Here is a 144,179-nt window from a genome sequence, read left to right as displayed (position 1 = left end):
GGAGTTCACGACCAGCCTGGCCAATACAGTGAAACCCCGTCTCTACTAAAAATACAAAAAATTAGCCAAGTGTGGTGGCAGTTGCCTGTAATCCCAGCTACTCGGGAGGCTGAGGCAGGAGAACCACTTGAACCCTGGAGGCAGAGGTTGCAGTAAGCTATGATTGCACCACTGCACTTCAGCCTGGCCGAGAGAAAGATACCCTGTCTCAAAAAAAAAAAAAAAAAAAAAAAAAAAAAGACATTCATAGTTCTATGAGAACCTGCAATAAGATGACTTAGTTGACTTCGTCAGAAAGATTTTCCAACAAAAGTAAACTTGAACTGAGATGGGAGTGATGAGCACGAATTTACCAAATGAGGAAGGGTGAGAATGTAAGTACAAAGGCTCCATGGTGGGAGGTGTATGAGGAGCTACCTGATCTGTAGACCTGGTTCCTTCTGTGATTTTTCTCTGCTCTCCCCTTCAGCCTCTCAGCATCAAATGCTGTGCCCTCCCTGACATTCTCAGAGCATGCCAGCTTTGCTCCCATCTTAATGCTTTAGTCCCCTCCACCAGATATCTCCTGAGCCAGCTGCTTCACAAGCATCAGGTCCACATTTGCAATGGAGTCTATCCTGACTGTCCCATTTTCCATAATGCTCCAACCTACCCCACTCCATGCTTATCCTGCTCTATTTTTCTATTTGTTTTTCCATAGGACTTATTACCTTTTCACATAGTTTAGAGTTTATATAGATAGTGTTTATCGCGTATTCATTAACTGCTTAGCTAGAATGTAAGCTCGGTTGATAGCAGTGATCTTTGTTTTGTTTACTTACATATATCCAGTACCACAGAAAGGTACATAATAGTCACTCAAAAATATTTATTGATTAAATTGACTGATTTATTAATTGCTGAAAAAAAGTTTGTGTCTGCAGCACAAAGTTTGAAGAAGTAGTTAGGGGCCATATCTTGCAGAGTCTTTTGAGTTTTGTTAGAGAGAGAGACAGAGAGACAGAGAGAAAGAGAGTCTGTGCAGCAAATCCATTAAAGAATTATAAGAAGGGGAAATAACATGAGCAAATTTAAATTTTGAAAAAGTACTTCTTGTATTAGTCACTGTAATATTCCAGCAAAAGACATCAGCTTGGGTTAGGATACTATTGGGCAAGATGGAAAGTCAAGAAGGAGTCCAGAGAAATTTCTGAGTTAGAATGTTGATTACATGAAGAAAGTATGTTATAGCCAGAAATGTATCCTATTTCTTTTTCTTTTTTTTTCTAAGTACTCTTTTATTTATTATTTTTAGTTGGATTTTTAATCATTAGGACTCTTTTTTTAAAACAATCAAGATAGCCAATTTTATAAAAATGTACAGCCTACACAAAAATAATTATAACCATTTTCTGTAACTATCATTTCAGAAGAAATATGAATAGTGAGAACAAAGAGAAGTTAAACTGAAAAGCAATCTGATCAATGTGATGACCAAAGCTGAGGTCAGAGTGAGGTGGGGACAATAGCCAAGAAACATGAGCAGCCTCCAGAAGTGGGAAAGGGTAAAGAAATGGAATCTCCTCTAAGACCTCCAGAAGGAACACATCCCTGCTGACCTGTTTTTGACTTCTGGCCTCCAGAACCGCACCATAGTAAACCTGGATTGTTTTTAGTCCCCTCCACTGCAAAAAGGTGATCTATTATACTTCAAATTTAACTTGGAAAACAAATATTACAGTAGAAGGTGATATATCTGCCCTCCCCACCAAATTCACATATCTAAATCCTTTAAGGATAGTATACACATAGCAAACTTTTTAGATACAATAGGATACTGAGCACCTTCAAAATACATGAAGTATGATAAATATACAATACTTTGAGTATCATTTTAGAATTAAATATTTATCATATTATATTCTGATCCTGTAAAAACTGATGGTACTATATGATACATCGATCTCTATTACCTAAAATGTAAAATTAACAAGGAACTTGACTTTTTTCACTTATTATCATTGTTATTTAAATTCTTTCTAAATTTTTTAAACCTTTAGTGGTGATTTCTCAGATTTTGGTGCACCAATTACCTGAGCAGTGTACACTGTACCCAATGTGTAGTCTTTTATCCCTTACCCTCCCGACCCTTTTCCCCAAGTCTCCAAAGTCCATTGTATCATTCTTATGCCTTTACATCTTCTTAGCTTAGCTCCCACTTACGAGTGAGAACATATGATGTTTGGTTTTTCATTCCTGAGTTAACTCACTTAGAATAATGGCCTCTGATTCCATACAGGTTGCTGCAAATGCCATTATTTTGTTCCTTTTTACAGCTGAACAGTATTCTATGATATATATACACCACATTTTCTTTATTCACTCATTGATTGATGGGCATTTGGGCTGGTTCCATATTTTTGCAACTGCAAATTGTGCTGCTATAAACATGCACGTGCAAGTATCTTTTTCATATAACGATTTATTTTCCTCTGGGTGGATACCCAGTAGTGGGATTGCTGGATCAAATGGTAGATCTACTTTTAGCTTTTTTTTTTTTTTTTTTTTTTTTTTTTTTTTTTGCGATGGATTCTTGCTCTGTTGCCCAGGCTGGAGTGCAGTGGCTTGACCTTGGCTCACTGCAACCTCTGCCTCCTGGGTTCAAGCAATTCTCCTGCCTCAGCCTCCCGAGTAGCTGGGACTACAGGCGCACGCCACCATGCCCGGCCAATTTTTGTATTTTTAGTGGAAACGAGGTTTAGCCATGTTGGCCAGGATGGTCTCGAACTCCTGACCTCAGGTAATCTGCCTGCCTCAGCCTCCCAAAGTGCTGGGATTACAGGCGTGAGTCACTGCACCTGGCCCTTTTAGTTTTTTAAAGAACCTCCACACTGCTTTCCGTAGTGGTTGTACTAGTTTACATTCCCACAAACAGTGTAAAAGTGTTCCTTTTCACCACAACCACACCAACATCTGTTATTTTTTGATTTTCTGATTACGGCCATTCTTTTGAGAGTAAAGTGGTATCACATTGTGGTTTTGATTTGCATTTCCCTGATAATTACTGACGTTGAGTATTTTTTCATATGTTTGTTGGTCATTTGCATATCTGCTGATTTGTTTGAGTTCATTATAGATTCTTGATATTACTCCTTTGCTGGATGTATCAATTGTGAAGATTTTCTCCCACTCTGTGAGATGTCTGTTTACTCTTCTGATTATTTATTTTGCTGTGCAGAAGTCTTTTAGATTAATTATAAGTCTCATCTATTTATCTTTGTTTTTGTTGCATTTGCTTTTGGGTTCTTGGTCATGAAGTCGTTGACTAAGCCAGTGTCTAGAAGGGATTTTCCAATGTTATCTTCTAGAATTTTTATGGTTTCAGGTCTTTGATTTAAGTTTTTGATCCACTTTTTTGAGTTGATTTGTGTATAAGGTGGGAGATGAAGATCCAGTTTTATTCTTCTACGTGTAGCTTGCCAATTATCCCAGCACCATTTGTTGAATAGGGTGTCCTTTCCCCACTTTATGTTTTTCTTTGTTTTGTCAAAGATCAGTTGACTGTAAATATTTGGCTTTATTTCTGGATTTTTTTACTCTGTTCCATTGGTCTATATACCTGTTTTTATACCAGTACCATGCTGATTTGGTGACTATGGCCTTATAATATAGTTTGAAGTTGGGTAATGAAATACCTATAGATTTGTCCTTTTTACTTAGTCTTGCTTTGACTATGTGGGCTCTTTTTTTGGTTCCATGTGAATTTTAGGATTTTTTTTTAGTTCTATGAAGAATTATGGAGGTATTTTGATGGGAATGGCATTGAATATATAGATTGTTTTTGGCATTATGGTCATTTTCACAATAATGATTCCACCCATTCATGAATATGACATGTGTTTCCATTTGTTTGTGTCTTTGATGATTTCTTTCAGCAGTGTTTTGTAGTTTTTCTGGTTGAGGTCCTTCACCACCTTGGTTAAGTATATTCTTAAGTGTTTTTTTTTTTTTGCAGCTATTGTAAAGGGGGTTGAGTTCTTGATTTGATTCTCAGCTTGGTCATTGTTGGTGCATAGCAGGGCTACTGATTTGTGTACATTAATTTTATATCTTGAAACTTTGCTGAATATATTTACCAGTTCTAGGAGCTTTTTGGATGAGTCTTTAGGGTTTTCTTAGTATACAATCGTGACATCAGCAAACAATGACAGTTTGACTTCCTCTTTACTGATTTGGATGCCCTTTATTTCTTTTTCTTGTCTGAGTGCTCTGGCTAGGATTTCCAGTACTACGTTGAATAGAAAAGATGAAAGTGGGCATCCTTGTCTTGTTGCAGTTCCCAGTGGGAACACTTTCAATTTATCCTTGTTCAGTATAATGTTGGCTGTGGGTTTGTCATAGATGGCTTTTATTTAAGTATGTCACTTCTATGCTGATATTGCTGAGGTTTTGTTATTGTTGTTGTTCTTATTGTTGTTGTTGTTGTTGTTTTTGAGCTGGAGTCTCACTCTGTCACCCAGGCTGGAATGCAGTGGTGTGATTTTGGCTCACCACAACCTTTGCCTCCCAGGTTCAAGCAATTCTCCTGCCTCAGCCTCCCAAGTAGCTGGCATTACAGGCATAGGCCAATATGTCCAGCTAATTTTTGTATTTTTAGTAAAGATGGAGTTTTGCTATGTTGGCCAGGCTAGTCTCAAACTCTTTACCTCAAGTGATCTACCTGCCTCAGCCTCTCAAAGTGCTGGGATTACAGGTGTGAGCCATCACGCTTGGCCTTGCTGAGGATTTTAATCATAAAGGGATGCTGGATTTTGTCAAATGATTTTTCTGTGTCTATTGAGATAACCATGTGATTTTTGTTTTTAATTTTGTGTATGTGATGTATCACATTTATAGATGTGTTAAACCATCCCTGCATCCCTGGCATGAAACCCACTTGATCATGGTGGATTATCTTTTTGATATGCTATTGGATTCAGTTAGCTAGTATTTTGTTGAGGATTTTCGCATCTACGTTAATCAGGAATGTTAGCCTGTAGTTTACTTTTTTTTATTAGGTCCTTTTTGGGTTTTGTATTAGGGTGATACTGGCTTCATAGAATGATTTAGGGAGAATTCCCTCTTTATCTTTTGGAATAGTGTCAATAGGATTGGTACCAATTCTTCTTTTAATGTCGGATAGAATTCAGCTGTGAATCCATCTGGTCCTAGACTTTTTTTTGTTGGTAACTTTTTAATTACCATTTCAATCTCACTGCTTGTAATTGGTCTGTTTAGAGTTAGTATTTCTTCCTGGTTTAATCTAGGAGGGTTATCTAGTTCCAGGAATTTATCCATCTCCTCTTGGTTTTTTAGTTTATGTGCATAAAGGTGTGCATAACAGCCTTGAATGATCTTTTGTATTTCTGTGTTATCAGTTGTAATAGCTCCCATTTCATTTGTAATTGAGCTTATTTGGATCTTTTCTTCTGTTTTCTTGGTTAATCTCGCTAACGGGTTATCAATTTTATTTATCTTTTTAAAGAACCAGCTTTTTTGTTTTAATTATCTTTTATTTTTTTTTGTTTCAATTTCACTTAGTTCTGCTCTGATCTTTGTTATTTCTTTTCTTCTGCTGGTTTTGGATTTGGTTTGTTCTTGTTTCTCTAGTTCCCTGAGGTGTGACCTTAGATTGTCTATATATATTCTTTCCGACTTTTTGATTTAGGCATTTAAGGCTACGAACTTTCCTCTTAGCACTGTCTTTGCTGTATCCAGAGGTTTTGATATGTTGTATCACTATTATCATTCAGTTCAAAGCATTTTTAATTTTCCATCTTGAGTCCATTGTTGACCCAACCATCATTCAGAAGCAGGTTATTTAATTTCCATGTATTTGCATTGTTTTGAGAGCTCATTTTGGAGTTGATTTCCAATTTTATTCCGTTGTGGTCTGACAGAGTACTTGCTATAATTTTGATTTCTTAAATTTGTTGAGACTTGTTTTGTGGCCTATCACATGGTCTACCTCGGAGACTGTTTCATGTGCTGATGAATAGAATGTGTATTCTGCAGTTCTAGGGTATGCTTTATGTCCATTGTTTCTTTGTTGAATTTCTGTCTTGATGACTTGCTAGTGCTGTCAGTGGAGTATTGAAGTCCCCCACTATTACTGTGTTGCTATCTCATTTCTTAGGCCTAGTAGTAATTGTTTTATAAATTTGGGACTTCCAGTGTTAGGTGAATATATATTTAGGATTATATTTTCCTATTGGATTAGTCCTTTTATCATTATAGAATGTCTCTCTTTGTCTTTTTTAACTGCTGTTGCTTCAAAGTTTGTTTTGTCTGATATAAGAATAGCTATGCCTGCTTGCTTTTGGTGTCCATTTGCATGCGATATCTTTTTCCACCCCTTAAGTTTATGTGGGTCCTTATGTGTCAGGTGAGTCTCTTGAAGACAGCAGATACTTAGTTGGTGAATTCTTATCCACTCTGCAATTCTGTATCTTTTAAGAGGGCATTTAGGCCATTGGCATTCAACGTTAGTATTGAGATGTGAGGTACTATTGTATTCGTTGTGCTATTGTTGCCTGTATACCTTGGGGATTTTTTTCATTGTGTTAATATTTTATAGGTCCTGTGAGATTTATACTTTAAGGAGATTCTATTTTGGTGTATTTTAATGATTTGTTTCAAGATTTAGAGATCCTTTTACCAGTTCTTATAGCACTGGCTTGGTAGTAGCAAATTCTCTCAGCATTTGTCTGGAAAGGACTGTACCTTTCCTTTATTTATGATGCTTAGTTTCGCTGGACACAAAATTTTGGGCTGATAATTGTTTTGTCTAAGGAGGCTAAAGAGAGGTTGTAATCCCTTCTAGCTTTAGGGTTTCTGCTGAGAAATCTACTGTTAACCTGATAGGTTTCCCTTTACAGGATACCTGATGCTTTTGCCTCACAGTTCTTAAGATTCTGTCCTTTATCTTGACTTTTGATAACATGATGACTATGTGCCTAGGCGATGATCTTTTTGCAATGAATTTTCCAGATGTTCTTTGAGCTTCTTGTATTTGGAAGTCTAGATATCTAGCGAGGCTGAGGAAATTTTCTTTGATTATTTCCTCAAATATGTTTTCCAAACTTTTAGATTTCTCTTTTTCCTTGGGAACACCAATTATTCTTAGGTTTGGTTGTTTAACATAATCCCAAACTTATTGAAGTCATTGTTCATCTTTTTAAAATTCTTTTTTTTTTGTCTTTGTCAGATTGGGTTAATTTGAAAGCCTTGTCTTCAAGCTCTGAAGTTCTTTCTTCTACTTGTTCAATTCTATGAGACTTTCCAATGATTTTTCCGTTCCGTAAGTATGTCTTTGATTTCCAGAAGTTGTGATTGTTTATTCTTTATGCTATCTATTTCACTGTGGTTTTTCCATTCACACGCTGTATCATTTTTTTTTCTTTCTTTAAGTTGGACTTCACGTCTATCTGGTGCCTCCTTGATTGGCTTAATAATCGACCTTCTGAATTATTTTTCTGGCAATTCAGAGATTTTGTCTTGGTTTGGACCCATTGCTGGGGAACTAGTGTGACCTTTTGGGGGTGTTAAAGAATCTTGTTTTTCTGGTTCCTTCTCCTTTGGGTAAACTATGTCAGAAGGAAAATCTGGGACTCAAGGGGCTGCTGTTCAGATTCTTTTGTCCCACAGGGTGGGACCCACATCAAGGGACCCACCCTTGATGTGGTACTCTCCCCTTCCTCCTAGGGATGGAGCTTCCTGATAGTTGAACTGCAGTGATTGTTATTTCTCTTCTGGATCTAGCCACCCAGCAGAACTACTGGGCTTTGGACTGGTACTGGGGAATGTCTGCAAAGAGTCCTGTGATGCAATCCATTTTCAGGTCTCTCAGCTGTAGATACCAGCACCTGCTCTGGTGGAGGTAGCAGGGAGGTGAAGTGGACTCTGTGAGGGTCCTTGGTTGTATTTTTGTTAAGTGCACTGGTTTTGTGTTGGTTGGCTTCCAGCCAGGAGATGGCACTTTCAAGAATGCATCAGCTGCTATAGTATAGGGAGGATCAGATGATGGGCAGGGCCATAGAGCTCCCAAGAGATTATGTCCTTTGTCTTTGGCTACCAGGGTGAGTAGAGAAAGACCATTAGGTGGGGGCAAGGTTAGGGATTTCTGAGCTCAGACTCTCCATGGGTAGGGCTTGCTCTGGGGGATGGGGCTGTGGTTCCCAGGCCGATGGACTTACCTTCCCAGAGGGATTATGCCTGCCTCTGCTGTGTCACACAGGTTGCCAGGGAAGTGGGGAAAAGCCAGCAGCCATGGCCTCACCCAGCTCCCTTGCAGCCTACAGCCTGAAAGACTATTCTCACTCCCACCGTGCACCCCCAACAGCACTTGGTTTATTTCCAGGCAGCCCGTAAGCAGGGCTGAGAACTTGCCCCAGGCTATAAGCCTCCCAGCTGAGAAAGCAAGCAGGAATGCAAGACTCACAATTCCTAGCTGTCTCACGGAGCCTGCAGCAACAACTCACCTCCTTCAAAGGGGCTGTGGATTCTCTCCATTTCCCTGGTATATTCCTATGATAGTTCTTGGAGCAAAAGTACCCGATATGGGTCTCCACATGCTTCTTTGTTGGTCAAAGTGGGATGTGCAAGTTAGTCCTGCCTCCTATCTGCCATTTTCCCCCTGTATCCTATTTCTTGATGTCTAGTCTATTCTCTTTCTACTGCAGAGTGACAGGTAGGGAAAAGACCATAGACTTTATATTCATTTGGTCCTGACTTTGGACAAGAGACTTAACCCCTGTGACCCTCAGATTGTTTTCTATACAAAGGGAGTAATAATTGCTGCCTGGCAGATTTTCTGTAAATATTAAATTTAAAAATGTAAGCCAAGCGGCCAATAGTCAACACATAAGGGTTATTCTTAGTAGCATGCATCTCTGAAGAATAACTTCCTTTTTTTTAAAAAAAAAAAAAAAAGCTGTTTTATAGGGTTTGATTTACACTTTGGCTGTTCTTTTAAAATGCCACTTCTTTATGTTTTGATATTCAATTTCTTGTTACTACTGTAAGCAAGAGAGTCTGTTAAAATTGTCAACTTTTACAATTTACGTAATTTATGTTAGATTTTTAGAGTACTGGCTCTCAGTTTGTCCATGCCTTTCTGTGCTCACACCCTATGAAGTCTCCTCCTATACTGACTCTAGTCTTGGCCACTTGACTTATTTTGGCCCATGATAACAGTAAGTATGACTAAGTAGAAGATTGAAAAACACTTGTACTGTGTGATTTTCCCTCCTTGCTGCTACTGGGATTTCTGGGACTACTCTTATAAGGAAGTCCAGGCTAGCCTCCTGGAGGATGAGTGACAAATGGAGATGAGTTCGGGTATCTTAGATGCAGTTCCCAAATGTCTTATCCTCAAATACCATCACACTGGAGATTAGGGTTTCACCATATGAATGGGGGGGATGGGACACACATACATTCAGTCGATAGCCTCAGGAAAAAAAGATATTTTTAAATTACACATCTAAATACCTACTTTAACAAATATATGTGTGTATTTTATTTTATATATCTTTTTAAAATACATATCAGACACTTCTTGATGCCTAGGATAGAGTAGTAAATTAAACACATAAAAATTCCTACCCTCATTTGACTTATATTCTAATATAAGGAAGTAAACAATAGAGATAAATAAGTAAAAGACATAGTACGGGAGACAGTGATGGGTGCTAAGGAGGAAACAGAAATCAGAGAAGTAGGATATAAAATGCTGAAGGGCTTTTGAGAAATTAAATATGTCCACCAGGAAAACTCTCATTGAGAAAGTAGTTTTTGAGTAAAAAACCTGAAGGAAGTGAGCTAGCCATATGAACATATGAGATTCGTGTATACTAGTAGGTACATTTTACATTGCTTTGGGGATCAACTAAAATCATGTTATATGGTTTGGAGAGTGGTCATAGTTAAAATGAATGTTGGTTAAAACAGACTGGGAAGAAATTTGAGTATGCCTTAATGGCTGACATTTCACTCATAATAAAAAGCAAGGTATCTACTATTACTTATAAGCTATGCTTTGTCTGGTTACATGTAACTCTCTGACTTCATTTCTTTTCTGTTCACTACAGCTCTAATGGTCTTTTTGTTTTTCAAACTTCCCAAGCATGTTCATCTCAGGGCCTTTGTACTTGCTAGTTCTGATACCTGGATACTATTCCCAAATATTCATATGGCTAGCTGACTTCCTTCAGGTTTTTTCTCAAAAACTGCTTTCTCAATGAACGTTTTCCTGATTGACATATTTAATTTCTCAACTGCCCTTCAACATTTTATATCCTACTTCTTTGATTTCTGTTTCCTCCTTAGCACCCATCACTGTCTCCCATACTGTGTATTTTACTTATTTATCTTTATTGTTTACCTGATCACTTTAGAATATAAGTCAAATGAGGTAGGAATTTTTACGTGTTTTATTTACTACTTTATCCTAGGCATCAAGAACAGTTATTAATATATAATAAAAGACTACTGATATGTGTCGGATTGCTGAATGAAAGGAAGAAATATGGAGGTGTTTTTTCCTATGTGTTTCAGAGTGTCTGTGAATTAGCTGGACATTTTATGAAACTTTGATGTAAGTTTTAACATAATTGCAGTTTACTGGGAGAGTGTCCATAACTGTCATCAGGTTCAATAAGAGTTTTTGGTACAGGAACCAAAAATACTACAATAATTGATCTAAAGAATTTAAAATACATTTTGAAGAGGAGAATCGAGAGTCGTTCAAGTGTTTTGAGAAGGGTAGTGGTCAGAGTAGAATGGTACAAAAAGAAAATTAATCAGGAAGAACGATGAATTCAAGTCAGGGAGATTAAAGGCAGAGACCAGTCAGAAGGTTACTGCAGTAAATAAGACAAGCATTAATGAGGTCCCTGAACTGCAAGCATAGTTTTGGAAGTGAAAAGAAGCTTTCTTGCTCATTATGTGCAAATATTGTCAGTTCTGCCACTAGGCTACAATGTGATAGCATTGTTGAAATGGAAATCAAGTATCAAATTAAGAAAGCTATCGTCTTACTTTAAACCAAACAAAACCTCAAATGATGGGAGTTTGTGGGCAGAAATAAATTCACCGGATAAAGAGAGAAAGCTGTCACCACAATGTCCAAGCCACTTTAACCTTAATCCAAAAGCCATCTTTGCTTCTTGCCTACCAATGCCACCAAGAATACATCTGGTTATGAGAAAGATGATGGGGAATTATTGGCTGAGTTCCATTAGGGATACTGGAATAAGACAAAAAATAGCACATTATTTACTCCTTTCACTCTTTTGATCAGCCATGAATACATCCAAATATTTTCATTTTCAGTTAGAAACTAAAGACGATTTATTATTTTTAAAATGTCTTAATGCAGTATATTCAAAATACTTCACTGATGTATCTCACATAGAGAAGGATAAACATATGAGAACTGACCTCTCACGTTAGATTAATTCCAAGTCCTATGTTTTAGGTGCATTTTGCATTCTCATCAATAATTTATCTGTGTATTTTTTATGAAAGTTATAATTAAAATTATTCATTGGCTAAATACTCCAGAAAAACAAAATTAAGACTATTGATGCTGTCTTTATAAACCCCCAGAATAATGCTAGTCACTCAATTTTAGTGGACAAAAAAAGGCCTTAGTAAGAACTACTTTGATTTTCTCAATTGTCATAAAAGAGCCACAACAAAGTGAATCAAGGACTACTACAGTTAACATTTAAAACTTAAATAATGGAAACGTAGCTGCTATTATCTGAGAAATTGTTAGTACCGCAATGCAACTGAGCAATTGGGAAGTAAATACGCTTCACACTTGAGTTTCTCTGCACACTGCAGTATATTTGATGCCCTCTTACTGTTCTGTTTCCACAGGCTTACCTCAAATATCCCTTCTCTTCCTTGAGCAAGTCCTACATTCCTATTCTGACTCTTGAACTTACTTGTCTGGTGCAATATTTCTTCAATTTCTACAATTTGATATGTAACAGATACAATACATACATCTGGTACTATGTTCATGGATGTTCTTCAAAAGAAAATCTCACCCCTAAACATGTGTATATTCATCCCTAGATCCTTCTCATCTGTGGCCTTTCTATTCCACCCTTACCAGCCTTTCTCCATCTCAGCCAGCTCTTTGCATCAATCCTGTTTCTCAACCCTCAGCATTTAAACTCATCTTCTGAGTTACTGAAAATCTGATCATACTATTTGCTTGCTTACAATCTATCAGCAGTTTCTCAAAGCTCTAGAATATAGCTTCAATTATATATGCAATCATACCCAGACCCCAGGTTCTGTCTTTGCCTGCCACGCTGGATTCTTCTCCAACGACTTCCTCAGGTTGTGCTGTTTCACTCATTCTTCTGAAACACTGTGCTGCTTTCTCCACCTGCTACAGACACTCATTCCTCAAATCTCACGTCCATTGGTTCCCTTCTCTTGCCTAGGCGGGTACATCCTTTTCCATTTTTAGTACTTTGTATACTTCTCTTGAAGCATTGTCTCATCAAATAGTATTGGTGGGATAATTTCTTAGTCATCTTTTTATCAGTACCTGGAGATAAGTTCTAGAGATATGAAAATTCCAGGTCACATACATGAGAAAGGAAAGAAAGTAAATCACTTATGTTTTTCAAACTGTGCCACTTACATTTAAGGCAAGCTTAATTGCTGCTGTTCAGCTGCTACATTTGGGAAACCTCAATCTGCCTTTGTCTGACTCATTTTCTGAGTTCTCGCTCCCGTAATGAGGCCGTGTGGACACGTAGGAATGAGAAAGAATAGAAGGAAAAGTTACTGAGGAAGGAATTGAGGAAACTGCGACTTGGCTTTTATTACTTCCTGCATAATGGCTTCTGGAACTACAGACAGCTGGGCAGAAAAAAGCACTGGCTCTCAAAGGAGATAAACAAATGCAAACCATTTTGATCTTGGCTGTGACTATGCAGGTAAAAAAATAAAGCAACAATAACAAAAAACCCAGCCTCTCTCAACAAAGGAGAGCAATTGCTCCCTTTGTACGAAGGAAATTTCAGCAGCTATGAGAGCTGTCTTCATCCAGCTATTGCTTTTTTGGAATGCAAATATTGGACCATCCCAGGAATTCTTGGCTGTCTGACAACAGAGGCATCTAATCTCCTCGTCTACTCAAGCTAACCATCTGGAAATGGAACCTGCTTGCTATGATGAACCACTGTGCGTGCATGACATCCAGACATAGACTGGCACAGTAGCCCTGGCCCCAAATCAGGATCCCCTTATGATATTTTAAAATTGAAAACGTGTAGTAGGTCCAATTGCTAGAGCTACAGAAAGTCCCCTAAGATTGCCGAAATGGATCCCTAATACCTATGCATTAATATCATACTGAATTTTGTTTGTTAAGGGGCCCTGTTGCATAAAAAAGTTATTTTAAAATAATAGCATTCAATAAGGTAATAAATGTATAAATTGTAGACGCTCTTTAATGTTTAAACACATTCCCTGTGTTTTCACATAAAACCTAACTTAAAATGTATTATCCACAATAAATCTCCTACTTTGCATTAATATATTACTAATTATATTTTTATTACTTTTTATCTACAGCAAAGTGATATACATGCAGTATGAACAAGACTTCTGTATCTTACTGTAGAAAATAATGAAGCTATTTCAACAATAGTTCTATTGAATAAAACTGGTTATATTGTCTTCTCCTTCCCATAATCTCAAGAGGATTTGGGGGAACAATGTGAAAAAATACAGCATATACTAGATTCAGTGATTCCCTCTCTCCCTTTCCTTTCCCAATATTCTACTACTGGTACCATCTGTGAACCATGATTCATATAAGACTTGAGAAAAATAAGAAGGACACTAATATAATTCATATATGTAAACATAACTGTATACTATTATATTTTATTTCTACATTTTGCCTACTGTGTATTTTATTATGCTATTGTCTGTTTATAAGCTTCAAAAATGGGTCTGTATAGTTCTAGATTCTAGAATAGGATTAGCAGGGTATCACCCAACAAAAACTAGCCCCAATTAAGAAATCCAAGTGTTTAAAAATAATCTAACTCCACTCTCCTAGAAAGGAAAAGATTCATTCTTGGCTTGGTGTTCAATCTTTTATAGAACTCTGCTTCCTTCTGAGTGTGTTCTACATTTTTTAAAAGCTTGGTACCATATCACAAAATTCCGTGGTAACTGTATTTTCATCCTATGTCAGTAGCTTAATGTCTACACATGTTATCTGAGCTACACTTTTCTTGATAAAGAAGAAAGAAAGGAAAAGAAAGGCTGAGGAAAGGAAGGAAGAAAGGAAGGAACATGGAGAGGAAGGAAGAAAATCTAAGTCTGAATCTGAAAGAGGCATTTTGCCTTTGTGCTTCAATGCGGAAACCAAACCATCAAGTGTTCTTGACAGGAGGTCTAGGGCTGCAATTTGTGGTTTTGTTGGCACCAGCCACGTCAGCAGCAGCAGCCAAGGAGCAGTGGTGATAGTGGTGGTAGTAGAGGTGGCAGTGGGAAGTGGTACTGGTAGAACTGATGGTGAAGTTTTATGTGAGTTACTCAGAAATGGAGATCTCAGAATAGAGGACTTACACAATTACATACAACATGCTTTTCTTTTAGGACTCTGCCTAATATGTGGCAAAATCTTTAAAGAAGATAAAAATACTATATTAATAGTTTGCAAAGAAATAGTTTTAATTATTCTTAACATGCCGCCATTTTATACCAAGACCAGGATAGCTAGAAGAAATAGATGTTACATATATGAAAAATTGTAATTTTCAAAAAAATTGACTCATGAGGCCAGGCGCAGTGGCTCATACCTGTAATCCCAACACTTTGGGAGGCCGAGGCGGGTGGATCATGAAGTCAGGAGATTGAGACCATCCTGGCTAACACAGTGAAACCCCGTCTCTACTAAAAATACAAAAAATTAGCCAAGCATGGTGGCACGCCAGCCACTCAGGAGGCTGAGGCAGGGGAATCGCTTGGACCCAGGAGGCGGAGGTTGCAGTGAGCCAAGATCACACCATTGCACTCCAGCCTGGGCAAGAGTGCAAGGCTCCATCTCGAAAATAAAGATTAACTCGTGGCCAGGCGCAGTGGCTCATGCCTGTAATCCCAGCACTTTGGGAGGATGAGGCGGGTGGATCATGAGGTCAGGAGTTCAAGACTAGCCTGGCCAACATAGTGAAACCCTGTCTCTACTAAAAATACAAAAATTAGGCTGGCATGGTGGTGCATGCCTGTAGTCCCAGCTACTTGGGAGGCTGAGACAGGAGAATCACTTGAACCTGGGAGTGGAGGTTGCAGTGAGCCAAGATCACGCCAGTGCACTCCAGCCTGGGTGACAGAGCGGGACCCTGTCTTGGGGGAAAAAAAAAAAAAAAGACTCATAAAAATGAAACTCATAATTCTAAAAGTTATTGCTTGGAAAAATATTTATATGCTGGGAGGCCACAAAGCCCAAAGCCAAGAGAAGTAATATATAATTTTGAGAGCTATTCATTAACAATCAATGTAAGATGTTTGTGAGAGAAAGACTTTTTGAATATTTCTGAAATCACAGTACAATTTTTCCTCTGCCTTATTCCTTAATAAATATAATAGTCACGTGAAGTCTAGCAGAATGCCACTACCTTTCTTGTGGATGGTTTGTTGTAGATATTCTGGGCATGTAATTTTCTTACAGAACATATATTCATTCTTCTCCTTCTTTAAAAGTTTATATGATAGTTGTTAAGTTTATTTAAAATAATTCCTCTTTCTTGAGAAATCTTATGGCTACTGATTAAACTTTCCTCTTAAAACAGAAGAAAGGACTGGTAAGAGCAGGTGGAAATATTTTTCCTTTAGCACAATCATTTCCACTCAGGTAAGTTTTATAGTAACTAAAAGCAATTTCATCTGAACTTTTGAGTGACCTTTATGAGATTAGGTATTGGCAGCTTGAGTCTACCTCCTAGAGGATTTGGCCATATTTCAAAAGCACCAACATAATTGGCACTCCTTCCAATAACCTTTTCAGAGTCACGAGGTGAAGTGGAAACAGAGACCAGCCCAAACATTCAGAACGGTCTTTGTTGGACAAGGTTAAAGCCTTTGTTTGCTTGTTTGTTTTGTTTTGTCTTTATGTGTGTGTGTGTGTGTGTGTGTGTGTGTGTGTATTTTTCCCACAACGGGGAACTTTACCCATAATTCTGTCAGTTCAGAACCTTTCATAAATATAGATCAAAGTCAATCTAAGCATTACATTTATTTCTTATGCTATTTCCAATTATTGCAAAAGATATGAAAATATAAAACAAAAAATGAACACAAAATGCCCATTTATTAAGACTCTTCATTGGTCAAAATATTATAGAATGGTGTAGCTAAGTGATGAATGTGAGAAAAATCAGAGGTGCTTTTTCCTTTTTCTGTACGGATAAATTGTACAAATAACATGAACGTCATAAGGCTGACAGTGTATCACTCTGTTCCTCTGTGATTTGGTAATTAGTGGCATATACCATAGTAAATTAATTGGAGGTATTTGAGAGGTTTCTTTGTTGTTGTTTTTTTAAATCCCAAGCATGGGGAGAGTTGAATTGTTCCTGCTTCTGCCCACTGTGTTTGCCATCTGGACTGCTGCTAACTGCTGGAAGTGCCTGCTTCTTCCCAAAGAAAAATAAAAGATAAATGCTTTTGAATACTACCTCATGCCTGTTTAAACGTCAATTTCTCACTATACTCAGTAGCTCCCTCTACCCCTCCCCCTCATTCCCTTCATTTCCCTCCCTCCAACTATCTTGACAGGGAGAAAGAAAGAAGGAAATCTTACATGTACCACATTCCCATTATGATCCCCAGTGTGGTGCCATTAAATAGTACCCTTTCTGAGTGAGTCTAATTGGCCAATATATGGTGCTTTCTATTGATGCTTTGTAGTCACCGCAGAGTTCGATATACTTACATGTATATAATTCATCACGTGAAGGTCACTTTCTTCACCCTTATTGTTCTGCTGTTTAAATTGTTATTCTATGTGAATTTCCATGTAATTAACTGGTTTGGTGGCAATTTCAAGCACTTCAGAAAGACAAAGGGAAAACTGGAAAAAAAAGCCGCATTTGTGAATCGGTTTACATTCGGAGGCATTGCTTGTCGTTCCCCTGGACCACCAGATGTCAGCCTAAATTGAAGAATAGAAAAGAAACCATGTATCATAATGTTAGTGTCTAGTGTGCCAGATGGAGTTTTACACAACCCTGCAGGAAGAGGTAGCCAGCAGTAGTTAAAATTCAGCGTTAGGAATAGCGCAAGTGACACTGCATGCACTGTAGCATTTTTTGATTATGGAACTTAATTGTATCATAGATCACTGATAGCTTAATTTATGAGGATTGATTTTGTTAAATCAAGCAGTTCAAAAGTCACTGTTAAAGCTTCAGTCCATTTAATTGTATCTGACTTAAGCTTTACTCATGCTATCAGAAGGCAAATGGCTGTATAAAGGTAATACATTTTTATTTATTCTGCTGTTTGTCCATTTATTCCTATACGTGTCATTTACTGTGATTTACATTTCAATGAGCAGTATTAGATATATGAAGCGGTTGGTTTTTTTTTTTTTTTTTTTTTTTTTGGCTCTCAGCAGAGCTAAAAAAATGCAAATGTTAAATTATCTTAAAATGTCACTTTTGATTTCACAATAGGATTACAATCACCATAAAATGTTAAGACTTTTCCTCTCAATATTACCATCCTTTTCAAACTGGGAAATTACTTACGTTACTTCTTAGGACTCAATAGCTGTTTTGGTCTAATCTAACGGAAGTGGTCTGCTATATTTTTCATTAATATATGCAACATTAAACATGTAAGGAAATTCCATTAACACATCCATTAAGAGAAGCAGTCAGAAATACAATTAGAGTAATTTTGCTTATCCTTATCTTTTGAATTTAACACTGAGGAATGAGTAATATATTAGATCGAATAATAGAGAAATGGATTTAAAAGATTGTGTGTGTGCATGTGTGTGTGTGGGTGGGAGAGAGAGAGAGACAGAGAGTATGATTGTGTAGTATGTATGTTTTGCCCTGATAGTTTATTTAAGATTCAATCTTGCTCCAGCTGGCTCTCAAGTAATGTACCAATGAAACAAGGTTTTTCTCCCTCTGTCTCTTCTCAGCTTCTCCTTGAGTCCTTAACCCTGACGTTTATTTGAACACCACCAGCCAGGTTCTTATCTTTCTTTTCACCCCACTGAGCTATGAAAGCCAAATTCCCTTTGAAGCCAATGATAATGATAATGATAATAAAACCTCACATTTGCTTATCATTCTCAGAATAAAAGAGCTTAAAATACTCTACAGACATGATCTTATTAACCTGGTAATAAAGTCCTTTTTGACATAGTGCATGCGAATTTCAAAAAGGTTAAAAGACTACTCCGTGGTTGCAGAGTCTATCGATGCACAGAATCAAATCGCACTCTTCATGCTATTTCAACAGTGGCTTTGACATCTTAACTTCATTTTTAAATCAGATAAGCTGGAAAGAGGAACAAAAAAGAAAGCCAACCTTTTATTCAATTTTACTTAATCTTTAATAATATTGTGACTTTATAGAAAATGAAATCTGAAGACTTAGGTTTGATAATATCCTACATCTTAGGTTTGTGTATTTTGAATTGCAAACATCTGATTTGTATGTCTTCCATTTTAAGCAAATATTTTATAACCCAGAGGCTTGTTCATCTCCAGCACATTACAAACAGCATAGCATGCAGATTTTGTATCATTTCAAAAATCATCTTCAAATGATAGAGATGCTGATATCCTAAAGAAGATAGACTAGTCTTACTTCTTGCCTAACATAATCAGCACATATATTAGGGAAAAAGAAAGAATAGATTTGATTTGATATTTGTAGTTCCAGTAATAAGTTATATTTTAAAAATCAAAGACAGTCCTGAAAACAAGCTTACCCAAATTATCCACATCAATAGGTGTGGATGTGACATGATAGGCCCTACTTCCATGGATGTGATTAGAAACCAAGTCTGAACATATATTTTCAGGCATATAAATGGAAAAACATACCAAATATAGTGGTATTGTTTTGTTTTTGTCTTTTGTTATTCCTATCCAAAGCAGTACAAGACGTATTTGAGCTTTCCCTTTCTTGCTTGTCTGTGATTCCCAATGTCTGATGTCAAAAAGGAAAAAGAAAAAATTATGAGAAGAAAAAAACCTTCTGACTCAGTAGAAGCTACAAAATATTAGTACTGTATGTGAATCATTCTGAGTTCCACCAAGTAATTATCTAGATCACAAATAGCTTTGAGAATTTCCATGAGGACCTGTTTACCCAGGTACTCCACACAACTTTTTTGCAAATTAAAAGCAGGATTATGGGGCCGCTATACTTTCTCACTCCATCCAGGACCAGTCTAAATCAATATCACAGATAGAAAAGTGTGATGAGCTTCCTCCATATCAATATTGTATAAAAATCCATGCTCCTTTTGTTTCAACCCTCTGTTTATTCTTTTAGTCAAGCAAAACATTTCTTAAATAACCTTCATCCTCTTTGATCTCAGCTCACTCACCTTCCCATTATGCATCCTTGCATACGTAACCTGCAACTTTCAAACATTTGCTGTTAGACATTACAAGGGGAATCTAGGTGAGTTACTCTGTATGGAGTCCACAGTCCAGCAAAAAAAGCCGACCCAATGTGGTTAGTGCTTTATCAGAGTAATAAAAACGTGCTAGAAAGGCCAGACAAAGGGAACAATCTATTCTTTCCTGGAAGTGAAGTTGGTGCTGAGAAAGACCCAGCAATACAGCTTCAAGACACAGTTAAGATGTTTCCATATGAATAGTCTAAAAAACATTATTCTGGAGAACAAAGGCACATATATGTAAAAATAGAACGTTTGAAGAATCTTGTGCTTAGAGTGTCTTGGGAGACTGATAGACTACGGCTCCAACTTTAATTGTTGTACTTTAGCTCATAAACGTTCTTTGAAAATGCATTCATTTTCTCTAAACCCCTTTAACACTTAGTAAGCATTAGACTCTGAGGGGATACAAACATCTTAAATACTTGAACACTGCAATTTGATGTTTTTTCCATTCTTTATAAACCTCCCAATATTTTATTTTTCCTTCTATGACCAAAAGCAAGTTAGAAGCTTTCATTTTTACTGCCCACTAACATCACCTAGAGTTTTTAAAAAAATGCCCATATTCAAAGACTTTTGTGTGTGTGTTTGTGTGAGACAGGGTCTCACTCTGTCACCCAGGCTGGAGGGCTGTGGCACAATCATGGCAGCCTCAACCTCCCGGGCTCAAGTGATCTGCCCACCTCAGCCTCCCAAGTAGCTGGGACTCAGAGACAGAGACCTTTTTGGATTCATTAAAGCAGATATTCAGGCAATTCTCACATGAGAATCTCTGGTGTAGGCTAAGGAGATCTGGTCTTCTGTGTTGTGTGTAACCATGGCCACCAGAATAATTAGTAGGACACACCCCTATACTAACTCATGTTCATTAGTCTGGAAAAGATTAACCTCAAACAGTCTCTTAAAGTTCAAACTACTTCTTTTCCTGAGTAACTGATTCTTGAAATACCTTTCATTGAATCCCCATGGAATTCAGGATAAAGTTAAAATTCTTAACAGAGCATATAAGACCCTTCATTAGTGTCATACTATTGCATATTCAAACTCATCAGCTGCTGTGGGATAACAGACTGTGCCACACCAATAAATGAAAGACTACTGAACTGAAGGCAATTAAAAGTAGATGCAAGAACGCTCTCTGCCCTCCCTCTATTTACCTAAAAGCAGGATATAGATTCACAAAGACAAAAGGTATCCCTACCAGGGAAAAAAAAGGTTAATAACTACAGACAACTTTTGACCACTAAGGACCTGGCAATGCCACCAGAGGAATCTGTATTAACAAGCTTTACTAATAGCCTTTATCTGCCATTTATTTGTCTTTCCCCACAAGTTGCAATCCCTGGAGACTCAAAGTCCTTTTGCTTTGTCTTTCACTTCTCTAAAAATCCACTGTTCTTTGTTGACAATGCTATATAAGCTGGAATTCAAAACCACTTCTTGGAAAATTACTCATTCTCTCGTTATCTCCCATGTATATATGAAATATACTTGTAAATAAACTTCTCCTTGCTTTTCTCTTCTTTATCTTTCATTACAGAGATTCCTTCCAACTAAGAATTTACGAGTTAAAGAAAAAAGTGTTTTCCTTCCCCTGTACCTGCCCTGTATACACACACACACACACACACACACACTTACTTATACACACACAGCTTTTTGTCCAATGACATAGATACATTTGCCATTTTCATGTGCCAGGATCCCTCAAAGCTTCCAGTTTTGTATGTCTCCCTCCTTTTCCCTATCCAGGTCTTATTCATTCATTTCACCACCCACCTTGAGGTGTATGGCTGACTCATCCTTTTAGACTCCATAAAAAAGTGTTCTTTGATTGTGCCCCATTCCTCAGGATGAATTAGGTTCTTCCTACTCTCCCTATGATGGTACTTTTATCACTGTATTACATAGCTAACTTGTCATTAGTTACCTCACTAGAAGGTGAGTTCTTGTTGGTTAGGTAGGGAGTCACATTTACCTCTGAAACCCTTTGGACAAATGCTTAGCATGCAACAGAGGCTCAGATGTGTATTAAAAAAAAAGAATTATATTACTTCATTGAGGCATGTTATTGTTCTCAAAGTTAATAATATTTTTAATTTTTGCATTGCCATTGAATATTTTCAAACCTTTGGCACATTTAGGTGCCAAATCTGTGCAGCATGTTTTAGCTATAACTAGGCATCTGCATAGCTTTCTGTATATAAAAGTCTTCAGTTATAGAGTTAAGCTTTTTGAAAATTATTTTGTATATTTTAAATAACTGAAGTTACAGACTCAGGAAATGTTAAATATTGTATGGATTTCTTGTTTATATTAATATAAATTAGCTGGATAATTCTATTTGGAAAGAAATTTCATGCTGAGAACAAAAAAGTTTTTCTTTGTAGTTAGTTCACTGTTTCTATTATATTTCATGCTTAAAGTGAAGAGAAATGAAAAGAGAAGAAATTTGCGTAAATTGGATAAGCCATCTCCAGATCAGTGAGAAAGAATCTAATTATCCTTTGAAGATTCCCTTTCCTTCCATTTTTTCCATTAAAAGATGTAGGGGTTAAAAACTCTACCTCCATCCTCTTAGAGTTCTGACTAAGTCTGATAATTGAATTGACATAACATAAAATTAACAAGAGAAAAGCATAATACAAGTTTTATGTGGCATGAAAGCCCTCATAAAAAATGAAGACCTGAAGAAGCAGTTTGAGTGAGTTACTTATATATTGGATTGGACAGAGAATAGTAAGTTATGAAGAAACAGCTAAGTTACGTGGGATGCTTAAAAGATAAGAGACATCTCAACAAAGTCTGTACAAAATTATCTTGCTTTTGACTTCTCTTCCTGAAAAATAAAGACGTTGCTTCTTTCTCATATCAAGAGGGTCTTTCACGTCTTTCACATGGGAATCTCATTCTTTGCTTTTAAAAAACAACATGAAGGTCAAAGTGATCTTTTTGTACTTGCTGTTTTCAAGTGTCTTTTACTTAAATAGTTAATATGCCATCAAGTGTTCTATGCACATCTGAAACCAAAAGGAGCTTGAAATTGCATAAATAAAACTAGTTAATATTTAATGAGTGATTGACCAAATGCCAGATGTGAATCTACCGTGACCAAAGCCAAGGAAATATCTTTCAATGGTTTTCACAGCCTATGTCACTTGGGAATTGTTTTTCAAATAGGTTGCTATAATAATCCTGATTTTTACAATCAGGCATTTATCCTCTGCTTCTATAGTTAGATAAGATGTAAAAATCTTTGGATTTCTAATGAATAAACCAAAAATCATATCTCAAGGAAGTATACATTATATACCTCAAAACTGCTGGAAACACAAAGATAAATCTACTATGCTATTTTGACTACAAGAGATATTTCTATAGTGTAATAAAGCTTTCCTATTTGAATCATTTCCTTTCTTACTCTTGTATCTCCATCAGTTGCTACTCACTCTCCTATAATATTTTCAGACTGATTCTACCAAGATGCCACGACTGAAATTTTCACTCTTAAGTGTTGAAACTCCTGGTTACTTCCATCTGCACTTCTTTTCTTAGCCTCTTATTGTCTTTTATGTCTCTCCACACTTTTTATTTCCTCCTTCCCTCTCAAACATCTTTATCTTACTTATTGCATATTCCTAACTACCAAAGGACTGTTGCAGCTGGGAAGCAGACTCTGAGATAAGATCTCTTTTATTTGTTAGAAAGTAGTGTCGGGATTAACGACTACGGAAGGAAAAAGAAACATCTAGGTCCATTCAGGCTTCTGTAACAGAATACCTTAGAGTTGTTGGCTTCTAAACAAAGAAATTTATTTCTCATAGCTCTGGAGGCTGGAAGTCTAAGATCAGAGTGTCAGCATGATCAAGTTCTGGTGAAGATCTGCTTCCTGGTTCATAGCAGCTGTCTTCTCACTGTGTCTTCACTTGGTGGAAAAGGGGAGGGAGCTCTCCAGAATTTCTTTTATAAGGGCGGCAGAGCCCTCATGGTCTAATCACCTATCAAAGACTCCCATCTCCTAATCCCTTTGCATTGAAGGTTAGGATTTCAATGTATGAATTTTGGGGGGTACAAACATTTAGATTATAGAAGGAGGAAAGCAGGATGGAGGAGAGGGAAAAGTTAAGCCACGACATAGTTAAACAAGGACCTCAGCTCAGTCAGCTGATCCCACAGGGAACTCTGAGGCTGATATCACTGTCAAAGTTTCTGAGTTTAAGCAAGGAACCAAGATCTTTATACCTCCACATCGATCAGTCATTAGTTATGTACTGCTCCTAGAATGGGAGCATGAACTTGGGCAAGGAGACTATCTCCACCTGAGCCAATTTCTGAAGAAGGCCGGTAGCTGAGGGCTCACAGCAACAATATTATAACTACCCAGGGAAAAGGTTGATCAGTCCTGAAAGGGGATCTCAGTGACACATCATAATGCCCGCTGCAAAGACCAAACTTGTTCAAATGTGCCTTTTAACATGGAAAGCAAGACTAACAGTTTCTAGGGAATTTAATGATCTTTGCTGACTAAGAACTTTAGATCACACGGTGATGCAAGACATGAAGATATTATGACATAAGATATGAAAAGTCTTCTTTAGTAAACTAACGCAATTCAAGGGATTGAATTAGAGGGAAAAAAAAGACTCAAGAAAATGGGGTGGGGATGGGAAGTACCGAGTATGATGGTTGAAGGATTGGCACTCTGTGGAACTAAGTGCAAAAGAAAAGCCCCAAATAGCATAGGAGCCAAAAGGATTCTAAAGAACATGGTGTCAATGTCTGAGTGGAAGTTGTTGGTGTTGCTTCAATGTAAGTCTTTTTCAACTCAACCACCCCCACAGAAGTCTTTATAGATCTTCTTCATCCAGCATCTTACATGAATGATGTAATTTTAACAGAAACTAAGTATAAGCTTCAGATTCATGAATGAGTTGTGTAGCATGTTTACAAGGAATCTGGAACCAGAATTTGGCCATTTGAACATAAACCTTTGACAATTTCCATAAACCTTAGCAAATGTTCTTATTTATACGTGGGCACAGAATGGGGTTTACATTTATCTTAATAGATTTCAAGGGGTGAGGATACTCCAGGTTATGCTTGTGAACTGAAGCAATGAAATACTATTAATACAGAATTTAACAAAGGAACAGATTTGGAGCTCATCTGCAGTTGAGATAGCAAAGATGCACTAAATATGATAGAAGAAAGGACATTTTTCTCATTAGTTGTGTTCAAGGCCACATTCAGTCTAGATTTTCTTTTCCCACGAAAGTTAGGGGTGCTGATGCAAACCCTACTTCAGCTGTGGTAGAAGGCATTTTGTGGCAAACATATTCACAGAATTTGTCAATTGTGTGTACATACCTGACAGGCCCTTAGTTTACAATTTCTTTTCTGGCATGGATGTTTGTGTCAACAACTTATTAAAGGACTAGAGCAATGAAAATGACATTAATAAAATCTGTTTGATAAAGAAAATCATTGCAGTTTTATGATTAAACCTAGAATAATTAAAGGGAAAAAATGAAAAAATAATCCATCATTTATCAGGTACCTACTCTGCACCCAGCCCTATGCAAAGTGTCTCAAATCCTCATACAGCTCTGAAAGATAGTCCCATTTTGCATTGCAGAGCCCTAGGATGACAAGGGTTACATCATTCAAAAGGACACAGAACTAGGATTCAAACTCAAATTTTCTGATTAAAGATTCATAGTTTCTAAATTGCTGAGAAATTTTGAAATTTTCTCATCAATTCTGATAAAAGGAAATTTTGCTTTAGCAAATTCCTATGTAGAATATAATGATGATGAAATGGAAAAACAGAAGATGAAAAAACAAAAAGATCTTTATAGAACTGTTGGTCAGGCCGGGTGCGGTGGCTCACGCCTGTAATCCCAGCACTTTGGCAGGCCGAGGCGGGTGGATCACGAGGTCAGATGGAGACCATCCTAGCTAACACAGTGAAACCCCGTCTCCGCTAAAAATACAAAAAATTCTCTGGGCATGGTGGCGGGCGCCTGTAGTCCCAGCTACTTGGGAGGCTGAGGCAGGAGAATGGCGTGAGCCCGGGAGGTGGAGCTTGCAGTGAGCGGAGATTGTGCCACTGCACTCCAGCCTGGGTGACAGAGCGAGACTCCATCTCAAAAAAAAAAAAAAACAAAAAAAACCCGAAAAGAACTGTTGGTCAGTTGGATTGAGGTATTTTCGATGGCTATTTAAGAAAGTATTGGTAATTAACAAGAACTTCATTGTAACTATACCTGCATATTATTTGAATTTGTTATAAAACACTCACTGTATTTAGTAAATTATAATATCTTAATTATTTTATGTTTTATCAGTGGTTACCAACATTCTTCTGTTGACTTTAGGAAATGTAGCTGAACTTGTGGGCCTAAATTATATTTGTAATCTGAAAAAAAAAAAAATCTATAAAATCTGTAACTTATAAAATGATATACATGTGGGAAGAACAGGCAAGGATTATCCATTACTGAATGATGCCTAAATCAGATCTGTCCATGTTTAATTTCACTATACCTTAAATTTGTAGATGTCAGGCCACAGGAGTACTTGCATCACCACACCCCAGTTTCATTGGCTAAACATGGAGAGAGACTCTGTTTGGGAAAACATAAGGGAAAAGAAGAAGAATCTCTGCCTGGTAATCCAGAAAATTCTTCTGGATCTTATCCAAGACCACCAAGGCTGTACCTCTATGAGTCTGCAAAAAACACAGCGATATTAAGCTTGGGTCCCAAGTCCCTTCAAATACCTGGAAAGCCTTCTCAACTAAGATGCCACAAATAAGCCCATACTGCAAATACTACAATAAATACCTAACTCTTCAATCCCCAGACACCAATGAACATCCACAAGCATCAAGATCACCGAGGAAAACATGACCTGACCAAATGAACTAAGTAAGTCACCAGGGACTAATCCTGGAGAAACAGAGCCATGTGACCTTTCAGACAGAGAATTCAAAATAGCTGTTTTGAGGAAACTCAAAGAAATTCAAGCTAAAACAGAGAAGGAATTCAAAATTAGATCAACTTAACACAGAAATTGAAATAATTTAAAAAAATCAAACAGAAATTCTAGAGTTGAGAAATGCAATTGACATAATGAAGAGTGCATCAGAATCACTTAATAACAGAACTGATCACGTGGAAGAAAGAATTAGTAAGCTTGAAGACAGACTGTATGAAAAGACACAGCCAAAGGATACAAAAGAAAAAAGAATAAAAAACAACGAAGCACACCTGTAAGATCTAGAGAATAGCCGCACAGGGGCAAATCTGAGCTGTTGGCCTTAAAGAGAAGGTAGACAACAAGATCAGGATAGAATGTATATTCAAAGGGGTAATATCAAAGGACTTCTGAAACCTAGAGAAAAATGTCTACATTCAAGTACATGAAGGTCACAGAACACCAAGCAGATTTAGGCCAAAGAACACTACCTCAAGGCATCTAATAAACTCCAAAAGGTCAAGGATAAAGAAAGGATCCTAAAAGCAGCAAGAGAAATGAAACAAATAACATACAATGGAGCTCCAATACATCTAGCAGGAGATTTTTCAGTGGAAGCCTACAAGCCAGGAGAGAGCTACTTAACATATTTAAGGTGCTGAAGGAAAACAAAAATTACCCTAAAATAGTATAGTCACTGAAAATATCTCTCAACCATGAAAGAGAAATAAAGACCTTCCCAGACAAACAAGAGCTGAAGAATTTCATTAACACCAGAACTGTTCTACAAGAAATGCTAAAGTGACTTCTATCTGAAAGAAAAGGATGTTATTGAGCAAGAAGAAATCAATGAGTTCCATTTGTTTAATGAAGAATTAGAATAAAATTGCCTAATAAGCAATCTCTCAGTCTCCTCAGTAGACCTGAACAACTTTTTCAAAAATTCTTTTGGCCCTTAGTAGATGACTTTACCTCATTAGAAAAATAAAATTCACCAGAAGTTACCTCAATTTTGCCATCTCAGTTACAAATATATCTTCTCCTACTCTCATCCTTCCCTTTTTTCATTGAGTGTTCAAATTAATGGATACAAATAAACCTATCTGTAGGCACATTCAGAACCTGTGAAAATCCAGAACATTGCGGACAAAGAGAAACTTCTGTAAACTTTCAGAGAGAGGGAAAAAACGAAAGGGGTATTAACAAAAGATGGGTCAAAATTACTTTGAATTTCTCTATAGCCACGTAAGAAACTGACAAAGTCACGGAGCGATGTGCTGAGATTGCTGAAAGAAATTGATTTTAAATTGAAGATCTGAAATCAATCCATATTCAATCTAGGACAAGGAAAGAATTAAAGTATCTTAGTCATGCAGGATAGCAAAGAATTATGTCCCATTAAAATGAGGGACTAAAACAAGAAAGAAGAAAACATGGAATAGATTCCATTTGGAGAGACATAAGGGAATCTTCACTATGAGAGTAAGAAGAGTCTCCATATGACAGCTGTTCACCAGGCCTAGAGGGCAATGAACCCAGATTGGAGCCAGAGAGGAGAGATATTTCTTTAAAAAATAGAAATTCATAGAATGATTCATGTGTCTGATCGTTTCGAAGATTTAGACAATCGGCAAAGGGTTTAGAATTGAATTAGTGGTGAGTACAGAGAAAACTAAGAAAACAAGCAAATGAAAGCATGATAATTAGCTCCAGAGAAAACTCATCTGTGACTAACATTTGCATAATCATCCTAATGTAAACATAAAATATTAATCTAATCCAACAACTGATCTAGCTACATTGGTAAGTTTGGTGGTGGCAAGAGTGTATGTCCATGGGGCTTGGGGCAAGAAAGTTAACTGCTCTTCTTCCTAAATAGCAAGTGACCAAATAATCCCTAACACTGAAATCTCAAGAAATAGGGATACAAACGTGATCTTCAGAACCATTTATTTGTCTTTCAAAACCTTCTATGCATGTAAAACTTTAACAAAACAAAATGTAAAATATAATAAAAACAAAACATTAAAAAGGACTAATGAGATCCCATCCTCCCATGGGACTTATGGCCTAGTAATGGATATAGTCAAGTAATAAATACATAAATAAAATGATGCAACAAGTTCTAATGTGTGCTGTGAGAGGAACAAAATGGGTGCTCTGATAGACACTAGCTGGGGAGGACCTTTTTTGTTTTTTTGCATTGAATGAATCAGGAAAATTTTAGATTTTACCTAAGGAGGTGAAATTTAAGTTGAAACCGTAATGAAAAGTCATGTATAGCTGGGGCTGGGTTTGGGAGAGTGTTCCATGCAGAAGGAAATATCAGTCTAAAGACCTGGAGGCAGGAAACAAATGAAGTTTTAGAAGAACTGAGGAGAGGCCTGAGTGTTTATAATAGGTATGAGGTAAGATGGAGAGTTTGAGATGAGTTTGGAGAAACAGGAAGGGACTAAGTCATGTATGGATTTTATTTATTTAAAAATTAGAGTGTTTAAGCAGGCAAGTAAACTTATCTAAATATCAAACTGGCTTCCATGTTGAGAATGAATTGGAAACAGGCAAGATTAGAAGTAGGGGACCACCTAGGAGGAGTCTGGGCTAGAGACAATGATAGCGCTAGAGATAGAGAGATGTCATTAAACAGAAAATGTTTGAGACATAATATGCAAAATTAGATGATGAATCCAACATGGTGGGTGATGGAAAAGGAAGTGTTGAGGATTACTCTCAGATTTTGCTTGGAGCAACTTGGTAGATGGAGGCTCCACTCATTAAAATAGGAAATGCTGGAGAAAGCATAGATAGAAGTGTGCAAGTTGAAAAGTGAGTCTTTTTCATGCACAATTTAAATTTCAGATGCCATTAGTTATTGAAGAGGAACTATGAATCTCACAATTGGATTTGTTAATCTGAAGTTCAGATATGTAAGTCAGGGAGCTATCAGAATTCAGAAGGCATTTAAAGCCACGGGAATAGATATGATCATCTAGACTGAGTGGGTAAAAATAGAAAAGAATAATACTCATGGTTGATCTCTGAGTAATTCTAAAAATTAGTAGTCAAAAGAAGAGGATCAGAAGAGGAGATTAGGTGAGTTACAGACTAGTAGCAAATGACTGCTTTTCTTTTTCAAGTAACAAGCATTCACATTAAGTAAAAAAATCAGAGCAAATCTCTCCACCAATCAGAGTCACAGATGTCAAGAAGCCCAGAACTTTTAATGCTCAGTTGTACTTTAGAAATTTAGTTAGTAAAAAGCAAGTTATTCCAAATGCCTATTGATTTTTACATCTTCAGTTTGCTTTGCCACCCATACAATTTTAAAGCTGGAAGGGTCCTCTATTCGCTTCTTATAGCTGCTATAACAAGTTACTGCAAACTTGATGGTCTAAAACGACAGAAATTTATTATCTCAGAGTTCTGGAGGTCTGCAGTTTGAAAGTATAATAGTATCACTGGGCTGAAAGCAAGGTGTCAGCAGGGCCATAATCCCTTGGCAGGCTCCAGGGAGAATGCATTCCTTGCCTCTTCAGGCTTCTAGTGGCTACTGGCGTTCCTCGGCTTGTGGTTGCATCATTCCGTGGGGCTGCATTCCTCCATAGCACATTGCCTTGGTCTCTCCCGAATCAAATATCCCTTTTATAAAAAAAAAAAAATTGGTGATTCCACTTAAGGCCCACTTGGATGATACGGAATAATCTCTTCATCCAGAATCCTTAGCTTAATCACATTTTCAAAGTCCTTTTTTGCCATGTGAGTTGACTTTCACAGTTTCCATGGATTAGGAGTGGGATATTATTAGGGAGTATTATTTGGCCTACTACAAGTCTTTATACATTATTTAACCTGACTCTTTGTTATTTTTGATAAGAGAAAATGAAGCAGAGTTCAAGTTACTTATGCAGGTGCATACCCAATCAGACAGGGCTGAAACCAGAGGCCAGCCTTCTTGCTGCAGAAACCACGCATTAAATTAGAAGCAAGATGACATTTTTTTTGTTCTCTGACACTGGTTTTGTACAGGCTAGCTAGAGATTTTTGAATCACAGAGATTGAAGATAAAAAATTTGAAAAGAAATTTTAAGTTGTATGATTTTATTTTAATTACTGAAAATTACTTTTAACAATTATACTCACAAAACTTCTCATTTATAGTGATAATTCATAACTTAATACATTTTATTATAGAGTTTAGTGTCTTCAATTAGTGTTTCTTAAGGGAATTTCTTCTTAAGGGAATTTGTGAATGACTTTCCTGAGGGTTCCAGGGACTTTACTTTTGAAGAAAGTGCTCAAAAACACTAGGCACACTGGTGATTCAGATAATTAAATTTTTTTTTTCCGGCAAGTAACTGGAGAGATATAATTAAGTGGTATGTGGTTCAAATCATCCCTGCTAAGGAAGCAGGCAAAGCAAGCAGGGTTTACATGTTTCCCAAACCACTTTTACAACCAGATTAGTACACATTTTTAATGTTACTTGTTTACACTTCACACATAAATGCTTCCTAATCAAAAACGAAAAAAAAAATTAAAAACCCGGCCGGGCACAGCGGCTCACGCCTGTAATCCCAGCACTTTGGGAGGCCAGGTGGTCAGATCATGAGGTCAGGAGTTCGAGACCAGCCTGGCCAACATGGCGAAACCCCGTCTCTACTAAAAATACAAAAATTAGCTGGGCGTGGTGGCACACGCCTGTAGTCCTAGCTACTTGGGAGTCAGAGGCAGGAAAATCGCCTGAACCTAGGAGGTGGAGGTTGCAGTGAGCCGAGACCACGCCATTGCACTCCAGCCTGGGTGACAGAGAGAGTCCATCTCAAAAAAAAAAAAAAAAAAAAAAAAAGAAATTAAAAACCCTGCCTTAGACGATAAAATCAAAGCACAGTAGATGTTCATATGGTAAAATTGTTTTTGTCAGTCATCATTGCAAACTTTTCCAAGTGTCACATCAGTCTTACATAAAAAGTCGTAAAATGTAGGAGAAAAACGTTCAAATTCAAGTTGATTATTCCACAGTCACTCAAAGCTGTCACAGAAAAGAATAAAGACATAATATTAGCATATCTTGAAAATAGTTGGGACATGCCTACTACTGTTTGGAGCTCTCATATATGATTCCTGATTGAGGAACCTTTTCCAAATATTAATGCATTCAGCCCCACCACACCTTTTCTGAAAAATGAGTGTTGAAAAATACTATATTTTGAATCTAACTGCTTTTTTTGTTGTTGCTGAGACAGGGTCTCACTTTTTCACCCAGGCTGGAGTGCAGTGGTGTGATCTCAGCTCACTGCAGTCTTGACCTCTTGGGCTCAAGTGATCCTCCCACCTCAGCCCCATAAGTAGCTGGGACTACAGGCATGTGCCACCATGCCCAGCTAATTTTTTTTTTGTGTGTGTGTGTGTAGAGATGGGGTTTTGCCGTGTTTCCCAGGCTGGGCTTGAACTCCTGAGCTCAAGAAATCCACCTGCTTCGGCCTCCCAAAGTGCTAGGATTACAGGCATAAGGTACTGCGCTGGGCCTTTGAATCTAACTTCTGCACTCAGTAAAGTTCTTAATTTCATTTCTCTTCACCCTTATCAATACTTGTTATTTTCAAGCATTTTATTTTCAGCAATTCAGTGGTATGTACTCATATTTCGCTGTGCTTGAATTTTGCATTTCCCAATGTTATGCATTCATTTACATGTTCATTGTCTATTTGGATATCCTCTTTTGCCAAATCCCTGGTACAGGACTTATGTCTATTTTTCTTTTCAGCTATATTTTATTTTCTTATTGATTCATAAGAGTTTTTTATATGTTATAAACATAAATCCTTTGTTGGATATACATATTTTATTCGGAATATCTCTTTCCCTTTGGAGGTTACCTTCTCACTCTCTTAATTTTTTTTTTACACTGACCAATTATTAATTTTAGTATCAAACAAAATACCAACTTTTTTCTATTATGATAGGGCTTGAAAAATTATTGTTAAGACTTGTTTTGAATCACATGATCAGCCAGCTATATAAATTTAAATAACTTTTTAAAAAGCTGGAATATTGAATGACATCAACCTTAAAATAATGAATCTTCAGGTGCAAAACCCAATTAGAATTCATGCACAATTATTTGAATGAGAGTTATGTGTTAATGTAGCATAGTAAGTAAGTGTAGGTTTGGTTCAGGCTTGGTTCACATATTCCTTTTGACATCTAGTTCAGATTAGTGGATAATGTAACTTTTATGAGTCTCCCAGTAAATTCCTCTGTAAAACAGGGGTAATAATGCATACCTGATAGTCTCTTAAATAGCTATCATATATGAGATGCCTGAATATGACATTATTCTCAGATGTTACTTTTATAAGCATTTCAAATAAGTACCAAAAAAATGTTTTCAACAGAAGGATGCAGTGAAGTTTTCCGCTATCACTAAATATATGAATCAAAATACCCCTATACCTGTGGAATAAACATAACTCATTTGAAAGCAAGAATTATGAAGCACCATTCAGATGATGGATGGATGCTCACAATTGCACTTTACAAATGACATTCAGGTACTTAATCAATTTTTAAATTGCTTTTTGAGAGATGAAAAATAAACTCATATATCAACAACATAACAATGTCAACTGAAACTGTGTTACAGAATGATGGTCTTGGAAGGAAAAATATAACTTAGATTCATGAATTCCAGAGCCATCTTAATTCAAGAATTAAACTCCGTGGATCTTAATGGCAAATGGGAAAATGCTTGTCAATATTAATAATAAGGTACTATATATACTGCATGAGCAAAAAACAAGCCCTATTTAAGGTAGTGACATATGCTCTATGAGAATGCGAGGACTCATGATCAAGTATGTCAAATAAAATAGACAGGTCCAACAATACAGAATTGACAGCATGGTGTTATCAGCATACATGAACAAATGAGTTGGTGCAATTCTCTGAAAGAGGGCAGCCATCACGCTATGGAAAGATCAAAACACAGATAGAAATTTCTCATTAAGGTTGTTACATTGGAGGCAATTGTGTAAGTATGTTGTCAGCACTTTTTAAAATGCTGCTCTAGCAATTGGCTAGAGAAGGCAAATTGCTTTGGTAAGACAGTGGTATTATTACATCCCCATAAGCTGTCCATGAGGTATTCCTCATGGATAAGATCATTATCTTTGCAATCTATTATTTTTTAATATTCACAGTGTTTTCCAAATTTAGACAAATACTTATAAAACTTACATGCTGACATAAATAAGTTACATCATCTCTCCTAAAAGAATTCATCCTTTTGGGGATATTTACATAGAGATACATAAACTATAGATGATATAGACAGAGATATAATGTTACAAAAACCTTATAATCATATATATATATATACGTGTGTGTGTGGTATACATATATAAGATGACTTAATATGATGAAATACTCGGATGTTTCTTTGTAGGCATTTCAAAGAAGTACCAAAATGTTTTCAACCTGAAGCTCCAGTGAAGTTTCCTGCTATTACTAAATATGTGAATCAAAATATCTCTATAGCTGTGGAATAAACACAGCTCCTGTGAAAGCAAGAATTGTAAAGTTTAGTTGGTTAGGGCTGCCATAACAAAATGCCACAGACTAGGTGGCTTAAACCAGAAATTTATTTTCTCACAATTCTGGAGGCAAGAAGTCCAAGATCATGATGGCAGCAGGTTTGGTTTCTCCTGAGAACTCTCCTGGGCTTGCAGCCAGCTGCCTTCTCACTGTGTCCTCGCATGGTCTTCTTCTGTGAGCATCACTATTATAAAGATGCCAGTCAGATTGGATTGGGGCCTACCCTAAATATCTCATTTTAACTTAATAATTTCTTTATTTTATTTTTTAAAAATTTTGTTTCTACTACTGGTCACATTAATCATCTCTTTAAAGTCCTTACCTCCTAACACAGTCACATTCTGAGATACTGGGTGTTGGGACTCCAACATAAGAATTTGGGGTTTGGGGACACAATTCACTTCATAACGATACATTTTGTATATTTTATGTTGTGTGTTTAATCACAGAAATGTGTTTTACTATAATTGCTGTTTTACCATTAAGTTCAGTGATTTTTTTTTTTAATTTATGGACTGTCTTAAGTAATGTGAAAGGGCTCTAGACTCATTTTAGATATCAGTTTTTACAGCAGTGGGAAAAAAAGCCTGCTGTCCTATTTCAAATGATCGTTGGTGACACTTCCTGGGAAACTGGAAATGTTGAGGGGTGGACACTGGCAATCTCAATGTCAAGAGCCTGATACCCTTGACAACTCCTGTTGGGCATAAGCACCTGAGCATCCTCCCACCTGACATTTGAACTGGCCTTGCAGTACAGCATGCGCTTCTGGGTGTGACACTCAAAAAGGGGCATTGACAAGCAGTAGCTAGACCCTGAAAATAATTTTCTATAGAACTCTATATGACAGAATTAAACTAACTTATGAAAATAATGGAGAAATGAGTCTTAGCTCAATATTGAGAACAATTTATGTGCCTCAAAATATAATGAGCTTCTCATTACATAATAACCCCTCATCCAATAAAGTGTCCAGGGACAGGATAAGCTCCAGACCAACACTCCCCACAAAATACTCTTCTCTTTTCATTTCTACTGTTAACAGAACTGGATCATTTGAACATTACCTAAGTTTGCAATGTGGTTATATATTAATTTGTTTCCTGTCAGGGAAAATAAACCTGGAGGTAAGTGAAATGCTGGGTCCCCTTTTAATATCTAATGGCATCCAGGGTTTCTGGACTGTCAAAGACTATGAAATATACTGAGATAGTTACCATCTTATTCTCCTTCAGCTTATCACTATTTGAAGTGTTTTGAATTCTAAAATTAACCTAATAATTTTAAAAAGCAATGTTGAGAAATTATTTATGGGAATTTTCTTGAAGCGGGTATATACTCTCCCCAGTATAAAAGCAATTATGTATTGATATTTTCTTCCCCCATACCTCCCCACCACAGAATTAGCTGTGCAGTCCATTCATGGCTTAAGATCTGTAATAGCTTACCATAATATTCAAATAAATTTTTTTGAATGATTTAAAAAATGTTGACCTTTTTTTGGATATACATCCACTCTTTGTATTGTCTCTTAATTCATGAAGATTCATATGACGAGATCAAATCAACTGAAGACATTTTTTTATTCCCAAAGATCTAGACAGTCTTCTGCTTGGGAGAGCTACTTTCCAAAAGAAAGGCAAGCATTAGAAGGAAGAAGATGGGCCAGGTGCGGTGGCTCACGCCTGTAATCCAGCACTTTGGGAGGCCGAGGCAGGTGGATCACGAGGTCAGAAGTTTGAGACCAGCCTGGCCAACATTGTAAAACCCCGTCTCTACCAAAAAAAAAAAATACAAAAATTAGCCAGGCTGAGATGGTGAGTGCCTGTAATCCCAGCTACTCTGGAGGCTGAAGCAGGAGAATCGTTTGAACCTGGGAGGTGGAGGTTGCCGTGAGCCAAGGTCAAGCCACTGCACTCTAGCCAGGGTGACAGAGTGAAACTCTGGTTTAAAAAAAAAAAGAGAAAAGAAGGAAGAAGATGGGGGACTGAGGGTTCACAGGAGTGACTGAATTACACTTCCCAGTGTGTGGTATACACTGCAAAAAAAGCCATGAGTTCAAGAGTTAGGTTTAGCTTGGAGGGGATTAGTACCAAAAGAAAGGGAAATAAATTTGACATCTGCATTTGTGGCCTAAGATTTGAATTCCTACATCTAACAAGTAAATTGATCTTTCTTTCATACTGTTAGTTAAGTTTAATCTTTTTTCTAATATTTTGTCACAGGAAAGTGGACAAACATAGCATGAAAACAAAAATATTACATTGAGATTGTTCTCAAAATCAGGGATTTTTGTATAATAATATTTTAAGTATTTAAAATCTATAGACATGTTGTAATTCATATTGATTACTTTCAGTTTTAAATGAAACCAAATATCTCTTGATTTATACAATAATATAAAGATAATATAAAGGAGTACGAATTATGTGCCAAGTGGTATTCTAAAAGCTGTATATCTGTTAATTAATTTAGTCACCATAACAAATTATTTTAGAAAATAATTTCATATCACATTTTCTTTCTCTGTATGCTCTCATTTTAAAGCATTCAGTTTTTTCCTATGTATGAGCTGTTTTACTAGAAGTTAATGACACATTTGTAGTTGGAAAACCCAGAGTGCAAAACCATTTTCCTCAGTTATTTTCTTTCAGTAATTCAAATTTTCAGACCATTGACCAAAATTAAAACTGTTGAAGCAGAAAAAAAAATTATACAATTTTATTGAAAGCCAAATTTGAGGATCAATCAAGAAAGACACACCAACAAAGGTGGGCGTGTTCCAAAGTTTGTTCCAAGTTGGAATGCTTTTGTAAGAAAGTTTAGAAGAAGGGAGGGTGACTCCTCATATTGGAGTTGTCCTTTTTCATTGGAGGGTAAATTCCAGAGGTTACAATCATTGGCTACAGATAACATCTTACAGGCTCAAATGTTTTATGCACAAGACAATAAGTAAAACTTAATGATTCAGAAAGAAATCAGCAAAACTTTGTGATTTAGAAACAAATTAGTGTCCTTTTCAATGTCAGTAGGTTACATATTAATCAGTACATCAACAATTTGAGGAACTCATGATCAGATTTGAACATCTCACGATAAGATTCTTTACTCAAGGACAGGATATAAGACATGAATCATAAGACCTTCCCCAGGCAGTTAAAACATATTTTATTCTTTAAGTATAGGAGTGCATGACTTAACCCTTGTCTGGTATGGGCCTAGGTGCTGTTTATAATTTGGTATTTTATTGCCACAAAGAGTCTGTTCTGTCAGTTTTGTGATCTCTATTTTAACATTAATGCTGGTCAGTTGTTGTGTATAATCCCCAAAAGGGCAGGGGTATCATGAGACCTGTCCAACCTCCCATCTCATCATAGCCAGGAATTCAGTTTTTAAGGTTTCTTTGGGGTCTCCTTGGCCAAGAGGGGATCAGTTCCGGCAATGGGGTGCTTAGGATTTTGTTTTTAGTTTACAAGGTGTCTATGTGTCTATATATCTGTAAATGTGCATGTATATGATAAAAGAGTATGCTTTGTTTATATTTTATCACTTCTAATCTTGCTTTTCGTTTGTTTTGCGAAATCATGAATCTAACAATACAACTGAGTCAGTCTCAACCTAGTTCTATTCCCACCTTACTTCCCTGAATTGCATTTGTTGCCAGTGGTCGATGAAGTTGTTTTTATATACTTATTCTTTCATCACTACTCTTTTTCTCAGAATTTCTCTTCATAGTATATCTAACCACTTCATGAAGTAGCTAATTAGATCATTTCTAACCTTCTGCTTCAGTGACACGTAACTAAGTCAAGTATGCAGGAATTATGTGGATTAAGTTGGAAACCTGTGGTTTCCCTATACCATAGCCAAGGTACCTGATCATGTAAGAAAAAAAGCTTCAGAAGGGCGACAGAGATAGATAGATAGAAATGAGTGGGAAATTAATTTTAGTATCTGAAAGTTCTTGTTTTATATTGGCTTACTCAAGACATTCTTAATAAAATATTTCCTGTTGCCTTGTCTTGATATTTATTTCAAGAAAGATTCTTTGAGCATCTCAAAATCTTTGTTTCAAGTGAAATATTTTTGAGATTAGGAAAAAACATTTTTAGATAATAAATTGAAACATACAGCTCTGAGCAATAGTGTCCTGACATCCAAAAAGTTCTTATCATATTTTTTTACACTTTGACATGGTTTCAAATGTTTGTTGCCATCATCTTTAAGTGAAGAATTCCAGAATTACCAGTAGCAAATACTTCAGGAGTATGAATTACGTGCCAAGTGGTATTCTAAATGCTGTATGTCTGTTAATTAATTTAATCACCATACCAAATCTGTGAGGTAGATACAGGCACACCTCATTTTATTGCACTTCATTCTATTGAGGCTTTGCAAGTATTGCATTTTCTTTTACAAATTGAAGGTTTGTGGTAATGCTACATTGAGCAATCTCTGGGCGCCATTTTTTTTCCAATAGCCTGTGCTATTGGAATAACACAGGCTATTGGAAAAAATGACAACCATAGACCAAAATGTCACAAAGAGACTTTGTGATTCTCACAATAACTCAAACTTTTTCATTATTTTATGTTATGATAATCTGTGATCAGTGATCTTTGATGTTACTATTGTACTTGTTTTGGGTTGCCATTAACCATGCCCATATAAGATGGTAAACAATCAATAAATGTGTGTGTTCTGACTCTTTCACTCACTGGCCATTCCACATCTCTTTCTCTCTTCTTGGTTCTTCCTATTTCCTGAGACAAAACAATGTTGAAAGCAGTCCAGTCAATAACCCTACAATGGCCTCTAACTGTTCAAGTGAAAGGAAGAATTGCATGTCTCTCACATTAAATCAAAAACTAGAAATGATTAAGTTCAGTAAGGAAGACATGTCAAAAGCTGAGATGGGTCAAAAGTTAGGTCTTTTGTGCCAAACAGTTAGCCAAGTTTTGAATGCAAAGAAAAAAATCTAGAAAGAAAGTTAAAGTACTACTTCTGGTAACACATGAATGATAAGAAAATGAAGCAGCGTCATTGCAGATATGGAGAAAGTTTTAGTGGTCTGGTGAAAAGATCAATACAGCCACAATGCTCACTTAAGTCAAAGCTTAATCCAGAGCAAGGCCCTAACTCTTTTCCATTTCATGAAGGCTGAGAAAGGTGAGGAAGCTGCAGAAGAAAAGTCTGAAGCTAGCAGAGGTTGGTTCATAAGACTTAGGTAAATGCCATCTTCATAACACAAAAGTGCAAAATGAAGCAGCAAGTGCTGATATAGACGCTGCAGCAAGTTATTCAGAAGATCTAGCTAAGATCATTGAATGAAGGAGGCTACAATAAATGATTTTCAAGGTAGATGAAACAGCCTTCTTCTTTTGGAAGAAGATGCCATGTAGGACTTTCATAGCTAAAGAGAAGTCAATGCCTGGCTTCAAAACTTCCAAGGATGGGCTGACTCTCTTCTGAGGGGCTAATGCTACTGGTGACTTTCAGTTGAAGCAAATGTTCATTTGCCATGCAAAAAATCTAGGGCCCTTAATGAATATGCTAAATCTACTCTATCTGTGCTCTAGAAATGGAACAACAAAGCCTTGATAATAATGCGTATGTTTATAGCATGGTTTATTGACTATTTTAAGCTCCTGTTGAGATGCACTGCTCAGAAAAAAAAAAAGATCTCTTTCAAAATATTACTGTTCATTGACAATGTGTCTGGTCACCCAAGAGCTCTGAGAGAGAAGTATAAGGAGATTAATGCTGTTTTTATACCTGCTAACACAACATTCATTCTGCAGCCCATAGATCAAGGTGTAATTTTGGCTTTCAAGTCTTATTATTTAAGGAATACATTTTGTAAGGCTACATCTGCCATACACAGTGATTCTCCTCACGAATCTGGGCAAAGTAAATTGAAAATCTTCCAGAAAAACTCCACTATTCTAGATGCCATTAAAAACTTTTGTGATTCATGGTAGGATGTCAAAATATCAACATCAATAGGAATTTGGAAGAAGTTGATTCTAACCCTCGTAAGTCACTTTGAAGGGTTCAACACTTCAAAGACTTCAGGGGAGGAAGTAACTGCAGATTCAGTGGAAATAGCAAGAAAACTAGAATTACAAATACAGCCTGAAGATGTGACTGAATTGCTGCAATCTCATGATCAAACTTGAATGGACGAAGAATTACTTCTTATAGATGAGCAAAGAAAGTGGTTTCTTGAGACAGAATCCACTAGTGAAGATGTTCTCAAAATTGTTGACATGACAACAAAAGATTTGGAATATTATATAAACTGAGTTGATAAAGCAGTGGCAGGGTTTGAGAAGACTAACTCCAATTTTGAAAGAAGTTCCCTTGTTGGCAAAGTGCTATCAAGCAGCATCACCTACCACAGAGAAATCTTTTGCAAAAGGAAGAGTCAGTTGACGCAGCAAACTTCATTGTCTTCGTTTTTAAGGAATTGCCACAGCCACACCAACTTTTAGCAACCACCATGCTGGTCAGCAGCCATCAACATCTGGGCAAGAATTTTCACCAGCAAAAGGATCATGACTTGCTGAAGGTTCAGATGATTGTCAGCATTTTTTAGGAATAAAGTATTTCTAAATTATGTATTTTTTTACATACCTTAACAACATAATGCTATATTTCTTTACATATCTTAATAACATAATGCCTTTGCACACATAATAGGCTACAGTATAACGTAAATATAACTTTCATATGCACTGGGAAACCAAAAATTTTGCATGACTTGCTTTATTGTAATATTTACTTTCTCCAACAGTTTAGAAACAAATCTGCAGTATCTCTGAGATATGCCTATATAATTTTTATTAATTCTTATTTTATAGAAGATGAAATTGTCACTCAGATTAAATAACTAACCATAGGGCACATAGCAGGTAAGTGGAAAAGCCAGGTTTTGAGGTAAGCAGTCTTGTTTGTAGCCACTATGCATTCTACCGCCTTAAAAAAATCCTTTTAGTTCAATTATTCTGTGCCACTTTTAATCTAATGTCTTTCCAGTATGCTAGAGTGAGGAAAGAATATTTTTAATTGAATATTTGAAAATCCTTAATTTAAGGAGATCAATCAAAATATTTTAGTGAAGCATTTTATTACTACTGAGCCAAATAATTTTTAGCAATATAAAATAGATTCCTTAATTTTCATTTAATTTTGGTGCATTAGAACAGCTTGTGATATTCAATAGCTCTAACTCCTATATGAGCTGTGTAATTTGTTATATTGACATTTATGGTTAATATAATAGCTAAAGAATCTATGAATACTATATTAAAACTGATTCTAGGAGGACAATAAGCAGACAAAATGGATTAAACATTTTATTTATGGGAGAAATCCTTTTTCATTTTGGTAATGATTATTTTTGCAAAACCTTTTGTAGTTAATCTTTTTTTACACCGTTGCAAGGTTTGTGTCACTACGACACAAAGAAAAGTTAAAAATTAATATAGCTGCCTGAAGTTCAACAAATAATTTCCTGTTGCATTTTCTTGTTCATATGTCCTTATTTCCTATGCCAGCCTTTTGCTGAAACACTGATATATTACCTTAGGCTAAGGATATATTTCATTTTGGAAGTAAGCAATTGAATGTGTAAGCCTATCTTTTTATCTATTTTTTTCCTTTTAGTTTTTTAATCTGTCAGATGATGCCTGTGCGAGCTTATGCTGGTGACATGGTGTCTCCTGATTTATTCATTTCCAAAAGTTGTCTTACTCTTCCAGTTCTGTTCATCTTTGCTAAAACTTGAATCCAACAATAAGCAGTTATTTAGAGCTTTCTAATTGTCTCCTCTTTCCTGTGCATTCTTCTTTATCATTCACAATCTTTTTTCTAGCATAATCATAGTGCTAGCCAATCATTTTGTGAGTATTTGCTAAGTACTAGTCATTGTGCTTAATGTTTTGCCTGCACTGTCACATTTAATCTACATAAGAATCTTAATAAGTAGGAACCATTTTATGTCCATGTTACAGGTGAAGAAAATGGGGCACAAACAAGTTGAGGTCAAGAGGTTGATGACTGTAGTTTAAACTCAATCAATCTGTGTCCATATGATTCCCCACCCTTACTAACCAACCTCTTGAATCAGATAGGTATGACCTTTGGGTTTGACCAACTGACAACTGATTTTAGGCCTTGTTTACAAGGGAAAGCCTGATTATCTTTGTGCCTAAATCTGTGATTATTGTCAGTAAAAAAAATTTGATTTAAGGTAAATAAATAGTGGAATCAGAACTTTTAAAGACATGCAAATAATCAAACTATGGTTTACAGATGATTCTTATAGACTTGTCTTTGGAGTTGATTTAGTACTATAGACTTCATTTAATTGTTACAGACAACGATCACAGGGAACTGGATTTATATGAGATATATTATTTTTATAAAAAGTAAATTTTACCCTTACTATTTCCACACACCTCTATGTATAAATTTTGTGATTCTTCATAACATATTTCTGTTTGAAGTGATTTTAGCTAACATATTTGTGCACACCTAAAACATATGTCCTTATGAATACTTCACTCACATTAAGTCAAGCATTCACTAGAAACATATTAAATAAATTATCTACTACATGTTGACCATTGAGATGGACCTTATAGATATTATGAACAAGAGAAACCAATGTTAAGTCCCTGTGAAATGCTCTAATAAATGTAACTAGTGAGTATTGCAGGTTTCTGATTATGGGAGTGAATTTTTTTTTTCTGTAGTAGCTATGCCTGAATGTAACTACTAAATGCCAGTGTTTCTTTGTAATGAAAAGCAATATATAGGGGTTCAAAAATCTTTTCTTTTTAAAATTTCGGTCATTTGGAAAATAGGTTTGATTATTTAGAGAGGTCTATAAATCACCCTTTATTCAAAATGTCTATAATTTTAATCATGTTATTTTAATTGCAATAGGTTGTAAATTTGCAATAAAATAACAAGAAGGGAGGCTGTAACAGATGTTCTCCCAGCACATGTGATTTCATCTGAGACAATCTAGCATTCATCATGCTTAATCTTCATCAATTGAAATGTACTACTGCTTTTCAATAATGGCAGCTCTGTACACTCAAAAGGCTTCTGATATTTAGAAAAACAAATTTGACTCAAACAGTTTTTTGTGTGTAGTTAAACGATGTATCTCTTTATCCTGATTGTAATTTTATTTAGTTGTGTATTATTTCATATTACATGATTTAAAAAGGTAGCTATCTCTTTCTATAGATGCAGTCTTTTTATTTTTTGGATCATCCCATGTTTCTTTGCACATGATGAAAAATATTTTACCCAAATAGGCAAAATATCATCTACGCTTAAACTGAATGCAGTTTGTAAATAATGGTGTTAATTTTTTTCTTTGGAGTATACTACCCAGATGGCAGCATAATTAATTTAGATCGCTGTAAAATCCTATGGAACAGCACATTAGCAGTAATATTTTCATAAAGGAAATACAATTTAGGCCTGCTTCAGTACTATATGCAATGGAAATTAATTTCATTAATAATATAGTGCTTCCTAGAGTGTGTTTTGTATCATTTTAGGATCTTAGAACATATGAGGTAAAAATAAAATAAAATGAGAAAACAAAACAACATTCTTTAAATGACGGTTTATGAAAATGTATGTCAGAAAGAGAGTAAGAAGGAGAAAAAAGAATAAGGAGGAGAGCAAAAGAGAGACTGAAAGTGAAAGAAGAGAAATACAGTAATAAGTATGGAAAAAACTGATGGAAAGAATAGGAAGAAAAGGAGTAAGAGGAAAAGATGGAGGAGGAGGAGGAGAGGAAAAGGAGAAGGAAGAGGAGGAGGGAAGAGGGAAGAGATGGGGAAAGAAAAAGAAGAGAGAAGCAAAAGGAGAACCAGGATCCTGTGAGTAAAAAGACCAAAGCTTTTCCTTTCACTTGCAAAGCCAGACATTCACCTGCTGACATTCAGAGGATCATGTAGAGAATCAAGCTGTTGGGTAATGAGAAGGTGATCTCCTGCCTTAGGGCTTGCTTTCATGGAAAAGACGTGGACATGGGGAAAAATGAATGAACGTTCCTGCCAATGGGATGTGGGGAGAGACCATTAGGTCTTGGCTAGTTCTCAGGTACTGCACATGCCATTTGTCTAGGCCTGGAACTGTCCTTGTTGCTGGGTAAATGATAGCAGTTTGAGAGGCCCCCAAGGAAATGTGGGGAGTCACCCAGAAACATAAGGCTGGTGAATCTAGAGGTCAAAGTAAGATTTCAAGTTGGCAAAAAAGGAACACAATTGTGCTTATTTTTTTGCCTTTTCTATCCAAAGGGTTGGAGAACAAAACAGAGCAACTTCTAGAATATCTTTTCATTCATTCTAAAAAATTATCATGATAACCTCGCCTGGATGACGTTATAAAACATTTTAGCAAGAAAAAATCAGAAGAATATGCCTTTGATATCTTTTCTGACATTATGAAGAACCTCCTCTCCCAAACTCCACTCCCACTGTTGTTTATGAGATTCTCACCTTTTCCAAAATAAATGCAGAATGAAATCAAGAAAGTTTAATTTTAAGTGGAAATTTGTTTTATCTTTAAGAGCTTTTTGGGAGAGACAGTAGTACATATTATTACAGATTATTTTCTGATCAATATTTATAAGAACATATTTTGTACTACGGGCCAACTGAATTCAATGAAGACTCATTTTAAAGCCACTACTCTAAGAAATATTTTAAAATTCATATGCCATTTCCCCCACTTTTAGAGCTCAGTAAACAGAAAAGTTTAAATGCATTTGCTAATTTCCTAGTTTAATTCAGTAGCAATGCCAGTGTTGAAATTTAGCAATTCCATTATGAGAGCTTAAGTTCCATTTGTTAAAACTGTACCCACTTTACCCATTTATGCCTTTTGTTTTAATGCAGAGTGCTGCCTTATACGACTTCAAGGAGTATGCTGAACAAATGCACTAATGGTCACATTAAACCAGGAAATAATCTTAGGATACTGTCAGGCCTCTGAGCCCAAGCTAAGCCATCATATACCCTGTGACTTGCACGTACACATCCAGATCACCGGTTCCTGCCTTAACTGATGACATTCCACCACAAAAGAAGTGAAAATGGCCTGTTCATGCCTTAACCGATGACATTATCTTGTGAAATTCCTTCTCCTGGCTCATCCTGGCTCAAAAGCTCCCCCACTGAGTACCTTGTGACTCCCACTCCTGCCCGCCAGAGAACAAACCCCCTTTTTCCTTTACCTACCCAAATCCTATAAAAAGGCCCCACTCCTATCTCCCTTCACTGACTCTCTTTTCGGACTCAGCCCGCCTGCACCCAGGTGAAATAAACAGCCATGTTGCTCACACAAAGCCTGTTTGGTGGTCTCTTCACACGGACACGCATGAAATTTGGTGCCGTGACTCGGATTGGGGGACCTCCCTTGGGAGATCAATCCCCTGTCCTCCTGCTTTTTGCTCTGTGAGAAAGATCCACCTACGACCTCAGGTCCTCAGACCGACCAGCCGAAGAAACATCTCACCAATTTCAAATCTGGTAAGCAGCCACTTTTTACTCTCTTCTCCAACCTCCCTCACTATCCCTCAACCTCTTTCTCCTTTCAATCTTGGCGTCACACTTTAATTTCTCCCTTCTTTTCATTTCAATTCCTTTCATTTTCTGTTAGAGACAAAGGAGACACGTTTTATCCCTGGACCCAAAACTCCGTCTCTGGTCACGGACTGGAAAGGCAGCCTTCCCTTGGTGTTTAACCTGCAGGGATGCCTCTCTGATTATTCACCCAGGTTTCAGAGGTGTCAGACCATGCAGGGATGCCTGTCTTGGTCCTTCACCCTTAGCGGCAAGTCCCGCTTTTCTGGGGAAGGGACAAGTACCCCAACCCCTTCTCTATGTGTCTCTACCCCTTCTCTGCCTTTCTGGGGGGCAAGAAACCCCCAACCCCTTCTCCTTCACCCTGAGCGGCAAGTCCCGCTTTTCTAGAGGAGGGGCAAGTACCCCAACCTCGTATCTCTGCACCCCGTCCCTTATTTCTGTGCCCCAACCTCTTATATCTCTGCACCCCGATCCCTTATTTCCATGCCCCAACCTCGTATCTCTGCACCCCAACCCCTTCTCTGCTTTTCTGGAGGGAAAGAACCCCCCACCCCTTCTCCATGTCTCTACTCTTTTCTCTGGGCTTGCCTCCTTCACTATGGGCAAGCTTCCACCTTCCATTCCTCCTTCTTCTCCCTTAGCCTGTGTTCTTAAGGACTTAAAACCTCTTCAACTCTCACCTGACCTAAAATCTAAGCATCTTATTTTCTTCTGCAATGCCGCTTGACCCCAATACAAACTGGACAGTAGTTCCAAATAGCCGGAAAACAGCACTTTCAATTTTTTCCATCCTACAAGATCTAAATAATTCTTGTCGTAAAATGGGCAAATGGTCTGAGGTGCCTGACGTCCAGGCACTCTTTTACACATCAGTCCCTTCCTAGTCTCTGTGCCCAATGCAACTCGTCCCAGAGCTTCCTTCTTTCCCTCCTGCCTGTCCCCTCAGTCTCAGCCCCAAGCGTCGCTGAGTCTTTCTAATCTTCCTTTTCTACAGACCCATCTGACCTCTCCGCTCCTCCCCAGGCTGCTCCTCGCCAGACCAAGCCAGGTCCGAATTCTTCCTCAGCCTCCGCTCCTCCACCCTATAATCCTTTCATCACCTCCCCTCCTCACACCTGGTCCGGCTTACAGTTTCGTTCCATGACTAGCCCTCCCCCACCTGCCCAGCAATTAATTCTTAAAAAGGTGGCTGGAGCTAAAGGTGTAGTCAAGGTTAATGCTCCTTTTTCTTTATCCCAAATCAGATAGCGTTTAGGCTCTTTTTCATCAAATATAAAAATCCAGCCCAGTTCATGACTCGTTTGGCAGCAACACTGAGACACTTTACAGCCCTAGACCCTAAAAGATCAAAAGGCTGTCTTATTCTCAAAATACATTTTATTACCCAATCTGCTCCCGACATTAAGTAAAACTCCAAAAATTAAATTCTGGCCCTCAAATCCCACAACAGGATGTAATTAACCTCGCCTTCAAGGTGTACAATAACAGAAAAAAGTTGCAATTCCTTGCCTCCACTGTGAGACAAACCCCAGCCACATCTCCAGTACACAAGAACTTCCAAACGCCTAAACGGCAGTGGCCAGGCGTTCCTCCAGAACCTCTTCCCACAGGAGCTTGCTACAAGTGCCAGAAATCTGGCCACCAGGCCAAGGAATGCCCGCAGCCCGGGATTCCTCCTAAGCCATGTCCCATCTGTGCGGGACCCCACTGGAAATCAGACTGTCCAACTCACCCGGCAGCCACTCCCAGAGCCCCTGGAACTCTGGCCCAAGGCTCTCTGACTCCTTCCCAGATCTTCTTGGCTTAGCGGCTGAAGACTGATGCTGCCCGATCACCTCGGAAGCCCCCTTAGACCATCACGGACGCCAAGCTTTGGGTAACTCTCACAGTGGAAGGTAAGTCCGTCCCCTTCTTAATCAATACGGAGGCTACCCACTCCACATTACCTTATTTTCAAGGGCCTGTTTCCCTTGCCTCCATAACTGTTGTGGGTATTGACAGCCAGGCTTCTAAACCTCTTAAAACTCCCCAACTCTGGTGCCAATTTAGACAATACTCTTTTAAGCACTCCTTTTAGTTATCCCCACCTGCCCAGCTCCCTTATTAGGCCGAGACACTTTAACTAAATTATCTGCTTCCCTGACTATTCCTTGATTACAGCTACATCTCATTGCTGCCCTTCTTCCCAATCCAAAGCCTCCTTTGCATCCTTCTCTTGTATTCCCCACCTTAACCCACAAGTATAAGATACCTCTACTCCCTCCTTGGCGACCGATCATGCACCCCTTACCATCTCATTAAAACCTAATCACCCTTACCCCAATCAATGCCAATATCCTATCCCACAGCATGCTTTGAAAGGATTAAAGCCTGTTATCACTCGCCTGCTACAGCATGGCCTTTCAAAGCCTGTAAACTCTCCTTACAATTCCCCCATTTCACCTGTCCTAAAACCAGACAAGCCTTACAAGTTAGTTCAGGATCTGCGCCTTATCAACCAAATTGTTTTGCCTATCCACCCCATGGTGCCAAACCCATATACTCTCCTATCCTCAATACCTCCCTCCACAATCCATTATTCTATTCTGGATCTCAAACAGGCTTTCTTTACTATTCCTTTGCACCTGTCATCCCAGCCTTTCTTCACTTTCACTTGGACTGACCCTGACACCCATTAGGCTCAGCAAATTACCTGGGCTGTACTGCTGCAAGGCTTCACAGACAGCCCCCATTACTTCAGTCAAGCCCAAATTTCATCCTCATCTGTTACCTATCTTGGCATAATTCTCATAAAAACACACGTGCTCTCCCTGCTGATTGTGTCCAACTAATCTCCCAAACCTCAATTCCTTACAAAACAACAACTCCTTTCCTTCCTAGGCATGGTTAGTGCAGTCAGAATTCTTACACAAGAGCCAGGACCACACCCTGTAGCCTTTCTGTCCAAACAACTTGACCTTACTGTTTTAGCCTAGCCATCATGTCTCCCTGCAGCGGCTGCTGCTGCCCTAATACTTTCAGAGGCCCTCAAAATCACAAACTATGCTCAACTTACTCTACATTTCTCATAACTTCCAAAATCTATTTTCTTGCTCATGCCTGACGCATACACTTTCTGCTCCCCGGCTCCTTCAGCTGTACTCACTCTGTTAAGTTCCACAATTACCATTGTTCCTGGCCTGGACTTCAATCTGGCCTCCCACATTATTCCTGATACCACACTTGACCCTCATGACTGTATCTCTCTGATCCACCTGACGTTCACCCGATTTCCCCATATTTCCTTCTTTCCTGTTCCTCATCCTGATCATGCTTGATTTATTGATGGCAGTTCCACCAGGCCTAATCGCCACATACCAGCAAAGGCAGGCTATGCTATAGTACAAGCCACTAGCCCGCCTCTTAGAACCTCTCATTTCCTTTCCATCATGGAAATCTATCCTCAAGGAGATCACTTCTCAGTGTTCCATCTGCTATTCTACTACCCGTCAGGGATTGTTCAGGCCCCCTCCCTTTCCCTACACATCAAGCTTGAGGATTTGCCCCCACCCAGGACTGGCAAATCAGCTTTACTCAACATGCCCCGAGTCAGATAACTAAAATACCTCTTAGTCTAGGTAGACACTTTCACTGGATAGGTAGAGGCCTTTCCTACAGGGTCTGAGAAGGCCGCCGCAGTCATTTCTTCCCTTCTGTCAGACATAATTCCTCAGTTTAGCCTTCCTACCTCTGTACAGTCTGATGGCAGACCAGCCTTTATTAGTCAAATCAGCCAAGCAGTTTTTCAGGCTCTTAGTATTCAGTGAAACCTTTATATCCCTTATGGTCCTCCGTCTTCAGGAAAAGTAGAACGGACTAAAGGTCTTTTAAAAACACACCTCACCAAGCTCAGCCACCACTTAAAAAGGACTGGACAATACCTTTACGACTTTCCCTTCTCAGAAGTCAGACCTGTCCTCAGAATGCTACAAGGTACAGCCCATTTGAGCTCCTATATAGACGCTCCTTTTTATTATGGCCCCAGTCTCATTCCAGACACCAGACCAACTTAGACTGTGCCCCAAAAAAACTTGTCATCCCTACTGTCTTCTGTCTAGTCATACTCCTATTCTTCGTTCTCAACTACTCATACATGCCCTGCTCTTGTTTACACTGCCGGTTTACACTGTTTCTCCAAGCCATCACAGCTGATATCTCCTTGTGCTATCCCCAAACTGCCACTCTTAACTCTTGAAGTAAATAAATAATCTTTGCTGGCAGTACTATGCTGAATCTCCTTAGGCACTCTCTAATCAGATGTCCTGAGTCGTCCCAATTCTTAGACCTTTTATACCTGTTTTTCTCCTTCTCTTATTCCGTTTAGTTTTTCAATTCATACAAAACTGTATCCAGGCCATCACCAATAATTCTAAATTACAAATGTTCCTTCTAACAACCCCACAATATCACCCCTTACCACAAAATCTTCCTTCAGCTTAATCTCTCCCACTCTAGGTTCCCATGCCGCCCCTAATCCCACTCGAAGCAGCCCTGAGAAACATCGCCCATTATCTCTCCATACCATCCCCCAAAATTTTCACTGTCCCAACACTTTACCACTATTTTATTTTTCTTATTAATATAAGAAGACAGGAATGTCAGGCGTCTGAGTCCAAGCTAAGCCATCATATACCCTGTGACCTGCACGTACACATCCAGATCGCCGGTTCCTGCCTTAACTGATGACATTCCACCACAAAAGAAGTGAAAATGGTCTGTTCCTGTCTTAACTGATGACGTTGTCTTGTGAAATTCCTCCTCCTGGCTCATCCTGGCTCAAAAGCTCACCCACTGAGTACCTTGTGACCCCCACTCCTGCCTGCCAGAGAACAACCACCCTTTTTCCTTTACCTACCCAAATCCTATAAAACGGCCCCACCCTATCTCCCTTCCCTGACTCTTTTCGGACTCAGCCCGCCTGCACCCAGGTGAAATAAACAGCCATGTTGCTCACACAAAGCCTGTTTGGTGGTCTCTTCACACGGATGCGCATGAAAGATACCACTAAAAGAAAATTTATGGAAATGGTAAGTTTTTTTTTTTCTCGTTAGGCAAATTACTAGTTTCAAGAGTTAAGAGGGAAATAAATGAGAACACATACTCACAAATAATTGTTTAAATGGAGGCATAATCCTAGTCCTTTTTCTTCCTAGTTTGTGAAATTAGTATTGAAACTGCCTTTGCAAAATTATGACTCAAACAGTGAAACAGATCCAATTTAACTGACTCAATCTTGCTTCTAACCTCCAAGCTGTCCTTGTTCATTCCTGACTGTAGGCTGAACTAACTTTGGGAGAAACTTAGTTTGTAGTTTATAGTTTAAACAAAGACAGCCTTTCCCAAAGCAGACTTCCTTCTTGCCTGGGGACTAGACTAACATTAGCCATGGGATTAGAAATTATGGTTTAGGAGTCATGCAGCTCCTAAGACAGGGCTTGAGATATTTTGCAGACTCTGCACTTGATGGATCAGCTAGCCCCACCCAGATCAATAAACCGGCTTGTCTGACCTTGTGGCCCCCACCCAGGAACCGACTCAGCACAAGAAGACAGCTTCCACTCTCTGTGATTTCAGCCCTGACCAATCAGCACTCCTGACTCACTGGCTCCCCACCAACCTACCAAGTTATCCTTAAAAACTCTGCTCCTGGCCAGGTGCAGTGGCTCACACCTGTAATCCCAGCACTTTGGGAGGCTGAGGTGAGTGGATCACAAGGTCAAGAGATCGAGACCATCCTTCCTGGCCAACATGGTGAAACCCTGTCTCTACTAAAAATACAAAAATTAGCTGGGTGTGGTGGCAACGCCTGTAGTTCCAGCTACTCAGGAGGCTGATGCAGGAGAATTGCTTGAACCCAGGAGGCGGAGGTTGCAGTGAGCTGAGATTGCACCACTGCATTCCAGCCTGGCAACAGAGCGAGATTCCATCTGAAAAACAAAAACAAAAACAAAAACAAAACAAAAACTCTGCTCCTTGAATGCTCAGGGAGACTGATTTGAGTAATAATAAAACTCCGGTCTCCTGCACAGCTGGCTCTGCATGAATTACTCTTTCTCTACTGCAATTCCCCTGTCTTGATGAATCGGCTCTGTCTAGGCAGGGGGCAAGGTGAACCCCTTGGGCAGCTACAGTATTAAGTTACTCACAGAATGACAATTTTTTTTTCTTCAATTTTATTTTAAGTTCAGGGGTATATGTGCAGGGTGTGCAGGTTTGTTACATAGGTAAACATGTGCCATGGTGGTTTGCTGCACAGATCATCCCATCACCTAGGTATTAAGCCCCGCACCCATTAGCTATTTTTCCTGATGCTTTCCTGCCCACCTCCCCCACCTCTAATGACAGGCTGCAGTGTTTGTTATTCCCGTCTATGTGTCCATATGTTCTCACTGTTCAACTCCCACTTGTAAGTAAGAACATGCAGGGTTTCGTTTGCTGTTTCCTTGTCAGTTTGTTGAGAATAATGGCCTCCAGCTCCATCCATGTCCCTCCAAAGGACATGATCTTGTTCTTTTTTATGGCCGCGTAGTATTCCATGGTGTTTATGTACCACATTTTCTTTATCCAGTCTATCATTGATGGCCATTTGAGTTGATTCCATGTCATTGCTACTGTGAATAATAGTGCTGCAATGAGCATACATTTGCAAGTATCTTTATAATAGAATGATTTAAACTCATTTGGGCATATACCCAGTAATGCGATTGCTGGGTCAAATGGTATTTTTGCCTCTAGGTCTTTGAGGAGTCACCACACTATCTTCCACAATAGCTGAACTAATTTACACTCCCACCAACAGTGTAAAAGTGTTCTATTTTCTCTGCAACCTCGCCAGCAGCTGTTGCAGAATGGCAATTTCACAAAGTCCAAAGGATGGACTTAAAATGTGTTCAAAAGTATGTCTCAAAATGTGTTGAAGATGAATTTGCAAGTTTTCAAAATGGCAACTGGAGTGAATAGAGACAGTAATGGTTTCCTATTACAGATTTCCTCTGCTAGTTTTTCACATCATCTAGTTTAGAGGGAAGTTGATGAAATGGTAACAGGGTCTTACATCTCTGTGGCTTTCACTCTGCCACACTATGTCACACTGTGTCTGTCCACCCTCTATCTCTTAACATAGACCAGTTTACCAGTTCGGATGTACAGTTGACCCTTGAAGAACATAGGTTTGTATTGTGTGGGTCCAATTATACACAGGTTTTCTTTTTAACATTTTTTTAAATTAAAATAGAGACAAGGTTTCACCATGTTGACCAGGCTGATCTCAAACTCCTGTGCTCAAGCAATCCAGCCCCCTTGACCTTCTAAACTGCAGGTATTACAGGCGTGAGCAACTGGGCCTGGCCTATACACAGGTTTTCTTAAGCCTCTCTCACCCCCCACCCTGGAGAGAGCAAGACCAACCCTTTCTCTTCCTTTTCCTCCTCAGCTTACTGGACATAAAGATGAGGATGAAGATCTTTGTGATGATCCACTTTCACTTAATGAATAATACATATATTTCCTCTTCCTTATGAATTTCTTAATAACATTTTCTCTAGCTTACTTTATTGTAAAAATACAGTATATAATACATATAACATATAAAATAAGGGCTAATTGACTAGTTGATGTTATCAATAGGGCTTCTGTCTATAGTAGACTATTCGTAGTTAAGTTTTTGGGGAGTCAAAATTTTCATGCAGATTTTTGATGCACAGGGAGTCAATTGTAGTTTTTTCCTCCTTCTCATTCCCTTCCTTTCTCTCATTGTCATCCTCCTTCTCTTCCTCTTTCTCCCACTTTCCTTCCTCTTCCTCCTCCTTATTTCTGTTCTGTTCTTTTGTCTCCTACCTCTAATTCTTGTTCTTTTCTTGCCTTTGTTATTAACTTCTCCCAGGTAGCCACCAGAAGATGAAAAACAATAGAGAAAGAAAACGTCCAGGAGGTTTGTTCCTGAAGTTTGTGTTGCTTTATATTTTACAATTATAGAAAAAATGATATTATGCCTTTAAAAGTATAGTAATATAAGGAAGATTAGTCACTCTGGGTAATGGTCACATCAAAAAGAAAATGACAAAATTAATTCTGCACTATTATTCACTGTTGAATGTGGTCACTCCCCCGAGGCTGGAACCGTTTGGCCCTATTGAAAATAGTTTTCTCACAGTGTCATTTGCCAGGTCAATTTCTCCATTGGTGTGGTTAACCTAAAACAATCACGAGATCTATAAATTTAGAAACGGAGACTTTATTTCTTGTAAAAGGTTACAGCCTTGCGAGGTGGCCATCTGGCAGGCTGGGAAGTGTGCCTCCAGCTGAAGCCATTTGCAGGCACTTTGAGGAAAGGAGGGGTAAGACAAGAATTTAAGTTGAAAAGGTGGGCCAAACATACATATTCAACAGGTTACAGGAGGAGCTATGAATATTCATGAAGGTAGTCTTGACACATGAATATTAAGTAAACATGCATGTAATGTATGACCCTTGTTTATACCTTGGGATGCAACTTAACATTTAAATGTGTTACAGTTAGGCCCAATACATCAAAAGATGAAGGAGAGATACAGAGGCACTCAGCCATAACCAGTCCATGGTCAGTAGTCTTATCAGGAGACAGTTACTGAAATCAGTTTCTTGCCCAATCAAAGCTGTAGTTACAGCTTGTGGAGCAGGGGCCAGGGGCCAGTTAGTCAGCGTATGGTAGAGTTGCAAATTGTTTTAATTTTGCTTATCTCAAGGCAGTGCTTGTTTAGTTGCTAGAAAAAACAAACAACAACAACAACAACAACAACAAAAAACCTTTGTGGCAGTTAAAATATAGTTTATTCTTTAAGTATAGGGGTGTATGACTTAACCCTTGCCTGGCATGGCCTTAGTTGCTGTTTATAATTTGATATCTTATTGCCACAAAGAGTCTGTTCTCTGTCAGTCTTGTGATCTTTATTTTAACATCAATCCTGGTCAGTTGTTGTGTCTAGACCTCAAAAGAGAGGAGGTATTGATAGGGACAGGAGGCAGAGAAATTCTAGGCAGAAAGGGCAGGTTTCCTGCCCAGGGCCCCACCCTCAAGCCTGAAATCTCAGACCAAAGTGAGAACTTTACATCCCCATTTTCCTGCTCGAATGTCACCTTTTCCAAAACCATCCCTGGCCTGCACCGACCCCCATCCTGTTCCCATAAAAACCCCGGCTCCACTGGCAGAGAGCAGAGAAGTGGAGAAGAGAAGGAGCGGTTGAACATCAGAGAGAAACAGTTTGACTTCAGAGGGACGGCTTGGCTGCAGGACTTCAGAGAAGACTCTGGCTGGAGACGGCCGGACTTCAGGGGAAGTTCCCACTCCATCCCCTTTCCAGCTCACCCTTCCTCTGAGAGCTGCTTCCATCAGCAATAAAATCCTCCTCATTCACCACCCTTTAATTCATTTGTGCAACCTGATTTTTCCCGGACACTGAACAAGAGCTTGGGTGCCACACAGGTGTGGACGCTAAAGGCTGTCACACTGACCCTCTGCCCTCACTGGTGGAGAGCAACTGCCTCACGTAAAAAGGCAGAGGGCCCACTGAGTGGGGCCCACTGAGTGTTTAACACTTAAGTCGTCCACAGATTGCAAAGCTAAAAGAGTGCACTGTAACACACCCCTCTGGGGCTTTGTGGGTTGTGGGTACTCCTGCGAGATGCTGCTACAGGGCCTGCATGGAGGCCCTGCTTTCACGCAGACGCCCAGAAGCACTTGCCCTAGCTCTTGCACCCATTCACCTGTGTGTTCCCACTCCTGTGAGGGGTTGGACTGAGTAAGTGAGGTACCTCTGCCGTGAGGCCCACAAAGTGGTCATGGAAAATGTCCTGTTTCAGTATAACGAGGCATGTCTGGCTTTCCATCCTGTCATGGCCAGGAACTCGGTTTTTAAGGTTTCTCTGGAATCCCCTTGGCCAAGATGTGTCTGTTCAATTGGTGGAGGTGCTTAGGATTTTAGTTTGAAGTGTGAAGAAGTCATATCTTGTTGGCAAAACTGCATCAGTGTGTTAGGATATAGCTAGAGCATGTAGTAGCTGTTTGTTAAAACCCAGAATGAGGATATTTTAAGAAAATTCGATGTCTTCATTGTAGGCCTAATTCAATGAAAATGACAACGTTAATCAAATGTAGATGTCATATTTTACCTCTTCAGATTATAAAAAGAAAAATTAGGATTAGTTTTGGGATTGATATTTAAAAATTCACATATATCTCCATTAAGATGTGTAAAATGAATTTTACTACAAAATTCTCTAAGTTTTATAACTTTCTCAGATATCTTTTTCATGAATTTAAGACATTTAATTTTTACTATATTTCCAGCATGTTCTGAGCATTTACTGAATTCAGTGTTTTTTCCACTAGCCACAGTGCCAAGAACTTTATTGATGAGCAATTGGTATGTGGCCTCATGGAATTCTAAAATGCTCTGTGGGCATTTTAATATACTTATTCTTCAAAATAGATTATAGAATCAGTTTTCAGATACTAGTGTTGTTCCAATGATACCTACAATGTATTTCTTAAATTTAAAGGTTCTTTTGTGATACCCAAGAATGCCTTTAGCGCATGTAGGTGTGTTGTTGACAATAATGGTGGCTTCTTTTTCTCAGACAGATGTTCTCCTTTGAGTGTACCACATGGGAAGAAAGAATGCACAATTATACAGAAATGTAATTTGTTTATTATTCCCTCCACCTTTGCTTATTCTTCCCTTCATTGCATGGGGTAGATTACAGAACTTGCTGTTAACACAGAGATCTGTGATAGAGGAAAACTCACTGATGATCTGTCAGTCTGCTGACCATTTAAAGGAAATAGAATTAATATATGAAATAGAATCAAGATTCAAGGGATTTAATGACAAGATTCAGAAAGGGCAGTAAAAGTCACATTAAAAAGACATGCAATCTCTGGAGGGTCTTTGAATTTCATCTACAGAATAACTTCTACACTATTTAGCTTTCTCTTCAGCTGGAGTAAAGAAATCTAAATATATTCGTTAAAATAGCAAAGCTACGATGGTGAGGTAGGCAAAAGGGTAGAGTAGAGAATTGAAGGAGGGTTTGAGACTGTGGGAGGAATCTTTGTAGGTTATTTTTTGTTAATAGCAAGGTTACTCTATGACAAATCATAAAAATTAATGCATGTGAATATACCTAAGAAATTAAGATAAGGAAAGACCATACTCTTGAGATATATTTGATATATAAATAGCAACTAAATGACTTTGTGTAAGTTTAGTACTTTTCTCAACACAAATTTTATATCTAGTCACCTTAAATCGCTTTTAGAAAGGGTTTGGAAGCACAAATAAATGTATTTTTCCTACATATATTTTCTGGCAAATCACTATCATCCTTAATCCATAGATTTCATATCAATAAAGAAATATACATGTGGTTCTCTTTATATATATTATGCATAATTACATATTTTGAAGATGATAGTGGCAGCAAACATAAATGAGGGGAAGTAAATTACAAAAATAACGGAAACTATCCATAATCGTCTGTATGCTGGTAAGAGGAATTCAGTGAGTCAATTTCTTTATCAGTGGCTTGAAGTTAGGAGACTAAAGCGGTATTTATAAGAACACCCATTCCTTGGGTTGCATCACGTACTATTTTCACTGTTAACTTGAGTAGATATAATTATTAGCATGAATCAAAAAAATAGGAAATCCAAATAAATATTTGAATCCAAATAATATATTGAAAAAAACACCAACTTTAAGACAATGTTATGTAGCACTTTCACTGTTATCTTCAGTGGGCTTGATATAAATGTTTATTTGAATCTAATAGGAAATCACGTTACAACTAGGATCTACTATAGACTGATATTTTAAAATCTATGCAAAGAATGTTTTAAAACACCATCCTAAATATCACTACATTCAACACTTGGTACTATACACTGCATCTTTGTGCCCCCTCCCTCCTTCAAATTTATATGTTGAAGCTCTAACTCCAAATGTGATGGTATTTGGAGGTGGAGTTTTGGGAGTTAATTAGGTTTAGATGAGGTCATGAGGGTGGGGCCCCATGATGGGATTAGTGTCTTTAAAAGAAGGAAGAGACCAGAGCATACATGTGCTCTCTGCCCTCATGCTCCTTCTCCCTCTCCCTCTTTCACTCTCTCTTCCTCTCTTTCTCTCTCTGCATGTGAAGACACAATGAGAAGGCAGCCTTTTGCCTTCTATAAGCCAGGAAAAGGGACCTCACTAGAGACACCAAATCTGCTGGCACCTTGATCTTGGAATTGTCAGCCCTCAGAACTGTGAGAAATAAATGTCTGTTGTTTAAGCCACCCAGACTATGGAACTTTGTTGTGGCAGCCTAAGCTAACTTAAATAGTTGAAATCTGAAAAGTGTTTTGACTAAAGCCTTGGCTTTGAAAGTTTATGAAGCAATTCATGAGTAAATGTAATAAAAACTCCAAAATTTGGACTTTTCCCAGAGTTTTAGATTGTATAATTAGGATGTCAGCCCAGAGAAATAAATACTATTTTATTGTTGTTTTCTCTGAACACAAATGCAGTATAGCTCATTGAGAATTCTCACTGAGCTGTGGTAAAAAGCATTCAAGGGAAGGTTCTTAATAACACTCCCCAGACTGTTGATGAAACCCTCGGTTTGAAATCACGGGGACAGAAAATAAGCAAACATCCCCGCCTTCCACACAGGAGAGCAACTCAGCTAAATTGTACACTCTCGTAAGGGCAGGCCTATATTTTTGCTTTAATGTATCCCACAGGTGCCTTGCAATGATCAATGATAGAAAAAATTTTGAATAATGAGAAAAATTTTGCTACATTGAAAATTATCTTTGTTGAAGACATATACTATGTATGGCTCACGAGGTTTCCAATGTGAGTTAATAAATTTATATTTTGAAACAAATGAATAACAACCAAAAAATTATCCTATGTGCACTAAAAAACAAGCCAAATGAAAATTAAGATGGCTTATTTTAATCATTTCTTAATGATTAACTAATATTAGCTTATTATTCCAAATTGAGAGTTTTAGCCAGTGAAAAGAGTAAGAAAGAGCAATTATAGACATTTATGGCTTTGTATAGGAAGTCTCTCAATTCCAGGAATGATACAAAAGGAGGTAATAGAAGATTGGTCAATAGTGCAAAACAAAAAAAAAAAAAAAAAAAAAGAGGCGGGTGGTTATTGAAGATAAATTTCTCATTCTTACAGAGCTATTCATGATTCTGGTGGCAGTAAATGCCATCATGACCCCGGATTATGTATTTCAAATGCAACATTTGTCTGTACTGATTTACTTTATATACTTTTTATTATTTGTTATATATAACTTATCATGCCTCCTATATTATGTACCTTCAATTAGGTATATAATTAGCTACTTATTATGTAATAAATGAATGGATTTGAGATTTTCATCAGTAATTAGTGACCTGATGTACTTTGGGAGCTGGTGTGGCAGGAAGATATTGTGAGAGAGAAGGGCTCTGAAATTGAATCTACAAAATAATATTCAAGGTACTTGGCTATGTCCATAGAAGAAACAAAGAAAGATTCCAGTGCTATATTTTTTTCTACATGAATAAGTTTGAAGATGACGATTAAAAATACAATACTAAATTATCTTTGATTATATTGAGTGGCTTTAAAAATATAGTCAAGCAAGTTCATAGCAACTTAAAAGTTGCTATAATGCCTCTTGGCTATTGGTGGCAATTTGTTATTTAATTGTATATTCTACAACTCCATATAAAGATAAAGACTATTATTAATAATTATATTTCCAAACACCAAAGCATTATTTAATGCTAAATGTTATTATCTAATTAAAAATCAATAAATTATATTGGACAATGCAATGATGAACATTGTCAGATGATTTACTTCCTTCTGTTCTGGTAATAGTAAAGAAAAACAATATAATGAAATCACTGAAATCTATGTTGAAAAGTATATTTGGAAAGCAAAAATTGTATTTTAATCTGTGAGTACTTGAAGAAATAAAATTTTAAAAATTTAGATTACAGTAAATTTTTAGGCAGGGACTGAAGATATCATAAGAACTTTTTAAATGTTTTTGAAAATGACATGTTTACACATAACAGGATAAAAATTGTCATCATTCAGTGATATGGTTTGAATTTGTGTCCCCATGCAAATCTCATATCGAATTATAATCCCCAGTATTGAAGGAGGGGCCTGGTGGGATGTGACTGGACCATGGGGGTGAATTTCCCCCCCTGCTACTCTCCTGATAGTGAGTTCTCACGAGATCTGATTGTTTAAAATATGTGGCACCTCCTACCTCTCCCGCTTCCACCTCCCCCAGCCACGTAAGACGTGCCTGCTTCCCCTTCACCTTCCGCCGTGATTATAAGTTTCATGAGGCCTCCCGGGCCATGCTTCCCATACAGCTTGTGGAAATGTGAGTTAATTAAACCTCTTTTCTTAATAAATTACCCAGTCTCGGGTAGTTCTTTATAGCAATGCGAGGATGGACTAATGCATCCAGCTGTCAGTTTTAACTCTTAGGTCACACTCTTCTTTGGCAGCCTGAATCTAGTACTGAGTGAGGCTAGGGTATGAAGGCCTGATTATTTTGACTCAACGTAGGACATTCTGATGGACAATACTTACTTTAGAGTTCCTCCTTGCAGAGGTGGCGAAGTTTATTAGACTGCAGTTTAAAATCTTCTGCGTAGTTATTGTGAAATTCCCTGGTGTTGTACTCTATTGTATTTGTATGAGAAAGTGTGCTTAACCATTTGTCTGTCGCGGGACATGTGGGTGATTCCCAGTTTTCAGCTATTACAAATAAACTGACTATGAACATTTATGTACAAGTCTTTGTATAGATGTATGCTTTCAAGTTTTGGCAAATTTGAAAAATTTTCAAGTATCTTCTACAAATAGAAGATATTCACTTTCATCTTCAAGACTGGAAATATTTCAAAAATTGTTAATTTTGATGAGGATGTGTGGGGTATAAAGAGCAGTTTTTCATATTGATAAGACTTAGATTGTTAGTACCTATCGAAATGGAAAATTATGATCATCCTTTGTCCCAGAAATTCTCCATCATTGGTTATACTACTGAGAAAATTACTTAACTTCTATGTGCTTCTGATTCTCATGGGCAGAGAGTAATAATATGTAGTACAAATATCACAGGTTAATATGTAATTCATTATGTTATAGTGATCATTAAACAAATCAATTCATAAAAAAGGCTTACCATACCATACCAAAACTTTATTATTATTATTTTTATTATTACTTATGAAAATCTGTTTTTCAGAAACACTTTGTCAGATATCCAAGGAAGGTATTTTTAAGCATGTTCACCACAGTAATATTGTAATAATAAAAAATGGGAGACAACACAAATAGAGGATAAAGGATTAGTTAAATAAATTTTAGCACATCTGTGGGAGGCAATATAAAGGATGGATGTGGGCTCTGGAGAAGACACGGCCTGATTCCAAATCTTGCCTCAGCCCTATGAGCTCATGGGCCTTGGTCTCTGTGTCTTAGGTTCTTCAACTATAAAAATCATGGTAATCATGCCCACTTTACAAGGGTTATTGTGAGGTATGAGACATTACATGTAAATTGTTTAGAAGAGAAACAGGGCATAGTGAGCATCCCATAAATTGTAGTATTACACAGATTATGACTTACCCTTTAGAAGAAGAAGGGCAGATCTGTAGGTACTGCCATAGAAGAATACTTATTAGGAAAAGACTTTTTTCCCCTTATAGATGTTGGCGGGGGGGGGCGGTAAATGATCCACTCACATATTCTTAGACTTGAGTGTACATGTCCAACTACATGTAAATTACTATGTTATAATTAGAGAATTATAGGAAGAGAACAATAGTTAAGCATATTTCAAATTTTCAGTTCAACTTTCTTAATTTTGATTCTGAATGAAAATCTTAGTATGGAAAGTTGATCAACTCAACGTAAAGAGTAAAAATAAAAGTTTACAAAATCAATTTTCATTTTTTGAGTAATTTATTTAAATTTGTGAATCTAGAAAATGTGTGTTATATATTTATATACAAGGAATAACAAAAGTTAAGTGTTTAATTGGAAAGAAAACTGTGACTGATAATATGTTGTAATTACCATTTTATAATATTACTTTCCATTGCAATGACTTAAAATGAAGAAACAAGAATAGGAATAATTATGCTAAAAAATTCACTTTGTTTTCTATGCCACTAAATTTCTTTAGGATCAAGAACTCCTTCATATTCAGATATTAAACGATATTCAAATAATTTTATAAAATAAACAGACATACAAGTTTACGCATATTAAAAAAAGAAGTTGATTTTCATTTCCTGTAGAAAAACCAAAATAGAGCAGACGTGCAAGCAAAGATAAATGAAAACACTGGCTGTTTCTCAATAAAGGTGATAGTCTGTTTCTCGTACTAACTTATGTACGATATAATAAGTAGCCGCTAAATGTAGTAACAGGGGGAAACTTGGCTGGAATTGTTCCTTCTGCAAGTCGTAACCAGACTTCCTGCCCATAATTTAATTCTAATAAGGCATCCCCAGTTAAAACCCTATCACAGTGTATTTCACTGTTAATATTTTCAGACTCAAATGCAAGCTTGTCTATTCCATCAACCACTAAAAATCCAGAGATATGAGCACTAAATGACTCGATGGTGTACTTGAAAACATATACTCCAAGATACGGAATTCTAAATTTTCCAGTTCTTGGGGTATATGAAGCTCCATAATTGACATCCAAGTTATTAAACAGGATAGGACCAGGTGTAGTCATTCCATACGTATGAGATGCAAAAAATGCCACCATGGGTGCATATCTGTAAGATCCTTTGGAAAAATCTGTTAGAGGAAAAAATGGCAAGAGTTAATTTTCATGTTTTTATCTTATTTTGTCTTTCCTTATATCTTCATCATTTTTATCTCAGTTACAAAAGGTCTTAGCAGAAGAGAAAGTCCATCCATCAAACTTAGCAAAGGTGCATGTGTCTCGATGCCTGTCTCTTCTCTTGGGTAAATTACTCTAAATTGCTTAGCCTCTTGTTGCCTCAGTTTCTCCATTTAGATCAGGATAGAATAAAAATAACATTTGATACCTTCCTCACACAAATGCCTCAAAGATAATTTGCATGTTGCCTTGATCTCCCCAGAGATAAAGGAATTCAAAGCACTCTATGATTATTATGGCTATGTCAGAATGTTTTAAAGCCCCTTGCAGGAATTGAAGCTGACATGATGTAGAAACAATTTTTCCGGCACCTTGTCAAGCAGTTTCTAAAGGCTAAAACGAAAACCATATAAAGTCATATTCACTGTAGCAAAGTAGACAAAGGCAATTTTCTGTGTAATTAATGCCAATTGTACTTACAAAGGCTGAGATCTAAAAACAGACTAAAAAATTTACATTTCACTATGCAGGATATTATTAAGAAAAAGCTGATTTGAAATAGGTTTTTTGCAGTCATTAAATAACACATTTTTATGCTGCACATAAATTTCTGTATAAAAATCAGAAATGGTGCACTCTTGAAGTAAATCCAAAGCACCAATACTTATGAATTTAAATAAATAAAAAAACCATCTTGTTTTACTTACTACATTTGAGCATGTTCTAATAGTTCTCACACAGTCAACATGGCGCCATTAGGTTAACCTTCACAGAAAACGTGTTACTAAGCATGTATTAAAGCCTCATTTAAATGACCATTCCAGACATAAATCAAAGGTGTATTTCTTTAACTACTTGTTTGAGGAGAAAGTGTTTCTATCAGTCAGATATATACATCCATATATTTTTAGGATGCACAAGAGAAAAAAATTTGTGAGTGGGTCGAATTTTCCATAAACTGCCTCTATATAGCAATATTGAAAATTTCAACAGGTGCATGTGAATAAGAATTTGCCTAACAAAAAGACATTTCCATTTGTAAATCAGGTACATTCTTCAGTAAGTTTCAGAAAAGTAAAAGGAATTGTCAAGTGGATCCAGATTAAGCAGGCTTAAATATTCATTCATAAATATTTTGAAAAAGTGTTTCTATTTATGACAATGAGCAAATCCAAAGACGCATACACTTTTTTTTACCTGGAGCTAAAGCATTTTCTTCCACAAGCTTAATAGTGCAGTTGTCACCAGTAAAAGGATGTCTGCAGGCACAGGTAAAGCTAGTTCTTCCATTTATACACGTGCCACCATTTTGGCATGGATGCCGACTACAGCTTGAATACTCCTCTGTTACTGAAAAAGAATCAAGGTAAAAGAGAATAAAGTGACCTATTTTCCTGTTGATCTCAAATCGCAGTTTGCAGCAGAATAGGGAAAAGACTGAATTTTAAGTAGAAAAATGGGCTCCACAGCCCAGGACGCCTGTCGATCTGGCCACAGGACGTCATGCAAATCCTTTAGCTCTGATCTCTCTATCTCCTTCAGTAAAGTGGGCAAAATTCTGTGATCCATTACATTTATTGGTGTGAAATGTTAACATTCTTGCCAACTGCAGAACAGAATAGAATTATCTCAATACAAATCATGTATATTTGAAACTGGTACGTGATAAAGGTAATGCTTTAAATCACTGAGAAGAAAAATATCTGTTCAATACATGGTGCTAAGGTAGTATTGAATATATATTAAAAACGTAAATTCCACATATACAAAAATACTAAATATAAAAAAACAATATGATTGCATTACAACAAAAAAGGAGAATATCTTTCTAGAGCTTTAAAATTTTAAAAAATTCTTTCAAAGCAAAACAAAGCAAAGCAAAGGAAAACAAAACCCAGAAACCATAAGAGAAAAGCATTATCATGTTTGACCTAAGAATTAAAATTCATTTGCATTGAAAACCACCATTTTCAAAGTTTAATGATAAGTAACAAAATTAGAAGACGTGGCAATCTAATGACTAATATTCGTAACATGAAAAACTCTGAAAAGAAAAAAAATTCTCCCTTAAAAAATGGAAAATGAGGCAGGGTATGGTGGCTCACACCTGTAACCCCACCACTTCAGGAGGCCAAGGCAAGAGGATGGCTTGAGTCCAGGTGTTTGAGACCAGCCTGAGCAGCATAGTGATACCCCATCTCTAATTTTTTAAATAAAAAATAAATAAAAATAAGAAAATGGTCTTCACTTAAAGATCAGAAAAAAATAAGTTAAAAAATGGAGAATGTATCAGCAGGCAAATCATTGAACAAAACCTACAAAAGGTCACTAAAAGTTTTAAAGCATATGCAACCTCATTAGTAATTCAGAAATAATAAATTTAGCAATAATAACATTATTTAAATATAAGGTGGCAACATTTAAAAAGATACATAGAAAATATCCAGTCATGTCAATATAAGGGAAAATGGGCCTTTTCATGCAATGCTGGCTGGAGAGTAAACTGCTATAGCTATTAATAGGACAATGTGACAATATTTATCAGTATTAAAAAAGGTTAATTTACTTTGAGCCAAACATTTCCTCTGGCAGTATATATATACTCCAGACATACTTGTCCATGTGCACAAAGACAATTCTTCAATTCAAAATGATATCATTTGCATTCTTGAAAAATTTAAAGACTCCTAAATGATCACTGATGCAGGACTTGTTAAATCAATTATAACATATTCCCACTGAGGACTCTTAGACAGCAATTAAAGAATGAGGTAGATTCCCCAACAGATTTGGTTTACTGAAGACAGAAAGTTACAGCTCACACATCACATATAGAATAATTTCATTTGTTGTGAAAGCTTCAAATTATGAATATGGTTATAAACATAATGCATAATTATGTAAATGCAGAAACAAGGTCGGAAGAATCCAGCGCTTATACTACTTGCCACAGTTACTCTGGTGCCACCTTATGGTAATGATGTAGTTTACCATCCACTCATTTCAAACCAGGTGATTGTTGATGATTTTTAATTTGGAAGTTATTTGCTTTGTGTAATATTTTTCTCATGAAGTGAGATCTATAAATTTTTATATACATTTTGTTTCATACCCATATAATTGAAATTCACATAAAATGTGACCAAACTGCATGCCTGTATTATTAAAATTTTTTGCAAAGCAAATATATTAATATTGTACTTATGTAATGAGAAATTAATCAGAATTATCTTGATATATTCTCTGCAATATTCTGTAAACTATTTTCCTTATTAAGAAAAGTATTAAAAATATTACATGTGTGTAATATCTTTTAACAAATATTTCAACTGGCTAACATTCCTTTAACCTCATCTTGCTGCATGTGAATAGATTATCAAATCCCTTTTTTGCTGCTCATTATCATTCCAGAACTTTGCCCATTATTTTCCTGCGTTAAAAACATCAATGACTTTTCATTACCTGTAGTAATGTGAATATTCTGTATCAAAGCATTTGCTTCATTTATTTTTACATTCTCTGAATTTAGCACAGTGATCAACTCACAGGAGAGGTTTCAATTAATGGGTTTCACTAGGAATGTATCAATTGTGCAGTAGAGTTGGGGGGAACACTAACTTATTTATGTAATTTGATCAGCTCTATAATTTTAATTTTCCCAAATATAAAAAATCACAGTCACCTGTAACCTTGGCCCTGTTCATGAATCAGGGATTAAAGCTGTACTATAAGGAGAACTTAAGAAACTGTAGAAAAAAATAGATTTCTCTGCATTGCTGTTGGCTCTACTCTGAATCTTCAGGATCAAGGATTCTGCCTGCTATTTAATGTCCAGGAGCAGCATTCCATTTTTTGCTTCTTTATGTTCCATTACTTTAGGAATGGGGTCTTGCCTTGCTGTAGTTCTTTGAGTCATTTCAGAGGGTGCTATTTTACCCCATTTTCCAATTTCTTTTTAGGGTCATTCATCTGGAGTAGGGCTACACTTAAGTTTAATTGAAGGTCTGCATTTACTACTACTATTACAGTAGCCCAAACTTCTTGAGACTGCAACAGCTTGCCTTCTAGGACATCTTTCATGGTGCCTACTGATTATCTGCTCAGGATGCCTCAGCCACTTGTCTGTACCTGCTTCGACTGCTTCTAAGTTCCTTTCTGTGCCTTTTTTTGCTATTTTAGGTATGTCTGGACTTTCCAAGTCTCTGCCAAAATAATCACATTTTAAAATATAAAATCATGTCCATGGCATCCAGAACTGGACATATTGTACCAATGGAGCCCAAGCATAGTAGGTTATGGTAGCAATTGCTAGTTACCCCTGCTGAAATGAGCTTACACTTCTGTCAAGATAACACAAGCATTGAGTATTCATTGTCTGTTTCTGCATCTGTATCACACTGTCTCATAACAGGTCTCCTGTGCTCTGATGTATTGAAGCTTTCTAAAATCTCACGTCTATTTAATTCATTTAAACATGAATTTACAATTATTATTGATAATAAAATTTATCTTATTAGACATGAGTTACCATCTCTGTCCATAGAAACCATTCAGTTTTATTCTGTATGAGATGTTTCAGCCACCCTCCCCTATCTTTGTTTTCATTTCCAAATTTATGTCTCATGCGTTCCTCCAAGTTATTGATAAAAATACCTACTAGAAAAAAAATACCTAATGGATTAGTGACAAGTACAGAGCCTTATAACAGACAACTAAAGATTGACTGGCACTGATTTTCCAACTGAAGCTATTTGTACTTTGTTATACAATGAATTAGAAATTAACTTTTGGCTGGGTCCGGTGGCTCACGCCTGTAATCCTAGCACTTTGGGAGGCTGAGGTAGGCAGATCACCTGAGGTCGGGAGTTTGAGATCAGCCTGGCTAACATGGTGAAACCCCATCTCTAATAAAAATACAAAATTAGCTGGGCGTGGTGGTGTGTGCCTGTAATCCCAGCTACTCGGGAGGCTGAGGCAGGAGAATTACTTGAACCCAGGAGGCGGAGGTTGCAGTGAGCCAGGATCACGCCACTGCACTCCAGCCTGGGTGACAGAGTAAGACTCTATCTCAAAAAACAAAACAAAACAAAACCAAATCAACTTTTGTACACCACCTGACTTATTTTTCTCCTTTATTATTAAAACGCTTAAAAAATGGTCAGGTACCTTTATAAGTACCTGCTCACATTTGTGCTTAATAGGCTACTTGTTCTTGAATTACCAACAAAAATCAAACTCCAATAAAGCATCATTTTCTTTTTGACATCTTTCCTCATCCCTACGAGTAAATTACTTTAGTTCTCTCCATTTCTGCCTGATGCTCCGAAGTTGTCTTCTTGAATTTATCATACTCAACTGTAATTGCTTTGGTGTCTTTCTTACTTCCAACAAGAGTATGAGCTTTCATGAGGTCAGGGATCATGTTCTCTATGACTTAAACTTCATATCAACCTTATTAGCACAGTGCCTGACATATAGAAAATACTAAAGTAGTTTTAAGAATGAATAGACAAATTAATAAAAGATGGAATAGAATACCACATTCTTATCAAATTTCAACCTTCTTCCCAGTTTCTCAAAGGTCACAGAGTTTGACACTATGTTATCCTAGAGACATGAATCTATTTATTCATTTATTTTATTTTATTTTTGAGATGGAGTCTCGCTCTGCCATCCAGGCTGGAGTGCAGTAGCGTGATCTTGGCTCACTGCAACCTCCGCCTCCTGGGCTCAAGCTATTCTCCTGCCTCAGCCTCCCAAGTAGCTGGGACTACAGGTGTGTGCCACTGTGCCAGGCTATTTTTTGTATCTTTAGCAGAGATGGGGTTTCACCGTGTGGGCCAAGCTGGTCTCAAACTTCCAACCTCAGGTGATCCACCTGCCTTGGCCTCCCAAAATGTGGGATTACAGTATGAAGCACTGTGCCCAGAAGTGAATCCATTTAAGCAAACTTTCCACAACTTCTCCCCTTACCTTGAGCTTCAATAACCTCTTAAACTCCTTCCTGTCCTTTTTTTTTAATGGAGATCAGTGCAATTAGTTCAATAGTTCTTCCAACTCAACATTCTACCACTGTGCAAGTAGCATAACTGATATTTCATTTATAAGTTTCAATTTATTCTGGTCTTTGCTACTGCTGTATAATTATAAAAGAGAAACGAAAACTGACATTCATACAAAAACCTGTATGTGCTATAGCAGTTTTATCCACAGTAACCCCAGACTGGAAACAACCAAAAAAAGATCCTTCAACTGGTAAATAGATAAAGAAATTGTATATTTATACTATACACTACTTACGAATAAAAAGGAATACATGCAAGAACATGGATGAATCTCAGATATGTTACATGAAGTGAAAGAAGCCAGACTCCAAAGCCTCCACATATTGTATGAGTTTGTTTCTTCCATATTCTGGAAAAAATAGAATTGTCTGGGAAGAAAACAGATCACTGGTTGCCGGTGCTTGGGAGTGGGAACAGGGCTTGACTACAAAGGTGCATGAGGAAATTTGGGGTGGTGATGGAACTGATCCCTATCTTGATTATGGTGAAGGTTACATGACTATGTATTTGTCAAAACTCATAGGCTATCTATCAACATTAGTACATTTAACTAAATGTAAGTTATACCACAAACAAATAAACTCGCATTGTTTCAAGTCCCTTAATTTTCTACCTAGGATTTCAAAATTACTAAGAATATTACAGTTCATCATCCTGCCTTTTTTGTTGTCTATAAAACTTATTATTTTACCAAATGTAACTTCTCAAAAGTAATCTCCCTGCTCTTTGATTTCCATCCCATCCCCATTAACTTTTCTAACTGATGCTCTCATTTTCTCATATCTAGATGATTACAGCAGTCTTAACACCACTTTGCCTGCCTCTAAACAACCCTCACCCATATAGCTGTGAAATCTGCTTCCCTAATTACAATGAGATATAACTGCACACCTGTAAAATGATAAAAATAAAAGATATCCATAGTGTCATCATTGTCTGTTAAAAGTCTCATATTTAAATATTTTTTAATTTTTTGGACAAACTTTTTGAGCAATGTTAACGTGCCCGTGTGTATATTTGTGCACACAGGTATAACACTTGGCCCTTTCATAAGTTGCTCAAGGGAGCGTAAGTCGATACTCTCTGAAGAGAAACTTGGCAATATTTATCAAATTCTTTCAAAATGTGCATGGGCTTTGCACCAGTAATTTTACTTCTTGGATGTTATCTTAAGGAAATAAGATTAGAGATGGTCACAAAAGTTAATTAGTGTGGCACTATTTAAAATAGAAAAAAAAATTAAAATGTACAAAAGTCAAAAATTGAATACAAGTTAGATAGTTAGAATATGCTGTGGTATGTTGTTTCTTTTCTTTCACATTCAAAATAGCTTCATAATAACATGGTATTCATATGCACATACCAAAATATCAAAAAAGTATAAAATATAACAGAACATTGCACTGCTCTATAGGTATATCTTCCACTATCATTTCTTTTTCTTTTTTTTTTTTTTTTGAGACAGAGTCTCACTCTGCTGCCCAAGCTGGAGTGCAGTGGCACGATCTCGGCTCACTGCAACCTCCTTCTCCTGGGTTCAAGCTATTCTCCTACTTCAGCCTCCCTAGTAGTTGGGATTATAGGCACGTGCCACTACACCTGGCTAATTTTTGTATTTTTATTAGAGATGGGGCTTCGCCAGGTTGGCCAGGCTGATCTCGAACTCTTGGCCTTAAGTGATCCGCCCACCTTAGCCTCCCAAAGTGTTGGGATTACAGTAGTGAGCCACCGCTCCCAGCCTCACTATCAAATTCTTCTAGAACAAAAAATTACAAAGCTTTCTGAGCCAGAGCCTTGCTTTCTAACTTGATCCCACTTAGGACTTAAGTAATATTTGTTGAATCAAGTTGAAAAATTATGAATCATTATAACTTTCCAATAATATTCATAATTCTAAAAATAAATCATTTGGGTCCTAAAACAAAAACTGCTTTAAAAAGTTTTAGCACAACATTTTAAGCTAATATGACCATGAATACTAGAAATTATCTTATGTCTTTATTGTAGCATCCATCAAGGAAGGTGTTTTACAAAGATCCTCTTGAGGTAAATCTGCAATTTCACATTTTCAAACAAATTTCCTAGTTCAAGTAAATGACTAAATACACGTACACATGATTGTGTACAAGCAGTTTCTTAGTTGACAATAAAGTCACTGAGTTTAGGTTATATATAAAAGGTAGTGTTGATGTCTCATTATTATTCAGATGATGATTTGGGATAGTAAGTATTTTTTATAACTTCCAATTTATTTTGGCAGGCCTGGAAAATGCAATCGTATGCTAACGTCCACATCAGATGTGCTTATCCTCCTGTCTCTTTTGTTTCTTCTTGATATTCTCTCCCGACTTCTCTCTCTCCAGTTATGCTTTAGAAGTTGCTGTTCCTCTGACTCTGCTCTTACATGAGTCCCCTGGCTCAGCTCACCCACACCCAGAGTTTCCAAACACCATTTTCATGCCACTATCTCTCAAATCTAAATTTCCACGCAAATTTCGAATCTTAACACTCGTTTAAGATTATAAAGTCTGGAAAAGAATTCTGAAAGGAAGGTTCATTAACTGTAAAACAATTGTTTACTTTTTTGTAAAAAGTAAAAAAATAAGTGTAGTTTAGAACTTTTATCATTCTGGCACAATATGCGATCATTTTTTTTCATTGATTGCTTTATTTCTCCAAACACTGTGTCACAATTTTACTGGTAATTTGATTTTAGGGTAAAGACACTTGAGTTTAGATTTATTAACATTGATATCAATGGAGTTTCATATGACATTTTCCCCTAAAACAATGCTGTCAACATAATCGGAATTAAAAAGTTCAAATTAGGTTTATATCCTAAAATAATAATTATTTATTTGGAGAGCCCATTTTAAGCTATGTATAGTAAAACTGGCAATTAAATACTTAAAGTATGTTTTTCAGACTTCATATGCAGTTAGTATATTACACAGCTATTATTTCTATGCTGTGATTTTTGTCAGGATAAAAATATCATGTTCACTTAGATCATTCCATAGCAAATTTACAATCTGTAATTTAATAATCCTGGCACCTTCCTTTTCATATTTGATAATCAATAAGTTACAAAATAATACTATTGTGTACAATTTTAAACTCATAGTTAATGACCAGTACAAAAATATATGTTTATTGCATTTAATTTACAGACAAGTTAAGAATCAAATTTCGTTTCAAATCCTTGGTGTCAAAGAAATCGTCTGTTGTTGGGAAGTAGCTCCTGTGATTCTTGCTTGGGAAAGAACCCAAGCATAGGCAGTGACTATGTCAATGGAACCTGGAATTCCATCCCATTTCCTTTTTCATGTCAGAGCAAATGTTAGACATTTTGGTTCAGATAATGTGATCATTAAACGTCTGGGTTTCTGACAGTGCACCTTAGATAACCTGGCTACTTTACTGAGGACAAGGTGACGGAAAAGGTTGTCAATTTTGTCAGCATTCGCTCTTTAGCTGTCATCATTCTTCCATATGAAGGGAATCATATGGAAATCTGGGGGAGTCTGTTCTTCTCCCAGAGAGCCATGAACAAAAAGTAGTTCATTTACTATTCCCTTTAACACTGTTATGTTTTATTGACACAAATTGGGAAGGCCATCCCCAGCAGACAGGCCTCCTAACCAATTCTGAACACAAACAATATCTTTAAGATAATCTGCAGAAAAGAGTGAACATAGTAGGCCAGAGACTGATATCTTTAGAAAGGCCTACTTGGAAGGTTTTGCCATTGGTTAGCATCTGGGAACTTGACTTCTCTCCATTCCCTAACTGGTAAGTGTCATTCACCATGCCCAGACTCTCTGTACAAACAATATGATTTATGCTGAATATCTGCTTCCCTTCTGAGAGTCTGGAGTTTTGGTATGTCCTAGGCAGAGGATGCTTATGTGACCAGCCCCCAATAAAACTCTTGAGTGCTGAGTATCTGATGGGCTTGTATGGGCAGAATTAATGTACACGTTACTAATTTTGTGTATGTGTATGTGACTGGAAAAAAAGAGCACACAGAAATGTTGTCCTTCATGGGAGGGATAAACATAAAAAATCCTGTGCCTAAATTTCTCCAGACTCTGCCTGTATCTTTTTCCTTAGCTGATCCTATTATGAACTTTTTGCCATAAGCCACAGCTGTGAACACTATGGATATGCCAGATCCTATGAGCACTTCTATTGAATTACCAAATGCGTACATGTTTTTTGGGGACTTCTAAAACACATCTAAATTCTAAATTGAAGCAGGTAGCTTTCAAAATTTAACCGGCTTATATTCAGCCATTTTGTACAGAAGATAACCTATTAGTTATCTTGAGGTATATTTGAAAATATTTTATAATATGGAAAATCATATAAATAGTAGAAAATCGCTTGGAGAAAACCATTCTTTGACACTTATTTTCAGTGCTTATCAATGCACATGTTTTTACACAGTCTTTATATTTTGTATCCTATTCTTTTTGATTTATCATTGTATGATAACCATAAGCTAAGTTATAAGCATATGCGGAGTTTAAAACAAAGTGACTTATCAAAGTAATAATAAGTAACAATGAAATGCTGTAAGTTTGTAAATTATGTTGATACATGGAAATAATTATATATCAAATATTAAGTGAAAATGTTGAGAAAATAAAAACATATACATTGAATATAGCTAAGAAAACTACATCATATAGTAATAACTTAATAATACACTATCTCAGATTATATTCTTGATTCTCAAAATAAACTTATAAGGTTTGTATGTTATTCTTATTTTATAAATGAGGAAAGAAAGGCCTAGAAAAATAAATGACTTATTACAAATAAATATATTGCCAGGCAGGACTTGAACCCTGGTGTCTTGATTCCAAATTTAGGGCTCATTAGTCATCACAGCTGCCTCTATGAAGAGTCACAAAATTTAGAAATTGTTTCAATGTAATATAAGACAGTTAAATATTCACTAGGTCCTCATTTTTTTCTCTTTTAAATAGCATATATTCACATCAATGATAATTTTTAAAATTACATTTTAAAACACTACCACGTTTTATAGAAAGTAATCTTTCTTGGGAGTACAGGAATAATTATTAATAAGAGAGGTTTATGAAGGAGAGCTAAATTGATAAACATTAGAGAAAAAGTTGAAATAAAAAGCCAATGGTTTTACAAGCAGGAGGTGCACATGCTCAGCAGTGAGCTGCTGACATTGTGTTAAGGCAGGATTCAGCTTCTTTTGGAAGGGCAAGCAGCCAAAAGCTCTCTGAAGGGGTAAGTCTGCCAATTGCTGTACAAACAAATCTTCAAAGATGAAATAAAAACCTCTTGGTGTCTATTAGAATATTGTTTAGAAACAAATCAAATATTTAGCAATTGAACCAGAATAGCTTATCATCAGTTGCCTACTAGGAATCAGAAATAGCATGAATGAATGTAGGAATGGCTCAAAAGGAAGTGGCAGGGATGAGTATTATGAATTTTGTCCTTCTTCTTCGTCAGTCAAAGGAAGACCTTGTGACTATCTGATGGTGACTTTCAATAAGTACCCACTGGCCATATCCCAAAAAAGCCAAACTGAAAAGTAGCACCTCTACTTCCTCATGTGCAGAAACAAATTGTCAGTATTTGGATCTTCAAGAAAAGAAACTCCCCAAAAATATCAGCTCCGGCCATATGGAATATTCAGATATGGCCAGACTGAAGAACATATGATGCATGAAACAGAAACAGAAAGAAGAGAAAGGCATGTGAACACACTCTATAATTTCTTTGAGCATGTGGTTGAGGACTGAGCCCTGAGTCTAGCTGGCCAGAAGCCAAGCTCTATCACTTACTAGTTGAATGACCTTAGGCAGGATACTTTAGTTAATGTCTCTGAGGGTCAGTTTACTCATTTTCAGAATAAATAATAATACTTACCTCACAGGTATTGTTAAATGAAGTTATGAATATTTGGAATTTTCACAGTGCCTGAGATATAGTAAATGTTAATGAATACTAACCAATGTCATATTATTACAGTATTCATATTATGAGGCTTCAAAGTAAGTTATCAGTTATTAAAATTAAGATTAAAACACTATATTTATATTGCTTTTTTCTATATACTGTACTTATTTTGCAAATGATGGCAGCTAGAATCTGAATAATATGACTCTGAGATTCATAAGATGATGATAAATTATCTTCTGGCTTTAGTTATGTGGGAGAGCAATGTGGCTGTATAATACTTATATAATATCAAAGGTGAAATGAAACAGCCAAATTTAAAGTGTGTCCCACCCCTGGTATAAAACAGGGTATCAAAAGTAGTAGTTTATTCTGCAATCATTCTATTCTTACAGGAGAACTTAGCCTGAGTCCACTGGTTTCATCATCTTTCATAGACCTTACCTGCTGAGCTGCCCAATGAATGACATCTGTTCTATGGCCCATGGAAGTATGGCTGGCTTAATGGGCATGCAAATCTATGCACCCGCTTAAAAGGGTCCCATACATTATGTTGGTGGCCCAGCCTGGCATAAAAGGAATATCTACCTTGCACATGGGAATTAGGTCAGTATATCTTTATTACCTTGGCATCATTATTGGTATCTTTGCTTAAATAAAATAAAGAACTTTAATAGTTATTTTTGGTAGACAGGAACATAAAAAGGTCTACTCTCAGTAAATAAAGGAACAGGAAGCAATGTTATCAAAGCCTTATTGGAAAATCAGAATCAAAACTGAGTTATTTCCTATTATTAGCCTATTAAGCCCAATATTGAGTCAATCACAATAAATACCTAGATACAATTTTTATAATGTCCTAACATGCATTTGTTATATTATCAAACTTTGCAAGTTCTTACGTTCTATAAATGTTTTTCCTCAATTTATTTGAGGCTATTTCAATTTTATACTTACTATGAAAATAGCATATATATATATATGTATATGTTTAAAAAATGACATAGCTTGCCTGGTGTATGGTCACACATGCTGTATAGCTAATTGAAGATCATGATGAAGTGTCCACATGAAGACCAATAATGGAAATAGTATGGAAAAAGCAACTCCTTATATTTCCCAAAATTGTTATTGTAAGAACATCTTATATTGAGATACTATCTTTCTCTGGGAAACATATACGTCTAAATAGTTTCTTCTATGTTCCTACAGAAGTAAAATTAGTTCTATTAGGTCAGCTTACTCTGGGGGAGTCATAAATAAATATACTAATTTTATTTAAATAGTGGAGATAATTCAACTCTATTATTCTGTTATTTTTAATATTATCAAAACATTCATACATTAAATATGAAGTCATATTATGTTAGAATAATGATCATCCTTTGTAATTAAAAAGGAATAAAGTACAAAATTCATACAAATGGGCTATAATTTAACAGCAGACTCATATGAGAAAAACACAGCCATTTCTTTTTCTAAGAATGAATAACTATTCATATTTAGAAAAGATTATTCAATATTACTTATATGACAACCATATTCATAAAACACTTCTTTCATACAGAGTTACTATTATGCAATTTATATGCACCACACAATTCCTCTTTCTTCCCAAATACATGCTTCTTCCTTGGTGTTTAGAACATCTGTTAATGGTACCACTATTCTGTCATTTCCCAAATTCAAAACATCGGGAAAGTCTATATCTCTCTCTTCTCCAAGTGTCATGCATTAAGTCTGTGAACAGATCGTGGTGTTTTTACAGTGATGCAGTCTTCAGCATATCTCTACTAAGCACCTCAGCAAATCACCTATTGCAATCTCATCACTTAAAAGGAAGAAACTAAGGCCTAGAGAGGTGAACTTTTTACCTAGTGCTATTAACTAACACAGAAACTTACTAATACATCTAGGACCAGAATCAAGATTTGATGTTCCTCAAATCATTTTTCTTGCCACTCTCCCTCTGTTTCTGTTGATGGGAACTTTCCAACATTTCTCACATCTGCCTTAGAGCTTCCTCTATGGCTCTTGCCAATATTTATTCAGTAACATCCCTAATATCACCCCTGCAATCACACTACACACTATTGCTAGCTTCATGCTTCTGAGTTGCAGCTCTTATCACAACCAATCCACTGATACCAATTTTCAGACACCCTACTCTTTACAAAATCTTGTCTAAGTACTTAGCTTGGCATTGATGGCCTTCTATGATTTACCCAAATCTATTTCCTGAACATTCATTGTCAGATGATCATTCAACAGATATTTACTGAGTTCCTATTGCATATCAGATATGCCAAAATGCCAAAATAAGTAAGTCTGGTCTATTAAAGATCTCCTTGCCTAATAGCTTTGTTTAATTACTTGTGCAAAGCAAATTGTTCCATAGGAGCAAATTTAATTATTTTATAGAGGGCTAGTCAGAAAAATTTTAAAAACATATAGCCAAATATACACTAGAAATATTTGTTTTGTATTGATAACTAAAATACTGTAAGATAGATTCAGATTTAAATAATGTCAGTGATCTTCACAACTTGACTATCTACTCAAGTTCAAGTATGTAGTTTTATGTTTAATGGTCTTGCTCAACTGTACAGATCTATTAAATATCATTTAAGTAAAAAGAGAGATTAAAAGTTACTTTTCAGTAACAGCTTACCAGGATATATTATGTTGTCTGTGTTTCTTTGAGTCCGGCCTACCAGGACTGTGGTAAGATTTACCGTTGGTTTCTTAAGTGCATTAATTTTCTTTGGCAATGATTTTACTTGCTTCTGAGACTTGACAACATTTGCCAGATCACCAGGCAACGATCGATCTATACAACAAGTTAAATTAGATAGGACAGCTTGAGTTTTTATTTGAATTATTGGCTCCAAAAATTCTGTTAGACCTTTCTGAAGAAGTTGAATATCTGGCAGGGAATGTTTTATCCACTTAGGGATGGTAGCATTCAGTTCTGACACACTTGTAGAAGCATTGTGACACATTGTTAAAACTTCGTGGAGAGTTTTGTTAAGTGAAAAGAAGTTAATTGAAAGATGGATAGATTTTGCTTCCAATGCCTTAAATCTGGAATTTAATACTTGCAGTTGAAGAGCCTGATCTCTCTCATTTGTAACCACACTGCCTTTTTTAAGTGAAATATAATAAGGTATGAGCGTCTGGGTAACTTTAGATTCAATGTCTTGCAACCGAGTTTCAAAATTTTTGGAAATCTTGGTGGTTAAGAGTAGTTTTTCTTCCAAATGACTCATATTTTGCTGGTATTTTCTCACTTGGGAAGTGGTTTCATCGAACATTTGATACATCTTTTGGAAGTTGGACTGATTTAGTTTCTCATCTCTAGGAATACCTGCAAGGGTCTTGGCAACTTGCAAAACAAAGTTATATCTCTGATTGTCATTGACCAAAGTCTGAATAGAATCATTCAGACGTTGGAACTGAGGAATAAATGTCAAAATAGTTTCCATATCGGAGGTACATTTATGATGGATCTCACTATTATCTTTAATAGTACTTAAAGTCTCTTTTAGGGCATAGTTATCTTGAATGAAATCAATAGCATTATTTATAATAGTCATTGTCTTATTTAGGCCATCTTCCATTTCTAAGGCATATTCATTGATACGTCTTTCTAAGGCATCATCATGACTCTGTACTTCATTTCTAAGTAAGTTGTGTCTTTTTGTAAGTTCTTTGATAATAAAATTTAGACTATTGACAGCACTAGTCAGATTTTCTATCTTTTTCCTTATCACTATTGCTTCCTTTGGTTGTTCATATGTCATTGTCTGTCTGAGTGATGCTCCCTGCTCAAGCAAGGGTTGAAGGATCTCCATATCATAAGTCAAATCATTTAGTTGCTCACTCATTTTGTCCATCTTATTGTCCATTGGAAAGAGAACTTCAGCCAATGTTTGATTTAACACATGTAAATTCTCTTCTGTGTCCTTAAGTTGAAATTTAAAATCATTTCTGCATTTGGATAACATGTCTTTACATTCACCTCTGAGAGACTCTTTCTCCATCTCCAAAGAGATGGTGAGATTGTTAATCTTGCTTTCTTGAATGTGCAAATCTTCAAACATTTGCAGCATCATCAAACTCTGCTTCTTTACATTCTCATGTAAAGTAGACATATACTTAGTGACATTATTGCTAACTGACTCAGCAGCTGGAACATTCTTCTGATCTGATACCTGTTCAGTTGATAAAAGCTGCTCATGTACTTCCTTCAATTTAGAAAGAGTTTTATTGAGGGATTCATAATACAGAATGCTTCTTGAGTGTTCCTGTTCTAGAGCACCTTCTAAATGAGTCTGCTTTACTTCTAGTTCTTTAATAGGCTTCTCACATGTAAGAGTCATTTCTTGCCTTACATTCACAATGTGATTCCTTAGATCTACTATATCAGTCAAAGTGGGCCGATTCTCTTGCACTAAAACAAACTTTTGCTGGGCTGCTATTGAAACCACAGATTCATTAACTTTTTGAATTCTTTGCCTGGTGCTTTCGAGGTCCTCTGATAGACTTGATACAGTCTTGAAGAGCTGTGCTACAGTCTCTTGCACGTCATTTTGAAAAATTTTAAATTGTTCTCTTACTATGTCTCTTATCAGTACATTAATGCTTTTGGATTTTAGACCTAGAGAAAGAAATAATTAATAATACATAGTTTTAATTATATGAGACTTTAAGCATCTCTAAAAGATAAAAAGTTTGAAATTAAACATTTATAACATGTAATAATAAAAATACGTCTTAACTACATTTACTTATAAAATTTTAAAAATTACTATAATTTATAAAAGGTGACCAATTCCTGGAATAATAAATCTGAGAGGAGAAATCACTTGCAAAACGTACTAGAACACACTAAAACCATAAAACTAAGGTCCTTTGGATGAAAGACATGAGGGAACTACTACTGACTTCAGTAATACACCCTTGTGTACAATAATTCTAGGTCTAGTTTTAGTTTTGTATGAAAATAAATGGCTTTGGGCTTTCTGCCTTAGTAAATAATACCTGGTGTTAGCTCATGACTGTGTTATTAGGTTTCTAGTAATTAAGTTGCAGAGCTTATGCTTTGAGCTTATAAAAGCTAATAAATTGACTGCAGGGAAAAACCTTAATGATATTCTCAAATTAGGAAAAATGAAGTAATATTCATAAGATTTAATAGTGTTTTATAATAATAATAAAATAATAATAATGAGATTTGGGGATTTCAAAATTAAGTCTTCCTCCAACGAAAATAGGAATTCAAGATACACTTGACATATTATGATAGCATGACATTAATTTTTAACAAAAAGAGAAGAGAAAACTTGCAAGTAATGAAACACATAGGACTATCTCAAATATTAGAAAACATGGATTAATCATAAGCCATAATCGTGGTAGTCTTTAAATGTAGCATGAAAAAAAAGGAACAGGAAAAGTGTACTGGACTATTCACAACTATTAATATTCATAACTATTTAGAATAGAAAATGACTATTTAAAATATAAAAAAACTTGCCTACAAAGAAAACAGAAAAGATACATATACTAAAGATATATTTATAATATCTAGTGATGAAGTACACATAACTGGAAGATATGTCCATTAAAATTCAAAATATAATTAATATGGTTTGGCTGTGTCCCCACCCAAATCTCATCTTGAATCGTACCTCCCATAATCCCCACATGTTGTGAGAGAGACCCAGTGGAAGGTAATTGAATCACGGGGGTGGGTTTTTTCCCATGCTGTTCTCATGATAGTAAGTGAGTTCTCACAAGATCTGATGGTTTTATAAAGGGCAGTTCCCCTGCACATGCTGTCTTGCTTGTTGCCATGTAAGATGTGGCTTTGTTCTTTCTTTGCCTTCTGCCACAATTGTGAAGCTCCCCCAGCCATGTGGAACTGTGAGTCCATTAAACCTATTTTTCTTTATAAATTACCCAGTCTTGGGTATTTCTTCATAACAGCATAAAAATGGACTAATATAGCTGTTACCAGTAGAGTGGGGTATGGTTATCAATAGAGTGGGATACTGCTATTAAGGCACCTGAAAATGTGGAAGCAACTTTGGAACTGGGTAACAGGCAGAGGTGGGAACAGTTTGGAGGGCTCTGAAGAAGACAGAAATATGTCAGAAAATTTGGAGCTTCCTGGAGACTTGTTGAATGGTTTTGACCAAAAAGTCCAGGCTGAGGTGGTCTCAGATGGAGATGAGGAACATATTGGGAATTGGAGCAAAGGTGATTCTTGATATGCTTTAGCAAAGAGACTGGTGGCATTTTGCCCCTGCCCTAGAGATCTGTGGAACTTTGAACTTGAGAAAAAATGATTTAGGATATCTGGCAGAAGAAATTTCTAAGCAGCAGAGAGTTCAAGATATCACTTGGGTGCTCTCAAAAGCATTCAGTTTTATTAATTCACAAAGATAAGGCTTGGAATTGGAGGTTATGTTTAAAAGGGAAGCAGAGCATAAAAGTTCAAAAATTTGCAAGCTGATGATGAAATAGAAAAGAAAAAAAACCTCATTTTCTGAGGAGAAATTCAAGCTGGTGGCAGAAATTTGCATAAGTAATAAAGAGAGCCAAATGTTAATTGCCAAGAAAATGGAGAAAATGCCTCCAGAGCATGTCAGAGCTCTTCCCAGCAGTGCCTCCCATCACCAGCTGGGAAGCCTAGGAGGAAAAAATAGTTTCATGGGGGTCTTGCTGCTTTGTGCTGTTTCAAGACTTGGTGCTCTGTGTCCCAACCATGGCTAAAATGGACCAATGTATAGTTCAGGCCATTGTTTCAGAGGGTGCAAGCCCCAAGCCTTGGTGGCTTACATGTGGTGTTGGGCTTGCAGGTGCAGAGAAGTCAAGAATTGAGGTTTGGGAAACTCCACCTAGATTTCAGAGGATGTATGAAAACATATGGATGTCCAGCCAGGGGCAGAGCCTTCATAGAGAACCTCTTCTAGGGTGGTGCAGAAGGGAAATGTGGGGTGGGACCCCCCACACAGAGTCTCCACTTGGGCACTGCCTAGTGGAGCTGTGAGAAGAGGGCTACCGTCCTGCAGACCCCAGAATGGTAGATTCACTGACAGCTTGCACTGTGCATGAGAAAAAGCCACAGACCTTCAAAATCAGCCCATGGAAGCAGCTGGGAGAGAGGCTGTACCCTGCAAAGCCACAGGGATGGAGCTGCCCACCACCATGGGGACCCACCTCTTGCATCAGTGTGACATGGATGTGAGACAAGGAGATCATTTCAGAGCTTTAAGATTTGACTGCTCCACTGGATTTTGGACTTGCATGAGGCCTGTAGCCCCTTCGTTTTGGCCAATGTCTCCCATTTGGAATGGGTGTATTTACCCAATGCCTGTGCCTGCATTATATCTAGGAAGTAACTAATTTGCTTTTGATTTTACAGGTTCATAGACAGAAGGGACTTGCCTTGTCTCAGATGAGATTTCGGACTGTGGACTTTTGAGTTAATGCTGAAATGAAGGAAGACTTTGGGGGACTGTTGGGAAGGCATGATTGGTTTTGAAATGTGAGGACATGAGATTTGGAAGGGGCCAGGGGTGAAATAATATGGTTTGGCATTGTCCTGACCCAAATCTCATCTTGAATTTTAGTTTCCGTAATACCCATGCATTGTGGGAGGGATCCAGTGGGAGATAAATTGAATCATGGGGAGGGGTTTTTCCCATGCTGTTCTCATGATAGTGAGTAAGTCTCACAAGATCTGATGGTTTTATAAAGGGCAGTTCCCCTGCACATGCTCTCTTGCCTGCCACCATGTAAGATGTGGCTTTGCTCCTTCTTCACCTTCTGCCTTGATTGTGAGGCCTCCCCAGCCATGTGGAACTGTGAGTCCATTAAACCTCTTTTTCTATATAAATTACCCTGTCTTAGGTTTTTTTTTTATAGCAATATGAAAATGGACTAACACAATAATCAATGACTATAATGTAAAATACACACAACACAATGCAAAGCATTTTAGACAGAAAAGTCTGTACAATGGGATATTGCCATTAGTTATAGCTACTATGTAGTCTATTAAAGAAAGATCATCCTAGGATTAAAAAAATAGGCTCTACATGTCTCTATTTTGTAAGTAAGTTTTAAAAAGTACTTAACATACATGAGGGACTTACATAAAAATATGTGAAAGAGTGATTATTAAAAATAGAATGATGTATTGTTTGAGCATCTTGATATTGACAATTTTGTACAAAAACAAAGCTGTAAATATGAAAATTTAGATGGATAAACATTTCTCTGGAAATCCTGCCGCCTAAAGATCAATGTCGCCAGATGAAAATAAAACGGAAAGATATTTTATTTTACTTTTTATAAACTTAGTGGAAACTAAAGTAAGTTTAAAAGTCCAAAGATCAATTTGTACATAATGGAAAAAAGAAAACAAAACATGAAATATAGAATAGTAATCAATATGACACACAGCCTTAAAGTACTAAGGAAAGGCTAAATGAATTAGAAAAGACTAACTAGCCACAATTAAGATAAATTATACAGAAATAGTCCTAGCTTTTGTATCAAATAACATGGATAATCACACCAGAAAGGCTTTAAAGTATTTTTCTCTTCTACATTTTGCTTAGCATTTAACCAGTCACCCATTTATTCAATAAATATTCATGAAGTACATTCTATATGCTATACAGAGTAAGTAAAATTTAGAAAATTAGATTTCTGGTCTTACAAAAAAGAATATGTAAGTATCATTGAGTGTAAGGTACTATTCAATAGTAATATTAATATTACTCTTTCTATAATAACGTTTAGTCATTTCCCATTAGTTAAAAATGATTCTACTTCTCACGACATCAAAAACTTGATGAAATATAATACAACATTTAAGGTTCAGATTAGACCTTCTTTAAATTTATAGTCTTACAGTTTTTCAAGATTGAAAAGGTATAATAAAATTTAAGCTTTATTGAATTTATTAGTTGTGGACAATGACAATAAATGTTTAACTTCAGCAAACAAAAAACTACATGCCTAAAAGTCATAATAAGAAAAACAATAAGCAAAAACCCTGCAGATAGATAAAACTCAGTACAAAATCTTCATCAACATAATTAGGAGAAAAAACAATGAAAATGAATAATATAAATTACTTTAGCTGTTAAGCTTTAACACTTTTATGGAAAAATACTTTGAAGAAAGTGCAAAATCACAGCAATGTCTGAAAAGATATTAAACATATTATTAGCTTAAAAATGTGTTTTGGGATAAGAAGCTTTTCAGATAACATTTCTACAATTTGTTACTAAACAAGCCTCTGTACAAGAATCTGATTTCCCAAGAACATGTCAAAGTGCTTTATGTTAATATTTGAATGGGCACATCATTTTAATTCTATTTGTTTATGTTTCCTGTGACTGATATGCTTCCATTTTCTTAAAAGCATATTACATTTGGTGACTTATCAGATATATTTGATATCAGATACCTTAGCATGCGCCTTCTGCAATTGTGAATGTATGGCCTTTTAATAACATTTAGGTACCTCTTAAGGTATCCACCTCCTCTTACGGAGTTGAGACATTTGATTTTCAAAAGTTTCTATGGCTACTGGCAGATTAAGCAGTGTTTTTCACCTTGGATGTAAAGTAAACTAGGGAGGAAGCTGTGGTTTCACTAGGCAAGCACAGCACTTTGGAGGTGGGTTTAGTTTTTGTTTCCTGTAAGAATATTCATTAACTACAAGCCCTCTGGTTCTTATAATTAATGACTGTGCTCAGTACACAATTAATTCCTCCTATTGCGGAGGGAGTTTCATTATTAATGCTGTTGCTGTGAGTGTGTGATTTTTCTCCTGTGTCAGTGCCAGAATCTTTGTAGTAGGCTGGTAGGTCACAAAAAAAAAAAACAGTTGACAGGCTAATTCTCTTAGGTCATGAGAACCAAATCTTGCTAAACAAATCTCATTCAGATGGTTATAGTCAATTACATACTGTTTCTGTTTGACTTCTTTCTCATGCTGTCACGTCAGGGGGGAAAATATTTCCTTCTCATGCTTAGCATTGGTAAGGTTGGGCCATACCAGATATGTAGGACAGGGTCTTTCTTTTAGTGGCTGAGTAGCAGCAATTATTTATATGATTAAAAAACATAATTGTCGTTGAGCTACGTAAGCATCCATACTGGTAGATGATATATTAAATATCCACCTATTTATCTTTTTTAAATCAATAGAGAAAAGATAACTTGTGAATGATAAAAATAGGGTTGTACACTGAGTTTTTTAATGAATAAAGCAAAAGGAAAAAAACCAGTAATCCTGAAACTTGCAAACAGACAAGTTTCATACAATAAACCTGATTGGGACGCTCCCAGGAATCAAACTAACCATGCCTAGAACATCCTTGCCCTACCCGAAACCTTTTTGCATGGTTAACATCAATTGAGATGGTTTCTCTTTCTAAATGCTTTCCCTGGTCTCCTTAGATTGGATTTGTTGCAAGTCTCAAGTAGTCCCATTGTATCCTGTGTATAACACTATCATAACAATTACTCACTATACGTAAATCTCTGTGGTAGGCACAATAATACACACCCCTTTCCCCCAAGGTGTCCATATGCTAATTCCCTGTATCCATGAATATGTGCCTTACATGGCAAAAGGGACTTGGCAAATGTGATTAAGTTAAGCACCTTGAGATAGAGAGATTTTTCTAATTATCCAGGTAGGTCCAACAGAATTACATGGTCAGAAAGATGCAGGGAGAACTCAACACAATGTAACTGGCTTTAAAGATGGAGGATGATGAGTCAAGAAATGCAGTGGCTTCTAGAAGCTGGGAATGGGCCTCAGTTTACAGACATCAAGAAAACAGGGACCTCAGTCCTACAACTGCAAGAAAATGAATTCTGCCAACATCTTGGATTAGCAGGAAATGGATTATCCTGTAGAGCCTCCAGAAAGAAACATAGCCTGCTTTTAAGCCCACTGTTTGAAGAGCACAAAATTCAGGCAAAGCCTATTCACATATATAAATTATTATTCTTTAATATTAATAATAGCTGGAATGTTTTAGGATATATTTAATAGATTTTACACCATAACCTAGAAAATCTGGGGGATGATGCACTTCAGATTTATCCTCAATGTCTCCATCAATAGTATTGAGACAACAATGCAACCACCTGTCTTGATCCCCTAACTGTGTCTTTATTCTTGAAGTGGATAACACAACGGAAGTAAATTAATATGACTCACTTTAACTAAAAATGAATATGTTAGGCTATAGTTAGAGACATCATGTTTATCAACCAAATGGAATATTCAGTCAAAGACTTCAGTATATATAATAAAATGTAGATATTTCAAATTATTTCAGAATTTTAGTGAATTTATATCTCATTCAAAAAATATCTTTCTTAGGTTTCCATACCACCCAAACTAAAGCAAAGATCCCAAAGTGATGTAAGAAAAGAAAAATGAATCATTTGCTTTCTGTGTTACTGAATGAATATTTTATTTTATTTTATTTTACCTTTTAGAAGAGATTGAAATTCTCTGCTTTTATCTTCGCTGACTTTTCCTTCTAGGGAGGAGTAAGTGTTCCTTACATCATTCAAAGTCAAAGAAATATTATCAATCTTCTTCTGCAGAAGAGTCAGTTTCATTGCCTGGTAGTTCACCTGGTCAGTCATTTTTTGCATCACTTCTGCATATAGAAGAGAAAATTGTGACCATTAAAAAATATATTTTGACCTATAGTTGGTATCATACTGAATGAAGAAAAACTAAAACCCTTTCTTGTGTGATCTGGAGCACAACAAAGATGCTCACTTTCACTACTATTTTTCAACAAAGCACTAGAAGCTCTAGCTAGAGCTATCAGACAAGACAAAGAAATAAAGGGCATTCAAATTGGAAAGGAAGGGGTCAAATTATCCTTGTCTGCAGATGATATGACCTTATATTTGGAAACACCTGAAGACTCCACCAAAAAACTATTAGAATGGATAAATGAATTCAGTAAAATCGCAGGATACAAAACCAACATACGAAACTCAGTAGCATTTTTATATGCCAGCAGTGAATAATCTGAGAAAGAAAAAAAAGTAATCTCATTTACAATAGCCACACACAAAGTTAAATACATAAGAATTCAATTAACCAAAGAAGTGGAAGGTCACTATAATGAAAACTATAAAACACTAATGAAAGAAATTGAAGATATGCCGTGTTTATGAATCGGAAGAATAAATATTGTTAAAATGTCCATACTATCCAAAGCAACCTACAGATTCAATGCAATCCCTATCAAAACACTAATGACATTCTTCACAGAAATACAAAAAAAAAAAATCCTAAAATTTATATGGAACAACAAAAGACCCAGAATAACCAAAGCTTACCTAAGCAAAAAGAACAACTGAAGGAACAACTGGAGGAATCATACTACCTGACTTCAAATTACAACACAGAGCTATAGTAACCAAAACAGCATGGTACTGGCATAAAAATAGACAAATAGACCAATGGAATAGAATAGAGAACCCAGAAACAAATCCACATATCTACAGTGAGCTCATTTTCAACAAAGGTGCCAAAAACATACACTAGGGAAAAGACAGTCTCTTTAATAAATGGTACTGGGGAAATTGGATGTCCATATGCAGAATAATGACTCTAGACCTCTATCTCTTACTATGCACAAAAATCAAATAAAAAAGGATTAGCTCTTTAAGTCTAAGACCTCAAAACATGAAACTACTACAAGAAAACATTGTAGTAGTCTCTAGGACATTGGTCTGAGCAAAAATTTCTTGAGTAATACCCCACAACCACAGACACTCAAAGCAAAAATGGACAGATGGGATCATATCAAGTTAAAAAGCTTCTGCACAGCAAAAGAAACAACCAACAAAGTCAAGACACAACCCACAGAATGAGAGAAAAATCTCTGCAAACCACCCATCTGACAAGCGACTAATAATCAAAATATATAAGAAGGTCAAACAAGCCTATAGGAAAACATCTGATAATCCAGTCAAAACAGGGCAAAAGATTTGAATAGACATTTGTCAAAAGAAGACATACAAATGGCAAACAGGCTTATAAAAAGGTGCTTAACATAACTGATCATCAGAGAAACTCAGACCAAAACTACCATGCGATATCATCTCACCTCAGTTAAAATGGCTTATATCCAAAAGACAGGAAATAACAAATGCTGGCAAGGATATGCAGAAAAGGGAACCACCATACCCTGTTGGTAGGAATGTAAGTTAGTACAACCACTATGGAGAACAGTTTGGAGGTTCCTCAAAAACTAAAAATAGAGCTACCATATGATCTAGCAATCCCACTTCTAGGTATACACTCAAAAGAAAGGAAATCATTATATCCAAGAAGTATCTGCACTCCCATGTATATTGCCAGCACTATTCACAATAGCCAAGATATGGAAGAAACACACATGACCATCAACAGATGAATGGATAAAGAAAATGTGGTATATATACACAATGGAGTATTATTCAGCCATAAAAAACAAAGCAACAACATGGATGGAACTGGAGATCATTATGCTAAGGGAAATAAGCCAGGAACAGAAAGACAAACATCGCATGTTCTCATATATTTGTGGGATCTAAACATCAAAACAATTGAACTCAAGGAGATAGAGAGTACAAGGATGGTTATCAGAGGATGGGAAGGATAATGGCTGATTGGAGTGAGGTGGGGGTGGTTTGCCTCCCAGGTTCAAGCGATTCCCCTGCCTCAGCCTTCCGAGTAGCTGGGACTACAGGTGCATGCCACCACGTGTGGCTAATTTTTTTTGTTTGAGTAGAGACAGGGTTTCACCATGTTGGCCAGGATGTTCTCGATCTCCTGACCTCGTGATCCACCCACCTTGGCCTCCCAAAGTGTTGGGATTACAGGCGTGAGCCACCGCACCCAGCCTAAAACCACTTAAATTTTTAATTAAAAATTAAATATATATATATTTTTTAAAAAAAATAAATAAAAATTTGTTTTTTATTTGGGTATAAAAAAATTGTTAGAGTCTGGGGCACAGTGGCTCACGGCTGTAGTCCCAGCACTTTGGGAGGCTGAGGCAGGTGGACTGCTTTGGCTCAGAGATTCAAGACTAGCCTGGGCAACATGGCTAAACTTCATCTCTACAAAAAAAAAAAAAAATTAACCAGGCATGGTGGCACATGCCTGTATTCCCAGCTGCTTGGGCACCTGAGGCAGGAGGATTGGTTGAGCTCTGGAGATGGAGGCTGCAGTGATGCGTGATCACTCCACTGCACTCCTGCCTGGGTGCAGACCCTGTCTCTAAAATAAATAAATCAATAAATAATAAAAAAGAATAGCAAAAGAAAGAATGAATAAGATCTATTTAATAGCGCCATGTGGTGACTATAGTCAATAATAATTTAATTGTACATTTTAAAATAACTAAGAGAATATAATTGGATTATTTGTAACCGAAAGGATAAATGCTTGAGGGGATGGATACCTCATTCTCCATTATATGATTATTACACATTGTGTACCTGTATCAAAACAATATATACACCTACTATGTACCCACAAAAATTGAAAGTTAAATAGATATATTTAAAAACACTTAATTTTTAATTTTTTATTTTTGAGACAGTCTCGCTCTGTCACCAGGCTGCAGTGCAGTGGCATGATCTTGGCTCACTGCAACCTCTGCCTCCCGGGTCCAAGCAATTCTCCTGCCTCAGCCTCCCAAGTAGCTAGGATTACAGGCATGCACCACCATGCTAGACTAATTTTTTTTTTATTTTAGTAGAGACGGGGTTTCACCATATAGGCCAGGATGTTTTCGATCTTCTGACCTCGTGATCCACCCGCCTCGGCCTTCCAAATTGCTGGGATTATAGGCATGAGCCACTGTGCCCAGCCTAAAACCACTTAAATTTTTAATTAAAAATTAAATATATATATATTTAAAAATCACTTACATTTCATGATAGGTTTGAAGGTAATTCAAATAAACTATATTTGCATGAATACATTTGAAAATACAAGACTATATTCATTTAGCAAATGGCAACTTGAATGTTAAGACTAAGTGTAGAAATTTGTAAAGAGTAGTATAATAGCTTAGATTTCTAAAATGTTTTAACTTTTCCCAGAATTTTCAGTGTTTTAAAAAAATTATTTCAAAGAGTTACTGTTACACTCTCAAAAAGAAACACCAATGTCCAACAATGATAGACTGGATTAAGAAAATGTGGCACATATACACCATGGAATACTATGCAGCCATAAAAAATGATGAGTTCACGTCCTTTGTAGGGACATGGATGAAACTGGAAATCATCATTCTCAGTAAACTATCGCAAGAACAAAAAACCAAACACCGCATATTCTCACTCATAGGTGGGAATTGAACAATGAGAACACATGGACACAGGAAGGGGAACATCACACTTCGGGGACTGTTGTGGGGTGGGGGCGGGGGGAGGGATAGCATTGGGAGATATACCTAATGCTAGATGACGAGTTGGTGGGTGCAGCGCACCAGCATGGCACATGTATACATATGTAACTTACCTGCACATTGCGCACATGTACCATAAAACCTAAAGTATAATAATGATAATAATAATAATAATAAAAGAAAAAAAAAAAAAAAGAAACAAAGGGGCAGAAAACCAAAATAACTTGCTCGCAGTTACAGAGCTGATGGCTCATCTTCTGCTTCCAAATTCAATACCTCAGCATTAAAAATATTCAGTTATATATATGTATGTAGTTGTAGCTATGTTCTGAGAATTGTATTGTTTACTGAGGTATTCGTTAATCAAAGATAAAGAGACTTATAATTTAGTTTGAATCACTTTATATAGCAATAATACTGTCTATCCCTTTACACATGTATTGCAGTAATTCAAGAATATTATGGTCTTTTATAAAGATACTGAATTTCAATCCCTTAAAAAATTACAACACCATTGTTAGGGGATATTCAGCTGCATTCTTAAAGACAGCCCTTTAAGTCACATTTCTTAATTGAGTGCCTTGTTTTGTATGACTAGATCCGTGCCAAATACAGTGAATAGATGTTTTTAGCAGCAACCAACCTTATGTCTGTAAGAGCTAAAGTTTAGCCTAAAAGAAATGGCAAAAGCTGATTAGAGAGATGGAAAAATATGTGACATGCCAACTTTGGATCAGCAGGAGGTTCTTGTTGATTCTTAGTCATAATCCCATTTCTTAGGGATCAGTACCCATTAAGCAACCTCTTATCAATGAATGGAAGAGAGCCTTCTTAGATCCCTTAAAACAATAAGTTGTTCCTTCCACGTCAAGGGTCTTCCATAATGGCACTCTTTGGAGAACAAAAGTTTGGTCTTATTTTGGAAACCTGTGGTTTCCTTACAACCTAGTATCACAGCATTTTTCTTCCTTCTGTGTTTGTACACAAAGCTTCTATAATTATACATGGTCTTTTCAGTACCTATTATAGCTTAGCCACAATTTCTCCCAACATCCAGCACCAGTAGAAAAAGACTGAGAAGTATGCTAATGTGTCAGCATCAATCATTTGACAACTAAGAGATTTCTTGCTTGGAAGTTGTAATAAATAGCATTGACAATAATTGGGTTAGAGATGATAGTAATTACAATCTATGACCTGGGTCACCACAGCCTTGCTGCTGCTGCTGCTCAGCTACTCCTCTGCCAGCAGCTGTATGACTTTCAGCCTGGTTGGTGTGTATCAAATGTTGCTGTTCCTGAGCTAGAAGGAAGCAGAAAGAGAAGAGAGACAGTTAAGCACTGGGACAGCCTCATTTTTTCCAGTCCTGAACAATAATGTGGCTGACATTCATTTTCCCGTGTACTGAAGCATGATGGTCGGGGATGATTGCAGAGTAAGCTGCTCTGCCCCCAACCATAGGGCAATGCGACACCACATTGGAGTGGGAAATGCAGGACTCTAATTCTGCTTGGAAAAAAAATAAAATTATTCAGGCCTCCTTTCCGTGAAAATGGATGGTAGTTTGGAGGAGCTCTGTAAACTAGTAGATGTAAACTGCCTGCATAATTGAGGGATTTTTAGATCCGCTGTGTTAAAAGCTATAGCATTCTTATAAGTGGACTGCCACAAAGGCTGATTGTTTAACAAGGCAATTTCCAACTGGTGTCTACTTGGAAAAAAGGGAGAGCTACAGGTTCCTTACTAAAATAAAAATAGCTATTTCATTAATAGTGCCACTTAAATGGATTGTTTCCAGATTTTGATAGTCTCAAACTGGACTAAAAATAAAAGTAAACTATTGCCAGGCACATTTCAAGCAAATCAACTGGTAAAGTCAGTGAAATTTCATTAAATAGAAAATCTTGTAAAATAAATCTATATTGAAGAATTTAACATGAATCAAGTAATATTTTAAATGGCAAGTAATATTTCCCATGAATCAAATAATATTTTAAATGGCAATATAATTTTTCATTGGGGAAAACAATTTAGAGAAATGATCTATTTAAAATATTGAGTACAGGCCAGGTGCGGTGGCTCACGCCTGTAATCCCAGCACTTTGGGAGGCCCAGGCAGGTGGATCACTTGAGGTCGGAGCTCAAGACCAGCCTGGCCAACATAGTGAAAGCCCGTCTCTACTAAAAATACAAAAATTAGTCAGATGTGGTGGCTCAGGTGCCTGTAATTCCAGCTACTTGGGAGGCTGAGGCAGGAGAATCGACTGAACCCGGGAGGCGGAGGTTGCAGTGAGCCGAGATGGCACCACTGCACTCCAGCTGGGGGATAGAGCAGGACTCTGCCAACCAATCGATCAATAAATAATTAAAATAAAAATAAATAAAATAAAATATTGAGAACATCAAATAATATGGCTTTAATTTACAGACTTCTAACAAACAAATGTATCCATTAAAGTCTGCATGACAGACATGAGGAAACAAGCGTTTTGTGTCTAGCTGTGCTTCTTCCCATGTGAATTTATGAACCAATGAAACTCTGCATCTCTGGCACATGTTAATTATGCTCCCTAAGCCATATGTGGCTTTGACTATATAATACTTAAGTTTCTCTACTCCACAGGAAGTATATTTGGCATTAATTTGGGTGAGTCTATATTGTTAGATTGAATTTTGCATTGTTTTTCTTCAGGGCATTGAGCTAAATTAATGAATTTCCACTCGTGTCCAAGATTTTTGTTTTGATGCTGTTTCTTTTTGATTTTCGTTTCCTCCACTGTATTCTATAAAGTCCTGTGTAATTGTTGACTTATCTGATGGACAAAGGCAATCTGCAGCTTGGGGAATAGTTTAATTATTTAGGGGATGGAGTGGGTGGGGAAAAGTGTGAATATTCTTCTAAGACCTAGCAATAAGGTTATTATAGTGTAAGTTTAAATTCATTCATACAGATACAACCATTTAATCATTGCATAAATTTTTATCACGATTCCTCCTTAAATGGTGTAATAAGACATTTTATTCTGGAAGCTTAAATGTAAATCCATCCAAGAGTATATCTAGAGAGTAAAGCAATGGTTCTCAGACTGGGGTCCCTTAATCAGCAGTATGAGCATCACCTGGAAACTTTTGGTGGTAGAACTTCTAGAGCCCCACCTTAGACCTATTAATTTAAATATGAATGTTAAGGATACTAACTTATAAGTATTTATAGCAGTAAGAACAGGTGAATTTAACAGGATGAACAATGATCTTTTCATTTATTTGCTGCTTACCTTTTTGGCTAGATCATAGGAACAAAAAGAGCTGGTGCATTTGAAGGTAGTACCATAACTCAGTAGGCTGTGGATACTTTGTTAGGAAGGGAAGCATAATTATAGTGAAAGCAAAGATAATATTGTTTTGTTGAATACAAACAAGATTACTATTCGAATTTCCTTTTCTATCATTAACTTTTATTATAACACATATTTCTTTACATCCCATTAGAATACTGTTTTTCTTTTTCCTCGTGGATGGAAATCAGAAGTTCCTGTATACTTTGAAACATTAAGTGTCCATGTTCTTTCCACTCCCTCACCTGAGATTCTCATTCAGTAGATCTATTTTGAGGAATGGGGCATGTGCGTATTTAAAAAAAAAAAAAAACTCTATAGGTGATTTCTATGTATGGCCCTGGTTAGGAACACTAATTTAGAACAAATTGCTAAACTTTCTACTTCTAAGAGGTGAATTCATTGTTATAATGCACAAAATACTAGATATATTAATACTAAAATTGCAATCCAGAAATCGATCTTCATAGACTTTTAAATAGCATTCCTGTTAATAACAAAGGCGTGTGTTGAAGACATGATTTAATAAAGTTTAGGAAATGAAAACCTTGAGTCTCATACCATTCCTTAAAGAGTAAGTGAAGTGGGATGGGGGTGGAAGGTGCCTTTCACAGCTTCCTGATTTCCTCATGTAGATATTACCATTCTTTCTATTGTTATAACACAAGATCCCTAAAGAGGCACTGTTAAGCATGGAAGCATATGAAGAATGTTTGTGCTGCCTTCACAGCAATCAAATCTACAGCCCAATGACAATTTTAGAATGTCTCAGAAATAAAATCACTTTCCACTCAAAAGCCAGACTGTTGCTCCTTACTCCCATCTAGCAACATTGCACATTCCCCAACTCCATGATTGTGTTTTGCCAGTATGTAGCAATGTGGTCGGCCAATTGTTAAAATATTGAAATATAATAAAGCTACAACTGTTGGCAAATACATAATGCTGAAGTCCAATAACTGACAAGCTGAGTTATACAAATTATAATATTAACTAATTACAAGTTAATCATGGATACATGATAAACGATGTATTTTGTAGGATATGTGATGAATGGAATTCCTACTGTGGCAACACCTGAAAACTATTTTTCAGAATTAGCATTTTGTTGGACTGATGTCAGGCAGTGCATAGATTTTGTGAAACAGTCAGTGTTTTAGTAGAACGAACAGTTTATCATTGCTTATGATTTATATATTTGCTAGAACTTCCATATCGTTTGATGTTCAATTTATTTTACTTATTAGTATGTGCTAATTGTTCTAAATGCATAGTTATTTGATAATTATGGTCCAGAAGTTTATAGTAAATTATTGAAGACACTGAAAAAGAAACAAAAGTTTAACCAAATTTTAAAAGCATTTGTTTCAGGTATCTTGAGTATGAATTTTTTGAATCTGAGAATAAAACAAAAATTATATCACTTAGGAACCTCGTCCTAAATTAGGTAATGATACTGTGCCAAACTCAGTTAGTCTGGAACATCTTTTAATATGTACAACATCTAAATAATACCAAATAATTATAAAAAATAAATTCAATATAAAATAAATAAGTTACATTTCTGGAATGAAAATCAACTTGATTTTCAATATTGGTAGATTATTTTTTCTTGCTAGGTAAATGTTGGATTCAAACAATCCTACAAATTTGTATAGTATAGAAATAAAATTATTAGACTTATTTTTCACCATAATGGCATTTACCCACTCTGTTAAAGATCGTTTGCAACCGTGAATCATGAAGAAGAAAATATTAAAAAATGTTATGAAATTAGTCTCATGAAATAAGTATTCCTAATAATAAAAATGTTCAATGAAATCAATTGAAGTAAAAAACTTAAAAAATACTTTATCAGATAATGTTAATAAAGTGCCCATAAAATAATAAAATATTTAGAAAAAATCAGAATTTTAAATTATTTCTTTTTTAAAATAATGAGAATTTAAAAATAATAGAGCATTTTAGAAAAGAAAAATATTACAGAACTTACCTAAAATAATAATGCTGATCTAGGAATATCATTGCAAATGAGTTTTATGATACTGCTTTTTGTAAGACAACTTCTTAGAAAACTTAAAAGTCAACTTAATAAAATTTAAAAGTATTATTAATGAAACTTGAACTTTTTCATATACAAGTATTTTCATAATTTTCCTAAAATGTAAAAATCAAGAATTTTAAAGCTGTTAATTTTTTTAAATCTCAGTAAGTTACAAGGGAAAACATCTTTAATACTGCATTAGTAATGTAGTAATACATATGAACACTTGAGAAAGGAATTTTCCACGAAATTTGTGTATGTGAAAATTTAATTTTTTAGATAGGTGAAGCCAGTGCAATAATAGTGAAAAAGTAAACCAGGAGTTCCAGGCAAAGTTTTAGATAGACTTCTGTTTTTTAAAAATTTTGGCACTATAAGCTACTGTATTCAAATATTTCTGACTGAAAGTATAATGTGTTATCAAGTAAACACTTGAAATCTTTTCTAGATGAATTTCATATTTATGGCTATATATCAAATAAAGAAGAGACAATAAAAGTAGACGAGAGGGAGAAAGAAAGATGGAAAGAGATGGAAAGCAAGAGCACATGCTAAAAAGTAAAATAATAAAAATTGGAAGAATATTTGGGCTTCAAAGATAGCCTGTGATGTTACAGCTAAAAAGGCATTTTTTAAATTATATGAAGCCCTATGAATTCACTTTCATATAAATTGTGAAATTTAACATTGGAAAATAGACTTTTTAAAAAAATAACAGATTTTCAGAGATGACACTAACAGAAATGCCAATCCTTTTTCAGCTTTACAAGAAAAGAAAATTCTCCTTATTAAACTGGAGATAGTTAAAAAACTGATCAAAGATAGTATAGATATAAAAATTTCATGTATGCTATAAATATACATTTGAAACTTATATATTCTCTTTTAAATGAATATATATTAATTGAAATATATAGATATATATACTATTTGAAATAAAAATTAGTAAAAATCCAATTATATAAGAAAAAGATTTTCTAATAAATTGTTTGAAAACAAAATTTATATGACAAAACTATAAAAGTGCAATAAATATTCCTTGATTTATGTTGCCAGATGAATTTGGCCTAATGACATTTACAAAGCTCTATGAACTAATTAAATAGGATATTTATATAAGAATTTTCATGATTTAGTTAATAATAAAGATAGTAAACATTCAAAAATACACACAGTATTTAAGTGCTGATAAAAATTGAATGCAATCACTTTTTATTCAGGAAAGCCCAATAGATAATCCAGCAGGAGGATAATTTAACTGATGTTAATAAAATTACAAACTTATTGAGACCTCTTGTCACCCAGTGACTCTAAATCTGATGGGTAAGTCATTAAAGGAGGTTGAGAGAGTTCCCTATACTAAATTACCTCTCTGACAAGGACATCATTTAGCTGGTATCATCCATGGCAAAAGAAAGACGACACCAATATAATTTGTAGAAATCAATAAATTGCTTAGAAATTATTAGAATGATATGAGTGATTTGGTATGATGTATATTACTTGGTCTGTAGTTTTAGACTGTATTATAGACAATGCTTTAAGAAAATAAAAAGTAATGCATTCTTAATATTTGATTTATATACAATATTGACTGTGACTGCTGCCCCTTCCCACCAATCATCATAATCAAGAAGCAGATTGGTTTGGGTGCCCATGATCCTGAATGGAGAGACCTCAATGCAAATCACAAAAGCATTTTACACAGGATTTATTTCCAGGGGTTCAAAATACTGTGGTAAAGCTTTATTATAAATAGTGACATGTTATTTTAAGTTGCATTTTATAATGGAATTTTAATCAGGTCTCTTAATTTTACTTCTTACAAAGTATTACATGCTGCATATTTAATATGAAGATTATAACAATGTTTTACTTAACATCCTTCAAAGACTGGGGAAACAAGGGCAACGGCTCTCTCTCTCTCTCTCTTTCACACACACACACACACACACACACACACACACACACACACACACACGAGGATGTGCGGGGGGATTTTAACTCTTCTAGGATCCTATTTGAGACTTCAGTAGGAACATGTCATCAAGATATAGTTCCCTCTGTGCTACCCAGTCTAGGAAAGATCCTGAATGCTCAAGAAGTAAAAATTTACCTAGGTGAGAGGTAAAGTGTCAAGAATAGAAAGGAAGCAAATGAAGAGCATCAAAGTTTAATTTTCTATTGACCTGAGGGTCAAAAGAATTTGAGATATATATCATTCATGTGATCTTGGAAAATGCTATTACATTAAAAAAGGGAATAGACAGTGATATGCGGGAGATAATCAATAGATTGAAAATAGTAACCAAAAACATAAGAAAAAACTTTAAAATCAGTGAGAAGGAGAGGAGAGAGTAAATTGAAAAGCTGTCAGAAAGAAAAAAAACAAGGAATTGAAAAAGATAAAAATTAACATGCATAGACGTATCAAGTGAAAATCTAGTTTTCCTGCACACTAAAATTTGATGATTCATTCCTCGGTATACGAAAATAATATATACAAAATGAGAAAAATTAAGCTTTTTTCATATTTTATAGTTTCAAGATCACTAATTTGAAAGAAAATGTGATTATATTTTTTAGTATTAAATGCCAAAAATTAATGTAATTGCATGTGTGCACATGCATGTTCATAAAGCTTCCCATTTGCTTTTAGCAGTATTGTTAAATTTATTGTTTTTTGTTTTTTTTTCAGAATCTGAGTGAGAAAACTGTACTCAAGAATAAAAGAAACAACTATTAAGCATCACACAAAGATCCTTGAGATCCAATTGTCACATGAATCTCTTTGCTCCGGAATTCATTGGATGGAGTCCCTGCCAAGGCTGTTGAAAACTTGAAATGCCTGTTTTACAAATTCAATAGTTTATGTTATCTTTCCCTACCTCTGTTTGTTGACTAGAGTTCAATACTTGCATTCATCCCAATTTATTACACGGGATTTAACCAGCCACAGCAAAGAGCTGATAGGATCTCTGACAGTGGAGTCAGTTACTCTCCTGTGATAAAGAACCTCGTTGATTGGTGCTCTTTTGTTTTTTCATTTAGCAATCTTTCTGTCTCCCCAAATGTATTCTCTGCCACAAGGACTGCCACAGATTCTAGGTTTTCCAAGCAATCTGTCTTTCACTTGAGTACAGACCTTTGCTTTGTTCCATACAGGACAGATTTCTAAGTTTCTTTTTCTTGTTCCCTTCTAAGCGATAGGTACAGGGACAGAAGGACATTTATTTCAGTCAACTAAATTTTTAAAGATGTTTGTGCACTTCAGATTTTTTTACAATGCAATATATTTTTTAAGTTGGATTCCTTTTTGCTTTTCTCCCAGCACAGTTACTCTCTTTTTTTCCCCTTGCAATGGAAGCCCTGACCTTGACAGATCAAGGACTTAGAGAAGCAAGGTCAGCAAGTGTCTACAGTAGGAGCAACAGCTTCCTTATTAGATGCTTTTTTTTTTAATTAGATGGGTTTTATTTGCAAGTTTTTTTTTTGTTTTCCTTCCAGGCCTTCGAGCCATATGGAGGATGTCATTAATGGCAACTCGGTAATGAGGATGTTTGCTCTCTCTCACTCAGAACCAGAAAACCTTCCTTTGTGGCTTGAGGAGACAGATTTCCAGCTGATCCCTCAATATCAAGTGAATACTTGCATGGTGAATGTTCGGTGTACATATTAAGCTTTACTGAGATTTACTAGGTAAATTGAAGTAGGCAGTTTGGTGCAACAACCACTTATGGTACATAGTGTTCTTCACTAAATGCATCATAATTTTATTGTGAAAGATGCTTAGACGAGGTAATGTTCTTTCTCAAAGAAGAAAGCATTTGCCACTGCTGGGAAGAACTAGATATGCAAAACTACAGGGAATGCATTTTAAAATACTCCTGCTGGAGAAGCCCCATATTCAAATGTTAGTTACAGTAGCTCTTATATAATTTATTGCATGATTTCACAGCATTTGTAAAACCAAATATTTTTTATATATTCGTAACATATGGTAGGGGCCAGTTGATTTCAGCACTTGTACATGCTCACATTTTGTCAGCATTCATAATATCTGCAGTACAAAACAGAATGTTATAAGATACCTTTTTCCTATAAAGGATCTGATGATTAAAGCCACTGGACTTTTAAAAACAGATTTGCCAACAAGTTTTCTTCATCCTCTGTAATCTAACACTATTTGTATTTAAATCATTGCCCTTTGTGTCATTAAAGCAAGTCACACTTTCCTTGTTCCACTTCAGAATATTTTAGAGACATCTACTGGAAAAGAGCATTATTGCAAATTTTATAAAACAGGTTTAAGTGTATGTTACTGCTGGCTTTCTGAAAAGTATCTTGAATACCATATCACAAAATTAGGTCCTTTCTAAAGGCAAAACCCTTGTGCAAACTGTCTTTGATGACTCACTCCTCATTATGTACAAATATATATATTTGAAATGAGAAAATGACATAACAAATGTAAAACATATCAGAACTATTACTTTGATGTTGGACTTAATGCTCCTTTTTCCCCCAATAAAGTTCTATTCATTTAGATTTTTAAAAATTGGTTTCCTTTTGATAATATGATGAATATTTTTATAAGGTAATCTAGAACTGTGGCTACCAGTATTTTGATTATCTGAGTTGCAGCTAAAGTACATGTGTAGCAGATTAGCATATTGTGGAATAAAGAGAGAATCGCCATGTATTCTGAGTCACCACATCTCTTTCTAACAGTTTCGAGATGGATCCACATCCCCAAAGAAATAGAAAGAAGGCTATAAAAGAAAGAAATGGAAAGAAGGGTAAAAAAGTGGAGGAGAAGAAATAAAAATGAGTACAATTGCAAACAGCTCCAATTTATTCCTGAACTGGTGATATTTCCTGCATATTTAGAAGATCTTCCTACTGCAATTTAGTTAGCTATTAGAAGGGGAAAATGTGCAAATATCCCCCCAGGAGAGATATAATGAAGGTTCAAGGGACAAAGGGACACAGTAGTTCCTAATACAACCAGTGCATCAATTGCACTAATAGAAAATTCAGCCCCTGAAAATACAACTGCACTAAAAGTGAAAAGTAGAATGGTCAAAGTATAGTAGAGAGCAACAGGAGGCTCTTTTGGAATCAAAGCTATATTAGAATTGGTTGTATGACAATATGACACAATAGGCATATCTGCCATTGGAACATTATTCCCATTGTAGATTTCCGTAGAAAAGAGGCCTTTCAATAACAGCTTAATCAGCAAATACCTGAATTATGAGTGGTTCCAATTACACTATTATGACAGAAGGTCGTAATCAGAACTGTTCTGGGACATTTTTGCCACTGGAAATTAATACAGTGATTTGTAAATCTAGTATAAAACCTATCCACAGGTTACTTCTAATTAGGATATAAGATGTCATTAGACAATCCCTAAACTACTTGAATTCATAAATATTTCATATCATACTCTGAAAAATGAGAGTGGCAGGACACAGTCTATATTGGAAACTGTCAGCTAGTCTTTGTTTCTTGTGTCTATATTTACAGTGATGTTCTGGTATTTTTTCTTCCTACATGTATGTAGTCCACCATAGTGATAAAGAATTGATTCTAAGTATAAAAGGTTGAAGCACAGAGCAACAACGCTCTGATCAACTAGAGTCCATGACATTATTTCATTAGTAGACTTTTTCCCTGCCACGTGTCTACTAATAAGATGTGTAATAACATCCTAAATTTCTAGAAATGTGCTCTGCAAACACTTGAATCATCAAGAAATAATGATGGAATTAATAATCTCATGATATCCTTCTTTGCAGAAGAAGAGAAATACAGATTTCAGAAACAGAATTCTAAACATTATCCAGAACTTTTAACAATTCACCAATTCTAGACACAGATATGTTTTACCATTGTGAGTATATTTGTGTACTTCATGGAAATCAGAAATCATGGCCATATTTGGGTCTTTTTAAAATATGCTAAATTCCTTATTTCCAAATATTTTCAGCATAGATTATATTTTATTTAAAAGTTTATTTTACCTGGTTATAAATGCTGTACATATTCATTCTATAGTCTGAATATAAATTGAAATTTTATAACATCTTTGAAATTCAGGCCAGACCCAGAACAAATAGCATTATGGTGAAATTTGCCTGCAGATTCTCATTGTATAGGCTAGTAAAACCATAAATAATATCCCTAACTAAAATGCAGGATTCCTAGAGCTTTTGTATTATAATTTTCTTTTTCTTAATGTGAGTCATAATGGTTTCTCCACAGTTATATTAATTTTTAATCACAGTCTCCTATACTGTTGATTGAATTCCCCACCACGGCTAATGGCCTTTCTTGTAATATTCATTCATTTAAAATATGTATGCTGATGCCATATCTTATTTTTCAAAGGAAACCTGTTTAAAGCCAAAAGCAAAATAATAGTCACATGGATATTAGGCCACAGCGGGTTACCATGTGTTTGATCAGCCTTGCCACCAGAAAGTCTTTAAAACCTCAGTTGAAAAAAAAAATAGCTCCATTAGAATTTTGAAAAAGAGAGAATTATTCATGACATACTTTGTATGTCCTTTAATATTAAATTTCATTCATAGGCACATTATTTCAAATAACTGAACTGGAACAAAACTAGAGGGTAGTCTTATTTTTATATTGAGTCACTTCTAATAATACTTTATTTAAAAATTGAAAATTAGCATTCGTGATATTTTAATAAGGCATGCCTCTATAGCTTGTTGTTAAGAATAAGTAAGATCTTTCATCAGATTTCCATTTGCTCATCATATAAATCCAACATAAAAATGGGGGAGAAGTTAAAGAATAGCTTATGAGACTTCAGAGTGTTATAAAAGCTACCAAGTTAGAAAGCTTAGAAAGTATAACAGTCCTAGGAGTTTGGCTACATGTTAATTTACCTTGGTTCAAAAGGGGAAATGCTATTCTTTTCTTCAATATAATCAGTTTCTTATTATTCAGAATTGTGATTATTAATATTAGAGTGTACCTCTTAGTTGACATTTCGGCCCACTGTATCCAGGACAGCACCTCCAATCCAATGAGGTGACAATTTTATGTTGCATCCTATAGACAGGATTGGGTATCTTCTGAGATCTAGAGAGTTTAGCAATTGAGAGGAAATTGATTATTTGTTTCACATTAAATTATCAGTTGGAATAATAAATGTAAAGTTTTTGGGGCAATGCCTACAATATAACAAGTATTTATTTAGTATTAGCTGTTATAATCATAATATTCATCATCAATATTATTGCCTAACTTAGGTTTCTTTCAATGCATTATAAAAAGCATTAGTAGTTACGGTATTTGGTATTTTAAATTGATACCTGTCATTGACTTTCTAAAGATATTATAGCATTTCTCTTGATAATACTTCTAGCTAAATCAATGTTAGAACTTATTTTCATTCCAATTTTAAAGTTATATGGAGATAATTTATTCTACTTCAATTCGTATGATTTCCTATATTGTTATAATTAAAAAGATCTGTATTTCCTCCAGATCAGTATCAAACAACTCGAAACAAATTGGATATTCGTGATCTAATAGAAATTATGATAACCACTATCATTTTCCCATTGAATTTTTCATCTTCAAAGTTTTGAGATTATACTACCTACTATTTTTGTCATATAGTATTTCTCTGAGAGAGAGAGAGAAGGGATGTAATATGAGGAAATTTTATTTCTAAGATGAAACCATAGAACAGCAGAAAAGAAATAAGGAAACTATAGCAGTTCAACACAACCATCAATATAATTAACGACTGCTACTAAATTGTGAGCTCTGTGTGTGTGTAAATGTAAGTCATAAGTACAATTTGGCCATATTAGTCTTATCCATGTGACTTTAATATTTAGTTGCTATTTATCAAATGGGTCTGTAAAATGGGTACATACTATCTTGCTTAATTTTCATTTTAGTTTATGATGAAGGCATTATTATCATCCTGATTTGCTGATGAGGAACCCAAAGAACAGAGAGATGAAATAACTCGCTCAAAGTCCCGTATCTAAAAGGGGTAGAGCTGTGATTTTAGCCCATGTCATGTGGGCTAGCCTCCCTTGTTATTATCCTGGAGTTTGCCACGTACAACTATATGGAGACAACAGTCATCTACATGGGTAAACCTTGAACATGTGGAGCAATAGCATTATAACAGACTGGCCTTTAGGGACTTAAGTTTCAGTTTCTGCTATAACATGACAGGTAACCGAGTATGTCTGAGGCTATTTGTCAGTTGCAAAATGAGCTTCAAGATCCTTTCCATCTGAAAAGCATGCTAATCATTTACCCTCATTTATTTCACTAAATCATTCTGTCTAGTGAAATACTATCTGCACTCCCATAGTTAAAGCTAAGTAGGAAGCAAAGCAATTTGGAAAGGGACTGTATATAGAGTTTGTAAGGATGAGCTCAAGCAGTTAGTTGAACTATTGTTGGGGTCAATGTTCCTGCTTTGGCAAACTAAATATCTGTTGCATATAGCTCAGACATAATAACAGAAAAAGTAGCAATTATGAAATGAGTATTAAAAATAGTGAATGAATGGACCCACTCAGAAGGCATAAAAAAGATAAGATTCAAGAATAAAGATAAATACTTATGGTTTGTTTAAAGAAAAGAAAAAAATAAAAAGAGCTCACCTTGAATCCAGAAGGGCAGTATGCTAGGGGCTACTGTGGTAAAGTTTTCATTACTAAAGAATTAGCAATGCATTCTTTGTGTCTCGTATTGGCAAGTAAGTTGTCACAAAGGGAGTAAGGGCTGAAAACAGAACTAGAGTTCAGCTCTCCCAAATCCCTAAGATGTGCTTAGCTCTCTGGACCATGAACCTTAGCTGTTCCTCAAGGGACTAAGAAACACCTTGATTTTATGTATCCTTATTGTGCACTGTTCCAGATTGCCATGTGTCAGATTCATTGCCTGAGTTATTTGTGTGACTATTTGCATAATATTAGCCATCATGGCCTGAATAACAATTTGAGTTTTTATTGCAGGCTCTTTGGAAACACCCCCAGCTGAGCTACTGTGACTACATGAATTCAGAGAATTTATCAATTACTCAGCCTCATCTTTTAGGACAACAGCATAGACTTTTTAAAAAAATGATAATCAAATGACATGGCTAATTACAATAGATACAAGAGAAAAGCTTCACTTAGCTGCTTTACCATGCATAATTGTAACTAGAAGCTCTCCTAATTTTAGAATATGAACAAAGTTATAAACTTCTTTCTGACCTAGCATGAAGAGAAAATAATAAATCTTCAAAATTGTGCATGAAATTCATAAGCAATTAAAGGACAGGATTGTTGACCAGATATAAAGTAAAAGTAATAGTGATAGTAAAAATAGAAATAAGCATGAGAATTAACATTGATTGAATGCTCACAAGGCACAAGGCACTAGGCTAAATATATTATTGCATTATCTCAAATGATTCTAAAAATGACCATATGAGGCAAATATTATTAGTGTCTGCATTTTCACTTACTAAAGCATAATGTGACAACCATCTCCTGACCCTACTATGTATTATGTACCTTGGATGAATAACATTATATATTCCCAGGTATAATTTATTATGGTGCAAAAACAGTGGCTATTTTCAAGAAATATTACATACCTCTGAGGACAGGGTCCACCGGTCCGGCCACAAGATCCTCTCCCACCTGGGACATAAGTGACCTGGTTGTCCAATATCACTGTGGGAGATAACCTGGTATGTACATAAGCACACCAATTCCTAAAGAAGATCATAATTGTTAGGGAAAAAACTGTTGTCAAAAAGAATTCTTTTCATCAAAATTATTTTCACAGACAAACATCTATTTTTGCCATACTATAGATCAGAAACCTTGTAAGATTGCTATTTAGCTTTAAAATATTTAAATATAAGAGAAAATAACTTATTACTGTATTGCTGTACTCAGGGACTATAAGGAAACACTAACAGGATCAAAATAAGGAAAAGAATAAATCAAAGCTAAAATGAGAAACCTGCAGAGTTTAGCTATAAGATAAATCAAAATGCAAGAATGCTCTTGTAGCAAATATTAACATTAGTACTGAGATAAAAAACTCAGATCTGGGTCCATTACTTTAAATTATGTGCAGTAAAGCATAAGTAAATAAATGGTTTAAAAATCAAAAGAGAAGAGAAAGAACTCTTATTAGCTGCAGTGGATATGATTGGAACCAAACAAAATACAAAATGATCTAGATGCAGATTATTATAATTAAAAAGACAATTCAGCAATGTAATCAAATATAAATGTTTATGAGTTAATACAAGATTAATTTATATTAATTCAATCACAAAGTTAAGATCAGTTACATTTCTCTATACCAACAACAAATTCAAAAAGACACTATTAACAATAGCAAAAAAAACAAGATTAATGTACCTAAGAATAAATTCAGCAAAAGAAGTGTTAGATTTAATATGTAAAAATTTTAAACTTTATTGAAAAGCTTTAAAGAAAAAGCCAATGAATCATGTTAATTAATGGGAAACCCAATGCAAATATGTCAATTTTCCTCAAATTAATCTTCAAATTCTATGAATTTTCACAACAAATCTTAGCTTGATATAAGGAGTTAAATGAGCTTATTCTATAACTTTTCATATAATAAACGAAAAACATAAATTTCAGAGAATTTGTCCCTGGCTATATAAACTATCAGATTTACTTTTTTATGGCAAAAATTATAAATCTGGACAAGATGTATAAAGCAACAGTTTTCAGATGTTGGGCAGTAGACAATGCAGTGATATGATTCTTGAGGGAAAATATGTGATGTTAGCTCCGCATTCAATCTGGTTTTGTGCCTGGGAACAATTTTCAAACTGCATCACAGAAGGATGGATTCCAGAAAAGACACCACGTAAAGAAAATAGAGATCTGAGTTTGGGGATACTAGGATGGTTAAAAAATGTGTTAAAGATTAATAAAATGAGGGGGCCAGACAGAAATATCATTTTAAAAGTCAATATAGGGGTGTCCTTGAATCTTGGACTGAATACTATTTTGTGCTTACAAACAACAAAATACAGACACTAATAACATAGCATCCACAATGCCCAGCATGAAAAGCAAACAAAACTAAATATGAGAAAAAGCAGCAAAATAGGACCAGTATATGGAGTAAAACTCCAGTAAATAGAAAAAAAAAAAAAAACAGGGATGACATAGATGTTGGAATTAGCAACGTATGACTTTAAAACAATTAACCATTAAATAGAACGAAAGGTATACAATATGTGAATTAAAAATGGACTGGATGTGCTTAACAAAAGTTTGGACACTTTAGAAAGTAAGACCAATAAACTCGAAGACAAGGAATAGAAACCAGCCAAACTGAAGTACAGAGAAAAAAATTCAAAAACATAAATGAGCAAAACTGAAGTGGTCCTAAGATTGGGCAGAATAAACATGAGAAGAAAAAAAGGGAAAGTTTCCTAAAATTGTTTTTTTAAAAAAATCAACCCTCATATCTAAGAAGCTTAATGAATTCCAAGAGGATAAACACAAAGTAAAACCTCACTTAAGTACATCATACACAAATTCCAGAAAACAACACATAAAAAGAAAAAAAGATATGTTAATTGCTTGATTTAATCATTCCACATTGTCATTCATCTAAGGCAGAGAAATTGAGCTCCATAGAACTTATTGTGTTATTTTGAATGCAATGTTTAAAATTTCAGGCCCCTTAAACAAGTAAGAAGACACGCTGGCACATGTTGTTAAATCATTGGTGACAATTGAGGCAAAAATAATGTAAAACAAAGAACTGGAAAAAGCAAGAAATAAAAAAAAAAAGATTCAAAATTGAGAGCACCACAATAAAGGGATCTTTAAAAAATTAACTAGATTCCTCATGCAAATGCAATGATGATCCTAATTACTGAGACTGACTCACTTCAACCGAAGCACAATTAAATTGTCACATGAACATTCTCTGAATGACTGTGGAGGAGGGAGTGTGGGGCAGAAACAACACAAGTATCACCATCACTACATGCTCAGGGCTTTGAAAAGAAAAAAATATATTCATTCTCTGTGAAGCAAAATGATAGTATCACCTGGCAGAGGCCTTTTGAAATCCTAAGCATTAAAACAACCTCATGACTAAAATAGTTGAGGAGGCAAAGAAGCAGATCAGCAGACTGCTCATGGCCCAGCAATCTTTGATGCAGGGTAAATTGGAAGAACTATCCACAGCAAAAGAGCCCCTGGTGTGACTCGTAATTAGGTTTATGCTACCAATGAAATAAGCTCATTAAGGGATATTAAAAATGTAAATATAATTTTAAAGCCAAATTATCTGAAAATGTAGGTTTAAAAATAGAAAATGAAGCATGGCAAAATGGGGATGGGCAGTTTAAAGGCCAATGCAATGATCCCAGACAAGCATTTTGCTTAAACCTAGTAATCCTTTGTACCTTTCTAGACTGATTATGGTAGACGGAGAGCAGTTACTTTGAAGTGTTTAGTTTTCCATGGGGTCATAACCTTCCATCCAGCAGACCACATTTGGGATTCTCTTTCAGGGTAATAACTCTGTTGCTTTTGTGCAGCAACATGTACTGAAAAAAGCTTGTATTGATTCTTTGGATTTTCCAAGTTAATAGGTAAAGGTTTGTTCTAGGGAAAAGCAGACATCTTTGGTTATTAGCAAAGGCCTAGCTTGTTGAACATATAAAATAAAGAGGGGAAAGGATTCTATTATGATTCATAAAACTCGAAGACTTGTGGATAATGAACTCAGAGAAGGCATCATAAATAAACAGTTTACTATATGTTTTATTTTGACATTTTAGAAACTCAGTCTTTCAGGAAACTAGTGAAAAGACTAATGTAAAAAACTTCCATTAATTGACTAAATAATGGCCCAGTCATACCAATTCTTATCCTGAACTGAGTGAGAAAGGACTGAAGCAAAAAAGATGGCTTTAAATAATGACCACACGGAATATTTTCCCAAGAAATAAAGGGATAATCTAAGAACTAACATTATTCAGTTATACTAGTCCTTAGAACCCAGATGAATAGATTGCTTGTCATCTAATTCAAAAGAAGCTAAATACTTAAACTTTCATATTAATAAACTGTGGCTTTAATTGACACAATAGTATGAAAACACCACGTCCTGAGGATGTTCATTAAAAGTCAAGGTAAGACAATAAAATCGCCACCATAAACCAAGCCAATGGTATATAATTTTCTTTGAGAAACTGGAGAAGATTTTGTTTCTGGGGGAGACTTTATGGATTGAACGACCTTTGTTTCCCATCATCCCCTTTAACATAGAGATTTAAAGGGGAACAAGAGGAAAACGAAATAGGACAAGACAGATATAGCTGCTTCTGAAAATTAACATTCTCTTGAAGAAATAAGATTATCAGGTGACTCTAGTAATAACCTCTCACACCTCATCTAATACCCACCTATTCCTCTCTGACTTGAGAAAGTATAAGATCTCAAATGTCCATTTCTTTACCTTGTACTTAGAGAGGACTACAGTTTGCAAATGACAACATATGCATATATTAATGAATTCATAAATGCTTCAGGGGAAGAACTAAGTCTCTGGTGGGACTTAATTTAGAGAGAAAAATATTAATGCCTCATAAGAGAATAATTTATTCATATTATTCCTAATTTACCTCATGAAAAATACTATTGTCTTAATTATAAGATTATTATTGCATGAAAATACATCCAAACAAAACTTAACTGACCATTACTAATGGCAAAATTATGAAATAATAGTGTTGTACATCATTTTACACTAAACTCCTGAAGTCCATAGCGATAAAATCCCCACCCAATTCAGTGATAAGTGGGACAAACATATCCTAAATATATAAAAGTTAGTCTTATATTTTTTATAAGTGTTTACTACTTTTTGCAAATCCAACCTGCTCATTTCATTCTCAACTCTATAAGTCTGACATATGTGGTTAATTCCCCCTCTCTTTTTAAAAAATATCAGTTAGTAAAAAATAATTTGTTTAAAGAGGAAAATAGAATTTTAAAGGCAACTATATCTTAACAAACCTACTTTTATTGGTGTCACTAATCAGGGAAAAAATTCAGCTAAAGCCTCATTTGTTTTAACGGTTCCATTATTAAGTCCCTGAGGGAAACTATGTGTCCTAAGTCAATAAAAATAGAACAGATTTTAGATAGCACCACTAGTCAGAGTACATGTTCTCCCTAGCACATTACCCTAATTTGAGAACATCATTAAAATATCACGTATCACAATAACAGAAAGGTAGAGGCAACTCATGTGTCCATTGACAGATGAATGGAAAAAGAAAATCACATACACAAACACACACAGACACACACACACACACTCAAAATGGGGTATTATTCAACCTTTGAAAAGGAAGAACCTTGAAAATACTATGCTAAGTGAAATAAACTAGACGCAAAAGGACAAATATTGTACAGTTTCACTTGTATGATGTACTTAAGTGGTTAAATTCATAGAGACAGAAAATAGAATGGTGATTGCCAGGGACAGTGGGGAGGGTGCAGTGGGAAGTTATTCTTTAATGGGTACAGAGCTTCAGTTTGGGAAGATGAAAACATTCCAGAAATAGATGGCAGTGATGACTGCAAAACAATGTGAAACTACTTAAAGCCACAGAACTGTACATTTAAAGACGGATAGAATGGTAAATTTTTTAATGTATATTTTACCACAGTAAAAATAAATAAATACATACATACTGAAAAAAATGCCACACAAAGTGATAAATAATAATTTTGCATGTCTCTTGTCAAAATCAGAGAGAGTTGAAGAAGAAAAAGTAAGAAATAGAGCAAAGGATGAAAAAATAGGACAAAAGAACAGGAAAGGGGAAAAGAAGGAAGGAGGAGGGGAATGAGGCATTTCTGGCAACATCAGAGCTGTCATCAATACATGCTTTTTTCACCTTGTAGGTCAGAATTAGAAGATCATTTCTGATGATGAAGGTCTGCCTGCTGGACAAGACTTTTATTCTCCTTTTAACTCCACACATAGGGGTGAATAAAGAAGAGAGTGTATTTCTGTACCTAGAGTTTTTTTTGTTTTTTTTTCTAATCCTGAATTAGGCGAAAGTGAGGGGTGGGGGCAGTGGGCACACCTGCATAAGCAAAAGAAAATAAAGAAAAATTTCCCTGAAAAATTTCCCATAACATAGTTGGTTGCTGGAGCCAGGCTACCTGCTTTTAGATCTTGACTCCACAATTTATAGCCATGACTTTGGCAAAAGTGACTTCCTCATCTACGAAGCATCTACAATAATATTATCTATCTCACACGATTGTCGTGAGACTAAATGTTTTAAGAAAAGTAAAATACTTGCTGCTATCACTACTCATAATAATTAAATGATTCAGAGTTAAGTGGGATTTTTTTTTGAAGAGGGTGTATATAATATGGCCTCAATATTTTTTTTGCCTCAGATACAAAGAGACACAGCTCCTGTTTTGCTTCTTTAATGACCTGATAAATTCATCTTAACCATAATTGCTTGTATATTTCAAGTCAATAATTGCCATAAAGCCAATACAGAAGAGCATCATCATCATTTATGTTCAATTCAGATGATGAAGCTTGCCTCTCAGGAAAAAAAAAACATTCAGAATGTCTCTACAGTCTTAAGAAGTCATGAACATAAATACTTCCAAAGTGTTATAGAATCTATTTATTAAAATCTTTATTTTTTCCAATCAAGCTAAAAAGAGAAGTTTTTAATCAAATTATTAATTTGAAAGACTAATTTGCATGTAGTTCACTAGTGATAAATAAGAAAATAATTCAAGGGAAATATATACAACATGAAAAAGGATAATAAAAATGGGAAGCAAGAATTTAAACTTAGTAAAAACATTATTGATATGTAAATTATATTTAAATAAAGCATTAGACATTTGATATTTAGCTTTGGCTAACAGTCCAAAAGACAAGTTCATCTCAATACTTATTTCCTTAAGAAAATCACTGTTTTATTTCCTAACAACAAAATAATTTATGTTTGTGGTTCTTTTATTGTAGTGTATCTTTATATGCTTAATTCTTTTACAAAATTTTATATAGTATTCAAACTGAGATAAAAATATCAGTTTTGTAAAAGAATCATATAAATAAATTGATATTTAAAATAATTTTTTGAAAAGCAATTATGCAAAGCTCAGACCATGGGGAATTTTAGAAACTTTGATTTGTGGTTAATTTAGACTTTAAGAAGAAACACTTTTTTATGTACCAACTTTTGCAATTAAAATATTTTTTTCAGGCATAATTAATTTGCTATCTGTAGTGGGAACAGTGTGGTGAATGTAATTGAGTTTTCAATGATAGATGACTGTAGAGTGCCTCACAGCCACAAATTACTGTCTATACACAATATTGTCAGTGTAAAGTTTTATGAGAACGAGCTGAATGTATGCCCATCACAGGATGTGCATAGAGTTTGCTGTTTGGATCCAACCTATTTTCCAATTTTAAAGTGAAAAGTGTATTTTTAAAGTGGTACATCGAATTAAATATGTATAACATATATCTTTTATAAGTAATGATTCTTAAAGTCAACTTTTAATATAATCTTTTCCATAAATTTGTTTTATTTTACCTAATTTTATTTTTTGTTTCCCCCTTTGCCGCAATTAACTGTGACTTGAGCATATTCCGGGCATTGTAGACTGTTTCTATTCCAGTAGGTGTCAGGCTTTCCCAGCGTGCAGACCACAAAGGCAGGCTAACAGATGCCGTGATGCAGAATTCTATGCTGGATCCAGTTCCTGTAAACTTACTCTCTTAGCATTTACCCCCAAATAATAAATTTAAAATTATAGTTTTATATTCAGAAAAGCAGAAGGTGTGCGAATACAAAAAGTTCCCACTTAATTATTAGGAATATATAAGCACTCATTAAATTCTAGCATATGAAATGCAATATATATTTATAGTAACGTAGTAGAAACAGCAAAGTAATGAAATAAAGAATGTGATTAATGAGTAAAAGTTGATAGAGAATATACTTTATATAGTGTTTATTTCACTGGCAGTAATGTAATAGAGACATCTATTTCACAAAGATATAAGAAAATACCCTTTAGTATAATGATTTCTCTTTAGAATTTTACAGCATGTAAGAATAACCCATTTTGGATGTTATTAGGCCTAATAATAACTTTGAAAACAACACAAGAATTTAGCTGATCAGATAATTCACTTCTAAAACCTATTCATAACTCACACAAAATGAGCAGAAAAAAATGTATATTATGATAGCAGAATTTAATGGTTAATTTTTGTAATTTTCTAATTTGTCATTAAACTCAGAAAATAATTTTCTAATTTGTCATTAAACTCAGAAATAATAATTTCTAATTTTCTAATTTGTCATTAAACTCAGAAAAAAAACCCCCTTTTTACTGCATATTCAAATTTTACCTTCCTCTGACCCTTCTCATTAACATGTTAACATATGTATGAGCCCTCTGTATGTAAAATGAAATATAATAAGAAACAAACACAAAAAATAAATGTTTGGACTAGCCTTAGCTTCTGACCACTTTCTCTTTTTTTTTTTTTTTTTTTTTTTTTTTTCATAAAAGCCCTCCTTAATTGTGTTGGCTTTAATGGCTCTCTTTTGCCTTCCTTCATACCTCAATTCTCTCAGGCCAGAGCATGGTGCTCACTAAACTGAAATAGTAGCTATTTTTCAGTCCTCATTTTGTCTTTTTCAGCAGCATTTCACACTGTTGATCACTTACCTCCTTCTTAAAATATTTTCTTCCTTTGCTCTATGACACCACACTTTTATAGATTCCTTCCTAACTTCTCTGGTCACCCCATTTAAGGCTGTATTGCTGGCATCCACCACTATCAGTTCATCAAATATTAGAGATTCTCCGTTCATAATTCTAGGTCCTTCTTTCTTTCAGTATCATCCACATTCATGACTTAATACATTTCTATATACCAATGTTTTGCCAAATTTATATCTCTAGCCTTGATCTCCCCTCTGGATGCCAAACCCGTCTAATAATCCATGGTTTTACAGAGTTTTATTGAGCTCTTTCTACGCGCGTGGCACCGTTCTAGGCAGCAAATAGAGTAGTAATAAGACAGGCAATGTCCCTGTTTTCAAGGGATGTATTGCGGAAAGACATAAAATACACTATTGTCTATATAAATAGAATAATTTCAAATAATTCCTACAAAGAAAAAATAAGGGTGACAAAATAAGGAATGGCAAGTGAGAGGATAGTTAACTTTACATTGGGTGATCAGAGAAGATCCCTTTGAGGAGGTGACATTAAAGCTGGAGGTGCAAGTGGAACAGGCGTCCTTCATTATAAAAGGTGCAGAAAGAACATTCCAGCAAGAGCAAAAAAAGTTTCCTTTGAGATGCGTATTAACTTGACATGTTCAATAAACAGAAAGGAAGCCAGAGTGGCTGGAGGAAATGAAGTACAGTGAGCTTGGAGTGTGACAGTGAATGAAAGACCAAATTTCACAGATTTTAAGACACACATCTCTGAAATCAAGAATGTGTCTTGAAATCAAAGGCATTTTTCAGTCACTAGTGGTCAGATAGCAGTTGTTGCCATTGCCTTCGAAATACTTTACCGGTTTCACTTACATCTTCTTCTTAAGTTTGCAAAAGTGATATGTGACCAAAATCTCAAAGTCTGAAAGACAAATCTAAAAATTCAAATTAAGCAAGTGTGATGTCATACTTTTCCTTCTGATTAGTACCTAAAATAATGTGTCACTTACAATAATGAAGACTTACATCCAGTGAAATGCATTAATCTGACTTAAATGTTCAAAAGATCCCTCCCTTTTGTGGATCATGGATTATGGTAGACAAGAGTGGAAAGAAGTGGACCAATTAGAACACTAGTGGTGAATAACGGCAAATAGAAGATGGAGAGAAGCTGAGGTATTTGGGATGTATTAGAGGTGTAACAAGACTTTTTGATAGATTAGATAAAAACCAGGAGGGAGAGAAAAATGCCAAAGATCTATCCAAGGTTTTAGTTATGGAACTAGTCATTCACTGATTTGGTAAAAATTAAGACACATGTGTACAGGGGTTGGGAATTGTGGGAAAAGTTAAGTAGGCAGTTGGATTGTATCATTACCTCATTTCCCCTATTATCCTCTCAGGCAAGGTTTACTGACCCCATTCACAATTGGTAGGCCATTCCCCCTGTTATACTCTACAATTTCTTAAGCTTTATTCAGAATCAGCATTTGTGATTCGCTGTTATTCCTCCTCTCACCTCTGCCACTGGGCTCTTGGTTCCATAAGGCAGGACATGTAGGAGTCCTTGTTCATTGTTTTACTCCCAGCACAAGCACAGTGCTGGGGACAGATAAGGTGTTCAGCAAATATTTGTTCAACATATAAATACACTAATCCTAATTTCTTATTTCCATCCTTCCTATTTCAAAGTGCTTGGTCATTGACTAACACCCACTCTGCCAGACAGAAAACCATAGGTCTATTTTAGCCAGGAGTTCCTGCAATGCTAAAAAAAAAGAAGAAAAACTACAGGATGAAACAAAAATATGTCAGAATAATCCTGAATAATCTAGAAAAGAACCTGTAATAAACATAAATACTCCTTTTACTAAGAATTATTATAAAATTCTAAGAGTGGTAGAAAAAAGAACAAATATGAGTTTATTCTAAATCAACCAGGTTTTTTCATAAACAAATGCAAATACTTATTTGGGAAGCTTTCTTCTTTATATTCACATATTAATCCTCATATTTCACATTCAGTATGATTAAATATTGATTGTGTACCTGCTATAAACCAGAGACTTTGCTAGCTCTGAAAACAAGTCCCTATATGCAAAGATACTACAAATTCATTATTATTATTATGCAGTGTCGTAAGTACAGTGAACAGGGGAATTCAAAGAGACCTGTAGGAGCAGTTAGAAAGGCCACCTAACTTTACCTGAGAAGGCTTCCTGGAGTTATTATTAGGTGTGAAAGGAGACAACGATAGCAAAAGAGGGCCATTGTTAGTCAGAGGGGCAGACAGGGAAGAAAGGTGGGTTTAACAAACAGCATATATTGGACCAGAGAACTACTTTATTTGAATAGGCAGGAAGTGGCGGAAGATGAGGTTGGGGAGGTAGGCAGGAGGCAGATCTAGGGTGGCATCGTATGACTAACTGGGTAACAAATCTAGATTGTATTCTGGAGGCAACCAATAGCCTGTGAAGCCTCATGAGCTGGGAAGCGAACTGGTCACACTTATCCTCCCACTTGTGATAAGAGACTGTACCTGCCAAGGAAGTATAATATAGGAGCTGAGAGCTATGACTCTAAAGCCAGCCAGCTTGGATTTGAATCTTTGCCCTGAGCTTTGTTCGCCAAGTGACCTTAGGTAAGCTACTTAATCCCTCTGTAAAGAAATAATGATAAAATCTTTCTCTTCTTTATAGAGTTATAGTAATGATTAAATGAGTGAATATATTCACTCACAATAATAGAGTACTAGTAACAGATGCCATATAAGTATTTGCTACTATTATTATTATTATTTGCCAATCAAATGAAAGTACAAAGGACTTCTTTTGACCTTATCAAGGGTTTGCAGCAGCACTGTGTCCAAAAGCAAAGGACCTAGGTTTTTCTCTAATGCCATTGTCATTCGCATGGCCTAATGAGTAAGGAATCTTGGTAATGGAAAGGATTACTAAAAGAAAACCTCAGACTCTCCAGGACCTCAAATGAGAGAATCCCTACATGCAGTTGGTACTTTTCTATAGAAAGAATTTAAGATTATTTTTGTTGGAAAATCCAGAGGATAAAGTTCTGTTCAGCGAGTTATACCTTTAATATCTTGTTTTCTCATAGCACATATTAAAATTTTTTGAAGTCTGATAGGTATGTTAGTGTTTACTTTTTATAGGGAATATTCCTTAGAAGGAGGAATTATTATTATTTTTTTAAATTCTGTGTATCCCAAAGCCTAGCACAGTGCTGGCAAATGATGGGCAAATTATAAATATTCATCAAATTGTTCCCAACCTTTGAAAGCAAGTACCTTGGATAAAACAACTAGCATTTATTTAAAAACTAGTATTTATCAAACTATTAGTTACTAGTTCTAATTATGACACAACTGTATGCCACTTTCTATATGGTATGTAAAATTTCAATGCTATTTTAACTTGAATTGTCTCTTTGTTCTGTTTATTATATTTCTCTTTCTATTAAAAAATTCTGGCTGGGTGCAGTGGCTCACGCCTGTAATCCCAGCACTTTAGGAGGCTGAGGTGGGTGGATCACGAGGTCAAGAGATCGAGACCATCCTGGTCAACATGGTGAAACCCCATCTCTACTAAAAATACAAAAATTAGCTGGGTGTGGTGGCGCACCACCTGTAGTCCCAGCTACTCAGAAGGCTGAGGCAGGAGAATTGCTTGAACCTGGGAGTTGAAGATTGCAGTGAGCCGAGATCATGCCACTGCACTCCAGCCTGGCAAGAGAACAAGACTCCGACTCAAAAAAAAAAAAAATTCTTAGCTATAGCATCTCTGAAAAGCTCACAATCGTTTCTCATGAATGTCCAAGGGTTTTACTGTAATTAGTTTTTAAAAATTTAATTACAGCCTCTAATAAAATATGATTAACAGAAATGATGCACTCAAGTGATTTAGAAAAAGCTCTCAATAAATGACATTTCTGATTATTTAATAGATAAAATCCTGTTGTCCCCCAAAATGAGAAAGATTAATACATGTCTGTTAAATGTTTTTTTAATGGTAAATTTACTTGTCCCAAAGTGAACATATTGTAATCTGTACTATTTGTTTTACAGTAAGCTGGGATTGTTCCAAAGTCCACCAAGTGAATACTTTTTTAGTTACAATCAGATTTACTTATATATTTCAAAAAATTCTATAACTTTTGAAATATAGTGAAAAATAGACTTGAATAATAAATAATACAGAAATAAGTAAATTCATTGGCTAGAATTCTTACCAGTGTCTCTCCTCTTCTCACCTTTATATCAGCAACAGCTTTAATCAAATGCCTTTCACATAGCAGGTGTGTCAACTTCTATTTTTAACTTGAATTTTATTTTATTATTAGTAAGATATTTAACCCCATTTTGCTCCCAAGACATGTCTGGTGTCTTGACTTTGTATTATTACATGTAAAAAGTATTTGTAAGTTTAGTTTTGCAACACTAAACTTCTAGTATTCCAAACATACAGATGACTCTGAGCATTAAATGAATAAAATATTGACCCACCCAGATATTTTTTCTTCGTTTATTTTGATTTGACTATCACTTCTTTTGAAAACCCTCTTTAACAATACTCCTTTAAATTTGTTTTATTTTATTTCAACCATTCAAATTGCTCTAACTTTAAATTAAAATTAATTTGAAAAATAGGTTTTCTGATTCATCATATTCATGCTGGCAACACAACTCAAAATAATCACAGTACTAGCAAAATTTGAGTTGTTGAGCACCTATTCTGTGAGAAGCATGCATCTAAGCACTTTTCATTCATTTTTATCTGAACGAGAACCCTGCAAAGTTTTATTTTTATTGACATTCCTTGTCCTTGTATTAAGTCTGTAGTTTCCATATGAAGAAACTGAGGTTCACAGAGATCAATTGAGTTGCTCAAAATCATGGAACTAGACCATACTGAAGCCAGGATTGCACCCCTGGTGTGCTTGGTTCGATCTTTGACAACTGTTACTTTTTATAATACTGCTATTCCAATTTTCAAATCTGTTCATGCCCCAATTTTATTTATTTATTTATTTTTGTCTTTCATATTGTGGATATGATTGGGAACACAATCAACATATCCTTGAGTTGAATTAAACTAACAGCCACCATGGTGCTAGTTTGCTTGGCAATGACTATTCTAAGTAAAACCACCTCTACAAGTGAGTAGAAAAGTGAATGATTATTTCAGTTAAAACAAAATTGCTGCATTTTATTTGTTCATTTTTCCCTATTAGATAAATTAACAATAACTTTATCTAACTGAAATGGCGAAATTATAAATATGATCCGATTTCATTTTGAATTTGAAATAATTTTCTGGGAGTGAGGTAAATTTCACTTGCAATCTTCTAGACCTGATAGACAGAGAAAGAGCAAAAAGAAAAGAAGATTTCTTACTTTCCTCTAGTTGTTTCGAAATTTGATTTTTGGTGGTCAGTTCTTTGGCTGGAACTGCTGTCACCCCGGCTGAGGTATGTTTCCCGTGGGGCTCGATTTCCCACTCCTCCAGTGCCTCCAGCGCCTCCAACTGCGTTTAGAGAAGTTGCTTGTTCTTTTGACTTTCTGGCAAAGCTCTGAAGAAATTTCAGTGTAGAATTGGAAAGGACCACTGATTCTGCTCCAGGATTGAACTTGATGCTAGCGTTGGTTGGGAGGGTAAGATTCTGTAACTTGACCACTCCTTCTGCTTTCTCTGTGGATGTGAAAGTTTGGTTTCTCAGGCCCTCAGCAGGTGCACTTGTTTCTGAGGGAGGCAGTGTTGATTTGAGAAGACTGTCTTCAGAAGTTCTTGCCTCTGGAGTTGTAGCTATCTCCGCTGACATGATGCGAGTGGTTGGCAGTATTTGCAAACTTTGTATTTTATTTGGAGGAACCGAAGCAGAGGGCATAATCTTCTGAGGGTTCCCATCCTCAGGTATAGCCCAAGAATGCTTACTGTTGTTAAGCCCAATGCCCCCACTCCATAAACTAGAAAGCAGGACAAATAATCTTGCTCCCTTCATCTCAGTAGTTTGAAGCAAGGTAGCTCATGTGAAATTTGGGGACAAAATCCGTATGGCCTTTTTGATAGCTGCTTCCACACTGAATCTGCTAAGACTGAGTTTTGCCAGTTTGAGATGTGTAGAGGAAACAGGTTTCTGTGTTTTGTAGTGTACTCAGGAAGTTCAGTTTCCTGTTTCTGTAGGGTTTTTGTGATCTGTGACCTCTAGTGGGATGGCTCTATGGAAGTGCTGAAGGATCTCTGACAAAGCTAAGGGTAAATGGGAAAACACAGGCAATTATTATCAGGAAAACCCATGAGAAAAATATGAAGTAACTTTCTTTTCCTGAGCACACCCTTGTTTCACGTTTCACTGATTTCAAAGAGAAATTTCAGGTTCACGATAGTGTAAAATTTTGTTGGTATAGACTGAATACAGGAGTTTTAACATTTTGTTCTACTACATAAAGACACTGAGAAAAGTTTTTATGATACTTCTTATCTGCTGTGCTCTATCCAGAGAGATGCATTTTGTTCAAGTGTATATCCACATGCATACACATAATCAAAAGCTTGTTTACAGTGTCTCTATCCTTTCATACGGTACATATACCCTAAATTATAAAACATCTATCTACATACATGTATATCTTTCTATTTTTATAAATATGCTTCAGCTGTATCATTACTTAATCTCAATGATTATAAGTAATAACAGAAAAGGAAAGCATAAGTAATTGAATTAGACAGGTATACCAGGAAGTCACTTTAAATTTTGCTCCTGGAACTTCTACCAGAGATACCCACTAATGGAATAAATAATCAGAATTTTACTTCCTTTATTTTCCAATCCTGATTGTCTGGTGGTTGGGGGTAACCAATATTTTACTAGTAAGGGATAGATAAAGAAAAAATGGAGTCACATAAAAATAAATTAAAATAGGATCGTATAGAATGCTTTTATACATTTACTGTAGGACAAAATTATGCCAGTTGTAGGTAGCAGAGAACTAGATTTATCTGAGTTTTCTACGTGTTTTTTTCTGGTAGAGATGTTTCATGAGATTTATCATTTAATTTCTCTAGCAAATCTCTGATCCTCAGATTTCAATTAACCTCTCATCTATAAAATTTCATATCAGCCTGTTTAAATAGATATATAAACTAAGTTATAATAGTTTGTTCATTCATTCACTCATTCATTTATTTATGTATTCACGAATTCAGTAGTTACATAACCCCTCATTCTGTGCAAAGCACTCTCTTATGTGCTAGGATTATACGGAAAGCAAAAATATTCTTTGCTGTCAATTTGCTAATTGTCTGTTATGTTATTTGAAAGCTAAATCCATGTGTAACCAATCTTTCTGTCAACTTCTGTGCCAGGCATTATGCTCTTGCTAAATATTCAGTCATTGGTTATTAAACTATTATTAGATTTTATTTTTTGTTTTTAGATTATTAAGTTCCATCTTTCAAAATTAGAGAATTGGAAATCTAATGCCTGCTTGGTTATGTTTTATTGTAGATATTTTCTCTAGTCCTTATTCCTGGACACAGTGCACCAGGATTTGAAATAAGGCCTAATTCTTCCTCGAGCTACTAACCACTTGGGCTTAATATTTTTTTCTTCCCTCAATCTTTGCCATTTATTTCCATAAGTGTATTGTTGACCTACTAGAGAGTATTTATTTAAACTAAGACAATCATCAGCAACCCCAATCGACTCTGATATGGAGTAAAAAGCATCCATTTCTCAGAAATACCACAGAACAATCCACAAAACTTGCCTTAGTAAAGGAGCAAAAAGGTCCAGCAGAGACAATCCAGGAAATGATTCGTTACTAAAAAGAGCAATGAAACTGCACAACTGTCACAATACAAACATGGTTTTCAGTAGAAAGAAAAAGGCTTTACAGTGTCTTTATCTGGAAAACACAGAAGAAACTAGCTTTGGCTTATAGAAGAGCAGTAATTTCATAAAATTTAGGAAAAATATTCCTATTTATATTCAATTTTACACCAATTTTCCTAGATTTAGTAAAGATAGATGAATGGACTGTTTTGAAGATTTACAAAACTGCCAGAATAATGACACTCACTGATTTTTTGTTTCCTTCTACAGTTTGAAAGACTATTCAAACCTGTTCTGGCAAGTGAACTTTAGTGGTAAAATGTCACCCATTGGGTCTATAACTGATAACAAATAGTTATCCAACGATAATAAAAACTGAACAAAGCTAAGCAATTCATTTAACCACTTCTAAGGTATTGACCAATAATGACTTTTGCTCACTCCTATCCTAGCTTACAAGTGACCCTGCAATCAAAAGGCTAGAGGTTCTGTATCTCACTATTGATCTACTAAGCCATCTTGCGCTTTAACTCCCCAGGGAATCTCAAGCTCATTTAGTGATTTTGGATGTATGGATCAGCCCTTAATTAGAGGTATAAAATACTCCAGAAACTGTCAGAGGCCTTGTCTCAAATTCTGCTTTCTGAGACTAATTAATACTCATCAAATAACAATTAAGAAAAATAATATTACTGAGATGACCGACTGAAGAGTATTCAGTTTACTCATTCTTCTAGATACTATTATACTAGATACTAGATACTAAAATACTATTGTTGGATTAAACTATATCATCAGTTTTGTATACCTGGACCCCGTCATTTTGCTATACCTCCCATTTCCCACTTGGTTGTTTATATTAAATTATGTTTTATCATCTTGCCATTTGCTCACCATGAATATTTTATAAGATAAAAATCATGGAATTTATTATATTATGAGCTATCAGGAGATTTTTATGTCATTTTTCATTGTATCATAAACATAGGATTCACTATATACTGCAACATGGGTTGTCTGTAGGTGATGAGATAATGGGTTTGGTTATTTTCCACCTTATAATGCATATGAATTAATTTTCTAACAACAAGAAAAAAAACAAAAAAAGATTATCAAGTTAAAAGAAAATATAAATGTGAGTTAAAAGAGAATTTTAGATTGAGAAGTTCACTGTAGATGGAGCTGTGTATTATTCAAAGCATTTTTATAGCTGCAAGACTTATTCTTTGTAAAATGTTGGGGGTATGGGCTAACCTCCACCAGATTAATAGGATTTTTCAGCAGCTGTTTTCTTCATTTTTCACATGAGAAATTCCTATTTTCTTAAAATAGTTTAAAACATCCAAAATATGATTTCATTATGACCTTCCTCCATAAGACGTATCTGTCAAAAATAATTGAAGAAAACAAATTTTAGAGCTTTTTCAATTTAATGGTGTTTGAAAAATATTGAAAACCCATCAAATTCGCATGTGGACAAAGGAGGTTATCAACATACAGCAAAAGGGCTGGAGAAGAAGAGAAACTGATTTCTGCATGATTTTGATGAGTCGATGTGCTAGGTAAGTTAAATTTGGCATATTATTTAATTCTTACAAACATGTTAGGTAAGTATTCTATTCTCATTATGCTCATGGGAAGTTAAACATAAAGAAGTTAAATAACTTCCTAGGGTAACACATTAGTAATTGTTAGAACAGATATTTATGCCCAATTCTGATTCAGTAGGTATTCAATACATATTTGTTGAATCAGTGAACGAATGGGTGAAGCTCGTATGTATAGTGATAACAAATGGGTTGAGGAGGGCTCTATTTCACATTCTTATAACCGCAGAAAAGAAAAAAAAAGTAGTCTAAATAAATATAATGAATTTGTTCCAGGAACACACCTTCCAAAGTCTTCCGAAATACCCTTTCAGTCAGATTGCCTCCTATAAGTTACTCCTAAAGAAAATTCAGAAAGCCCATTGTTTCTACATTATCTATTCTAAGAATAAATATGTGAAGGTTTATTTTGAAGCCCTCACAGCCACATTAGAATAATAAACCAAAGACTGGGAGTTGTAGAATAAGAGATAATGAAGCAGTAGTGATGCTGGAAAAATTTCAGATAAGCAAATAAGTTGAAAGTAAGAAAATTTAGGTTTGAGTGGGCTGGCAGGAAAGGGAAGATGGACAATTAATGAACTATATAATTCTTAATATTGAGTGAGAGAAACGTATTAGTTTATCAGGAAAAAAATAACATATTTGTCCTAATATTGAAGTTTTAACTTTTTTAAGATCATAAGGAACATACTGATAAAGATGACCAAATACCCCTCATGAGAAAATGAATGTATGAATAGTTCACAGAATCATGCCATTGCTGATTTTATATTTCCCATTTAAGTAGAACAGTACCCTTGAAGTGAAAGAGTACAAAACTCATTTCTTTTGATCATTTTAGAAATAACAATATTTTCATTTTCTTAATGGAAAGTTGTATCTGGTTATCAAGTGATTATCATTAGCGACTTCCGATTCTGGAAATATGGAATAGACATATTTCCCTATTCCTTCTGCTAAGTACATCTGAAAATCATAGACATTATATACAGAACAAATAGAATAAGACTCTGAAGAGTGGAGAAAAGAAGGCAGAATGGCTAGGTGACCCAAGGAACAATGAAGCACTGAGTTCCCAAGTTTTCTTTTGCCTCATTTCTGGGTACTGGGGAATTTGGCAAACTAGGAACGCCAGTGGGCACAAACAATAAAAGCCCCAATAAAAGCTCTCTTTAGGCCAAGGACTAGAGGATTGTCAGCCTGGAAAGAAGGGAAAGTTTTAGAAAAATAACCACTCTACTCCCACCATACAGCACAGGGGGGGAAAAAAAAAAGCAAAATAAAAAACAAAAGTACCCACCCTTGCCAGCAAAGCCTGAAGGGAGAATTAAACTTCCACCTCACGAGGTTGTAACAAGGTGTCCCAACTCTCATTCTCCTGTTGGGGTAGTGTCAGAGAAGGCCAACAGAGGAGCCAGAAATTTCATCAAGAAGCCTCGCCTGAGTACACTGCCATAGTCTCCAAAAGCTGAGTGAAAGGAAAAGAAAGAAAATCAATAGCTTCGAGGCATGGCAGGTCTTCACTGAGTACACTTTGGAGGAAAGGTCCTCCAAAGGCTAGAGATAAGGCAAGAGGTTGGAAAGACATCTTCCAAGGTGTAGAAATCCAGGGGTAGGTCTGGAAAGAAATGAGAATGTACTAGAGATTTTTTTAAAAATGATTTTTCATTGTAAAGTAGAAGAAGATTTTTCATTGTAAAGTAGTATTTTAATCACCCTTTCTTCACCCCTTGGTGAGGAAGGAATTCCCACCCTAAGGTTATAGGAATGGGTGAACACATGATGTCTAGTGTTGAATTGATGAGATTGGCAGCAGTTTATACATAAACTAAAGGCCCTGGGGAAGAGGACACAGCACATCACGCAGGGCCACACCAGGGCTGCACTCGGGAACACAGTGAACAATCAACAATGCTAGAAGGCAGACTTTGTAATATCAAGAGTATGAGGTGTCCCCTGGCTCCCACAGGCGGATGTGACTGGCTTGTTCGAATAATTCTGTGGGCTGGCAGGGAACTGAAACCTACTACTCAGGGATAAGCAGGAACTATGCCTGGTCCCCTTGATAAGGCAGTGGATATTGGGCTGGGGACCTTATCCACAAGAGCAGAGTGGGGAAGGAAACTTTTGGGTTAAGGCCATCAACGCCCTCTGGTTTCAGATGTCAAGACAGCACATAATTCTGTGTCTTAATTTTAGGCTTTGTATCACACACAGTTCAGAGAGCTTTTTCTCTGTATTGTCAAGGATAAAGAGCTCTCCAGAGCTTTGCCTGTGCTCAGATCTCAAACTTAGTTAAAAGGAAAATCCTTATCACACCCTCAAAGTATTTTAAGAGCATGGTGAGTTAAAACTTAATGCTACAACAATTTTGGTTTATATTAGACCTAGCTCAATTACAAATTGGGATAACTCAACTCCTACACTAAACGGCTAACAGGATAAAAATGTCCTTCTCTGAGGTAAATATTATTTACTATAGCCTTTATTATTCTTTTAAGCATAATGCCTCATACAATAAAAATTGTAAGACAAATGAAAAAATAAGAAAATGTAATTCATGGTCAAGAGAGAAACCCTAAAAAATCAAGAAAACACCAAGATACTGGAAGTATAAGAGAGAGAATTTCAAATAACTATGACAGAATGTGGTATAGAAGGTGAGCAACATGTCTGAATAGAAAGGGAATTTCAGCAGAGATAAAAATTATTTTTTAAAAAGTTGAATAAAAATGCCAGAATAAGACATATCAAAAGTGAAGAAGTCATTTGATAAGCTTAATAGCACACTGGAAATATCAAAGAAAATAAGCAGTTAACGTGAAGATAGGACAGAAGAGATTATCAAAACTGAAACACAAAAAAGATGAATATGTGAACGAAATACACAGTGTCTGAGATCTGTGGAACAATTTCATATGGTTTAGCACACCTATAAATGGAGGGAATAAAGAAGAAAAGAGAGAGTAAATAGGACAAAAGAAAAATTTTTAAAGATTTATAGGTAAGAATTTTCCAAAATTGATGAGACACAATTGATGAATTATCAGGAAAAGAAAACACGCCATATCACATAAAGGGGAACATAATCATAGCTGACTTTTCATTAAGTCAAATAGATGAGAGAGAGAGCAACAGAATTACATCTTTAAAGTGCTCAAAGGAAAAAAATAACTTGCTAGGAGAAAAAAAAATTTTTTAAAGATTTATGGGTAAGAATTTTCAAAATTGATGAGACACAATTGATGAGTTGTCAGTAAAAAAAAAAACACACCATATCACATAAAGGGGAACATAATTACAGCTGACTTTTCATTAAGTCAAATAGATGAGAGAGAGCGATAGAATTACGTCTTTAAAGTGCTCAAAGGAAAAAAATAACTTGCTAACTTATAATTCTATATCTTGTAAAAATATCCTTCAAAAGTAAAGGGAAAATAAAGACATATTTAATAGGTAAAACCTGAAAGAATTTGATTTCAGAAGACCCACCCTATAAGATATACTAAAGAAGCCCTTCGAGCTAAAGAGAAACTATAGAAAAATGAGCTAGATTGGCAAGAATGAATGGAGAGCATCAGAAAAGTTAAATATATAGGTAAACAAATTTGATATTATCTTTATTATCAATTTAAAAAGGTATCTTTATTATAGATTCAAAAAAGATGAATATGTGAACAAAATGAACAGTGTCTGAGATCTGTAGAACAATTTCATGTGGTTCAACATACCTATAATTGGAGGAAATAAAGAAGAAAAGAGAGAGCATTATAATTTCATATGTAGTGTGAAATGATAAGGAATTAAAATTTTTTTTTAAATTTGACTGTTGAGATAAAAATCACAGCAATAATGTATGGTGAGATTGATAATATTTGTAGTTAAAATTCAAGACAGAGGAACACAAAGAGCCTGCAGGTGTATAAATGGAATTGCACAGTTATAAGGAGATTCTGATGTTATATGTGAGAAGTAAAATGTTATTTGAAAATATACTAGAATAAATTAAAATGCATATTTTAATTGTTAGAACAAAAATGTAGTTTAAAAATCAATGTAGGATTACAATGGAATATTTAGAAAGTACTCACTTCGTATAACAAGGGCAAGAAAGGATGAAAGGAGACTCAGTTAATCAAGAATACATAATACTGAATATAAATGCACCTAGTAGTGTTTCAAAATATGTGAAGCCAAAATCACTGTAAATGTGTGGATTTATTTCTGGGTTCTCTATTCTGTTCCATCAGTCTATGGGTCTGTTTTCATCCCAGCACCATCCTATTTTGGTTACTACAGCTCTGTAGTATAATTTGAAGTCAGGTAATATGATTCCTCCAACTTTGTTCTTTTTGCTTAGAATTGCTTTGGCTATTCTGTATTTTTGGTGGTTTCATTTAAATTTTAGGATGTTTTTTCTATTTCTGGAAGAATGTCATTGGTATTTTGATAGGGATTGCATTAAATCTGCAGATTGCTTTGGGTAGTGTGGACATTTTAACAATATTAATCCTTCGAATCCATGAGCATGAGATATCTTCCCATTTTTGTGTCGTCTTCAATTGCTTTCATCAATAATTATTAACAAAGGCTCCAAAAACATACACAAAACATACACAAAAACATTAATTTGTGGGAGCTAAAACATTTGCTCTCATGGAGGTAGAGAGTAGAATTTTGGTTATCACAGGCTGGGAAGAATAGTGATGAGCGGGGGATAAAGAAAGGTTGGTTATTGGATCAAAATACAGTTAGATGGCAGAAATAAGATATAGGGTTCAGTAGCACAATAGGGTGACTATAGTTCACAATAGTTTATTGTATATTTCAAAATAACTACAGAAGTGGATATGAAATGTTCATAACACAAAGAAATGATAAACGTTTCAGGTGATAGATATCCTAATTACCTTGATTTGATAATTAAACATTGTATGCTTGTATCAAAATATCACATGTACCCCATAAATATGTACAACCATTATGTAGCCATAAAAATAAAAAAATAAAAATCATGAAGCCAAAATGGACAGAATTAAAGGGAGAAATGGATAAATCCATTATCATAGTCAGAGATATTAACATCCTTCCTTTAGTAGACAAATATTCACATAATCAGCAATGATATAGAAGATTTGAACAAAATTATTAACCAATTGGACCTAATTGATATTCATAGAACATCCAACAACTACAGAACACATACTTTTTAAATGTACATGGAACCATCATTCATATAGAATATGCTTTGGGTCATGAACTATTTCTCAGTAAGTTTCAAAGCATAAAAAATCATAAACAGAATATTCTATAAACACAAAAGTGTTAAGTTACAAATAAATAAAAGCGTTAAAAATCCCTAAATATTTTAAATGAAACAATATACTTCTAAATAATCCTCAGTCAAAGCAGCATAACAGGGATGTCTTAAATATGTGAAACTGAATGATAATCAAAACATACCAAATTTTGTGCAATTTTGTCACTTGAAATGCCTATATTACAATAGAAGAAAGGGGCCAGGCACAGTGGCTCACTTCTGTAATCTTAGCACTTTGGGAGACTGAGGCAGGCGGATTGTCTGAGCTCAGGAGTTTGAGACCAGCATGGGAAATGTGGCAAAACCCCGTCTCTACTAAAATACAAAAAAAAAAAAAATTAGCCAGGCATGGTTGCTAATAAAAAATAAAAAATAAAAAAAAAGACTAAGAAAGGGATGAAATTATTGAGGTATGCTTCCATTTTAAGTAATAGATAAAAAAGATCAAAATTATCCCAAAGTTAGTAGAAGGAAGAAATAGTGGAAATAATAGCAGAAATTAATGAAACAGAAAATGGGCAAAGGAGAGAAAAATAATTTTTGGAATTGATTTTTTGTAAAAATTAATATGATTAATTGACCTTTAGCAAGACTAATCAAGAAAAACAAGTGAGAAGAGATTGTAAACGTTAGAAAATAAAAGTAGAGACATTATGAAGAGCCTAATACACATTGCAAGAATAGTAATGACCCATTATGAACAATTTATGCCAATATATCTGGCAACTTAAATGAAATGAAAATATTCCTTTAAAAACTAAAACTTGTAGAAAGAGACATTTAGAAAACTAAAAATCTCCATTTGTAATAAAAACGTTCCCACAAGTAAAGCTCCAGGTCCAAATGGCTTCGCTAGTAAATTCTAGTAAACATTTGAAGAAGAAACAATACAAATCTTCATGAATTCTTTTCAAAAACAGAAAAGGAGATACCACATCCTAACCTCATTTATAAGGCCGTAAAAACCTAATACCAAATATTACAAAAATATTTCAAGAAAAACAAAACTTCAGACCAATATCTTTCATTGACATAAAAGGAAAAGTATTAAAAAAAGATAGCATTATGTAAAAAGCTAATATATCATGATCCCACAAAGGTAATTCAAAGAAGTTAAGATTGATTTACATTCAGAAGTCAGGCAATGTTATTCACCATATTAGAATGACTGAAAGAAAGAAAGAAAGGAGAGACAGAGACAGAAAAGAGAAAGAGAGAAAAGAAAAAAAGAAGGAAAGAAGGAAGGAAGGAAAAAAGGAAGGAAGGAAGGGAAGGAAATGTATGTGTATATATCTAAATAGATACAGTAAAAACATTTGACAAAACTAAACACTAGTTTATATTGAAATCTATCTGCATACTAGTTATAGAAGGCATCTACAAAGAGTCTATAGCTAACATCTTTATTAATTATGAAACTTTGAATGCTTTTTCCCTAACATAAAAAGAAAAAACAAAAATATTTGCTCTCACAACTTATGTTCACTATTGCATTGAAAATCCTAGCTGATGCAATAAGGAATAAAAGAAATTAGAAGCAGGATGACTGGAAAGGAAAATGTAAAGTGCTGTATTATATATAAATGACTTGCCTGTGTACATAAAAATTCTACGTAATTCTCAAAGGTTTTAAAGCAGGGTGTGGTGGCACACTCCTGTAGTCCCAGCTACTTGGGAGGCTGAGGCTGGAGGATCACTTGAGCCCAGGAGCTCTAGGCTGCACTGTGCTCTGATTGCACCTGTGAATAGCCAAGGCACACCAGCTTTGGCAACATATCAAGACCCTGTCTCTATAAAAAGGAAAGAAAAGAAAAAGAAAAATAATTCACAATTAGTGAATTTAGGCAAGTTCACATGGTAAAAGATTAATATTCATGGATTAATTGTAGTTCATATGCTAGCCACAAGCAATGGGAATAGCAATTCATTAAAGTTCCATTTATAATGGCATCAAAAACCCATCAAAATCTTGGAATAAACAAAATTTTGCAAGATTTTTGCAATGTAAACAACAAGATATTGCCAAAAATTTTTTGAAACACCCGAATAAGTGAATATGCCAAGTTCAAGGACTGGAAAACTTTATATTTAAAAAAGTTCATCCTCCTCAAGTTTATTTATACCTTCAATACAATACTAATTAATCTTAGCAGATTTTTGTTGATTAAATTTCTAAGCAATGCTAAAATTAATAAGGAAATACATTGGATCTAAAAACTTAAACAATTTTCCAAAAAAAATTGGATAGTTACTACTACCTGATGTCAAGACGTAATCTACAATAAGCAAAATAGTACAATATTGGTGTAAAAATAGAAAAATAGAGCACTGGAACAAAATAGTCCAAAAATCAATCTATACCAAGTTTGGACAAAGGCACCAAGTCCATTCAATGGTAAAATATCTTGTTAAATAATGACACTGGAACAAATATGTGAATTTAAAAAAGTGAACCTTTACGTTGAATCCACTCCAAATCCAAAAATTAATATTAAAAAATAATTTTAAATATAAACATTAAAACCACACACCCTGTAGATGCATGTATAAGGAAATGTCTTCATGGTCTTGGTATAGAGAGAGATTTATTTGATAGATACAGAAAACATGAACCTTTTAAAAATAGTTGAAACACTGCATCTCCTCCAAATTTAAAACTTTAGCTCATCAAAGGACGTAGTTGAAAACAAATTGGCAAGCCACATCTTGGAGGAAAATAATAGAAATTTAGATATTTGAACAAATTTCTCCATCCAAAATATAGAATGAATTCATATAAATTAATAATGAAAAGACAAGCAATCCAATTAATAAATTGTCAAAAGTCCTGAACAGACACATCACAAAGGAAGATACACAACTGGCTAACAGACATGTCAAAAGATGTCCCAGCATATTTAGTGATCAGAGCAAAACAAAGCAATTAAAACTATACTGAGATGCCATTTCACACCCATTAAGAGGCCTAAAATTTAAAAAAGCCTTATAGCACCAAATGTTGGATGCGAGTGGAGTGAGGCAATCAGAACTCATACATTTCAGGTAGAATAAAATGGTACCACCACTTTGGAGAATTGTGCAGCAATTATAAAGTTGAAAATTCATGTCATCCATGATTCAAGAATTTGCCTGGATACTTACACAAGGAAAATAAAAAAATGTGTCCACAAAAAGACTTGTTCAGGAATATTCATAACAGCCCAAATATAAGAGAATATAAAGAGAAGAAGATATAAACAAGGAATGGAATATTACACTCATACAATGAAATAATATTCTGCAATGAAAAGGAATGAACACTGATACATGCAATTACATGTATGAATGTCAAAAATCAATATGATTACTGAGAGATTTGAGATGAATAATAATACTTATGTTACAGTTATATTTATATGACGTTCAAGAGCAAGAAATACTAATTTACAATGATAGAAATCAGAAGGAAGTTTCTTCTGGGGAGGAAAGATTGATTGGATAGGGACATGGAAATTATTTCTGGGATGATGAAAATATTTTACATCTTGCTTTGGGTTGTAGATTCTGAGTAGATGCAATTGTCAAAACTCATGAAACAGAACACCTAACAGCTGTGCATTTTATTCTGTGTATATTACACATTAAGTTTTTAAAGTGAAAGAAAAGAATTTAATGAAAATGTAATAAAGAATGTTTGCCTCTTCTTATCATTGTATTCATCTTTCTTAAATCAAGTATGCAATCTTTTGCTTACTGAATACAACACATATATATTATTCTGGACAGCAGCAATTATCTACAGCACAGAGAGTCAATTTAAATTGAACTGATATTTATCAAAGATGTAATATGACTAGGACATTAAATGGAGGAAAAAATGCAGAAGAGCATTAAGAAAACTTCACTGTTAAAAGTGTTTGACTAAAATTTAAGTTTTCTAAAACTAGATCAGTAGTCTTTCTATACCTTACTCTGTCTTCATACATGTTCTCTTAAAATCACCTAAATGCACATAAATTTAAAACTGAGAAGATTTTTTCTAACTTTATTAAAGAAAGAAAAAATGTTAAGTATTGTTCTTAAGATTATATATATTTATATATATACTGTTATACAAAATAATATTGATAAAAATGTTTCAATATTAGGAACATGGATTTATAGAGACAGCAACAATAAAAACTCATAGGAAGTAGTCAAATAGCCATCCAAATTCTCTTTTTTACGTGACAAAACCCACTTAAGGTAGTAAAATTAAGAGACAACAATATCCCGCACTCCATATCATAGTAATTAAATTAAAGATGTATGGTCATTCTGGTGAATGTGATTGTGATACATCAACATCACCAAAATACTAACGTAATCTTTCTGAGAGGGTTATTTAGCTTAAATTTAGAGAGATCCCCACTGCTGACAAACTTTCATTAGTAATAAATTTAAGGTATAACTAGATATTGGAAACAAGTGTTATAATCAAAGTGAAAATACAAAATAGCCCAGAAAGCACTTTACATTCATCTGAAATATTTTCAATAATAGTTAATGCATAAGTTATTATACTAGACTCATTACTGTTTAGCTCTCAAAGGCTAAACTATAAGTTTAAAGATAGTGCAACCAAAGTGGATTCAGTACACAACTTGCAACAATATATTAATGAATTGAAGCAGGTGTACAGCACTTAATTGGGCAAAAATATGAATCAATACTACATGAATCAGTACCAGAGTTGTAGTAACAGTACTGACTAGAAAAGACTTCTTCCATTCACCATGGGCACCTTTGACAAACACAAAACAGCTTTAATGAATATTAAATAATATACTTTAATTAATATCAATAATATTCTATCAGTCTTTCATTTACAAGAAAATGAAAAGGCATATAATTCTTTTTTACACACATTAGAATTCATACAAAATGAGAACACCTGCTTTTGCAGTTAGAAGAAATCATTTTTAACAAAACAAGTACATACAACATTCATTCTCAACTTGTGGAGATTTTGTATGTCATGACTAGAAAACGGCCACATTCTGTTGGAGTCCTTTAACACCTCAAAATAAGCAGGTCCTAAATTTAAGAAATGTGTTACAAATGTATTTGCCTAAAATTTACAAATGTAGTTTGAGTTTTGAAGTATGTATGTGCCAGATTGGAATTTAAACTTAACTAGATGCTAGCATATGCCCCAATACAATTAAGAAGTTGCCTCCACCGGCAGTTAATTTGTTGCTTAGCTTACTGTATGCAAACTGTTATCATTGGTTAAATTAAAGAAATTAGTCACTGAAAAAGTTCCAGTGAATACAGGCGAAGCAATTCTGCAGATTTGCATTAAAGGAGACAACAAATGCCTTACCCTTAATTTATCAGTCCTTCTGCTCCCAAATCCCAATAGTTATTACATTTATCGACTTTATGAAAGCACATAGTTTTTCTCATATTTTTATGGACTTCTTCCCTCCCAACCCGTTAACATTTCTTTTAGAATTACATGCAGTGCAGTGTAGAAAGAAATATCAGGATCGAGCCTAAGACTGTTTTTTAACATCCCTGCTGTCAGGTACTGCTGGTGTGGTCTTAGACACATCCCTTGATCTTGCCAAGCCTCAGTTCTCTCCTCTGTATTCTTCTTCCCATGATTACATGGGTCACTGCCTAGGATTGTTCCATACAATGTAAAGCGATATATTGGTAAAAAGGAGAGATGTTATATAAGAAACCAAAGCCATAATTTATCAATTCTTAAATGTCCATTATGTTTTCTCTCCTCTCATCATGAGAAGGGACTGGACTCACCTATCCTCGAATTTCTTTGATCTTCAAGGCAAAGTTATTCTTACTCTAAGCACCACAGAGCCTTCCATGTGACTCACCTTTTCTGTAAATTCTTGTTGGACAGCTTACAGATTTTCTGAATTTTCTGATGCCAATAGAAGGGCAGATTAATGCTGATTTCCTTCTTTAGGTAATTACAGCAGGTAATCGTTAACTCTTTGTGCACTGATTTTGTGCTAAGCACTCTATTAAGTGGCGTATAAGCTATAATATCTTTTTAAATTTCTCTAAAACTCTTGTGACATAGTGACTCAGAATCCCCATTTTAACAAGCAGTCAAGTAACTGCCCGAGATACGGCAGCTGAGAGGGGACGGAACTGCCATTTAAACCCAGATCCTTTTGCTTTAGGGCTTAAACTCAACCTTCTCCCCCAACTTAACTGATTTCATGTTTTAATTTAGATTCTTAGAAATTGTGTTGACACAAAGAAGTCAGTTTCTGATACATTAGAAAACATGTAAACAGCTAAACCAGAGTTTGGCTTCAAAAGAAAAGCAGGCAGTTATATTTGTAAGTGCACCAATTGTCCTCCCCCAGGGTTTCTACACCCAGAGCAATCAGAATATCTGTAAAATTAAAACCAGCATCATACCATGTCCAAAAGATTAACAGTTCCACAGTACAAAGTTTGTTGATTTAGTAGTGGATTCAGTCTGTCAATCAAAATGCCATAAACAATAACATGATAACAGTTTTCAACATAAATGCTTTTCTTCAGGCTATTTTCACATGTCTTGTTGAATTCTGCCAGAATATTTTCTCTGCACACTCTTACTGCATTCTAAGTGCCCATTATAAAGGAAAATTAATGCTTTTTTTTTAAGACAATGTATGTCACACAAACAGCTAAACTATTAATACTTGAAATAGACCTGTAATCTTATTTGAGGAAACATTAACAAAGTTCTATCTTACAAAAATAAGCAAATGTTAATTTAAAAAATTATCGGTAGCTCTTACCTTAATATTCTTTCTCCCCTTGGTTATAACCAAATGCTAACATCAATAGAAGCAGAAACCTCTTGGCCTCTCTGTAGGCTGTCTCCAAATATTCACTTATTTTCAGAAGCAGAGAAAGACAAGTTTGAAGAGGGCGGGGAGAAAACCACCCTTACAATGGCCCTGACATTATTCTCTCAGTGAATGCCTAGCAACAGAAGTCCAGGGACCTAGAAACTAAGATGCCTGAGGGCACTGACCCCCAGTCTGCCTCATGTCCTTTCAGTGTAGCTAGGATCCTAGAGCTCTTACTAAAAAGTGTTATACGACCTGAAGGTTTAGCTGCCACCATGATTAAAGTGTTCAGAATAATGTTACGGCTAAGATCATTTTCTCAAAAATGTTGATGGTAGTATATCTTCTTAATTAACAATACTTCAGCCAGTACTGAAAATAGGCCTAATAGATAGATCTTATATATTAAGATTTAAATGTTTTATTCCACCCAGTTTAGAAACAAAACAAAAAAATCATGGAAGCTGGGGTAATCTCCCGCTCTAGCTTTTTGATTAACAAGATTATTGCAACCCTGGATTACATTTCTGAGAGCATTTCATAGTCACCCACAAGTCACTGATAAAATCTCCAAGACTTAGCTAAAGTATTTCATAATTTCTTATACAACTTCTTTAAGTGGATGGAAAATGAGTTACCAGAGTCTGTTTCATAAGAAAACTTCAGCCAGCTCTAGTGAGCTGAATCTCTTATACTTAGAGTCCTTCTCTGTTGCAACATTTGTCCTATTTCTTCTGTTGAGTAACCAGAACTTCCTCTCCAAATTGGTGGTGGGGAGGGACTTGTGCTTTTGTTCATGTTTTTAATACCAAAGGTTCAATCTTGCACATGACAGGTGATTGATAAATGTCTTGAATTGAAGTGACTTCCTATTTGCTTTTGTAGCTCAAAGTGGTGGAAGCTGTGACATAAGTTTGAGTTCTTCCCCACATGTATTTTGCTCTCTTATGGATTTTTCACTGATCAGCTAAGACTCCCGACTAAGCACATTGTTCATTGTTGACAAACAGTCTCCAGGCTGTTCACTGCTGAAAAAGTCTCCAGACTTTGCACATTCAGATCCCTCTGCTTGAACCCTTTTGAAAGGCGGAAGTGCCATTGTATCTAAATTTCAGCGATTTTTAAAATATTATACTTTTGAGAGACAAGACAAAGTCTATACAGAGGAAAGAAAAACTAGAACATGGTGTTCTTTTTTAAAGTGAAGCAGGCATTCCACTAGTTGTTTTGCTTTTATAAAATGAGTAGAACCATAACATACTATCATAAATCTCTCTCATAAAATAATACAAATTCTATCATAGAATTCCATGCAAACATGACTCACCAAATTCATGAACAGCATTGAGTTCAGCTCTTCTCTACGTGGCCCTATCCTATCCTATTTAGAGTCAGGGTACATAACTTCTTAATTGCGTTATGAATACATTATCCCATCACAAGTAGACTAAATTAATAATGAGTTATAAGTCAAAATATTTTTGGTTTGACACTAATGTTTGATTAAACATTACCTTTTAAAATAAATTATGCTTAGGTGGATATATTTTCACATAATTTAAAAAGGCAGATATTTATAACAGTAATTATCCAGCAAAATAAAAATATAAAATTATATTCGTATTTTTAATAGATTTTATTAATACATTTTATATTTTTATTAATGTTGCTGTAATTTTACAGCAACATAAAACACAAGTCTGCGAATTCACCAGAGAGCACTGTGTGGCCATGAGGCACAGTATCAGGCATGACAAAATTGAGCTCATCATGTGCTAATTATTAGAGTAAAATTCATATCTTTACTCAAATATTACAAAAAATATGAAAACAACAATGCATAATTTAATATAGAGTGTATTATATGTAATATAATATCTATGTAGAACTATATATTTAGCATATATAATATATAAACATATATACATAATATACACATATAGCATATAGAATACATACATAATGTAGTATATGTGTAGTGTGAACGCACATATATATATATGTGCACACATGCTAAATAACACCAATAAAATATAGAAAGAAATAAGCATTTTAAAGAACAAAGAACAAAAAATAATAAAGAGCTATGGAAGTTTTCAGAGGTTTCTTTTCATTCATTGGTCTTTACAAATGAGTGTGTGTGTGTATGTGTGCACGTGTGTGCACGCACACATGTATAGAGAAAGAGAGAGAATCTCCGCTTGGAAAAGTAAGCATCAGAAGGCAAGAAATGTTGTCTTTTATCCCATCACTGTGTTTCTAGAAAGTGGCACATTTCTATGTTTTATAAATAATTGTTGAACGAATGCTAAAAGCAGTTCTCAAAAACCAAGTAATGCCACATGTTCTGAAGCCCTTTTTTGTGTGTGAGACGGAGTTTCCCTCTTGTCGCCCAGGCTGGAGTGCAATGGTTCGATCTAGGCTCACTGCAGCCTCCGCCTCCGGGGTTCAAGCAATTCTCCTGCCTCAGCCTTCTGAGTAGCTGGGATTACAGGCACCCGACACCACCCCCGGCTAATTTTTTTAATTTTTAATAGAGACGGAGTTTCACCATGTTGGCCAAGCTGGTCTTGAACTCCTGACTTTAGGTGATCTGCCCACCTTGGCCTCCCAAAGTGCTAGGATTACAGGTGTGAGTAATTTTTTTTTTTCTGAAGTCTTTTACATCTCTCAGTATTACTTTTTCTTCTGCAGCCAGGGGTAATTTATGGAAAATGTTAATCAGAGTATGTATGCTCCTGTGTTTGTTAAACCTTTATCTTCCCGTTGTGCCTAAAACATTGCTCAGATTCTCAGGCACGAAGTGGTCTTCTTACCACTACAATCGCATCTTCACACCCACTATTTCCTTCGCCTACTACGTCCCAGCCACACTGGCATTCTTCAGTTCTCAAACTTGCCTCTTAGTAATTGAACATTTTCTGCTCCCTGCCTAGAAATCTGTCTTCCTTTCTCCCCATGGCTGTTTCCTTCTCATGGTTAATTCTCAGCTTATATAACTCCCTCTTCCCTATAAGTATCTTCTTAAAAGCAATATATTTCACAATTAGTCATTCATTTACTGTTCATTTTACCACATATCACAATTAATTATTCCTTTACTTATTACTTGTTTTCAATCATTCTCCCCACTTGAATCACTAAATTCCATAGTGGCAAAGGAACACATCTATCATGTTCATTTGTTTGATCATACTGCCTAGTATGATATCTTACATACATTAGGTGCTTAATAAATACTTAAGTGAGTGGTGAAAAGTAACCTTGAACTCCCATAGCTCTTTATTTGTATTGTGCTATAAGCACTTCATTCTGTCTACCTTGTATTAGAGTGATTTGGAATGTAACTGGAATGTAAGGTCCTCCATGAGTCCCGTGCATGTGTTTTGATTTCCTTCTTTGTCTCCTATAGCACTGGGGACAGATATTGCTAGCTATCTGCTGTGGTAGATGATGTGAATCACTGTACATGCAACTCCCAGTGTCACACTCTAAGACACTCTGTAATTCTGCTGGTATATAGACAGATGTACTAATACATTTAAACTTGGAATTGAACATTATGAAACTTTTGTTTAGGACACGGAGTTTTTTTGGTAGATGAAGGTGGGGTCTGTCTCTTTGTCAGTAGCAGTACTGACAAAGTATCTGATAACCAAGTTCATCTAACTTTACAGTCTTCATTTGCCTCATCTGCCAGTAATACCTGCTTCATGGGACTATTACAAAATGTAAATAAAATAACACAGAATTTAGCAAAAGACTTTCCATGTAGAAAATATTTAATAATATTTAATAAATGTTAGATAAAAACATTATCAGTAATGTCTATTTTCTCTCTATCTCTGTATATTACCAAGCAAAGGCTCTAGCTTAGGAGAGAGAATTAAAGCATCTATTTGAGATATATGTTTGAGTGGATATAATGACTTATTTTTGTATTTAAGACAAAAATGAGTTGAAAGTAAAGGTTTTATTTATGAAAAAAATCCACAGAACACCTTTACGAAAAAGAATTCAAGGATACTTTTGCCATACTGAACCACTAGCAAGAAAAACATAAAATATAAAACATAAAAAAAGTATTAAAAAACCTTATAATTAACATTTATCCATGAGAGTGGAAAAAATTCAGTATTTTACATGTAAAATATTGCGTATATATATATATATATATATGTACATATGCTGCAAAGGTGAAAAAACAATTCTAGATGCTGGAAATTAATTTTATAATCCAACACCAGTCAGGTATCTGCCTTTATTATGAAAACTATATGGCGACTTGAATATCTCAGAATTTTCAAATATCATCTTCCAAAAATCTCTCTCTCAAATTTGAATGAGACAGATAAATTCACCATCAGTAAGCATATGATTGTTGGAATAGAAGGATACGATGGTTAATTAAAGTTGAGTCTCTTTCGTTCAGTTTGGGTTTGGAAATGTGCGTTGGAAAATGACACAAAATCATATTTTTCTGGGATTTGATGAATGGCATGATCAGCACCAAATCATTTTCTACCCGCCTCACATCAGGTAATTTGCTATTGAAGAGTGTTTAATAAATGAAAGCCAAACTCAATACATACATGAAAAGAAGGAGATGCTATCACTGATTTTGAACTAACAAAGGAGAACAGTTTTTATTTTTATGAAACCCTTATTTAACCTTTAGGGAAATACATAAAGAAAACATTTAAGGCTTTGTAAAAATCCTGACAGATTTTATTACTGAGTGTTCATGTGGCCTGAATCAAATGTTGCTTTGTAAATGTGTTGAAATAATGTTGGAACTAAGACCTGACATTACTAATTGTAATAGGTTGAACAAATGCTTATTTGAAAGAATACTGGGTCTCCACTTACTCCTGCTGGGACCATTTTCATTTTCTGTGCTCAGCCATCATCACCTGGGCTGCTTTTGCTATTTTCTTTTCTCTAGCTGTTTCATATAATGTTTAAGTGCATCTAAGCTCTACCTAAGTAAGCTAAGTCCTCTATGATTAAAAAAAAAAAATCGCCGATATGTGATTTAGATGATAGTATAACAAATTAGTTGTATTAATAACAATAATGATAAAAATCATACAAATGCATTATTTGGGTTGTGCACCTTTATTCGAAGTCATATATAGTGTCAATTTTAGAATATTTATACTTATAATTAACTGCTCGATTATCTTCTTAATTTAATATTCAAGAAGGATTAAAAAATTTTTAAAATAGCATACACTTAAGGCAATTGTACAGATACAGTGAAATTGTCATTTCACTTTAAGAAATGCCATCAAATTTGGATGTTGATTCAAACAAATCAATCTCAAAAAGACATTTTGAGAAAATCAGAAAAATTTAGTTATGGACTGGGTATTAGATAAATAGGAATAATTTGATTTAGTTCCATGTGATGATTTTGTAGTTATATAAGAATATGGCTGTACATTTAGAGATGCATGCTGAAGAACAGGAATGCAGTGATCTAGAATTGCTTTAAAATACTTCAGCAAAAGGAAAAAAGATTTAAAAACACAATTTTGTCAAAATTGTGATATTTTCATTTGGGTACTGGGTATACGGGAATTTATTATTTTCTTTTTTTCTAAATTTTTAAAATGGAGAACTGAGTAAATAGGCAAAATCAATGAAAAATTGATTGCTTGGAAATGCATAAAAAATAAATATGCCAGTAGTTTTGAAAATGTCCTCCTTTTGGCTTCCACACTGGCTGCTTTGGAGGCTCTTTCCTAAGGACCCTTGCAGAGGCCGTTTCTTCTCTCAGAAACACTCTTGCCCAGGTTTCACAGGGCTTTTCCAGAGGGCTTGCTCCCTCACCCCTTCAAGTCTTTCTTTATTTGTTACCTCATTGAGCTTTTCCCTGATTATTTTATTTACACAGTAATACCCACCATCCTCCCCTAATATTCTGTATGTTTCCCTGCTTTATTTTTATTATAGTGCTTATTATTGCCTAAGACACTACACAATTTACTTTTTTTTTTTGGACACAAAGTCTGGCTCTATCACCCAGGCTGGAATGCAGTGATGCTGTCTTGGCTCACTGCAAACTCTGCCTCCCGGGCTTAAGCCATACTCCCACCTCAGCCTCCCCAATAGCTGGGACGACAGGTGTGTACCACCATGCCTGGCTAATTTCAGGCTGGTCTCGAACTCATGAGCTCAAGTGATCTGCCTGCCTCAGCCTCCCAAACTGTTGGGATTACAGGCATGAACCACTGCGCCCAGCCACAATTTACTTTTAATTGTGTATATTATTTGCCCCCCTCCTCAGTAGAATGTAAACTCTATTAAGGCAGAATTTTACTTCTGCTCTAGTAACAGCAGTATTTCTAGTACTTGCTGAATAAGGTAATAGGACAGATTCTGAAAGATGAGAGAGTAGCTCTATTTCTGCTTGTGGTTACTAGGCAAAGGTTTAAAGAATGAAAAAAAGGTATTGAAGGAAGAAAGGCAACATTGCAAATGTGACTCACAGCCCATATAGGCCAAAAAGTGCAGAAATATTCCCTTGTTCAAAAATATCTCAGAGAACTTTTCACACCCTAAAATTTCATTTAGATTCACAAGTTCTGCTTTAAAATAAGCCTTTTGGAAAATTAAACTTTTATTTTCTTATACTTCATGATGAAAGTTTAGATAGTTGATTCTGTGACAATCAAGAAATGATGAACATTTTGATGGGAATATGATGAAAGATGAGACCATGTTGGAATATACCAGGTGAGGTGGTGAACTTTAGACAAATAAGCGCTAGGAAATGGATAGAAAGGATAAAGTGGCGGTGAGGTTCTGAGTATGTACAGTGTTAATGTTTAAGTCAATTATAATTTTATAACAAAACTCTATGGTTAAGAAATTAATTCCTTTAAAGGCCGAGGAGGGCAGATCACTTGAGCTCATGAGTTTGAGACCAGCCTGATTTCTAAAACCTGAAATCAGAATACTTATTCTGTTTTTAAAATGTATAAATGTGTAATCTTGCATTTTATAGACCTAAACTCTGACTGAAATAGCCTTATTTTTTAATGTCTTACTGTTTTCCGAAATTGTGCACCTAAATGTATGCTTGGGTTGTCTTACACCTAGATGCTGAGACAAGATTTTCATCACCTATAATTTTGCTTCATCTATTTAGGCACTTTCAATAAACATCAAACAGAGACAAAGTTCCTTAGTAAGAGATATTCAATAGAAAAGGGATGTAGAAGGGAAAGAGAAGAAGCAACAAGATAAAAAAAATTATTAAATGATGATAACTAGTCACTTAACAAGCTCTCTTGTTTTGGTTTTCTAAACTGCTTTTTGACTAGTTGGCAGTGTGTTAGGGGTAAGTTACTGGGCCTATGTTTTGTTAGGTATAAACTGAAGGGCCTCCACTAATGATCTCTAATGTCAATGATGTCTTCGAAAAATGTTAGCAACCTGTCGTAGGTGACAAATAGCCAGAGAGAGGGAAGGCCTGATGTGTATCACTTACCGGTTCTGATCAATTTCCACTGTATAAATATTCCCTCTGTGGCTACTTTGGTGGGCTACCAACATGATCCTATGAAATAAGATTTATAATTTAATTCCATTGTGTTCAGAGAACACGTATTGTATGAGTTGAATTTAAAAATATTTTTTGAGCCTTGCTTTTTGGTGCAGGATATGGTTTATCTTGTAAGATGTCCAATATACATTTGAAAATACTGTTTATTCTGCTGACATCAGGTGTAGTGTTCTAAAAATATCAATTAGATCAAGTCGATTGATAGTGTTATTTAAGTCTTTTATATCCTTACTGAATTTCTGTCCACTTATTTCATATATTGTTAAGGTGTGTTGAAATCTGTAACTATAATCATACATTTGTCTATTACTCCTCGTAGTTCTGTTAGTATTGGCTTCTTGTATTTTCATGTTATTAGATACCTGGAATAGGCAGAATTCTAAGGTGGTCCCCAAGATCTTGCTCTCTGATGTGCATGCCCTGTATAATCCTTGGAGATTATCCTCAGTGAACCTGGCCTAATCAGGTTAGTCTTTAAAAGGGACAAAGGTTCTGGTGAAAGACTTTCAAACTATTAGAAGAATTCCATGTGAGAAGGATTCCTTGTTCCTGGCTTTGAAAACAGAGGGGGCCAAGTGGCAAAATAGAGTTGACCTCTAGGAGCTGAGTGACCTTCAGCTAACAACCAGCGAAGGAATGGAGACCTCAGTTCTATAACTGCAAGAAATTGAATTCTGTCACAGCATGTGGGCTTGGAAGAGGCTCCTGAAATCCAGACTAGAATACAGTCTAGCTGCCACATTGATTTTACCTTTTGAAACTGAATCGAGAATGTTATGTTCGGGCTTCTGAGCCACAGAACTGTGAGCTGATAAATGGGTGTCTTCTAAAGATATTAAGCTTCTGGTAATTTGTTATGCAACAAAACAAAACTGATACAGTGCATAAACATTTTAGATTATTATGTCCTCTTCATTAATTGAACACTTTATCATTATGAAATCATCTTCTGTATCACTGGTAATAGTCTTTGATATGAAATCTGCATTGTCTTAGATTTAATATGTCCATTCCACCTTTCTATGCTAAATGTTCGCATAGAATATCTTATTCCATCTCTTTACTTGTAACCTAATTATGTTTTTATATTTAAATTAGATTTACCATAGACAGCACGTAGTTGGGTTTTGCTGTTTTGTCTAACCTGATATTGTGTGCTTTTTAATTGCAGTGTTTAGACTTTTACATTTAGTGTGATTGTTACATGTTGAATTTAAGCCTCCTGTCTTGTTGTCTTATATTTGTTCTAACTGTTCTTTGCCTCTCCTCTTTTTTCTTTTCCTACCTTCTTTTGAATTAATAGAGTATATTTTATGATACTACTTATGATTCTCCTCTGTTGGCTTATTAGCTATAACTCTTTATAGACTCATTTTAGTTTCTGTAGGGTTTATAGTGTCCATCTTTAACTTATTACTGCTTACCTTCAAGTAATATTATACTACTT

The 144,179-nt window shown here is 35.5% G+C and overlaps 1 protein-coding gene across 4 annotated transcripts; it reads right to left on the bottom strand.

The window, feature by feature from the left end:
• Positions 1 to 61,208: 61,208 nt before the first annotated feature.
• Positions 61,209 to 135,228, bottom strand: MMRN1 (multimerin 1). 4 transcript variants are annotated; one of them, XM_063663907.1, is made up of 10 exons: positions 135,106 to 135,212; positions 129,913 to 130,110; positions 118,953 to 119,805; positions 105,383 to 105,502; positions 102,740 to 102,846; positions 91,549 to 91,653; positions 86,413 to 86,586; positions 77,547 to 79,535; positions 64,059 to 64,211; positions 61,209 to 62,815 (listed from the first exon to the last, which is right to left on the bottom strand). In XM_063663907.1, the coding sequence occupies exons 3-10, from the start codon at positions 119,555 to 119,557 to the stop codon at positions 62,394 to 62,396; spliced, it is 3,675 nt and encodes a 1,224-aa protein (XP_063519977.1). In that variant the 5' UTR covers positions 119,558 to 119,805; positions 129,913 to 130,110; positions 135,106 to 135,212; the 3' UTR covers positions 61,209 to 62,393. The 4 variants fall into 4 exon arrangements, with proteins under 4 accessions (XP_063519977.1, XP_063519979.1, XP_054342140.1 ...); XM_063663909.1 differs by lacking the exons at positions 129,913 to 130,110; positions 135,106 to 135,212 and adding exons at positions 124,301 to 124,468; positions 128,464 to 128,618; XM_054486165.2 differs by lacking the exon at positions 129,913 to 130,110 and having other exon boundaries at positions 135,106 to 135,228.
• Positions 135,229 to 144,179: the final 8,951 nt, after the last annotated feature.

The sequence above is a fragment of the Pongo pygmaeus genome, chromosome 3 (genome assembly GCF_028885625.2).
Source record: "Pongo pygmaeus isolate AG05252 chromosome 3, NHGRI_mPonPyg2-v2.0_pri, whole genome shotgun sequence".
Taxonomy (NCBI): Eukaryota; Metazoa; Chordata; class Mammalia; order Primates; family Hominidae; genus Pongo; species Pongo pygmaeus.
The sequence above is the reverse complement of the archived record's forward strand: the minus strand, read 5'-3'. Positions and strand labels throughout refer to the sequence as shown.

Coding starts and splice junctions, on each gene's coding strand:
- MMRN1 (XM_054486165.2), bottom strand. CDS start 119,557: ATGAAGGGAGCAAGATTATTTGTCCTGCTTTCTAGTTTATGGAGTGGG. Junction 79,536..86,412: donor ATTTCAATCTCTTCTAAAAG/GTAAAATAAAAT, acceptor TTCTTTCTCTAG/GTCTAAAATCCAAAAGCATT. Junction 62,816..64,058: donor AGAAAATGCTTTAGCTCCAG/GTAAAAAAAAGT, acceptor TTCCTCTAACAG/ATTTTTCCAAAGGATCTTAC.